This window comes from Pongo pygmaeus, chromosome 18 (genome assembly GCF_028885625.2).
Source record: "Pongo pygmaeus isolate AG05252 chromosome 18, NHGRI_mPonPyg2-v2.0_pri, whole genome shotgun sequence".
NCBI lineage: Eukaryota > Metazoa > Chordata > Mammalia > Primates > Hominidae > Pongo > Pongo pygmaeus.
Window position 1 is genome coordinate 34,268,694 of NC_072391.2, and position 144,179 is coordinate 34,412,872.

Consider the following 144,179-nt stretch of genomic DNA (forward strand, 5'->3'; position numbering starts at 1 on the left):
TTTAAATTGCAAAATTCACTGATATAAATTGTCAAATTTTAAATATTTTAAAGAGGTGAGCTACTAATCATTTGAACATATTACTATCAATGGCATAGTAGCCATTTTCATGAAGTTGAACATATACTAATAAGCAGAAATTAGCTCTATTATAATCCTCAAAGTCAATTTATTGAAAGCAAGGTTTGCTAAGAAAACTTTGTTCTAATGAAAACACTCTACACAACTTTACTAAAAAGCAACAATGATATTAACCTATCTTGTGACCTATCTTTTCTATAAAACTGTCCAACACAAGCATTAATTGCCCTTTTTGAGCTATATGGCCTTTCCTACAGTAATAGTAGTTAAAATACATTAAAATATTTAAACTATCTTTAAGAAACATGTACATTTTATTCAGCCTATCAACAGAATAAAGCCTGTTTCTTAGGATCTCTGAGCTCCAAAGGAGCTCGGATGGAAGTGCTATAATTTCCATCAACACTTAGGGTACAAATTATCATACCCTATTAATGCTAATTGTGGGTTAGGAAATATATGGCAAATAATAAAAATTAAAATATATATTAATAAAATATATGAAGCCTCCAATATAAAACAAAAAGATACATACTCAAAGAAACCCATTTTTCATTAATTAATTAATTAAATCTTTCAAGGTAACTAATGAAAGGTTTTACTTGATTTCATGTAACTTGATATAGAGAAGTTAAAATGTATCTTGAAAGACATTTTGACAATGGCAAACTAGAAACATACTAATCAAATACAATCAGAAACTTTAACCCCCCCAGATCCTCCCCATTCACTGTAACAAATACTTAGCATAGTAGCTAATCACAGCATAATCCTTGGGAAATGTTTTACAATTTAATTTTGAAAATACATGTTATAGCAACATGTCAAGTCTAATGCTAATACAAAATACTCTTTTCAGTAGCCCAATATTTTAAAAGTATAAGATCTTATATTATGTTAAATTTCTTGTTGACAATATATGCAAAGCTAGCACAGGCTTTTTTAAAGATAATAAAAATTTAACTGTGTGTAGAATCTTGCTATAGAGGTAGCTATTAAAATGACACAGGACAGAATCCTAAAATTGCTATAACATTTTACCCCATATGCAATAAACGTTCTCCAGAAACACCGTGGTGTTCCAAGGCTGAATCAGTTGGCTCCCAGAGCTGAGTAGCAATAAGAAAGCATGTTTTATTATGGATGTCATGGATGTCATGTTAAAACTCAAGAGTCATAGGCAGTCAGCAGCAATGGGTCAATAATGCGCCCAGAGACACTGTGTAGATAATCAACAAGGCACAAGGTTTTCTCAGCACTGCACACAGCCCAAGGGCAAATTAATACAGCCAGGGAAGGACACTGCCCAACTCCACTTCCCACAGTACACTATGGCTGCTCTAGGGAAAATACCCCCAAAATGAAAATAAAGCAAACTGGTTGTGCAACTGGCAACCAACTAACCTTTTAATGCAATCACAAATTCATCCTTCAAAGAGGCTTCCAAAAAAAATCCAAACACTATTCAATATAAAGTCTGCCTAAAAACAAAACCATAGGAAGGTTTTCATTTTAAAAGTGCTGCATAAGGCCAGGCACGGTGGCACAGGCCTGTAAGCACTTTGGGAGGTCAAGGCGGGTGGATCACCTGAGGTCAGAATATTGAGACCAGCCTAACTAACATGGTGAAACCTCGTCTCTACTGAATACCAAAAATTAGCCAGATGTGGTGGTGCGTGCCTAGAATCCCAGCTACTTGGAAGGCTGAGGCAGGAGAATCGCTTGAACCTGTGAGGCGGAGGTTGCAGTGATCCAAGATCTCACCACTGCACTCCAGCCTGGGCAACAAGAGCGAAACTCCGTCTCAAAAAAAAAAAAAAAAAATATATATATATATATATATATATATCGGTTAGGTTTTTTAAATTTATTTACTTATTTTTCTTATTTTATTTTATTTTTGAGATGGAGTTTCTCTCTTGCCCAAGCTGGAGTGCAGTGGAGCGAATTTCGCTCACTTCAACCTCCGCCTCCCAGGTTCAAGCGATTCTCCTGCCTCAGCCTCTAGAGTAGCTGGGATTACAGGCATGTGCCACCACGCCTGGCTAATTTTGTATTTTTAGTAGAGACAGGGTTTCTCCATGTTGGTCAGGCTGCTCTCGAACTCCTGACCTCAGGTGATGCTCCCGCCTCAGCCTCTCAAAGTGCTGGGATTACAGGCATGAGCCACCGTGCCAGGCCTCATTTTTTATAATCTTAAAGTTTAACCAAAATTTTTGTGAGTAAAATATTCTAGTTTGGGAATATTTTACTGTTAACCTTGGGGTATAGCATTGCTAGTGCTCAAAGAGATTATTCTTATGTTTATAATTAAAAGAGCAAATGAGGGTAGGGTGCGGTGGCTCACGCCTGTAATCCCAGCACTTTGGGAGGCCAAGCTGAGTGGATCACGAGGTCAGGAGTTCAAGACCAGCCTAGCCAACATAGTGAAACCCTGTCTCTACTAAAACTACAAAAATTAGTCAGGTATGGTGGCACGTGCCTGTAGTCCCAGTTACGCAGGAGGCTGAGGCAGGAGATTCGCTTGAACCTGGCAGGGAGAGGTGGTGGTGAGCCAAGATGGCGCCAGTGCACTCCAGCCTGGGCAACAGAGCGAGACTCCATCTCAAAAAAGAAAAAATAAAAATAAAAGAGTAAATGAGAATTCAAAAACTACTATATTTTAGAAAGTGTGAATTACATTTGAATGACTTTGTTTCCAAAAAAGGAACATAACATTTAAATGTATTCTGTAGGTTCTGACGACATTTTGTCAACAGTTTTTGTATATGACACTTTGATAAATATATGATGCTAATATTTTACATGTCTCAGTAAAAAATGTGTGAGTAGGAATATGTTGATGTATTATTTCTCAAGAAAAAGGTGATTCATTACATCTGTCATTTTGTTAATCATTAGGTATTATTTCTAAGTTATTATGTAAAGCCATCTTTCTTGAAACATGAAGAAAAGGTGCTGGAAGAAAAAAGGATAGTGAAAAATTTTAAGGTCTACTTCTTAATTTTTACAACTCAGGTTTTTTCTTTTCAAGCAGATAAAATAATATCTTTAAGCATTAAAATGTGCCCTAGCTCAAGATTGAGATTAATGTAAACATTCCTCCAACATGTCAAGGGAAGAGTTGCAATATGTTCCTATTGTTATAATATCAAAAGAATAGTAAAAAAGAAAAAAACTACAATTGTGTAAAATGGCATGTAAGTGAATTTAAGAAACACATCACTGCCCTTTTATAACATTTTAATTGTGTTTTAAAGAAATGTTCTCTATTCATTCTAGTGAATAGGCCATCTTGTTTTTCATTTACTGACAATTATTTATAGGTATTGAGGAAAACAGTTCTGTATTGTTTAGTAAGATGCTACCATAAGAATACTCCAAAATTATCATCTTTCTGAGGACATGTTTTTTGACTAATAAGAATATGAATTAAAAAATAATTCCTTTGTTGATGGTTATTATTTGTTACTATTAGAAAACTGACTGGGATGGCCGGGCATGGTGGCTCACGCCTGTAACCCCAGCACTTTGGGATGTCAAAACGAGCAGATCACCTGAGGTCAGGAGTTCGAGACTAGCCTGGCCAACATGGTGAAACTCTGTCTTTACTAAAAATACAAAAAAAGTTAGCCGGGCGTGGTAGCAGGCGCCTGTAATCCCAGCTACTTGGGAGGCTAAAGCAGGAGAATCGCTTGAACCCGGGAGTTCTGGAGGTTGCAGTGAGCCGAGATCGCCGCCACTGCACACAATCTGGGTGATAGAGCTAGACTCAGTCTCAAAATAAAATAAAATAAAATAAAATAAAAAAGTCTGGCTACTTGAAATTTTAAAATTTACATTTGGCTCACATTTTATTCCAGAGGATTCTCTCCTTTTTAAAATCTCAGGCTGCCTGCTCAAAGGACCAGAAGCCAGGAAGTTCATAAAATCTGCAATTGTTAAATAATCGTTATTATATTCTTTTCATTTGCGAATAGCCATATAATATGTTATTTATAAATGTACATCACCTTGTACACAAGGTTAAATGCAAATACACTCCCAGTTGGTCCTAGCTCAGCTCAACGAGGAAGCCCTGCCTGAAAAGGTTGCAGCCCAGGCTGTCACTCTTTCTTCATTCAGCCCAGTGTCTGGTCAAATCTTCTGTCACTCAGGGACTGAAGGGGCGGGCCTTAAGCGTTATCCAGTCAGAGACTCTAAACTAGGAACAGTCCAGTAAGACACGCAGCTGGAAAGTACGGGACGGCTTCCGGGATTTGGCGGGTCCTTTGTCTCTTCCTGCAGCCAGAGCTCCTGGTGTCGTCTTCACTGGTCTGTGTCCTCCGCTTCTGGAGGCCCAGTTTGTGTGGCCCTGTGACCTGCAAGTATTGGGAGATCCACGGCTAAGACGCCAGGACCCACTAGGAAACCTAGAAATGGTGAGAGTGCCGGGTCCGACATCTCCAGAGATGGGGAAGGGGCTGGTTGAAAGCTGTCGGAAGTGGCTGTAGTGGGACTCAGGCCTCCCAGCAGTCAGCTCCAAAATATGAGGCGCCGAGTTCACCTTGGTGCAGCTCGACCCTCAATCCCCTTCAGCCCTAAGATGGCGGCTGGGAGGACAGGCGGGACCCTGGACGTCCTGTCTCTTCCCTGCGCAGTGACGGTGCCCGGCCTGGAGCCCTCTCTGGGCAGCTCTGCACCCACCGCGCTGCATCTCTCCCCGATTGTGCAGGGACCACGGTAGGGTATACCGTCCGGGGAGAATCCTGACTCGGGGTGCGGGGTTCATGAATCGGAAGAGCTTTTGGTCCCTCTTTTCTCTTATGAAAAGTTTATAGCAGTCACCGCAAACATATTAAATAATTTATTCAAACAGTGGTTCAAAAATTGTAGAGCACCCAACTATGGCTTGTAGTTTGTGGTCCATGGGAGAGGGTTTAAGAGAAGACTTTTATAAGGTGCATGGTGAAAAAAAAAACCCACATTCATTAATCGGTTAGATACAGTTAGGTAGTTTGTTTGAGATGGAGTCTCGCTCTGTCGCCCAGGCTGGAGTGCAGTGGCGCGATCTCGGTTCACTGCAAGCTCTATTCCCGGGTTCACGCCATTCTCCTGGCTTGGCCTCCCGAGTAGCTGGGACTACAGGCACGTGCCACCATACCTGACTAATTTTTGTAGTTTTAGTAGAGAGGGGGTTTCACCGTGTTAGCCAGCATGGTCTCGATCTCCTGACCTCGTGATCCGCCCGCCTCGGACTCCCAAAATGCTGGGATTACAGGCGTGAGCCACCGCGCCCTGCCACAGTTAGGTAGTTTCTTAATTTCCACTCTGAGCGTACAAATTGCCTGGTTATGCAATCAGAGGTTACTTGGCAGTTTATAGTTGGTTAGGTCTGAATTTTGTTTCCCGCAATGTACTAATTTACAAAAAAAAAAAAAATGCTCTTGAGTTAGATTTTTTTTTAAGTCAAAATCCAAAAACTAGAGCCACATCAGTCTCATTGCCTGCCATTTAGTTATTTTCACACTCCACAGGGGAATGATTTTCCCTGCGTTTTTCACATGCGTCCCAAGCAGCCTCTCAAGTTAACCCCCCACCACCCTGCATTCCTTCTTCCTAACTCTGGCTTGCAGTAAAATACTAAATTTCTGGTTCTTTTTGACATTCCCAAATGCCAATTTCCCATCCCTAATTCACATTATCAACTGTTTGTCCTTTAGTGTACATTTTAGATATCGTATTTTAATTAATCATTTTTTAAAAATTAAGATGGAGTCTCACTTTGTCACCCAGGCTGGAGTGCAGTGGAGGGATCTCTGCTCACTGCAGCCTTTGCCTCCCACGTTCAAGCGATTCTCGTGCCTCAGCTCTTGAGTAGCTGGGATTACAGGCGCGTGCCACCACACCTGGCTAATTTTTGTAGTTTTAGTAGAACCGTGATTTCACCTTGTTAGCCAGGCTGATCTCGAATTCACGACCTCAAGTGATCTGCCCGCCTTGGCCTCCCAAAGTGCTGTGATTACAGGCGTGAGCTACTGCACACGGCCATGAATTAATCATTTTTTGACAATGCATTGGATGGGGCTTTTACAAAGATGTGTTTGAAAAATATCTCCCCTGAGAAGAAAGTGAAGAATAATCCCCTGACACTCTATTGTTTAAAAAAAAAAAAAAAAAACTCTGTCTCTCTTTTATCTTCTCTATGTACAGAGGTCTTATCAGAATGTTTTTGGGTCAAGGTTTCCCTTCAGAAACTTTTGGGATTATTTGCTTTCAGCCACCCTTGAGTTTTTCCTGGTCTTGGGTTTCAATATTGTTTGGGGATAAATCAAGATACCCACCATGGTTATGTCTGCTAGAGTGTCTAGGAAATATCAGCTCCTGGGTTATTTTCTCTCATAGGAAAACCTGAGGTATGGAGTATAGCCTCTCAAGGAAGCAGGTGGATGCCCTAGGGCTGACAGGAATCTCCTAGTGTACTTAGTTTTTTGAAAAGCTAACCCCTTGAGACATTAAAACTGTCCTTACCCAACCCAGCTTCCGTTTCTTGGAGACACATTGCTGGTCAGCCAATCAGATGCTGGTATTGAGGGAAAAACATAGAAATAATTTCTGCCCACTGGGTTTTTTTAAGGGGACAAAAAAATAGTGAAATAAATATAGTTAAAGAAAAATAGTTAACAATTTGTGAAAAAAAATTATGGCATCCCAAAAGTCAAAAACAACCTGACCCCAGTGAGATGGTGCAAGAACTTGGAAATAAAACGCATCTGGGGCACTCACTGGGGCATACATAGTGCAGTGTCTCCTGAGAGGGTGGTTATTGAGCACTTAATTGAGCAGGATGGGGTGGGAGAATCTCTCAAGTGATTGAATGGCCTTACTTGACACATAAGTAAGGAAGGCACTTTTGTTTTTTAATCAGCGCTGCCACTCTCTAGGCTTATCACCTGTAAAAGATTTGTTCACTTATTTGGACCTCAGTTTTTAATTGTAAGTTGCATTGTATTAGTAGAGCTTGAAAGATAAAAAATATATATATATTTGCTAAAAATTCTCACTTACCTTTTTCTTTCCCAACGTTGAGTTTTGAAATTTTCTCAGGTGTGTTTTTTATGGCTTGGTGATTTCAAATGTAATTTTAAGGCTTAGCTTTTAGAATGCTAGCTATGAAGGAAAAGAACAGGAAAAAATCTTCTATTTTGGCTGTAGAAAATGAATACATTACCACAAGAAAATGTGGTAGATAACTGAGTTACATAGATTCATGAAAACGTTAGTTCGTCTTCTTGCAGGGTACATTTGTGACAGCGACTATCTCTGTTCTGTATCTCTTTATCTTGATTTCTGAGTTTCATGCTAAATTTTATTAGATGAAATTTGGTACTTCCTAGAAGTGTTCCCATGTGACTAATTGTTTACTACATGATTTTTAATTGAAATAATTCAATAATACATTTATTGTTTGAAAGGAATAGATACTTTTGGTTTTCTTATTGAGGTATGAAATGTAGACACCTTAAAATTTCCTTCCCTTATATGAATACTGTGTTTGAGTAATTTTGTTGGATTTTACAGTTTCAAAAGCCAGGTGAATAACTCTGAGATGAAAATTAAAGCTTGAGCCCATTTACTCTGAGCTAAGGCTAATACTGAGCCTGCAAAAAGAGGTTATGAAAGGCCCAATTAGTTCTTTCTGGGGAGCCTCCGGTGCAGGTGTCTCAGCCTGCTCACCCCAGCCATGGAAGAAGGCTTTATACTGAGAGAAGCTTCTGAGCCCTGGAAAGCTGGGGGTCCACAGGCAGATGGAAGGGGACTGGGAAAGTCTTACTGAAGATGAAGTTGTTACTGTTCTGAGGCAGTTTCTAGATTTTGTAAAATAAAACAGTTATATTTAAGTAAAAAGTAAAAATTGAATTCCAAAGGAGTATTGCAACAGGAGGAAGTGCCAACTATAAGAGCTATAAAGATTGCAAAATTTAGGCAGACAAGGGCTTTCTATCATAGGGAGGATCAAAGCCCATTAGAAAGAAGGTGCGAGGGGAATGGCAAATGGAGGGTGAATAATCAGATTTTAGGTCAGAGAATGTTTTACCCTGAAGTCAGCATGTTCTTAGGAGGAACATAAAATACATTTGTATGTTGACTCAGACTGAGATAGCTCAAAGTTCAGGAGCCTGTGAAAAGGAGATAAACTTAAGTAAAGTTTGATTAAGAAGTATTTTATTTTGACCACTGAAAACAAATTCAGCTGATTTTTTTATGAGAAAAAGAAGAAAATGTGGAGAGCCTGTGTCTGGCTATGTGAACGGTAAGCAAAGAGAGCACCATCTAAGTCATAATGGGAAGGGTGTTTCTTTCCATGAACTGTTCCTGGAGCGGGAACATAAAGGATGTAGAATTTTGTTAATCACAGCTATTCAGCTGGATTATCTATGTGCTTCATTTCCCCCCACCTTTTTGTTTGTTCTATACATTTCTTCCATTTGACTTGTCCTGGGTTGTATCTTTTTTAATAAACTGGTAAACATAACTACAGTGTTTGGTTGAGTTCTGTGAGTAGCTCTACCAAATTATTGAACTTGAGGGAGATTATGAAAGTCTCCAATTTTTAAACAGTAGCTCAGAAGCATAGATGGGCCCGTGGGGTTTGTGACTGGCATCTGCAGTAAGGACCATGTTGTGGGACTGAGCCCTGAATCAATCTGTGCTGACTCTGGGTGGTGTCAGAATTAAAATATTAGACAGTGAGTTGGTATTGGAGAATTGCTTGGTGTTCAGCAAACTTTATAGAATTGATGCCAGAAAAAAGATATCACAGAGGCCTGGCCTGACTTGGGATGGAACTCTGGGTGTCCAGGAATGGTAGGCTCTGCTATCCTGCACACAGGCTGTCACACTGCCCATTGTCCTGTGATTCCATGTCTCCTCCCAGGGTGAGAGAGGATTGAAAACTTAGAGGAAAGGAGTTTTGATAGCAGACGCCTTTTTCCCACAGCTGCCACCACGGGATTGCCACCCACTCACAGTCATACCCACTAGACATGATGTGTCTAAACCCCTCCCGGAACTAAACACCACCCTTAGGAATTTCACCAGAGTTTTTTATCCTAGTGTTTCTTGCCAAAAACCTACTAAAGTATCTACAAGTCTCCTGGCATATCCCCACCCCTAGACACTGAATCTGCAGCAGCAAGCTGTTTTCTCCACCAGCCTAGGGTTCTCGACCATCTGTTTATAATCTCATCTGCCTACATGGACACAGAAATAAACCAGAGTACAGCTCCACCTGGGCCACTATCAGTAGCACAAACCATTTCTTCCACCTACATTGCACTCTCCCCTGCCCATGTATTTTTTTCCTTTTAACTTCTATTTTTGGTTCAGGTGTACATATGCAGGTTTGTTGTGAGGTAAAATTGTGTCATGGGATTTGGCGTGTTGATTAGTTTGATACTGAGTTACTATAGAATCAAACAGGTGTTTTTTTCTGATCCTGTTTGTCCTCCCACCCTCCACCCTCTACTAGACCTCAGTGTCTGTTGTTTCCTTGTGTCCATGTGTTCTTCTTATTTAGCTTACTTTTAAAGAATAACATGCATTTGGCTTTCTGTTTCTGCATTAATTTTCTAAGGATAATGGTCTCCAGCTCCATCCATGTTGCTGCAAAGGACATGATCTTGCTATTTTTTATGGCCACATAGTATTCCATAATGTTTATGTACATATTTTGTTTTTATTAAATCTTGTTTTATGTTATTTTACTTTTTTGGAGAAAGGGTCTCACTCTTTGTCCAGGCTGGAGTGCAGTGGCATAATCTTGGCTCACTGCAGCCTCAACTTCTGGGCTTAAGCAATCTTTCTACTTCAGCCTCCCAAGTAGCTATAAGTACAGGCACACACCACCATTCACAGCTAATTTTTGGTTTTGCAGTTTTTATAGAGATGGGGTTTTGCCTTGTCGTTTAGGCTGGTTTTTAACTCCTGAACTCAGGACATCCACCTGCCTTGGCCTCCCAAAGTGCTGGGATTACAGGTAGGAGCCACCATGCCTGTCTATACCACATTTTCTTTATTCAGCCTACCATTGGTTGGCATTTAGGTTGATTCCATATCTTTGCTATTTTGAATATTGCTGCCATGAACATGCATGCACATGTGTCTTTTTGACAGAATATATTTCTTTGGGTACATACCCAGCAATTATGAAATTGCTGGGTCAAATGATAATTTTGTTTTTAGTTCTTTGAGGAATTACTACACTGGTTTTCACAATGGTTGAACTAATTTACATTCCCACCAGCAGTGTATAGGCATTCCCTGTTTTTTACAACCTTGCCAGCATCTGTTATTTTTTGACTTTTTGGTAATAGCCATTCTGACTGGTGTGAAATGGTATCTCATTGTGGTTTTTCTTTGCATTTCTCTAATAATTAGTGATGAACATATTTAAAAATATGTATGTTAGCCACAGGTATATCTTCTTTTGAAAAGCATCCGTGCATGTTTTTTGCCTACTTTTTAATGAGGTTGTTTGGTTTTTTTTTTGTAAACTTGTTTAAGTTCTTTATAGATTCGGGATGTTAGACCTTTGTCAGAAGTGTAGTTTGCAAATTTTTTTTTTTTATTCTGTAGGTTGTCTGTTCACTCTGTTGATAGTTTCCTTTTCTGTGAAGAAGCTCTTTATTAGGTCCTATGTGTCAAATTTTGCTTTTGTTGAAATTGCTTTGGTACCTTCATCATGAAATCTTTGCCAGTTTCTATGTTTAGAATGGTATTTCCTAGATTATCTGTCAGTGTTTTTATTTTTTTTTTTTTTAACAACTGTAAGCTTTACATTTAAGTCTTAATTCATCTTAAGTCTTTTTTTGTATGTGGTATAAGGATGGAGTCCAGTTTCAATCTTCTACATAGTGCTAGCTAGTTATTTCAGCACCATTTATTAAATAGGGATTTCTTCCCAAATTCCTTTTGTCAGCTTTGTTAAAGGTCATGTGGTTGTAGGTGTGTTGCATTATTTCTAGGCCTCTACTGGGTTGCATTGGTCTATAAGTCTGTTTTTTTTTTTGGTACCAGTACCAGGTTGCTTCGGTTACTGTAGCCCTGTAGTATAGTTTGAGGTCAGTAATATAATGCCTTCAATTTTGTTCTTTTTGCTTAGGATTGCCTTGGCTATTTGGGCTTTTTTTTTTTTGGTTCCACATGAAATTTAAAGTAGTTTTTTTTGTTTGTTTGTTTTAGTTCTGTTAAAAATGTTAACAGTGGTTTAATAGAAATAGCATTAAATCTGTAAATTTTGTTGGGCAGTATGGCCACTTAATGATGTTGATCTTTTCTATTTATGAGCATAAAATGGTTTTCCATGTGTTTGTGTCATCTCTGACTTGTTTAGTCAATGTTTTGTAATTCTTGTCATAGAGATCTTTCACCCTGGTCAGCTGTATTCCTAGAAATTGTGAATGGGATTGTTTTTGATTTGGCTTTTTGTTTGGCTGTTGTTAATGTACAGGAATGCTACTGACTTTAGTACATTTATTTTGTATTTTGAAACTCTGCTAAAGTTGCCTGTCACTTTAAAGAGCTTTTCTGCTGAGACTGTAGGATTTTCTAGATACAGAATTATGTCGTCTGCAAACAGGGATAGTTTGACTTCCTCTCTTTCTGTTTGAATGCCTTATATTTTTTCTCTTGCCTGATTGCTCTGGCTAGAACTTCGAATTCTGTGTTGAAGAAGAGTGATGAGAGACGGCACTTTTGTCTTCCTCCAGTTTTCAAGGAGAAATGCTGCCAGCTTGTTTCCATTCAGTATGTTGGCTGTGGATTTGTTATAGATAATTCATTATTTTGAAGTATGTACCTTCAATGCATAGTTTATTGAGGGCTTTTAACATGAAAGATGTTCAATTTTATTGAAAGCTCTTTCTGCATCTGTTGAGATAATCTTGTGATTTTTGCTTTAGTTCTGTTTATGTGATTAATAACATTTATTAATTTGTGTATGTTGAACCAATTTTGCATCCCATGGATAAAACCTACTTGAACATAGTGGATTAGGTTTTTGATGTGCTGCTGGATTTGGTTTGCTGGTATTTTGTTGAGAATTTTTTCATCAGTGTCTATCAAAGATACTGGCCTCAAGTTTTCTATTTTTTGTTTTATCTCTGCCAGGTTTTGGTATCAGAATGATGCTGTTCTTATGTAATTACTTGGTGAGAAGTCCCTCCTCAATTTTTTTGGAACAGTTATAGTAGAAATGGTACCAGATTTTCTTTGTACATCTGGTAGAATTCAGCTGTGAATTTGTCTGGTCTTGGGCTTTTTTTGGTTGGTAGGCTATTTATTACAAATTCAGTTTTGGAGCTTGTTATTGGTCTATTCAGGGACTCAATTTCTTTTTTGTTCACTCTTGGGAGGATGTATTTGTCCAGAAATTTATCCATTTTTCTAGATTTTCTAGTTTGTGTGCGTAGAGGTGTTCATAGTAGACTTCAATAGTTATTTGTATTTTTGTGGGGTCAGTAATAATATCTCTTTTGTCATTTTAAGTTTGGATCTTCTTTTTTCATTAATCTAGCTAGTGGTTTATTTAACTTAGAAGTTTTTTTCAAGGATTTAACTCCTAGGTTTCTTAATCTTTTGTGTAGTTTTTACTGTCTAAATCTCCTTCATTTCACATCTGATTTTCGTTACTTCTTGTCTTCTGCTAGCTGAAGAGTTGATTCGCTCTTGCTTCTCTCATTCTTTGCTGATGATATAAGTTGTTAAATTGAGGTCTTTCTGCCTTTTTGATGTGAACATTTAATGGTATAAATTTTCCCATTAACACTGTCTTAGTTATGTTACAGAGATTCTGTTATGTTGTATCTTTGTTCTCATTTGTTTTAAAGAACTTCTTGATTCCTGCCTTAATGTCATTATTTACCCCAAAGTCATTTAAGTGCAGGCTGTTTAATTTTCATGTAATTGTATGGTATCAAGTCGCTTTTTTGTTTGTTTGTTTTTGTTTTTCTTTTGTTTTTTTTGAAATAGAGTCTCCCTCTGTTGCCCAGGCTGGAGTGCAGTGGCATGATCTCAGCTCACTGAAACCTCTGCCTCCCGAGTTCAAACAATTCTCCTGCCTCACCATGAGTACCTGGGATTACAGGTGTGTGCCACCACACCCAGCTAATTTTTGCATTTTTAGTAGAGACGGAGTTTCGCCATGATGACCAGGCTGGTCTTGCACTCCTGACCTCAGGTGATCCACCTGCCTCAGCCTCCCAAAGTTCTGGGATTATAGGCGTGAGCCACCATGCCCAGCCCAAGTGGGTTTTTTAAATTGAATTATATTTTTATCAAGCTGTAGTCTGTGTGTGTGATTAGTATGATTTTGGGATTTTTGAATTTGCTGAGGATTGTTTTATTTCTGACTGTGTGGTCAATTTTAGAGTATGTGCCACATGGTAATGAGAAGAGTGTATATTGTTTTTAGGTGGAGAGTTTTGTAGATGTCTATTTGGACTATTTGGTCGAGTGTTGAGTTTAGGTTCTAGTATCTTTTTGAATTTTCTGTCTCAATAATCTGTCTAATAGTGTCTGTGGGGTGTTGTAGTCTACCACTGTTATTGTGTCAGAATCTAAGTCTCTTTATAGGACTCTGAGGACTTGCTTTATTCATAGGCACCCATGGACTTTTTATAACACTTTTCCTCTTCAGCCTTTTACCCCATAAACATTCTTCCAAGTGCACCATGTGCCCAGGGTTACTCCTTAGATGCCTGAATCCAGTGTTTACTAAAATGCAGATGTCCAAGAGTTCAAAAACATGTCCAGAGACCTGGCTGCTTTAGGAGAAAATATAAATAAGAAATAAGTGGCTTTATTCTCCTACCTGAAAATCAGGGAGGATATTTTCTTCATCTCCCTTAAAGCATTTAGTTTATATGTAGGTTTTTTTTTGGTGCTTTTTAAAAAATATGTGTAAATAATTGTAACAGCTAAATAAACCTTTTTTTATTCTTACTGACTCAAGATTGTATTCATTTAGGACCTCAGATTCATTGCTTTTTATTTTTGCTTTGGCAAAGGTTTATGTTTCTTTTCTTTTTTTGTTTTTGTTTTTTTTTTAAATAGAGTCTCACTCTGTTGCCCAGGCTGGAGTGTAGTGGCACAATCTTGGCTCACTGCCACCTCTGCCTTCCAGGTTCAAGCAATTCTCCTGTCTCAGCATCCTGAGTAGCTGGGATTACAGGTGTGCACCACCACACCTGGCTAATTTTTGTATTTTTAGTAGAGATGGGGTTTCATCATGTTGGCCAGGCTGGTCTCAAACTCCTGACCTCGTGATCCTCCCAGCTTGGCCTCCCAAAGTGCTGGGATTACAGGCGTGAGCCACCTTGCCTGGCCCATGTTTCATGTTTTTAGTCTTTTAAAGTAGACACAGATTTGTTTAGATTAAAGCTCATTGTAAGAGCACACGAAAGTTGAGCACAAAGATAGGATTAAATTTAGCATTGCAGAATGATAAAGACTAAAAGATACTAAGTTTGTTTGATGGGAAACTGATTATCCAAGGTAATTATTGAATATTTGCAGGCTGAAGTATTTACACTGCAAAAGCAAAAGCAGTTCAGTCTATAAATTGAACAGTGTACTTTGGCTTCTGTTTATTACTTTATAACAATTAGCATGGTTATGTGTAGTGTTTATAGACAACATGCATTTATATAAACAGTATTTTTTACAATAGTATGAATATAAGGTCACAATATTTACTTTGAATACTTTTTTTTTTATTTTTGAGAAGGAGTTTCGCTCTTGTTATCTAGGCTGGAGTGCAATAGCACGATCTCACCTCACTGCAGCCTTCACCTCCTGGGTTCAAGCGATTCTCCTGCCTCAGCTTTCTGAGTAGCTGGGATTACAGGCTCCTGCCACCACACCCGGCTAATATTTTGTATTTTTAGTAGAGACAGGGTCTCACCATGTTGGCCAGGCTGGTCTTGATCACCTGACCTCAGGTGATCCACCCATCTCAGCCTCCCAAAGTGCTCGATTACAGGCGTGAGCCACCCTGCCTGGCCTGAATACATTTCTTATATAGTTATTTTAATATTGTTATTAATACTTTTGAAATATAAATTGTCTTAATTGAATTATGGTTACAGACAATTTTTTAAAATCCTACATACGTTATGACTACTACATTAAAATTATTTATACTTAGATATTTATATCTAGTATCCAGAGTAAATTTACTACCAAATTGCTACAGGAGATATTAGTCTGACATGCTTATTAATTTATCCAATAGGGATAACTCTAGGTAAGCATAAGTTTAGTGTCTTTTATTTCACTAAATTTGAATGCCGCTATTATAGGACAAATAAACACAAGTGATGTGGCCGCTCAAACACTATAATAGGTCTTCAGTTAGCTATGTTCCAAGCTCAAATATATTCCACTATATGAATAAAGTCCAATTCCAATTCTTCATCAAAAAGTGCTCGTGGAAATTGTCAGATGTATTCCAGTATAGACCCCCCAATTCAATGGCAGGAGATGAGAGAGCACCAGAGATAAAAGAGAAACTTAAAAATTCTGCTGAGAATTTGACCCCTTTCTTCATAGTGCTTAGTTTTCTCATGCTTAGAGTAGCTGTACACTTTGGGTTTTTAGAGAGAAATTCCTTTTAGGAAAATATTTTCTGGCTGGCTTAATCTTATATGTAATCTGAGTTTTTTCTTAAGATGCTTTTAACTTTTTTTTTTTTCAACGTAATCTTGCTTAGACTGAAAGCTGTTTTTTCTCTTTAATGCTTTGGGTGTCTTTCAGAAGCCATATTAGTATTGATGGCGTCTGTGAATGAGGTGGGTGGTCACAGTGAGAGCTCTTGGATCTGTCTCTATCTGGACTCATGCTAGAAATCCAGCAGTATTTTTTTCTATGACACCATTATAAATAGAAACTTAGGCTGAAACACTGCTCCTATTCCCATTATTTTGAAGCTACAGTTCTACCTGGGAGGCCTGCAGGCTCTCCTGCAGCTCAGGCTTCACTCTCTAATGTGGCACTGGAGTGCTGCTCTGGCAATTGAGGTTCCCGTAAGATGTGAGCTGCCAGCTGTAAGCTCTGTGCTGTGAGCTGTGCCTGTGTGTTGGATGGTAGGAGTCAAGAGAGGACACTAGCCACCAGGAGTGGGCAAGCAGGAGTGCTATAGCCTAAGGAATAGAGAGCCATTGCTTTAAAATGTAAATAGCCAAAAAGGTAGCACCCTATTCAACCATTTATGTCAGACAGTGAGAGCCTACCTTCAGCAGGCACCTGGCTTCAAGTTGCAAAATTGCCTTCTGTCATGAAGATGTGAAAAGTTTATTTTGTCATTGAATATAACCAATTAGCATACATGGATGGCCACCTTAATTACCAGATGAATTTAGAATGAACTATGTGTGACATGATGCTATACGTTCTTCTACTTGTGGACTAATTATGGTGACTGTTTTTCTGTCTGCAATCTCTGAAGCAGATTAACTTTTATATATGTCACGTTCTAGTTTAATTGTGTAATAAAACAGTTTTTTCTCTTTTCTATTATCGTGGAGTTTCTCTGGGGCTGAAGGGAATTTTTCTCTTAATTATAGTTCCCAAACACTGTCTAGAATTACTAGACATGATATAAATATATAAGGTGCCAACTGAGCTTTACTCTAGCAAGGACTTTCCCCCTCAGCCTTCCAGTAAACTCATAATTGTGCTACAAAGTGCATGCTGTCTCCTAAATCTGCAGGCAGAATTGTGTCTCTGCCTATTTGCTATATATAGTCTTGTACAGTCACTTCTAGAGAGGCTAGATCAGATTTTTACAAACTTCACAGGGCAGCAATCAATCATTTTACCTCTTTCAGTGACTCTTGTGTTTTCATACCTGAAACTAATTCACAGACCATGGGGCCCAAAAACCCAGTCAGAGTAATGACATGTAGACATGATATTCTCCACTTTCCCCTTCCTCCTCTTGCTAAAATGCTCACAAATTTCCTCTTTATGCCCGCAAAGGTGCAGGTAACATCTGTTGCTATTCCAACAATCCAGGATGTAAACCTGCAGCTCCATATTCTGAATCTAGCTAGGTCTTGAGATTTGGGGGAAAAAACCTTTTATTTGAGGAATACAAATTCTTTCAGTTGTCAAACTCAGAGTGACATTAAAATTAGAGCACAATTATGTCTTTTTTCCCCTTTAAAGTATATTCATCTCTTAAAACTGTTTGCTGTTGCCATTAGTAGCTATAAATTAAACTATTAATGTCACACTGGACACTATAACCCATACCCTAAACCTTCACAATGTATATCCAACCAATAATTAATGTTATTTCTGTAAATAAATAAGAATTTTTGTATCAGCCCACTCTCTGTCCTTTTTTTTTTTTTTTTACCTTTGCAAATCCACTGGTAACTACTGCTAATTAAAGTGTAGATACCAGGCAACTTGAATCTTTGCTGCCAGGTTACAGTCCTCATGTTTGGCCCAAATAAAGTTGTCTACTCATATTCATGTTTCTTCAGCTTTTTCCTTGTAGGTAGACATATCACTTAGAATGCTAGGGCAGCCCGTATGAGGGGCTTCTTCCTTTGATTGTACTTCACTTGCTGTAACACCCAAGAATGTAGAGCCAGGTTGATCCCACCTAGAATCTGCACCTAAGTTCTGGCCTCTGCCTGGGATTACAAGACAGGGTTAGACTTTGGATTGAAAATGATGTACAGAAAACCAACAAGAGGCATTTGCTGCATTGTGAGATGTCAACATTGACATCTTAAAGTTTCTTTTTGAGAGTGTGGCTCTTTGAGCTTTTCAGAATTTACCCAGTGACCTGCTGTAGTTATGTGAGAGGCTCCAGGTGTGAACAATCTGAAGGGAAACTCTGCAAGTGTAAACAAGCATCTTAGGAGTGAGAGATCAAGACCACAAAGTATCCACAGCATGATCACAACTATACCTACCTGTAAAATGTGATTCTGGAGTACAGTATTCTCCTTCCTCTTACCCAAGAGCTAGCTAGTCAGGACAGGTGATCCAGGTTCTGGAGCTCCACCAGGTTCTGGGATAGAGAACTGAACAACCCAAACACAGTATTTGCCCTAGTGGAGCTTATACTGTAGTGGAGGAATAAAGTCTTAATAAATATAATAACACTAATATAATTAACAATAGAGGCACAGTGGCTCATGCCTGAAATCTCAGCACTTTCAGAAGCCAAGGCATGAGGATTGCTTGAGGCCAGGAATTCGAGACCAGCCTGGGCAACAGAGCAAGACCCCCTCTCTAAAAACGTTTTATTTTAAATTAGCCAGGTGTGATGGCACACATTCATAGTCCCAGCAACTTGGGAGGCTGAAGTAGGAGGATTGCTTGAGCCCAGGAGTTCTAGGCTGCAGCGAGCCATGATTGCACCACTGTACTCCAGCCTGGGCAACAGAGTGAGACCCTGTCTCTAAAATATTAACAATAATAGAGGCCATTTAATTATCTATATGTATGTCTGTGTGTGTTTATTATATATAATAAACTCATTGAACTTTCCCAACAAATCCCATTTTACAAAGGAGAAAGCTAAGACACAGAAAGGCTAAGACATTTGTCCAAGGTCAGGTAGCCAGTACCAGGATGGGGAACCTAAACTCAGGCAGTTTCGCTAAACCCAGGGGTTTCTATTCTCAATTGCTATGCTCTGCTGCCTATGCCTAGAGCAAGTGGGAGAAAGGAGAGAGGAGAGAGTTAAGAGGAGGCTGGAACCATTTGATTTGTGAAAATTAAAAGATGGTATATTGTGCTTCATGCAGGCAACTCCTTTATAAGTATTTTGTGTTCTTGGGGGTCATTGAGGTAACAGTTATACCCTCCTTCCCCCCAGCACAGATTTGAGGACAATCAGTGTGCAGAGGCAGAGTGAGCTGGGTGGAGAAGGAGCCTGCCCATTAGGTAGACTCCTGATTGGCAGTTATTTACTTGTCCTCACTGTGGCTGGTTTATGGGAGGCACCTGACAGTCACTACTCCAGAAATGCTGGTCGGGACAAACTCATCAACACACCCCGAGAGCAAGCAGACAGTGGTGGCAGAGGTGAAGCCACAGGAAGTCACATATGGGTCACCCATGAGCCTTTCCCTATTTGCTGGAGCCAGGGGTCACTTTGGTTGGGTCAAGTCATGAAAGGCGTGGTCTCCTCTGCCAAGCAGTTGGGAAAGGTGGGCACGAGGCTGACACATGTTGATGGAAAACAGCCTGGAGGAGCACCAGTGTTCTGCCAGGGCCGCCTCCCCTCTCCCTGACTTTTCCTCCCCACTTTGGCAGGTACAGCACCGTGCGCCACCTTCTAGCTGACTTGGAACAGGAGACCAGAGAGGCCCTGAAGTCCCTGTATGGCTTTCCAGAGTCCCGGAAGCGCCGAGAGGCGGAGTCCTGGAGCTCCGTCTCGGAGGGAAAGCAGCCTAGATTCTCCCACCGGATCCCGCTGCTGATCCTTGATCAGGATGAGAAGGGCAAGGCCAGGGACTTCTTCACAGGGAGGAAGCGGAAAGTCGGCGGTAGCATCATTCACAAGGCTTCAAATGTCATGCACATCGAGTCCAAGCAGGTGGTGGGATTCCAACTGGTAAGATTTCACCTTCTTATTCTTTCACTGCTTAGGGGCATGGGATGGGCTGGGTCCAGGACTCTTCTCCTTGGCCACTAGCCCCTGTGGTCCAACTGAAGAAATACACCCAGCTGGGGTCAGACACAGTGACTCATGCCTGTAATCCCAACGCTTTGGGAGGCCAAGGCAGGCGGATTACCTGAGGTCAGAAGTTCGAGACCAGCCTGGCCAACGTGGTAAAACTTGTCTCCACTAAAATACAAAAATTAGCAGGGCATGGTGGCGCATGCCTGTAATCTCAGCTACTTGGGAAGCTGAGGCAAGAGAATTGCTTGAACCCAGGAGGTGGAGGTTGCAGTGAGCTCAGATGGTGCCACTGCACTCCAGCCTGAGTGACAGAATGAGACTCTGTTAAAAAATAAAGCGGGGGGAGAAGTGGGGGGCAAGCAGAGGGAGAGCATTAGGACAAATATCTAATGCATGCGGGGCTTAAAACCTAGGTGACTGGCTGATAGGTGCGGCAAACCACCATGGCACATGTATACCTATGTAATAAACCTGCATGTTCTGTACATGTATCCCAGCACTTAAAGTAAAATTATTTTTAAAAAAAAGAAAGAGAAAGAAAGAAAAGAAAGGAAAGACACCCAGCTGGGATGATTCAGCTGCAAACAACTGAAACTGATTCAGGTAATTTTAAGTAGTGGGGGGAAATGTATTAGAAGGCAACCAGTAACTCTTGGAGGCCTCTCAAAGGGCAGAAATTAGGGCAGATGCAGAGATCTGGGTAGCAAGAAATGATGAAAAGTCATTTCAGATATTGCTGCTGGAGTAAAGAAGCATCAAATATGTTCAGTTTTTGTTGGTGTTGTTAATGCTTAAGAGTCAAATTCCATCTTGGGACTATCTGGTTGGTGAAGCTTGGGTCACCTAATCACCCTTTGGCTAATGGATGGTGGAGTATCTTCATGGACAATCTTACCAGGCTGTATCCAGAGGGGGAAAGGAAATTCTTCCAAAGCAAAATTGAGGTGCAGGCACCCGAAAGAAAAAGACGGACAATAAACAGCAGAAACATCAATGTTCCTGCAGTACTTGCCTTCATGAGGTACTTGGCCTGACTACATTTTCCCTTTTGGTCCCATTTGAGGGGATTTTTTTTTTTTTTTTTTTTTGAAACAGAGTCTCATTCTGTCACCCAGGCTGGAGTGCAGTGGTGTGATCCCGGCTCACTGCAACTTCCACCTCCCAGGTTCAAGTGATTCTCCTGCCTCAGCCTCCTGAGTAGCTGGGATTACAGGCATGCACCACAATGCTTGGCTAAGTTTTTGTATTTTTAGTAAAGACTGGGTTTCACCATGTTGGTCAGGCTGGTCTCGAACTCTTGACCTCAGGTGGTCCCCCTACCTCGGCCTCCCAAAGTGCTGAGATTACAGGCGTGAGCCACCGCACCTGGCTTGAGGGGCTCTTGAGAAATGCCATTCACTGAAAATGAATTCTAGTACCTTCCTGGGCAAACTCTATCACCACCCTCCCTCTCCATGCCCCAGCCACCTCTGGAGGACAGGGGCTATGTCCATACCTTATAGGCTTGATTGCCAATTGTGTGACCTTGTAGCTATAGTCCCAAATCCTGAAAAATGGACCTTCTTCTAAATCATTGAGATTTCAAAGTCTTCTTGGGTCCCTTCACAGGATATCTGCAAGGTTCTTCTTGATACCAAAATCAACTCTTTATATATATGTTTGTTTGTTTGTTTGTTTGTTTGTTTTAGAAACAAGATTTCACTCTGTCACCCAGGTGGGAGTGGTGCAATCATAGCTCACTGCAGCCTAGAACTCCTGGGCTCAATTTTCCCACCTCAGCCTCCCAAGTAGCTTGGACTACAAGAATGTATCACCACACCTGGATAATTTTTCTATTTTTTGTGGGGATGGGGTCTAGCCATGTTGCCCAGGCTGGTCTTGAATTCCTGGCCTCAATCAGTCTTCCCACTACAACCTTCCAAAGCATTAGGATTACAGGCATGAACCACTGCAACCAGCCAAAATCAGTTGACATCTGTCCATTTAGAAAAGTTTCCAAGCTTTGTGTGATGAGAACATTTGGAATGTACAATGGCTTCCCTATAAAGTTCTCATTGTATATTTCAAACATGGGTCCTCCCAGCTACCACACATGGTTGGGAAGGATGGTGTTTCAGTCAACATTTTGTGGGTGAGATAATGGGCACAGAATAACTTGCCTGAGATCCTGCAGAGAAGTAGTCTCTCCTCCTCCTGCAGAGTCTGGGCTGGAATCCAGATGTCTTGACTGTTGATATGATAGGAAATGGGAAAGGTTGTTAGGAACGTAGTAGCATCAATTGGATGAACCCTAGGTGCCTAGGGACCCTGAAGAAACTGGTTTTGCTTCTTCCTTGGTGGGCAAGTAGTGCAGAGTTGCAGGAGTAGGACTCTGTGTCCTTTCTCACTCAGCCCCTTTTTGGTCCTTGAGGCTTGAGGATGATCACTCCCAACCCCTAGAAGTGAGAGGAAACCCATCCTTGCCCCAGATATCCAACCTGTTCCCCTGAGTATCTTGCCTGGAGTCTCAGTCCCTCATTCTTATGGTCCTTCTGAAGAGTAGCGATAGGACCGATGGCTTCAGCCTTGCATCTCCTCTTATTCACAGTGCTCAAATGACACCTCCGACTGTGCCACCTACACCTTCAGCTCGGGAATCAGTGCCATTCAGGAGTGGTATAAGCTGCACTACATGAACATCATGGCACAGGTGCCTCTGGAGAAGAAAATCAACATGAGCTATTCTGCTGAGGAGCTGCTGGTGACCTGCTTCTTTGATGGAGTGTCCTGTGATGCCAGGTCAGGAGAGAATGCTGCTCTCTCAGCCTCTAAGGACTGGCAGCTCTGAGTACCAGGCCCCTTGCAGGAACCTACAGCCTTGATGATAGATAGGTCTTGGGAGCAAAGGGTGCTCTTCTCACTGACGCTGCCTTTTGGAAACTGCTTACATGGGAGCTGTGTTCTAGAGTCAGTGAGTGAGGTGTACATGACATAAAATCAAAATATCCTTAAACTAATTAAACTACTCATTAAAAACAAGGTAGTTGGCCAGGCATGGTGGTTCACGTCCCTAAATCCCAGCACTTTGGGAGGCTGGGGTGGATGGATCCCTTGCGGTCAGGAGTTCAAAACCAGCCTGGCCAACACAGTGAAACCCCATCTCTACTAAAAATACAAAACTTAGCCAGGCGTGGTTATGCACACCTGTAGTCCCAGCTATTCAGGAGATTGAGGCAGGAGAATCACTTGAACCCGGGAGGCAGAGGTTGCAGTAAGCCAAGATTGATTGCGCTACTGCACTCCAGCCTGGGCTACAGAGCAAGACTCTGTCTCAAAACAAAACAATACAAAACAAAAAAACACTAACCCACAAGGTATTAGACAGGCACAAAAGTAATTGCTGTTTTTGTCATATAGTGTGCATATAACCTGACCTTGTATATTACCATCATGCATACTGATGATTAAGAAATTAAGAACCATCGTTCTAAGGAAGGAAGGAAGAGAAGGAGGGAGGGATGGGAGGAGAAAGGCCCATGTTCAAATATGTGAGATTTCAAACCTTTCACCTTTATGATAACACTCAGATCCCTTATAGTGACTGGGCAGTGGGTGCGACATCCTAAAGTGTTCCTGGGCTGGGCACAGTGGCTCATGCTTGTAATCCCAGCACTTTGGGAGGCTGAGGAAGATGATTGCTTGAGCTCAGGAGTTTGAGACCAGCCTGGGCAATGTGGCAAAACCTCCTTTCTACAAAAAAAATTCAAAAACTTATCTGGGCATAATGGCACACGCCTGTAGTCCCAGCTACTCAGGAGGCTGAGGTGGGAAGATTGCTTGAGTCTGGGAGGTTGAGGCTAGAGTGAGCCATAATTGTGCCACTGCACTTCAGCCTGGGCAACAGAGCAAGACCCTGTCTCAGAAATAAAATAAAATACAATAAAATAAAACACTAAGCCTCTTTCACCTATCTGTATATGTTAGTAGACAGACTGGTTCTTGTGAAAAGTAAATAATTGGAATCATGTCTCCCTAAGAGTTGGGTTCCAAAGTCACGTAAGGGCAGAGATGATGTGATTCTTTCCCAGGGGATTATTTTCTAGGACTGGGAATTTGAATGGAAAATGTCAAGTGTTGGCTGAGAAATTCAAAAGTGGAGGAATTTTGGGACAGACGTGGCACAAGGAATGTCAAGTCAGGATAGAGATGAAGGTGAGAGAATTCCAAGAGAAAACAGAAGGCAGAGAGCCTAGTTCTATGTCCATGTGTGTCAACCAGGATGAGGGTCCTTGTTTGTCATTTGATCAGGAGCAAGATGGGGAAAGAAATCAGAGTGCCACCTCCTTCTACTGGGTGGGGGATGGAGAATCAGCTCTCAATTTGTTCTCACCCACGCTACCCCAGCAGGGGAATCAGACTGTTACCACCTGCTTCTGCCACATGGGAGTTGGAAAATCAACTTTAATCTCCTGTCAATGATGTGTGAAAATACACACAAAGTATTGCCAAGCAGGGAAGCTCTCCCAAGCCTTGGTGTCCAGAGTTTTTATTGGGGTTCAGTCATGTAGACCTGGTTGGCTGCCCACATTGCTGACCTCATTCTCCAGCCCCTCTGAAGGTGGAGTTGATGCCATGTGACCCAAAGCTCCCATCCTAAATCACATCACTTGACTTTCTGATGTGGCCTAAAGCCCCCCCGCCCCCTGTGAACAAATACACTTTTATTAAGCAGGACATTCCAAAGGCTGAGAGATGACCTCCCAGGAGCTGAAGTTTAAATTCATTACTGCATACCCTACTTCGTAACATCTCATTCACTTTTTTTTTTTTTGAGATGGAGTCTCGCTCTGTTGCCCAAGCTGGAGTGCAGTGGCGTGATCTTGGCTTATTGCAGCCTCCGCCTCCTGGGTTCAAGCGATTCTCCTGCCTCAGCCTTCTGAGTAGCTGGTATTACTGGCTCCCACCACCATGCCCGGCTAATTTTTGTAGTTTTAGTAGAGACAGGGTTTCACCATGTTGGCCAGGCTGGTCTCGAACTCCTGATCTCAGGCAATTCACCTGCCTCAGCCTCCCAAAGTGCTGGGATTACAGGCGTGAGCCCCTGTGCCCAGCCCACATCTCATTCACTTTTATTGCTGCCAGGTGGGTGTGGAGGTTCAGCTTCACAGTGAGCTTTGTTGACACCAGTGTAGGTGGAAAATGCAGGGCTGGCTGGCCATGACTTGCACCACTTGTCCAATCTTGGTGATGCTGATTGGAGTGGAGACTCAGGCTCTGCTGCGCTCTGCCAACACCAGGGTGAGAAGGAAAGAAGAGTCATGGTGAGTAGCCTCACCTTGCACCAGCTCATTAAGTCTGTTGAAGGGGAGGGGAGAGAGACAGGGGAGACCCATCACCAGACCCTGATGACAGGGCTGTGGCAGGAAAATCAGAGTACCACCTTCTTCCACTGGGTGGGGGATAGAGGATCAGCTTCCCACTCATTCCCATCTATGTACCCCAGCAGGGGAATCAGAGCATCACCACCTGCTTCTGTCATGTGGAAGCTACAAGACCAGATCCCCAGTTGGCCTTGCTGAAATGACAGGGAAGAGGTTGCAGTTTTTCTATCAGTCTTTCGCTCGCAGGGCAGATATGGTTAAAAAGAATTTCTCTATAATCTCAGCATTTTGAGAGTCCAGCGTGGGAGGATTGCTTGAGGCTAGTAGTTCAAGACCAGCCTGGGCAACTGTATTAGTCTGTTCTCATGCTGCTATGAAGAAATACCTGAGACTGGGTAATTTATAAAGAAAAGAAGTTCAATTGCGTCATACTTCCGCATGTCTGGGGAGGCCTCAGGAAACTTAGAATTGTGGTGGAAGGCACCTCTTCATAGGGTGGCAGGAGAGAGAATGAGTGCAAGCAAGGGAAATGCCAGACGCTTATAAAACCATCAGATCTCATGAGACTCACTCATTATCACGAGAACAGCATGGGGGAAACCACCTCCATGATTCAGTTACCTCCACCTGGTCCCGCCCTTGACACATGGGGATTATGGGAATTACAATTCAAGGTGAGATTTGGGTGGGGACACAGAGCCAAACCACATCAGCAACATAGTGAGACCTCCTGCTCTACAGAAAATACAATAATTAGCCAGTTGTGTTGATGCACAGCTGTAGTCCCAGCTGCTCAGGAGGCTGAGGCAAGAGGATTACTTGAGCCTGGGAGGTTGAGGCTGCAGTGAGCCATGATTGTGTCACTCCCCTCCAGCCTAGGCAACAGAGTGAGACCATGGCTTAAAAATAAAAATGAATAAAAAATCCTGTTGTTGGTTTTCTTTCTTTTCTTTTGATTCAGGGGAACTGGCTTTTCTTAGAGTGTTTTTTTTTTTTCTGAGCTTGGTAGTGGTTCCAGGTCAGAGGCTTTTCCTATACTGTGCCTGGGATGTTGGGGTATATGGAAGACAATAAGAAAACTCAGGCTGCTCACTGCCACAAGTGACTAAAGTTCCAGGATTCAGAGGTAGTATGTCTTCTCCTTTTCACCTTTCGGAATCTCCTTATGCTTGTCTGCTGTGTTATGTCTGTGAGTTATCAGTTGTAAGAGAGAGGACCTGGGAAGAATGACACTACTGCATCTTGGCCAGAACCAGAAGTCCTGTAGCTTGACTTTCACTTTGCTTATGATACTGTATTTAGTTTTGACTTTTAATGAGTCAAACGCATTGACCTTTTCCTCTAAGGTTTGTGTGTGTGTGTCTGTTTAAGAAATCCTTCTCTACATTCAAATAATAAAGATAGCTCAGACTTTTTCTCTAGTTTTTTTTTTTTTTTTTTTGGATGGTGTCTCACTCTGTTGCCCAGGCTGGAGTGCGGTGGCTCGATCTCAGCTCACTGCAACCTCTGCCTCTCCCAGGTTCAAGCGATTCTCCTGCCTCAGCCTCCCAAGTAGCTGGGATTACAGGCATGCACCACCACGCTCGGCTAATTTTGTATTTTTAGTAGAGACGGGATTTTTCCATGTTGGTCAGGCTGGTCTCAAACTCCCGACTTCAGGTTATCTGCTCACTTCAGCCTTCCAAAGTGCTGAGATTACAGGCATGAGCTACTGCTCACAGCCCAAAAGTTGGTATTTTTAATGTACTAAAAGTTGGTTTTAACTGGAGAGTTTGATTATCAATATAACTTTGACATCAGATAAAGATAAATGCATACACAATCCACAGGGGATAGAATTAAATCATTTAGCATTGTTTTTCTTTGTTTGTAAAAGAAAAATTTTAAAAGATTCTTACACAAAGTGTGTCAAATACAAAACATATCTTCAAAATTAAATTTCTAACAGTTAATGATAAGGAATTTTTAATGTTTTCTGATATAGCACAACTTATGTTTCCATGCAGAATTTTCTGTATTTAAGTGTGAATGTTAAAATTTGCAAAATAATAAATTGCCTGTGTAGATTTTAAATTTGAATAATGTTTGATTTTGATATTACAATTTGAAGGAATTTCTCACTTATTTTGTATAATTTTTTTTATTGGGTGAAGTTTAGCATAGAGTTTTTATACTTAGTCACCTAACTGTAGCCAACTCCTTGGCTGGTTTCTCTGGAAAACTTGAAGATTATGCCAGTTTTTGAATTAAAAGATTTTCTGTTATTTTGCTTGCAAACTTGTTTACTGTGTTCACAGAGTGGCCAGTCATAGGACCATCAGCGATGCCTGCACTTTTACTGTCTTTCATTCCATTACCATCACCACCAGAAACTCCAGGTGTTCCAAACTTAAAGTAAAAGCCCTAAAGTACATTGGCTTCTCTCTGGCACTGTGCTGTGTCCAAAACATGATGTTAACTATCAGAGTTTCTATGGTTATAATTGACAAATGACAAAACAGCACAAAGCTCTATATTGTTAGTACTATTCAGGCAAGTTTATGACAAATAGAGACCATATTTGAAATACTGTTAACTTTCTATAAAGTTTTCAAAATATTATTTTAACTTGATAGGTGAAAAGGGTATTCTTTAAAATATGATATTTTGAAGTATATATACATTGTCAAATGCTTAGTCGTATGTAATAAATGCATTAACTCACAGAGTTAACATTTTTGTGGTGAGACCACATGGCATTGTCTTAGTATTTTTCAAAAATACAAATACATTATTATGCACTATAGTCACCATGCTGTACAATAAATCTCTTGAACTTATTCTTCCTGTGCCACTATAGTTATGTATTCCTTGATAGACATTTTTCCGACCCCCCTTTTCTTCTAAATACCTTGGCACATGGTGGTCACTGTTTTACTCTGTACTTCAATGAGATTAAGTTTTTTAGAATCCATGTGTAAGTGGAATCATGAGGTACTAGTCTTTCTGTGACTGGCTTAATTCAACTAATCTCTTCCAGGTTAATCCATGTCATTGAAAATAATATAATTTTTTAAAGATAAATCCATTTTGTATATATACCATATTGTATTCATTTATGTATTAGATGTTGAGCTGTTGATTCTATATTTGGGGTATTGTGAAGAGTGCTGCAAACAACAGAGAAGTGCAAGTATTTGTTCATTCTTATTCTATTTTGAATATATATCTAAAAGTGCAATTACTGTATTATATGGTAGATTGATTTTAAATTTTTTTCAGAAATCTCTCTTGTTTTTTTAATGGCTGTCCTCATTTACATTCAACCCAATAGTGGGCAAGCATTTTCTTTACATCTTTGCCAATGCTTTTTTCTTTTTCATTTTTGTAAGAATTATTGTAACAGGAGTGATTTGATAGCTCATAGGTACTTTTTGTTGCCTTTCTCTGACAATAATTGACACTGAGCATTTTTTAATATATCTCTTGGCCATGTCTTTTCTTGAAAAATATTTAAGCCTTTTGCTCATAGTTATTTGTTTTTTGTTGTGCAGTCATTTGAGTTTCTTGCATATTTTTCATATTATCCCCTTGTCACTCAATAATTTGCAAATACTTTCTCCCATTGTTTAGTTGTTTTGTAACATTGATTGTATTAGATTCTGTGCAGCAGGTTTTTAATTGAAATAATGTGACTCTTCCATTTTTTCTTTTGTTCGCTGGGATTTTGAGGTTAAATTTAAAGTCATTGTCCAGACCAATGTTGTGAGCCTTTTAGTCTATATTTGTATAGTAGTTTTAGAGTTTCCAGTCTTACGTTTAAGTAACTAATTTATTTTGAATTCTGAGATGAGGATCTCATTTTATTGCTTTGAATGTGGATATAAAGTTTTCTCAACACCATTTATTGAAGATACTGTCTTTTCCCTAAGAAACTGTCACCTTTTTAAGTATGTTACTGGTAGTTTGATAGAGGTTGCATTATATCTGTAGATCATTTTGTGTAATACAGATAGTTAACAATATTAATGCCAGTTCATGAATGAGTAATATTTCCATTTTTGTATTATTTAATGTTCCTTAGAGTATAATGTAAAGTGTTTCAACTTTTTGGTTGAGTTTATTTCAAAATATAGTTACTACAGTTATTGTGGATAAGATTGTTTTTAAATTTCATTTTGAGATAGTTGTTAGGGTATAGAAGTCCTACTGACTTTAGGATGTTGCTTTTGTGTTCTGCAAGTTTAATGAATTTGTTTAATAGTTCTGATAGTTTTTAGTAAAGTGTTCAACTTTTCTATACATAAGATTATGTCATCTTCAAACAGGATAATTTAACTTGTTTTATTAAATCTGAATTCCTTTGATTTTATTCTCTAATTTCTCTGTCTTGGACATTTTGTACCCTGTTTAGGAGGACTGAAGAAAGTAGACATCCTTGTTCTAGCTCATAGAGTAAAAGCTTACAACTTTTCCTGCTTAGTATGTTCTTAGGTGTTTTTTGCTATACATGAGATTTATTGGCTTGAGATGATTTTTTCTATACCTAATTTTTTCAAAGATTTATCATAAAGGGATATTAAATTATGTCAAACTTTTATTCTGCATCTATTTAAATTTTAGAATTGTGAAATCATAACTAATCCTACATAAATTAAAAAAAGTTTTAAAGACTGCTATGAATACCACTGCATGCAAATTACAAAATTTATAGGAAATAAATAATCTTCTGAATACCTACAACTCTCCAAGATTGAACCAGAAGAAACAGAAGTCTTGAACAGAGCAAAAATGTATAAAATGTATAATGAGGTTGAATAAGTAATACAAAACATACCAATCATAAAAAGCCCTGGATGGCCGGGCATGGTGGCACATGCCTGTGATTCCAACACTTTGAGAGGCTGAGACAGGTGGATCACCTGAGGTTGGGAGTTCAAAACCAGCCTGAAAAACATGGAGAAACCCTGTCTCTACTAAAAATGCAAAAATTAGCCAGGCGTGGTGGCACATGCCTGTAATCCCAACTACTTGGGAGGCTGAGGCAGGAGAATTGCCTCAACCCCGCATGGTGGAGGTTGTGGTAAGCTGAGATCGCGCCATTGCACTCCAGCCTGGGCAACAAGAGTGAAACTCTGTCTCAGAATAATAATAATAATAAAAAGCCCTGGATCAGATGAATTCACAGCCAAATTCTACCACATATACAAAGATGAGCTGGTACTAACTCTGCTAAATGTATTCCAAGAAAATCAAGGTGAGATTCCACCCTAACTCATTATATGAAATCAGTATTATCTTGATACTAGAATCTAGTGAAGACACAACAATAACAAAAGAAAAACACAGGACAATATTCCTGTGAACATTAAAACAAATTCTCCATGAAATACCAGCAAGCTGAGTTCATGAGCAAATAAAAAAGTATTTTACCACAATCATGAGTTTTATTCTGTGTATTCAAGAATGTTTCATTATATGCAAGTCAATAAGTGCAATTTACCTTGTAAAAATAATAGCAAGAAGTTATATGATTAACAAAATAGATGCAGAAAAAGCACTCAAGAAAATCAAATATTTATGAAAATATTCTCAACAAACTAGGCAATGACAAAACATACCTCAAAACAGTAAGAGCCATCTATTACAGATTCTCAGCCAGCATCATACTGAACAAGTCAGTGTGGATGCATTCTTCATATGAATAGAAAGAAGACCAGAATATCTACTGTAAACACTCCTATCAACATAGTTCTGGAAGTCCTAGCCAGAGCAATCTAACAAAATAAAAGGCATTTATATAACAATAAAGAAAGTCAAATTATCTTCACTGATGACATAATTTTCTACCTAGATTTCACCAGAAGACTCCTAAGCCTAAAAATGACTTCAGCAAAGTCTCAGAATATAAAATCAATATAGACAAATGAGTAGCATTTCTGCACACCAATACCATTGAAGCTGAGAACAAGATTAAGAACATGGTTCTATTTACGATAGACACTAACAAAAAATAATACCTAGAAATAACGTTAAATCAAGGAAGTAAAATATCTCTACAAGGAGAACCACAGAATACTGCTGAAAGAAATTAGAGACAACATAAATATTAATGGAAAAGTATTCCATGCTCATTGAATTGAATAATCAATATAATTCAAATGTCTAAGCTGACTAAAGCAACCTACAGATTAAGTGTTATTTCTATCACGCTATCAATGCCATTTTTTATAGGAAAAAATACTATTCTAAAATTTATATGGAAATAGCCAAGGCAACTTTACGCAAAAAGTAAGAACCTGGAGGCCTCGCATTACCTGAATTCAAACTGTACTATAAGCTACATTTACCAGTATAACATGGTTCTGTTACAGTAATATACATGTAGACCCCTGGAACAGATGAGAGAGCCCTGAAATAAAGGTACACTTCTACAACCAACTTATTTTTGACAAAGTCAACAGAAATAGATGAATGGGAATTAACTCCCTGTTCAATAAATGGTACTGAGAAAACCGGTTAGTCATGTGTGGAAGAAAACCGGACCCCTACCTCTTACCATATAAAAACCATGACTAAAGATAGATTAATAACTGTGAGACTTCAAGCTATAGAAATCCTAGATGAACACCTAGAAATTATTCTAGATACTGGCCCCTGAAGAAAATTTATGACTAACATTTTAAAAGCGAGTGCAACACACAAAAAAATTCCATCTAATTAAAGAGCTTCTACACAGCAAAAGAAACTATTAGCCAAGTAAACAGACAATCTGCATTATGGAGTTAAATATTTGTAAACTGCATATAAAAAGGATTAACATACAGAATTTATGAGAAATTTAATAAGAAAAAAGACAAATGAAATAGACACTTCTCAAAGGAAGACCTAAGAGCTGGCAATAAACATGCAAAAAATTGCTCAATATTCATAATCATCAGAGTGATGTACATCAAAATGACAGTGTGGTAACATTTTACACCAGTTAGAATTGCTGTTATTAAAAAGAGAAAAAACAGATGTTGTAGTTTTGAAGAAAAGGAAATTTTTATACACTTGGTGAGAATGCAAATTAATTCAGCTCCTGTGGAAAGCAGTTTGGAGATTTCTCAAAGAACTAAAAATAAAATTGCCATTTGCCCATCAACCTCATCAGTGGGTATATAGCCAAAGGAGAATGAAGTAGTTCGCCAAGAAGACACTAAACAATCACATGTTTATTGCAGCACTATTTACAAAAGCAAAGACATATAATTAAACTAGGTACTTAGAAATCTTAGATTGGATAAGAATAATGAGGTACTTATACACCATGCAATACTATGCAGCCACAGAAAATAATAAAGTAATTTTTTGTGTAGCAACACGTGTACAGCAGAAGGCTATATTCTAAGCAAATTAACACAAATCAGAAAAACAAATACACATGTTCTCACTTATATGTGGGAGCTAAACATTGGATGCACATGGAAACAAAGATGGAAACACTGGGAATTTTAAAAAGAAAAAAAGAAGGGAGACAAGTATTGAGAAACTATCAGATATGATATATACTGCTTGGGAAATGGGATTATTAAGTGCCCAAACCTCAACATCATGCAATATACCAATGTTACAAGTCTGCATATGTACCTTCTGAATTTAAAATAAAAATAATAAAATGCTTTGTGGTATAATGACATGTTAGATTTCTCTAGTTCTGGTTTAATAGTTGTAATTAGTGGTGAAAGAATTATTCACTCCTTAAGGCATAGGAATGAATGTTTGTTTATCAGGTCTCTTTATTCTATAAGCTACTATATCTGAAAGCTCTTGGCCTATAGCCTGAGAAGTGTTTTATTCCTAAGTATGAAGCTAAAATAAATGACTACATCTTTATCATTTATTCTCTGTACTGTAGACTATAGAGTTAATTTGTAACTCTACTCTTTTTAGGGAAAAATTGTATGTTTAATCCCATTTTTTTTCACAATGAACCATTTTTGAAAATGTGAGGCTGTGAAAATCATGCTCAGTTGCTGAATTAGGAAAATGAAACATTTTTAAAAAACGCATAAAAGTCTTACTGCCGTAGCTCAAAAATGATGAAATGGACATCATTTCATCTTTTTCAAGACCTACGTTGCTGCAAATTCTCACTCCATCACAATCATTCTGGTAAAAAAAGGAACAATGGGTTAAGAAGGTTTAGAATACTTTTCTGATTCAATTGCAGTATTAGATTTCTGTTTTTATTATTTGCCATAGAGAAGTCGGTACTTAAACAAAAGATGCCATGAATTCAGAATTCATGAATGTCATGAATTAATATGCTCACACATATATTCTCCCTAGAAGGGTACTAATGTGTTTGAATCGAAATGTAGCATTTCTGGCCAGGCGCAATGGCTCATGCAGGTAATCCCAGCACTTTGGGAGGCCGAGGTGGGCGAATCAGCTGAGGTCAATGAGATCAGGCTGGCCAATATGGTGAAACCCCATCTCTACTAAACATACAAAATTAGCTTGGCATGGTTATGCACACCTGTAACCCCATCTCCTCGAGAGTCTGAGGCAGGAGAATAGCTTGAGCCCAGGAGGCAGAGGTTGCAGTGAGCCAAGATTGCACTATTGCACTCCAGCTTGGGTGACAAGAGTGACTGCATCTCAACAACAACAACAAAAATGTAGCACTCCTGGCCTTTCTTGTGCTGCTGTTTGTGTGAAATAGGAAGGCAGAAAGTAAAGCAGAGTCAATCATGACATTTCTAGTTTCTACAGTGACAGCATCTAAAATCTAGTGTTGTCAACTAGAAATAATGATAGTATTTAAAAACTGAGAAAAAACAATTCTTTATATTTTTAGTTTATATTTTATACTTTATAAAAATTTAGTTTCTGAGTTATTAAACAACTTGAACATGCAGATACATAAAATTTCATCTGCATGATATTATTGATATTTTAATAGCATGTGATTTTGAGTCACAGTTGCCTCACTGGGTTTACCTGAAAGCAGTAGTTTATTTTCTAAGTATAAATAGAGAGCAGGTTTTCCATAATCCTAAGTAAACAGCTCTTTTAAGATTAACACTACGATTATATCTGAATAAAATTTATAGATTTCAAGTAACAGAAATTTTGAGTTTTTAATAATGTGAAAAAGCAATGAAAATAAGTTGTTAAAATGAGTTTTTTAAAAAACTTCACGTGTGTTCAGTAAATAACATTTAAAACCACGTTGTAAGTGACTGACCAGTCATTTCAATCTGTTTTATTTTAGTCACTGAGAAAACTTAATATTATTTAATTATTCAACAAAAGTATTTTTATATTACTGTTTTTGAAACTTTCAGAAACTCAATGGATGATGATGTGCATGCAGACCACAAATATTCTATATAATAATAGGCTCATTTTAGCTTTTAATATAAAAATTCAATATATTTTAAAAGTAAAATTATTGCCTTTTTAAGTCAGAAGAGGGATATCATTGTTAGAATTCATCTACCAAATTATTTGCTTTAGACTTAATAATAAGTAAACTGAAAATCAAGTTCTACATACTAGCTAAGGGTTAAAAAAAAAAAAAGTATTTAAATTTCTCTTTATTTCTACTAAATTAGAAAACTTAAAGCCAAAATGCGAGGTCAGGAATGGAAACAAGCATTGGATTAGAGTGTGTTTGGCATAATGGTTAGGATTGAAACTAAGTATCAGGTGGGCCCTGATTGCGTCCCAGGTCAGCCACTTATGGGCTGAACGACCTGAATAGTTTTATGTCCTCTCTGTGCTTGAATCCTCAGCTGTACACTGAGGATAATACTGCCAAAATGCTAGGGTTTTGGTAAAATTGAAGCAATTAATGCAAATAAAGGTGCCAGAAGACCACTCAGCACATAGCAAGTGTATGGACAATTTATAAGCTCTTATTTGTTGATTCTGTTAGATCATGATAAATACTAGTCCTGAAAACAAGGTGGCCACATTAGTAATTTCTAACTCATTTTCATTCTTATCATTCAGTCTGTGGTAAAATAGAGTTTGGCAAATTCCCATATATTCATATACAGCATGGATATAAATATGAAAAGATTTCTTATTGAGTACTATTCACACTCCAGTAACACTAGATAAATAAGCATTTAAATGCTGGGTGTTTGTCAATTTTAAAATTAGAGGAGGCAAATTGTTTTTTCATCTATTTAATAAATTTCTTATGTTCATTTGTTAAATTTAAATGTAGTTTAAAAATATAAATTCAAATAACTTTTCTTCTCTAAAAAGTGAAGGAAATTATTTATTTAGACATTTAGAGAATTTTAAACAGTTGCTTTAGAGTCTTTTAAAGTATTATATTGTTTTGAATATTAAAAACCAATATTTTATTCCTGAGTGTTGGGTTCAGACTATTCATGATATTAGAAGCTTACTTACCTACATCATGAAATGAGCAAGCCAGTTGAAATAAAAATATATATGTGTACATTTCCTGGAATTTTAAGATGAAAAAACATTTTTTCTCTAGCCTAATTTCTTAAAGTTTTCTCTTTTTTTTAATTACTAGTATTTTAGATTGACGAATTAAAGATGAATACATTTATGGGATTCAATGGGATGTTTTAATATAGGTATATAATATGAAATAAGCCATGTTAAATAACATATTTATCAGCTCACTTAGCAATCATTTTTTGTGGTGAGACATTTGAAATTTACTCTTGGTTATTTTGACATATATAATACATTACAGTTTACTATAGTCTTGCTGCTGTGTAATAGATCTCAAAACCTATTTTCCCTGTCTATTTGAAAACTTGTACCCTTTGACCAACAACTTCTTATTTTTTTCCCACCACTCCCAGCCTCTAATAACCATTATTCCACTTTCTACTTTTTTTAGTTAAACTTTGCTAGATTCTACATATAAATGAGATCATGCAGTATTTGTCTTTCTTTGTCAGGTTTATTCCATGTAGCATAATGTCCTCCAAATTTATCTATATTGTTTTAAATAATAGGATTTACCCCTTTTAAGACTAAATAGTATTCCACTGTGTATCTATACCACATTTAAGAAAACTAATTTATATATGTTAATATATTCATCTATTGGTTTAAAAAAATCGTGTGTTATTTAAGGATATTTCGTGTCAATGCAGGTGTGTCTCAGATGACTGGAAGTGAAACCTTATGCATTGGAATTGCCAGATAAACATTCCTTGGCCTTTGTTGTATTCGTTGAAAGGATTGATGGCATGAGTTTACTGGTGCAGAGAACCATTGCAAGCCTTCGCCTAAAGAAAATTTTTAGAGGTGTGTTTGTAAAAGTCACCCCCTAGAACCTAAAAATCTGCTTATAGTGGAAGCTTATATAGTGGAACCTTATGGGACCTGAGTATTTCCAAATCTGAAGTCTGTCTGGGAACTCATTTTGAAATGTGGACAAGCCAAGGTCAAGAATAAGACCATCCCTCTGACAGACAACACAGTGATTGAGGAGCATCTTGGGAAGTTTGGTGTCATTTGCTTGGAAGACTATTCATGAAATTGCCTTTCCAGAGAAGCATTTCCAGGAGATCTCATGGTTCTTGTGCCTTTTCCTCCTCTCAGTAGGCTGTCATGCTACCAAAAATAGAATAGGCTTCCTCAAGGAGATCGGCACACCTGGCTATCAAGATGAACGCATCAAGCAGCATACCCGCCAGCTGAACTAGACCCAGGTGCCAAAACTGCAGTCAATTTTTATCAATGAAGTGGCAACGTGTTTTTGGTTTTTTGGAGAATTTTTATCAAGTATCTTCAGAGAAGATTATTTCCTGGTTTGTCTTCAAAAACCAGGAGGTGTCAAAGAAAAGACAGTAGCTTATGTTCATGGCAAGTAACTCTCATCACAGTCCAGTTCCAAGGAAAATTTCCAGAATTTTCTACATTGGCTGCCACCTTGTCTGAAAGCAGCACATTCTATGGAGGAAGGAATCCTGCTTTGTTCCATCTTCTATTCTAGGGTTTAATGTTGGTAAACGAGTAACTCTAGCATTTGTACAGGGCTCCCTAAGACTCCTGCAGCAGGCAACCAAGCACAGGGACGTAATTGAATCTGGAGATTCCTGGGGACTTGTTTTGAAAAAGACATGAAATACACATAGGAAGAAAGGCACAAAAATAAATATTCGCTTGTCTCTGCTGTGAGACTATGCTCCAACTTTTCAGTGATGGCTTTGAGAGCTCTCAGACTTGACTGGCTCTAAGTGTATCTGGTGGCTTTTGTATTCTAACCTGAAACTGGCTTAGTACTTTTTCCTAAAAGCTCAAGATTTGAGAATGTGGACCCCTTCACCAGAAAAACATGTATAAACTGAAAATGTTGCTTGCAGTTCTATGGTGTTTAGACCCTTCTCACCTTACGGGTTTTGTTTTTTGTTTTTGTCTGTGTTTTGAGACACTGTTGCACAGGCTGGAGTGCAGTGGTGTGATCTCAGCTCACTGCAGCCTCCACCTTCTGGGTTCAAGTGATTCTCCTGCCTCAGCTTCCCAAGTAGCTGGGATTACAGGCGTGTGCCATCATGACTGGCTAATATTTGTATTTTTAGTAGAGACGGAGACAGGGTTTTCAACATGTTGGCCAGGCTAGTCTCGAACTCCTGACCCCCACTGATCCATCCGCCTCTGCCTCCCAAAGTGCTGGGATTACAGGCGTGAGCAACCGCACCCGGCCCTTGTGTACCTTATGTGAGGAAGTCCTGCTCTTAATCAGGATCTGTCACGCAGACCCTGATCTTGCTTCTCTGGTTCCATGTCCTATGGAAGACCAAAGCTCACCAAGATAGCCTTTTCCCTTCATGGTGGCAGATAGTGTTGCCCCCTGCACCGTCTATACCCACCATTTCTCCCCCTGGGTTTCAGGATAGAATTACTTGTTTTTTCTGATGATCAGCACTCTCCCTTAAAACACAAATCAGGAAGGAATTAACTATTTTCTTCATTTGGCATGAATGAAATTAGTACTGTTTGGCTTTGTAGGCCCCAGACAGGCAGGCAGCTTAATTATTTCCTTGCATATTCTAGCCTCCAGAAGTATTGCCCCTTATCCTGCTAATAATGACATAGTAGCTAGTAGACCAGCAACTGGGCATCTGGGGATTTTCATCCTGAAAACAGTGGGTCTGATACTGCTTGTGTTTTTTATCAGTGTCCACCCCAAGTGGGTCTTCCTGCTACTATCTTCACTTAGTTACCCCCCACTTGCCATCTGAGCAGTTGGTGAGGATGTGCCAGGCCTAGGTTAAACTTGGAAACATGCTTGACCATTCTATTCCCTGCTCCTTTCAGATCAGTTTGGCTGCAATTTTGGCTCCTGAGACCCTCAAGCACAGCTGGGAAATCAAGTTAGAGGCGTAACTGCCTTAAAATATGCCCACTTATGAGGTAATTAGATTGGTTCTTTCCGAGGTAACCTGCCAAGAAGAGATGCTATAGATGTTACTCTAATACTGTAAAACATTGTGAAATCAGATTACTTTAAAATGATGTATTACAAACTTATGGAAGAAGCAGTTGTGACTATGGAAACCCAAGGCTTATATCCCAGCTCTGTCTTACACTAAATATGGGTACTCTGTTTCCACTCTTGTCTATAAAATGGGAGCTAATATCCTCCAACCTGTTTGCCTGACATGGTGGTTAAAAGGATTAAGCAAAACAATATTTTGTAATTTATTCTGTCAGAGCAAACTGATGGTAAATAAATAAAAGGGAGTAAGTTGATTAAAAGTAAATTTTTTAAAAAAATAAGAAAAACCATAAAACATGTTTGTAATTTATAATTGTATACAAATAAAAAATGTTTTAAAAAATTAATCGAATTCACATCTTTGAATGGCTTGGCATAATTGCCATGTTTTTTAAAATGGCTAGATTACTAATAAAAAGCAAAGAAAAGATTTTGGTTTTGCTCAGTCATTAAGTTTTTGACCTTCTAAATCTAAAATACTGCCAAAAGGTTTGAAGGGAATATTTTTTAGGTGGCTTCTTAGGGTTTCCAATGCAATACAAGAATTTTGATAGGCCAAAAAAATGCATTCTATGTACACAAATTTCTCTTCTCTGATTTGCTTTAACATTTAAAATTGAAGATTGAAAATTTAGTATCTCAACATGCAGTAAAAATATTTATTTTTCAGTCAAGCAAATAATTCTATAAAACTAATGGGTAACAGATGCCATTAGCTGCCAAAAAAAAATAGTATGACTATATTCAGTAAGTATCTAGCCTTGCAATTGACAGCCCAATTAAATTAAATCCCCAACATGTGCAGGTGAAAAGCATTTATGTGCAATGTGCTGCATCTCCAGTTAGCACCTTCTTCTGCTTGTTTACAGAGATACCAGTTATCCCTGAGTAACTCAGGGTAAATACTGGGAACTGAGAATGCTGTGTGCAGAGTGATTGCTAGGAATATGATTAATGCATTTCTTCCATATTAAAAAAAAATTCATGACTCCTCAAAAAGGCTTTTAGTAAAAGATCGTTTATTTTTATTGCTCAATTTGGATTCATGGAAGATTTATTCCAGGTAAGTCAGAGACACTAAAATGTCAACCAAATTTTATAAAACATATGTTTGAATGAGATCAAGTCTTAGGTGAGAATTTTATTACTAAATTTAGAGAAAAATTAAAAACCAATACTTTGGGCCAAGTAACAGTGTTTGGCATAGCAGTACCCCCCAAACAAATGCTCTTCGTCATCATCATCGTTAAAGTAGCAATAGCAACGCGTGCTTTCTTGGAACCAGCTGGCCTGTTTTTCACTTATGTAAAGTGGTGAGTGCATTGAAATAGTGAAGGAGGGTAATATAAATTGAATGCTTCTACAAAATACAATTTTTAATAAGAAGCATTTGTTGTAGAACTATAGATGAGACTATTTGTATGAAGTTATATTTTTACTAACAGAATAACTTCATTCACAATATTCTTATTTCAGATACTATTCCTTTTTCTCCTGTATATTTGCTAGCTTTGGGTCAAATATTACCTGAGCTCAATAATGAATATTTATTTCACCATAAGCATTTTATTACTGATGAATATTAATATTTTGCTTAACAAACATTAGCTTTTGGTGAAATTTTGTTTTCAGTGTGTTGTTTATTGCTGAGAAGTGTCCATTCTGCCAAGAAGCTGCTATTATCAGCTCTACCCACACTAATAGTGAATGAAAGTGATTGTGTGGATAAGAAGCAAATGAGTCTTTTCTATATCTCTTTTATTTATTGGCTGAAGAAAGAGGAGGATGCAGATATAAAATGAAAGAAGATATCCCAAAAATATCATGAAGAAGTCATCTTAACCAGAAAAAAAAAAAGCAGGGTATGGTTATGTCAGCAGAAAAAAATATTATTTTGCTAAGCCTCTGAAATATTAGTATACAACCTGCATTGCTTTAACAAATATATTTTTTCTTCAGTTTTTATTCTTCAGGATATGATTTAATTCCCTGGTGAATCAAAACTGAGAGGAGAATAACTTATTTGTTAAAGTAAGAGTTGTAGAGAGGATCCGTTACTTTTGACCAATATCTCCTCCACCCCCAACCCCAGTCATCATTCTACTTTCTGCCTTTATCAATTTGAATTTTTTTACACTCTACATAGAAATGAGATCATACGGTATTTTTTTTCTGTGCTGGCTCATTTAATGTAGCATAATGTTTCCCAGGTTCATCAGCGCTGTTGCAAATAACAAGACTTCCTAGCATTCCATTGTGTAAATATATCACATTTTCTTTATCCATTCACCTGTTGATGGATACTTAACTTGATTTTATATCTTAGCTATTGTGAATAATCCACTTCCTTCTCTTTCATTTGTGTTTAACTTTTTTCCTACCCTTTTTTATTTCCAAGAATAGTTTAATTTTAAAATATAAATTATAATTGTTAAATAACTTCATTTCTATGCCTTCTTTTTGGTTAATAATATGACTGATTGAAAAATAAGTTTAAAAAAATACTTGGATTAAGGCCATTAGTTCATTAGTAACATAATTTGAGACAAAACGGTAATGAAAATCAACATTGATTAGTGAAATAATAATTAGCCCCGGTAGTTATTTTCTCTTCTACCTAACATGAAAGCTGCCCCTTTGTGTCATTTCTCCCAGTGGTGAGAAAGAGACTTCTGATCAAAGTGGTCAGAATAGAATTTTGTGAAATTTACTCTTTTGATCTGAAAATTAAACTAATCTATTACCAGTAAATTTCCTTTTTTTTCCTTTAATTTGAGATAGAGTCTCGCTCTGTCACCTAGGCTGGAGTGCAATGGCACAATCTTGGCTCACTGCAACCTCCGCCTCCTGGGTTCAAGCGATTCTCCTGCATCAGCCTCCCTGGTAGCTGTGATTACAGGTGTGAGCCACCACACCCAGCTAAATTTTTTTTTGTATTTTTAGTAGAGACAGGGTTTTACCATGTTAGCCAGGGTGGTCTCGAACTCCTGACCTCAGGTGATCCACCCACCTCGGCCTCCCAAAGTGCTGGGATTACAGGTGTGAGCCACCACGCCTGGCCGATATTTTAATATGTATTGTTTTACTCTATTCTGTTTAAATTCTTAAGAAAAACTAAGCTTACAAAGCATGCATTTAAATTTTTTGGAAATTAAAATTACTTTAAAACATTTTTTATAGAAACTAAAACTAAAAATAATTTTAGATTCTTAGAAAACATCTCTCAAATACTTCAAGTTGCCTTCCTCTGACAGTACGTATATATTTTTCTATATTACTGTGAAACAGCTTTGGTTGTTTTTTGTGGCCAACTCCATCATTTCCATTCCATTTTGTTGTACAGTATTTATGTTATGCATTTTACATTTTAAAAGTTATAGTCCATGGAATGTAATTTTCAAACAATTGACAAACTTTTTTCCATGTAAAACTATCTGCTTAATTAGCACTTTATTTTCACTCTTCAAACGCATTTTAATTGGCTGAAAAGCAAAGGGACAGTTAAGTGAATGTGCTGAGCTGGTCTTCTCTAGTGTCCATCTATTCAAATTCACACAGGTAATCTTCTGATGAAAGAGGATGCATTTCAACAGCAATGTGGAACACATGTTAAAAAAAGAGAAAACACTGCCTTTCAGGAAAATGAGTTAATTGTTCTTATTCTGTGTGTGTGTTAATTGTAAGGTTGAGAATAAAGACTAAAATGAGAGAGAGAGAGAATACTTTACATTAGTAGTGCAATGCAGTGCAGATCGTATATAACCTTCTTGTTTGTCAAACATACCCTGAATGGTTTTGTTAAGTATTATGTTGTTGCTGTATCCATCACGTACTGGACTCTGATGATCATTTTCTACTTTATCAATTTAAATATGCACTAAACATCCTCCAGAGTCCTGTCCTTGATGTTCAAGTGCTCAGACACAAAGCTACTAAAATATTATTGATAAAAAGCTGAGGTTTTATTTATTTTACTGCAGAGCATTTGATGCTAGTAAGCTTAAGTCCCTTGAACCTTTGAAAACATGCTTTAGTTTTTCCTTCATTTGGAAAGCCAATTTGGTTAAGAGTAATAAAACAATAAACTTGAATATAAATCATTTTGGAATTGAACCCAAATTATTAAATATTACATTTGATAAATGAATTTGACTGTGTCAGAAATGTTTTTAAAATTTTGAATAGAAAGTGTGATAAAGCTTAAACTCAAGAAATACACATGCTTTTATGACAAATCATTTTCTGATTATTTAAAGTTTCAATTTTGCAGTGTTATATAGTAGACTTCAGTACAAGTTGGTTGTGTTTAAAATGTGAATACTAACATCAGAGAAAAAACGTTAATAATAAAAAATACAAAATGAAGCATGATTATAATGATGTTCATTGGAGACCTCGGGTGTATTCTTTTTTTAGTAAAAAATATTTAAACAAGAGACACACAACAAAGGAGATGCAGCATAGAGTAATTTGTTGCAAAGGAGAAAGACTATTTTAAAAGTTAGGTGCAGAATAGCCAGTACATTCTGAGAGAAAAAGGATTCATGGTGGGCTACTTATAAGAATGAGACAGCAGATGTGTGGTATTATTTCTGAGGGCTCTGTTCTGTTCCATTGGTCTGTATCTCTGTTTTGGTACCAGTACCATGCTGTTTTGGTTACTGTAGCCTTGTAGTATAGTTTGAAGTCAAGTAGCATGATGCCTCCAGCTTTGTTCTTTTGGCTTAGGATTGTCTTGGCAATGTGGGCTCTTTTTTGGTTCCATATGAACTTTAAAGTAGTTTTTTCCAGTTCTGTAAAGAAAGTCATTGGTAGCTTGATGGGGATGGCACTGAATCTATAAATTACCTTGGGGAGTATGGTCATTTTCACGATATTGATTCTTCCTATCCATGAGCGTAGAATGTTCTTCCATTTGTTTGTGTCCTCTTTTATTTCGTTAAGCAGTGGTTTGTAGTTCTCCTTGAAGAGGTCCTTCACATCCCTTGTAAGTTGGATTCCGAGATATCTTATTCTCTTTGAAGCAATTGTGAAGGGGAGTTCACTCATGATTTGGCTCTCTGTTTGTCTGTTATTTGTGTATAGGAATGCTTGTGATTTTTGCACATTAATTTTGCATCCTGAGACTTTGTTGAAGTTGCTTATCAGCTTAAGGATATTTTGGGCTACAATCATCTTGATCTTTGACAAACCTGACAAAAACAAGAAATGGGGAAAGGATTCCCTATTTAATAAGTGGTGCTGGGAAAACTGGCTAGCCACATGTAGAAAGCTGAAACGGGATCCCTTCCTTACGCCTTATACAAAAATTAATTCAAGATGGATTAAGGACTTAAATGTTAGACCTAAAACCATAAAAACCCTAGAAGAAAACCTAGGCAATACCATTCAGGACATAGGCATGGGCAAGGACTTCATGACTAAAACACCAAAAGCATGGCAACAAAAGCCAAAATTGACAAATGGGACCTAATTAAACTAAAGAGCTTCTGCACAGCAGAAAAAATAACTACCATTAGAATGAACAGGCAACCTACAGAATGGGAGAAAATTTTTACAATCTACCCATCTGACAAAGGGCTAGTATCCAGAATCTACAAAGAACTTAAACAAATTTACAAGAGAAAAATCAAACAACCCTATCAAAAAGTGGGCAAAGGATATGAACAGACACTTCTCAAAAGAAGACATTTATGCAGCCAAAAGACACATGAAAAAATGTTCATCATCACTGGTCGTCAGAGAAATGCAAATCAAAACCACAATGAGATACCATCTCACACACGTTAGAATGGCGATCATTAAAAAGTCAGGAAACAACAGGTGCTGGAGAGGATGTGGAGAAATAGGAACACTTTTACACCGTTGGTGGGACCGTAAACTAGTTCAACCTTTGTGGAAGATAGTGTGGCGATTCCTCAAGGATCTGGAACTAGAAATACCATTTCACCCAGCCATCCCATTAGTGGGTATATACCCAAAGGATTATAAATCATGCTGCTATAAAGACACATGTACACGTATGTTTATTGCGGCACTATTCACAATAGCAAGACTTAGAACCAATCCCAAATGTCCATAAACGATAGACTGGATTAAGAAAATGTGGCACATATACACCGTGGAATGCTATGCAGCCATAAAAAAGAATGAGTTCTTGTCCTTTGTAGGGAAATGGGTGAAGCTGGAAGCCATCATTCTGAGCAAACTATCGCAAGGACAGAAAACCAAACACCGCATGTTCTCACTCATAGGTGGGAACTGAACAATGAGAACACTTTGAGACAGGAAAGGGAACATCACACACTGGGGCCTGTCGTGGGGTGAGGGGAGGGGGGAGGGAGGCATTAGGAGATATACCTAATGTAAATGATGAGTTAATCGGTGCAGCACACCAACATGGCACATGTATACATATGTAACAAACCTTCACATTGTGTACATGTACCCTAGAACTTAAAGTATAATAATAAATAAATAAATAATGGTAATGTTCACAAAAAAAAAGAATGAGACAGCAAAAATTGTAACTAGGGAGACTGTATGGGAGTCTCATATATTTATTAGGAGGTGGGAAGAGGTGTTACTAGTAACCATGTTCTGGGTGGTCCTCTTGGTGCACATACACAGTAGGTGTACATGCTTATTCATGTCACATGTCTCAATAGCATCTTAAATCTCCACCCACGAGTGTGTTTTACACTATTATAAAAGTAAATGATCAGTATGTTGACAGGTAAAATCAAAGTTTGCATGCTCTCTGCAGGGAAATTTTCCTACTGGAGGTAGCTTTGCTTAAATCAGCTGGAATGCAATGCAAATACTTTGGCTTATTGTGTTGACAATATGCAGTCACCATGCAATCACCATGGTTCCTGCATCCTGAGGACATGGTAACTTTCTTGACCACCTATCCTGCCTCAATAGTACTTGTCTTGATTTATTTCCAACGATCAACTCTGAGACTAATATTAAACTGTTTCATCAATATTGTCAACAGTGAGAAAATCAGAATTCTTAAACATATTTGAGCTTGATTAGGGTCTTAGCTGTATCCCCAGAATAAATTATTTTACAACCTTAGAACTTCAATATTTATTATTAATAAAAGTACTATTTCCCCCAGGGCTGATTTAATTCATACATGGTGGCTACAAGTATTTTTCACCGAATGTCTTCTTTAAATATAGTAATTATTTAAGAACAAAAATAAAATCCCTCATGTTTAAAAGATACTATAATCGATGGGTTATATTTTGTCATATTTAATGTATTTATAATTTCTAAAATATGCCAAAATAAGAATTTTATTATTTTTTCCGGAATAACGGACTAAGGGTTTCTAAATCATGACTTTGCTTACTTTTGCATATGGTTTTGACTGCTACCATTGAATTTAGGTTGAATTTTAAATGCACTGTTTATCTTGTGTGGTTTTTGGTTCATTTGTGAAAGCAAATATAATAGACTTGGACTAACTTAGCTTCATTTCTGCTCTCTTTCTGTTATTACATCGGGGCTTTAGAAATGACTAGGATTCAAATAAGGTTGGTTTTGAATCAAGCAACAGAAAAATCCCAGAAAAGACTGAGGGAAATAGCTACTGGACATTGCCTTTCAGTGAGATTTATGCATGAAACAGGGTTCAATGAAATTCATAAAATTATTGCAAGTTTGTTAAATTTAGAAACTAACTACTTACAACATATTAGGACACTTGTCTTAGTTTGTCTATGACACCCCTAGCTTGGGGAACTGGACATTACAGAAAAGGATATTGCTACTGTAATAAGATTGGGAATAAAACAGAGTTCAATTAAATTCATAAAATTATCGCAAGTTTGTTAAATTTAGAAACTGACTGCTTACAACATATTAGGACACTTGTCTTAGTTTGTCTATGACACCCCTAGCTTGGGGAACTGGACATTACAGAAAGGGATATTGCTACTGTAATAAGATTGGGAATAAATACTTACATGTTTGTAAACATTCCTCTTAATAATCCTTAGATATGTGTTATTCTTGCTCAGTCATTTTGGCACAACTGTTTATGATTTCAGAGACTGCTTCCCACCAAATTCCAGCCATGCTGTTTTCAGCTTTTTATGTTTTTTTTTTTCTTTTACCCAGTGTGCTTCATAGTTGACATCATTATGTTGGGGTTCCCCAGGCAATCCCTGAGCCTTAGAGCTCACCATCCTACCTTATCCTTCTTGCTTGGCATGCTCTGTTGTTGAGTCCCTCTCACTCCATACTTGAGTTTTAATAAGACCTCAGTTTGGAGGAACCAGAGGAATGCATTGCCATATATGTTGGGTTGAGAATGCATATCCTCTTGAGGATAAAGACTTTACATTTATTTTCCATAGTACAAAGCAGTATTTTTAAGATGTGGACATTTTTCGCTCAAATTAAATATAAATGATTTTATCAGTTGTCAATATGGGCAAAGTAACAGTATCGAGTTCACCAAATGTTCTGCTTTAGGCTCTCCCAGCATAAAGAGCAATATATGCAAATTGGTGGAGGTTAGTTTTTTTGCTGTAGGTTTTTGTTTTCATTTTGAAAGATATTTTTCTTCCTTTATGCAGATGTAAAGTACATGAAGCTTACCAAAAGCTTTATTGTACCAATTATTTTTCAACCAAAAGTTCGAATATGTCAACATTGAAAGCGACATTCTGGATACCGTTTTTTGTTTGTTTGTTTGTTTGAGAAGGAGTTTCACTCTTGTTGCCTAGGCCGGAGTGCAGTGAATGGTGTGATCTTGGCTCACCGCAACCTCTGCCTCCTGGGTTCAAGCGATTCTCCTGCCTCAGCCTCCCGAGTAGCTGGGATTATAGGCATGCACCACCACACCCGGCTAATTTTGTATTTTTAGTAAAGACAGGGTTTCTCCATGTTGGTGAGGCTGGTCTCGAACTCCTGACCTCAGGTGATCCGCCCCCCCCCCCACCCCCCAGCCTCCCAAAATGCTGGGATTACAGCAAATAAAAAAGCACCCAGCCTCTGGATACCATATTTTATGTCATATAGTTTGCATTCATTAGTACTACATTTCAGTTTTTTCTTATGTGGTGGAAGGTTATAGAAATGCATTCCAGTTGATTTCTTCAGTAACAGTAGAATCCGTTTTCTCAGACAGTAGCATATGAATTCTTGATATACCACCTTTAGAGGTACTGAAAGCAGCTGGATAAATTTGGTAAAATCTGGAATTACAAGCTCATTAGAGGCAGAGTCAAGAAAACACGTTAGCTCAATTTAATTTATTTGTATAAATTCTTGTTGAGCCACATTCATCAGTATATGTAACACTAACTTGGTAAACAACTCCTTTATACTGAGTCTGAACTTGTTTCACCTGGTAATTTTATTTTAAATTTTTGAGCTGTATGACATTCAAAAAAGTAACAGAAAGTAACAGAATTTGATTCAAAGAATATGAAAAGAAAAGCCATACAGGCACACTGAAAATGAATTGCAATCTGTCACCTGACACTAATTAACAGATTGAGCAGATTAGAGTAGATCTAAATCTGTGTAAACAATATTTTTTAATTTAAAACGTCATCAACGGCTGGGCGTGGTGGCTCATGCTTGTAATCCCAGCACTTTGGGTGACCGAGGCAAGTGGGTCACGAGGTCAGGAGATGGAGACCATCCTGGCTAACACAGTGAAATCCCATCTCTACTAAAAATACCAAAAAAAAAAAAAAAAAAATTAGCCAGTCATAGTGGCATGCACCTGTAGTCCCAGCTACTTGGGAAGCAAGAGATCGCTTGAACCCAGCAGGCGGAGGTTGCAGTGAGCAGAGATCGTGCCACTGCACTCCAGCCTGGGCGACAGAGCGAGACTCCATCTCAAAAAGAAACAAAAAAACAAACAAAAATCATCAACAATTTAATAGGCCAGTGGGATTTCCAGAAAATTAGTTTACCCATTATCAATCAATATTAAGTAAAACTAAAAAATTTTAAACACACCATACACAAAATAAAATCAGTCAATTAGCTCCAGACTTAATCTGATTAAAACAAGACTTCTCAGTACTTGAAAACACCAAATTATTGATTAAAAATATTCATTTTTAATCAGATATTTGATCTTTGATCAAATGCATATATTACTACTAAGTAAAGCCTAATACTAATAGGTTTGATTCATGAAATATTGGTGAATGTGTATCACTGTAGTTAAAAGTAAGCAATTACTTAAATCCACTGTGTAAATGATTTTGATTACATTATTTGGTATTTTAAGTGAGTGCTAGTATTCATGTATCATAGAAAACTACCCTTTTTTTTTTTTTTTTACTATTTTGCCATTTTATAAAATAAGACTGAATTTGTGGAGATGTTTTTATAGAAACCAGTCTTTTCTAAAAAAGATTTAGACATCAAAAAGTAGAGCTATTTATATCATATTATATACATAGTTTGCCCAACCCTACAGTAATTTGTAAAGTTGGTATGTGTACACCAATCTTAGATTACCTAAAACATAATAAAGTGTCTTTTTAATGTTATATTTAACATACAAAAGTTCAAAATATATCCAGACAGACAGGAACTGTGGTGGCCTCTTTAAAAAACAAATGTTTTAGCATGATAAACTGTTCTGTGTATGTACAGATTGAAAACCAAACTTTGAAGTTTTTGAATCATAAACAGGAGCATTATTTGTGATGTATGTATTTGTGATGTATATGTATTATGCACCTTAAATACGTAAACCAAATACCTACAGTTTACTCTTGTTAATTTAAAATATACTGCATTTTAAAAATTCAAGTATTGAAAACTTCATGAGCCATACAACTGTTAACTGCATTTTCAAAATATAAGAACTTTAAAAAATGTAAACTAAACAATGACAGTTTAGTTGAAAAAAATGAATAATGACTTTCTTATTTTCACTTGTGTTGAAAATCAACTTTATTCATTTTGGAACAAACAGGAGATGATGTGGTGTTAACTTGCTGGGTGGTGACTGTGATGGTATTTACTGTCCTAGGGATGGTGGGATCCAGTGGACCAGAATTGTCAGCACTTTACCATGTTCACTACTGACATTTCTGTGACTAAGATTCGTTCTCCAGACTCCTTCATCAACTCCGTTTCTGTCGTGGTGTGAAGCATTTTGCACTGCTTTAGCATCTGCCTTTGACTTCTGCTGATTTTCTTTCACTTTTCATTTGTCTTTTCCATCTCTGGTGGTTGCTTTGCTGTGCCACCTTGAGGAGTTTGGGCAGTTTCACCCTCAATTATATAATTTTGTAGATATATAACCACAAATATAATTAACATATATTTATATTTTCAGCACATTTGCAGTTTTTAAATTAAATAAATACATATGATTTGACTTTGAAGCATTTATTATCTTAAAACTAGCTGTGGGAGCCAGGTGCAGTGGCCCACGCCTGTAATCCTAGCACTTTGGGAGGCCTAGGCAGGCAGATCATGAGGTCAGGAGATTGAGACCATCCTGGCTAACATGGTGAAACCCCGTCTCTACTAAAAATACAAAAAATTAGCCAGGTGTGGTGGCAGGCGCTTGTAGTCCCAGCTACTCGGGAGGCTGAGGCAGAAGAGTGGCATGAACCCAGGAGGCAGAGCTTGCAGTGAGCCGAGATCGTGCCACTGCACTCCAGCCTGGGGGACAGAGCAAGACTCGGTCTCAAAAAAAAAAAAAAGAAAAAAAAAGAAATAGCAGAAATAAAGCAATTCAGGGTTTTGACTAAAGATAAATTGTGTTAGGCATGTAATTAGATTCTGTGTTGGTCATTTGACATCTGCTATTTTTAACTGCTTCATAAGCCTGCTGAATCACAGGGCCAGATGAGCAATCACTGTTGTTTACATGTGCCTTGGAAGGCAGCTCCTATGGGCTGCAAATCTTATAATCTTCCCAACCGCTGACCCCAACATGCATAATTTTACTTTGTATCTAATAGAGGACAGCCTCACTGGGTTTCTCCAAGCATCATAGTTATAAAGACAGAGTCCCAGCGCCCTGATATCTCTGCCTTCTGACCCCTGCATGAGGCAGCTTTTGTGAGGCCGGGCCAGGCTCTGCAGAGGCATGTGTGGGGCGAGCACGGGGCTGGGAGCCTCAGGTGAAAGCCGGCCCTCCCATCAGGACAGATCTCTGGTCCTTTACCTCCCCATCCCTGCCCCTGCGTTTGCTCTTCTGTGTTAGTACGTGTGCCAGCTCACTGGTGTTGGTGCTCAGACCAGACTGTGATGCTCCATGGTGGCGGCAACCATCTTTCTACTCACTGTGGGATCTGGGAGCCTCAAGGGATCCCTGATGTTTAGAGGGACCAGAAAAATAACATTGCGCTGGGAGGCTGATGCGGCCACCTACAGCGATGAGGAGGAAGGTTGAGTGGTGCTGACCTGGCTCAGTGCGAGGGATCTTGGAACCCTCAGCAGGAAGTCACCACCCATAGCCAGGAACACCCTGGCAGGAGGCCAGACACATCCGGACCTGAGTCCCAGACAGCGTGCTCGGTCAGGGGATGGTGGGCCAGGCAACGGAAGATGGCAGGGACACTGGAGCCTAGAGTAGCTGATGCAGGAAAGAAATGTTGGGAAGGCCCAGGGTACACTTTGGAAAGTTGGGAGACTCTGGGAAGTGGGCCCTCACGGGAGGTGGCGGGTACTCCTGCCTTGCAGGAGCTACTTAATGCTGAGCCATCCCCTTTTGGTGCCCTGAGTCTCGAGTGACTGCTCTCCCATGCTCTCCTGGGAGACCGCTGATGGGTCAGAGGAAGGAAACAGATGGAATGGGACGGGTCTGTTTTCTGAGATGCCCGGGAGGAGCGATGTTCTGGGGACTCAAGTCAGCAGCTGGGAGGGCTGTTTAAAGATGGAAGCCGCTTTTGCTCTTAAGCAGCATTTTCAGGAGGAAGAGCTGGAATCAGCTCCCCTCCCGCCTGAGCCCCATTCCAGTTCCACCCCACCTGCCTTCTACAGTGGCTGCACAGGACCTTCCTGGAGCCCTTCCCCGCATGCCTGCCCCTCGTTCCCTCCAGAACCTGGCTTCCCTGGTGTTTCCTCTGGTGGAGCCTCTTCCTTCCCTCTCCATTGCAGGCCCCAGAGTTGCACAGCATTCTATTGGTTGGACAGGACTCAAATCCACATCTGTCTGGCAGTTCTGTTGACCTCCACATGGGACAGCTTCTCTTAGCAAAGCAAGATAGGAGAATAGAGCCTGTAGGTGTAGATAGAGCCGGGCAGTCTCTCCTGGAGACCTTTGGGGTCGCATAGTCCTTCATCCTCCACAGGCCAGTGCATCAGGGCAGGAAGCCTGCTCTAGGTGGCCTTTTTTCTTCCTCAATTTTATTTCTGGAATGGTGAGCTTGGTGGCTCACACCTTTAAACCTAGCATTTTGGAAGGCCAAGGCAGGAGGATTGCCAGAGGCCAGGAATTCAAGGCCAGCCTGGGCAAAATAACAAGACCCCCATCTCTACAAAAATGAAAAAAAAAATAGCCACACATGGAGGTGTATGTCTGTGGTCCCAGCAACTCGGGAGGCTGAGGCAGGATGATTGCTTGAGCCCAGGAGTTTGAGGCTACAGTGAGCTATGATTGTGCCATTGCACTCCAGCCTGGGCAACAGAGCTTCCGACCTTGATTCTGTGCTGTGAGTCCTCCCCGGTCCATGTCATTCACCTTGCTGCCTTGCTGCATGTCTGAACTCTCAGGGGCAGTTCTCTTGCTCCTTGGTTCCTCTCCAGGGCAAGGACTACAGGCCTTACCCCTGTGCCATGCTCCGCTGCAGGGCCTTAGTTCTGCCTGGGCTGGATGGAGGCCCTAAGCCCTGGGCGTGTCCATCTTCTGCTGGTCTTGCAAGGCTATCATTTGGGTCCCTGGGGAGATACCATGAAAATTCCTCAGATCCTGCTTTTCCTTGCACATCCTGCTCTTATTGTCCGATTTATAAAAGCAGCTCGTGCTAACGTAGAACACCGGAGAACACAGGAAGGCATGAGGAAGCAAACTAGTTCACCTGTAGAAATCCTGGCTAGTGTGGCCCTGACCCACCAGGTTTTGATACCAAGGCAAAAGGATATAAGCCAGGTCATGCTGTACTTGCTAGATTGTACCCTTGTCACTTTGCAAACTGATAAAGATTGTACCCCATTTGTAAACATTCTGCTGTTTTTATTTCTAGAAGTTATTTATTCTGTCCCATGGAGGCACAGCAGTTATTAGCAGTCCTCTGCTGTTTCTAACACTTCCCAGTCTGCACTGTGCCCTCAAGAAGGGAAAACTGAACAAACCCTCTTGCCCTTCCCCGCTCCTGCATAATTATCAGTCCCTCAGGAGCAGATTTGGTCACCAAGGTAGGGCACACTTGTATGTGGGTTTTTTTTTTTTTTTTTTTTTTGAGATGGAGTCTCACTCTGTCACCCAGGCTGGAGTGCAGTGGCTTGATCTTGGCTCACTGCCACCTCCGCCTCCCAGGTCCAAGCGATTCTCCTGCCTCATGCTTCTGAGTATCTGGGATTATAGGCGCCTGCCACCACCCCGGCTAATTTTTGTATTTTCACCATCCTGGACAGGCTGGTCTTGAACTCCTGACCTCAGGTAATCTGCCCACCTCGGCCTCCCAAAGTGCTGAGATTACAGGCATGAACCACCACGCCCAGCCACTCGTATGTATTTTAAAGGAATGCTAGTTTATATTGTTTGACAAAAGCACAATCCTGTCTGTGACAAAACTCTCTTCGTTTACACAGCTTGTGCCATTAGGGTCCTTGCCAAGGCAGAAACTCATCTTTAATTTAAACACATTAAAAGTCGATGGCTGGACATGCTCATTTCTTTGGGGTAAATGCCTAGGTCAATTGCTGGGTCATGTGGTAGTGTTGTATTTAGTTTAGTGTGTGTGTGTGTGTGTGTGTGTGTGTGTGTGTGTTTGTGTGTGTGTGTGTGTGTGTGCGCGCTTAAGAAACTGCCAAGCTGTTTTCTAGAGTCTCTGTACCTTCCTTTGACATTCCTACCAGCAGTGTATGAGTGGTCCAGTTTCTCTTTATCCTCACCTGCATTTGATGTTGTCACTATTTGTTATTTTAGTCACTCTGATAGGCATGTAGTGGCATCACTGTAGTTTTCATTTACATTTCCCTATTGGCTAATGATGTTGAACATCTTTTCGTTTTTTTTTTTTTTTTTTTTTGCCATCTGCTGTATATCCTCTTTGGCAAAATATCTTTTTGCCTTCAAAATGATCTTTTGCCTATGTTTTTTTCCTTTTTTTTTTTTTTTTTTTTTTTTTGCCTTCTCAGACAGAGTCTTGCTCTGTCACCAGGCTGGAGTGCAGTGGCACAATCTCAGCTCACTGCAACCTCCGCCTCCCGGGTTCAAGTGATTCTCCTGCCTCAGCCTCCTGAGTAGCTGAGACTACAGGCATGCGCCACCATGCCCGGCTAATTTTTGTATTTTTAGTAGAGACGAGGTTTCGTTATGTTTGCCAGGATGGTCTCAATCTCTTGACCTCATGATCCGCCCGCCTTGGCCTCCCAAAGTGCTGAGATTACAGGTGCGAGCCACCATGCCCGGCCTTTTTTTTTTTTTTTTTTTTTAAAGAAATCAGATCTTGTTATGTTGCCCAGGCTGGTCTCAAACTCCTCAGCTCAAGCAGTCCTCTTGCTTCAGCCTCCTGAGTAGCTGGGACTGCAAGTTTGCGCCATTTTGCCTGGCTAATTTTTTATTTTTTGTAGAGATGGGGAGGTCTCTTTGAACTCCTGAGATGGGGATGTAGAGATGGGGAGGAGCCTTGAACTCCTGGGATCAAGCAATTGTCCCACTTTGGCCTCCGAAAGTGCTGGGACTACAGGCACGTACCTGCACACCTGGCTTGCCCATGTTCTAATTTGATTGTTTCCTTTTTTATGCTGTTAAATTTTGAGAGGTCTCTATTACGTATTTTAGACAGTAGTCTTTTGTCTATATGTGCTTTGCAAACATTTCCTTCCAGTCTGTAGCTTGTCTTTTTATCTTTCTATTTGGCTCTTTCACAGTGCAAACATTTTTAATTTTGATGAGGTCCAGTTTGTCTGCCTATCTTTCCTTTTGTGAATCAGGCTTTGGTGTCAAGTCTAAGAACTCTGCCTTGCCCTAGATCCTGAGGATTATGTTTTACATTTGAATTCATGATCCATTTTGAATTATATTTTTGAGGCATAAGGCATTTAGGTCGAGGCCCATTTTTTTTTTCTATGAATGCTGATTGCTCCAGCACCATTTGTGGAAAGGCTGTTCTTCCTCTTGAAGTGTTTTTGCACCTTTGTCAAAAAATCCGGCCGGGCGCGGTGGCTTACGCCTGTAATCCCAGCACTTTGGGAGGCCGAGGCGGGCAGATCACGAGGTCAGGAGATGGAGACCATCCTGGCTAACACGGTGAAACCCCGCCTCTACTAAAAAAAAAAAAAAAAAAAAAAAATACAAAAACTTAGCCAGGTGTGGTGGTGGGCGCCTGTAGTCCCAGCTACTCGGGAGGCTGAGGCAGGAGAATAGCGTGAACCCGGGAGGTGGAGGTTGCAGTGAGACGAGCTCATGCCACTGCACTCCAGCCTGGGTAACAGAGAGAGAATCCGTCTCGAAAAAAACAAAAAATTTTTTGTGGTTACATAGTAGGTGTATATATTTATGTGGTGCATGAGATGTTTTGATATGACATGAAATGTGAAATAAGCACATCATGGGGAGGGGTATCCATTAAGTCACAAACAATCCAGTTATACTGTTTAAGTTATTTTAAAGTATACAATTAAGTTGTTATTTACTATAGTCACCCTATTGTGCTGTCAAATAGTAGATTTCCTTTTCCACTGAATAATGGCCACAACAAATAATAAGTATTTTTAAATTTTTATTATTTCATTTTATTTTCTAACTTTCCAAACTTTTCAGAATAGTAGGCCTTATTTGTTCTATGTTTTGTACCCTCTCTGTCTTTCTGTATAAATTTTAAAATAATCTTATCTATATTTACAAAACATCTTGCTGGAATTTTTTGGGAATCATGCTAAACCTGTGTGCAAGTGGTACACACATTTTAACTCACATTGCCCCATTGCCCTCCAGAAAGGCTGGGCGGGTTCACGTTCCCACCAGCAGGTCCTGGGATGTGTGTTTCCAGCTTTGCCAGCCCTGCACAGTGACTGTCTTTGTTTGGCTTTGCCAAGCTGATCACAGAACCCGGCACCTTAGTTTATTTTGTAATACTTAAATTACCAGCAAAGCGGAACGTTTGCTAACTTTGCTGCAGCTCTTCTTTCTGAACTGCCCTTCTTTTTTTGCTCATTTTTAGTTGAGATGTCTTTTTCTTTGTGATTTGGAAAAGCTTTGTCTCACTTGCCAAGTCTCCTTCTTTTGGAAACATTTACCTTAGCTCTGGTGAAGAAACCGCTAATGGCGCTGCTGGAGAGAGCTGCCCATCCAGTCCAGAAAGGTAAGACATGCCCCAGAGTTTCCCTGATACCTTTTTTAGCTGGAGCGCAGCGGCGCGATCTCGGCTCACTGCAACCTTCGCCTCCCATGTTCAAGCGATTCTCCTGCCTGGGCCTCCTGAGTAGCTGGGATTACAGGTGCGTGTCACCACGCCCAGCTATTATTATTATTATTATTTTTTTTTTTTCCGGAGACGAAGTCTGCTCTTGTCTCCCAGGCTGGAGTGCAATGGCGCAATCTCGACTCACTGCAACCTCCGCCTCCTGGGTTCAAATGATTCTCCTGCCTCAGCCTACCAAGCACCTGGGATTACAGGCACCTGCCACCATGCCTGGCTAATTTTTGTATTTTTAGTAGAGATGGGGTTTCACCATGTTGGCCAGGCTGGTCTCGAACTCCTAACCTCAGGTAGTCTTCTCACCTCGGCCTCCTAAAGTGCTGGGATTACAGGCATGAGCCACCGCGCCCGGCCACGCCTGGCTAATTTTTATATTTTCAGTAGAGACGGGGTTTCACCATGTTGGCCAGGTTGGTCTTGAACTCCTCACCTCAGGTGATCCGCCTGCCTCAGCCTCCGAAAGTGCTGGGATTACAGACATGAGCCACCTGCACCAGGCCTCTGATGCCTTTTGGTTGCTACTGAGTCAAGTCCCAGTTCTGCCACATGCTTGCCACATGACCAAGCCAGGTTACCTTACCCACAGGATGCGGGCCGGGCTGTCGGGAGGGCTGAGTACATGTGGGATGATGGTTGTGCAAAGCCCATGGGGGACCTCTGAGGGGAAGGCAGAAATGCAAGGATTATCAAACAAGCTCTACTCCGGACTATGCTTTTGCTTCAGCATGGCTAACATGGCAAAACCCCGTCTCTACTAAATACAAAAATTATGGGTGTGTTGGTGTGCCCCTGTAATCCTAGCTACTCGGGAGGCTGAGGCACGAGACTGTCTTGAACCCGGGAGGCAGAGGTTGCAGAGAGCCAAGATCATGCCGCTGCCTTCCAGCCTGGGTGACAGAGTGAGACTCTGTTTCAAAAAAAAAAAACTTTGACTGGAAATGTATTTCAGCTCTGGACCTCTTTGATCATTGGCAGGGAGGGCACCTTTGTCATCCAAAGCAGGGGCCTCTGGAGTCTGTGAACCTGTGGCAGGTGATGTGCTGTTTGTTGTCTGGACCTGACCACTATCACCTTTACTGATAGTTGACAAACAGCTTGCCTGACTTGGCCTTGTTTCTCTAGGTCTTGTTCGTCTGGGGAGACATACTTTGGAAGCAAGCTAGAGTTTGAACCCAGAAGGTGACACAGGTGTGATGCTGGACACTGTCATCTAACGAGGTTGTAAGAAGCTAAAGGTGATGGCCACTCTGGGTGCTTCCTGTACCACTCCCCCAGGGACAGTGTCACAGGCCTCCAGGCACGAGGGGAACAGCCAGTTGGGGGCTGCTGTCACTATACACTCACCTCCTAATTCTTTTCCTTGTTGTTTTTGTCTTTTTAAAAACAATGGCTCCTTAATATCTGGCTTTTCTTGTTTTTTCAAATTATTCTAGTTACTTTTCTGCCTTTTCAGTATTTCTCCTTTTTTTTTCTTTTTTTTCTGACTTCCTCCTCTCCTCTTTCAGATCTTCATGCTATTTTCCTTCTATTTTCACTCTGTCTTGGTATTGATCTCTGTACCTTCAGTTCTTTATATGTTCACAGGTGTTGGCTCCCCCCAGAGAAGCTGACCATAATCTGGGCATTATTCTTAATTGGAACGGCCCTTTACAGCACAACAGGATGGAAGTATTAGGCACATATTGGTTTGAATCTAGTGACTATAGCTGGAAGGAACCTATGCCCCCCTCCCCCCAGGTTTATTCACTGTGAGAAATCGTACAACAGCAGTCCAGGAATTTACTGGATAAATACTGTGATCCTGCCCCTCAGATAGTACTCTTTTTCCTTCCCAGTTGTATTTTCTTTAGCTGTTTGCACACCCATCCTGTATAATTAGGAGTAATTGTGCATCCTTCACTTTTATCATTTCTTCAGTCAGCTGCAGGTTTGTGTGCTGCTTTTTTTTTTTTAATTTTTTTGTGACAGAGTCTCACTTTGTCTCCCAGGCTGGAGTGCAGTGGCGTGACTTCTGCTCAATGCAACCACTGCCTCTCGGGTTCAAGAGATTCTCCTGCCTCAGCCTCCCAAGTAGCTGGGATTATAGGCACATGCCACCATGCCCGGCTAATTTTTGTATTTTTAGTAGAGATGGAGTTTCACTAAGTTGGCCAGGCTGGTCTCAAATTAATGACCTCAGGTGATCCATCCTTCTTGGCCTCCCAAAGTGCTGAGATTACAGGCGTGAGCCACCGCACCCAGCCATGTGCTGCCTTTTTTTCTTTTTCTTCACTCAGTAAAACACCAACACCTTTAAACCTTTAGAGTCAGCATTTTAGTAGCTGCTTAATTCCCTGCTGGGTTGACAGACTTTCCTGGATGCCTCTTTTCTCCCTGGGAGATGTCTGGTTGAGGTCAGGACATGGTGAGAAGTGTGTGGACTTGGCTGCTGACTTTGCACTTGGTAGGAGCAATCACTGGTCAGCTCTCTGTAGGCGAGGGCCTGTGTGCATCTCTGACCACTCAGATAGCTGGAGGAGGAGGGATGGGATGGGTGAGACCCAGGGAAAATAAACTGGTCACAAGCTTGCATGCCCGGTGATTCATGATGGTGCGTGGAAACTCTTCTTCTGATTCCAGAGCCAGAGAACAATCTCAGAGGATAGAGTGTTTTTTCCCTCTAAACTCTCCAATGGGCTGAAATCCCCTTGTTCAGTGATTGGAAATTGACACTGGGTTTCTGCCGTTGCTGTTTCCTGAGTGACTGTATTGTTTGCCCTAGAATTTTGATTAAAGAACATTGTTTACTTTTTCTAAATCGGCCAAGGATAATAATATCTGTTTCTGAATATAAACTGAGTTCTGTATTCAGAGGATTTTTAAAATACATATATTTTGACTCTTATTATCGTCATATATGTTGGTCATGACAAAGTGAGGGGGTAGCCTTTTTTTCCCTAACAGGGTGTGTTTACTTTTGACCAATATCTGTGGTTTTGTTTACAGATTCCCACGGAAAATTCATTATTTCCCTTCTTATTACAAGAAGGTAAGTTTAGCCAAAGTCTTTTTAGAGAGTGACTGAGCTGGAAAGCACGGTACAGAGTAGAAGCCCAGCTTAGCGGCCTTTTGTCCTTTTCTGTTCTGTGTCACCAGCCGCTCAGTGTGGCGGGTGCTGCTTCACCTGCTGCTGCATTTGCTGAACAGTTATCCTGCCTCTTGCTCTCCCATCTCAGGTCTATCCAGCATATACAAGGAGGGTGGGGGCAAGAGAAGCTGCACTTTTTCTAAAGAAGTGTGGCCTCTCGGACATTATCCTTGGGAAGGTAGGTGAAGATAAATAGTAAGTTCTCTTCTGTGGCCACCCTCACAGCTCTGCCTGGCAGGTCGGAGCCAGCCTGTACAGACCCTTCTCCATGGGGCCAGGCCACCTGGGGAGTGGCCTGGTCACTGCAGACCTCTCAGGCTGTAACTGTTGGATCCAAATGCCCAGGTGGCAGCCCCCACAACTACTTAGGTAGCAGACAAGAGACCTGAGTACTTTTGGGGTCTTGATAGCTTGTAGACTTTTGTTGGGGAAATAAGGGTGTCATAAACACCACTGGCTTGGGAGCTGAGTCCTCCAGGCCCTGCCACCGACTGGCTGTGCGCCCCTGGGCAGATCATTCACCTGCTCTAAATTGGCCTCTTCATCTGCAGCGCAACCTGGGAACAGTCACTCCTGCCCCACAAGGCGCTTGATTTGCAAGGCTGGTGGTATGGTGGTGGTGGCTCCTGTTTTTGTTAACACACGGGCAAAGATCAGCAGTCATACTTATGAGCATTTTTGTGTTTCTGCAGATAGGGGATTTGGCCGACCCAGAAGGTAAATAGTTCTTGGACAAACAGGTATATACACGTGTACATAGAGCAAGTGGAGGGGCTGGGCAGAGCCCCCAGGCTGGGTGACCTCTGTGCCTCCTTCCATGTTCCTCCATTGTCAGGTATTACTAGGCAGGAGCACAGCTATCAAACTTAACACAGGAAGTTTTTATTTTAAAATAAACATCTTTTAAACACTTGCAGCCATCTTTCATAGCTAGCGTATCTTTTAATATTTTGTAACCTTACATGTGATTAAAGTGTTGTCCAGACTCTTTGTTTTGAAATAATCTTAGTCTCTCATGGAAGTTGCACAAATAGCTTGGAGGGTTCCTGTGTATCCTTCCCCAGCTCTCCCTAATGATGGCATCTTAAATAACAACAGCACAGTGATCAGAGACAGAAAGTAGACATCGGTGTAACACTAAAGGCCTTAGTCAGAGTTGACCAGCCCTACATGCACTCATTTTGGGGGGTATGTGTGTGTATAGTTCTATGAAATTTTGTCATTTGCATAGATTTGTGTAACCACCAACACAATCCGGACACAGAACTGTTTTTGCACCCAGATCAATGCTCTTCTGCTTCCCCCTTCACAGTCACACCCTCACTAACCCCTGGCAAGCACTCACTGGTCTGTTCTCCATTATGATAATTTTGTTGTTTCAAGAATTTTCTCTAAATGGAAATTTATGTTGAACATCCCAAATCCAAAACTCTAGAATTCAAAATGCTTCAAAATCTGAAACTTTTTGAGTGAGGACATGACATTCAAAGGATGGAGCATTTTGGATTTGGGATTTGTAAATTAGCGATGCTCAACTGGTGAGTGTAATGCAAGTATTCAAAGATGAGAAATCTGAAACCTTTCACATCCCAAGCATTTTGGGTGAGGAATACACAGCCTGTACTTGTAAGTGATTTTAGGTGGCCATAGATGGCCATTTGTTGGAAGGGACCTTGTTCGTGCTGTGCTGTGGCTCATGATCCAGTCTTTGAGGAAGGCACCTTCACTTGTACCTCCCTTCTTTGAGATTCATGGTGCACATTTGTATTCTTTTTTAAATTTCTTAATTTTTTTTCGAGCCTTGCTCTGGTGCCCATGCTGGAGTGCAGTGGCACAGTCAAGGCTTACTACAGCCTCCACCTTCTGGGCTCAAGTGATCCTCCTGCCTCTGCTTCCAGTGTAGCTGGGCCCACAGGCATTCGCTGCCACACTTGGCTAATATTTTATTATTTTTTGTAGAGATGAGATCTCACTATGTTGCCCCAGGTTGGTCTCAAACTCTTAGGATCAAGTGATCCTCCCATCTCAGCCTCCCTAAGATTACAGGCATGAACCACTGCACCCAGCATCACTACTGCATGTTAAAGATTCTGAGAATTCCTGTGGAAAAGAAATTTGACTTTGCTTAACGTAGCTCCCCATAACTGTTTTCTTTTTGCTTTTGAGACGGAGTCTCGCTCTGTCACCCAGGCTGGAGTGCAGTGGTGTGATCTTGGCTCACTGCAACCTCTGCCTCCCGGGTTCAAGCAGTTCTCTGCCTCAGCCTCCCAGGTAGCTGGGATTATATGCGCCTGCCACCACACTGGCTAATTTTTTTGTATTTTTAGTAGAGATGAGGTTTCACCATCTTGGCCAGGCTGGTGTTGAACTCCTGACCACCCGCCTCAGCCTCCCAAAGTGCTGGGATTACAGGCATGAGTCACCATGCCTGGCCAACCCTTTTCTTTTTTTTTTCTTTTTTAAAAAGTATTTATGTATTAATTTTTCTCTTTTCTCAGACTTTGCAGGAATGAAAGGTCCCTCTTCCTTAACACCCCTGTATGAGCCTCTACACTCTACAAGGGCTTCTGAGCACAGCAGGCTGCGAAAGGCTGATCCTAGCACATATCACTTGGAAGACATTTTTAAAACTGTAATTGTATTTATTTATAGCTTTAAAACTATCCATGTTCTTAGGCCAGTTAATTAATTAAAAACAAAATAGGTGATGCCTCAAGTCCCCTGAGCCTGTGGTGTGGTGGGTTCTGGGTTCGGAGTGGAGGCACCTGATGGTCTAGTTCAGGTTCTTTGTCCCTTGTGGGGAGTGGGGTCCACATCAGGCCACTGGAGATGAGCAGGCGATGCTCTGTTTAGCAAGGCTGAGAGGATCGTGGTGAACTACAGATATAAATTTTCAAACAACCATGGGTATTTCAGATCGCTTTTTAAAAAATTCAACACAGAGCCAGGTGCAGTGGCTCACACCTGTAATCCTAGCTACTCAGGAAGCTAAGGCAGGAGAACAGAAATTCGAGACCAGTCTGGGCAACATAGTGAGATCCCATCTCTTAAAAAAAAATAGAGCCGGGCGCAGTGGCTCACACCTGTAATCCCAGCACTTTGGGAGGCCAAGGCGGGTGGATCACGAGGTCGGGAGATCAAGACCATCCTGGCTAACACGGTGAAACCCTGTCTCTACTAAAAATACAAAAAATGAGCCGGGTGTGGTGGCGGGCACCTGTAGTCCCAGCTACTCAGGAGGCTGAGGCAGGAGAATGGTGTGAACCCGAGAGGCAGAGCTTGCAGTGAGCCGAGATCACACCACTGCACTCCCAGCCTGGGGGACAGAGCGAGACTCCATCTCAAAAAAAAAAACAAAAAAAAAAAAACGTAGAAATTGGCTGGGCATGATGGCTCACACCTGTAATCCCAGCACTTTGGGTGGCTAAAGCAGGTGGATCACGTGGTCAGGAGTTTGAGACCAGCCTGACCAACATGGTGAAACCCCGTGTCTACAAGAAATACAAAAATTAGCCAGGCATAGTGGCGTGCGGCTATAATCCCAGTTACTCAGGAGGCTGAGGCAGGAGAATCACTTGAACCCGGGAGGTGGAGGTTGCAGTGAGCTGAGATCGCCACCACACTCCAGTCTGGGTGACAGAGAGAGACTCTGTCTCAAAAAGAAAAAAAAAAAACCTAGCTGGGCATGGTGGTGCACACCTGTAGTCCCAGCTGAGGCAGGAGGATCACTTAAGCCCTGGAGTTTGAGGCTGCAATGAGCCTTGACTGTGCCACTGCACTCTGGGCCTGGGTAACAGCAAGACCCCATCTTTAAAAGAAACAAACAAAAATTCCACACATATTTGGCCACTCATTTGTCACCTTAAGCATGTTCACTTTGTTGCTTTATACAATCTAACATTTCCTAAATGTTGTGAACTCATAATTTTTGGAAAATACCTGCATCTGAAATTTTACAGAGTTCCAGATGCAATGGGATAAGTGCATTTTAGTGTGTTCATTTGAACGGTGTCCCCAAGGTGAGTCCAGTTCAGCCCGACTCTCCCGGGGGCTTTTGTGCAGTCTTCATTGTTGAAGGGGACTCCCTCTTTCCCTAAAGCTTGCTGTTGGAGACAGCTTCCCCTGCCCTCAGTGGCAGTGTGCTGCTTACCCCTTCCTTTTCTTTGGACTTGCAGGGTTTCTGTGTTGCACTGAGACTGGTGGCCTGTGCACAGAGTGGCCACGAAGTTACTTTGAGCAATCTGAATTTGAGCATGTCGCCACTTAAATTAGTGAGTGTCCAAGTCCTTCAGGTTCACATTCTTCTAATAGCATGTGTGTGTGCATGTGCATATGCATGTATATCTCCATGTTTCCTCTAGCCCTCCCTTTTTATTGCAGTGAAATTCACATAAAGAAAATTAATAATTTTAAAGTGAACTATTCAGTGGCATTTGCTACATCCACAATTTTATACAATCATGACCTCTATTTCCAGAACACTTTCATCACCTCAAAAGGAGACCCCATTTGCATTAAGTCATCACTCCTTGATTTCCCTGTCCCAGTCTCTGGCAACAACTAATTTTATTTCTGTCAATGGATTTGCCTATCTTGGACATTTCATATCAGCGGAATCATATAAATGGCCTTTTGTGTCTGGCTTCTCTCACTCAGCATTGTGTTTTCAGGGTTCATCCACTTTGCAGCATGGATCAGTGTTTCCTTCCTTTCTGTGGCTGAATCATAGTCCATTCTGGGGATAGACCACTTCTTTATCCATTCATCTACCTATGGACAGGTGGGTTCTGTCCACCTTTTTGACTTTTGTGGATAGAATGTGCTATGAGTATTCATGTACAAGTATTTGAACACCTGTTTTTCTTTTTCTTTTTTTTTTTTTTTTCGAGATGGAGTCTTGCTCTGTCACCCAGGCTGGAGTGCAGTGGCACAATCTCTGCTCACTGCAACATCCATCTCCCTGGTTCAAGCAATTCTCCTGCTTCAGCCTCCTGAGTAGCTGGGATTACAGGCTCACACTATCATGCCTGGCTAATTTTCTTGTATTTTTAGTAGAGATGGAGTTTCACCATGTTGGCCAGACTGGTCTCGAACTCCTGACCTTAGGCAATCCACCTGCCTTGGCCTGTTTTTAATTCTTTTAGTTAAAAACGCCTGTTTTTAATTCTTTTAGTTAAAAATGCCTGTTTTTAATTCTTTTAGTTAAAAACGCCTGTTTTTAATTCTTTTAGTTAAAAACGCCTGTTTTTAATTCAGTACCAGGAGTGGAATTGCTGGGTCATGTGGTAATTCTGTGCTGAACTTCTTGAAGTGTTCCTTTTTTTGCAAGCACTTTGAAATGTGTATCCTTTTCAGCAAACCCACCTTACTATGATTTAATTCTGAGCCAGCCACAAAGGAATGTTTCTCTCTCTTCTCAGTATGACACCAGCATGATGGTCACGCCCCCCTCTGCAGAGGCCCACTGGGCTGTGAGGGTAAGTGAACGGGACAGCTTCTTGGCTGTCTTCCAGATAGAATTGGTCTAGCAATTGTTCTAGAATTGTTCTGGAATTGTTCTACTTTGATGTTGTTCAGAGCATTTTATAGGATGATTGTGTCTTCTCTTCTGTCTCAGTGTGAGTGGCCACAGAACTTGGATGAAACACCTCTTCAAATGAATATCATTTGTTTCTGTTCTTTTTTGAAATGGAGTCTCACTCTGTCACCCAGGCTGGAGTGCAGTGGTGCAATCTCAGCTTACTGCAACCTCCGCCTCCTGGGTTCAAGCAATTCTCCTGCCTCAGCCTCCCGAATAGCTGTAACTACAGGTATGTGCCACCACGCCCGGCTAATTTTTTGTATTTTTAGTAGATATGGGGTTTCACCATGTTGGCCAGGCTGGGCTTGAACTCCTGTTCTCAAGTGATCCACCGCCTTGACCTCCCAAAGTGTTGGGATTACAGGCGTGAGCCATCATGCCTGCCTGGATGAACATCTTTTGAAGAGGCTGTGGCCTTTCACTGAAATTGGGAGTTGCCTACCGGGACAGTTAGCTAAGTGTCAGAAGTTGGATTCTTAGAAGGCTGAAGTTTAAGTCTTGCATCTTTAGGTCACATTCTGTGGTTTTGGTGCTTGTGTTGGTTATTCAGAATAGAAGAGGAAATGGTGAGAGCTTGCAAGCACATGGACCCCCAAATATGTTCCTTGCTTTCTTGTTTATTTCCAGCCACTTTGCACATTACTATTCTTCCTGATGTTCTGATTGCTTTGTGGAAACCTTCTCTCAGGATGAGATGGAGTTTAGCTCTCGTTGCCCAGGCTGGAGTGCAATGGCGCGATCTCAGCTCACCACAACCTCCGCCTCCCACGTTCAACAGATTCTCCTGCCTCAGCCTCCTGAGTAGCTGGGATTACAGGTATGTGCCACCACGCCCGGCTAATTTTGTATTTTCCATAGAGACGGGGTTTCTCCATGTTGTTCAGGCTGGTTTCGAACTCCCAACCTCAGGTGATCTGCCTGCCTCAGACTCCCAAAGTGTTGGGATTACAGGCATGAGCCACCACGTCCAGCCTGAAGTGTTACTTTTAAGACAGAGGATGCTGTGGCTGGAAAGATGTGCCACTGCTTCCAGAAAGATAAAAAATGAGGGCTGTCTTCTCTTAAGTATGGAATTCCTTCTAAAGGAAGTGAGCGTGGTCTCCCCAGATAACGTGAGGCCTCTTTACCCTCCCTTTATTTTCAGAGGACTGTCACATCTTCTCACTGTTAAGTGCCTTAAATCCTGATGTTGTGGGAAATTAAGGGACCGGAGAGACCGAATGGAATGCAGGAAAGTTTATTCTTTTAAGCTGTACACCTGCTCAATGGACTTACATCCAGAAAGTCTGAGCATAGAACAAAGAAAACGAGTCCCTTTTAAGCATTCTTGAGGTGGGAACTACGTGAAGCAGGAAGCAGGCTTACAGAATCAAGAAAGGCTGCTGTGACACTTTTGCAACATGTTTTACATCTCTGGGAAAACTTGGTTTGCAGCTTATGCTTATCTGTCTTGTGACCTTGCAGCTGTGCAGGGAAGAAAGGAACAGGAGCTTACAGAGCCTACAAAATAAGTGGAGAGTAGATACAGTTAGTGTTTCTTAGGACAGGAAGTTAATATTCTCCTTTAACTTTAACTTCGGTGCAGCTACTTAAATTCTTTTCAGCCTTAGTTAATACAGCAATTCATTCTATGAGCTATTGTTATTTATCTTACTATAACCTTTATTATATTACTTATGCTATTATTCTGTTATTTTCTTAATTTCCACTTCACTGACATTATTAACACTCTTGCTATAAAATACAGGCAGACTTATCTCCCCTACCCCCTACCCCAAGCACTTTCGTCTTGTGTTTACACGGTTGGCTTGTTTTCTTCTTGGAAAGATCGTGGGCTGAGTGGGAGCATCTGTGCAGGGAGAGGGCATGAAGAGGTGTCATGTGACTGAGGAATCATGAAGTCACCTCTGTAATTGAGCATTTTGCCAGTGGCAATCACGGTGGTGAAGGATTTCTCCCTGTCAGCCAGCGGCATCATGCAGACTTTGAAAAAGAGCTGATTTGTCACGGGAAACGGTGTCCAGGAGATCTTATTCCTGAAAATGTGCTGGCACTTTTCCAGCAGGGGTTATGTCCAGGCCTCACTGAAAGAACTGAGACTGAGAGCCCTGGGGACCTTGCAGAGAGGAGTCAGGGAGCGTGGGACCAGGCGCTGTAATTGGGGTGGACTGTGGTAAAGAGAGATTCTGCATTCCATCTACAGCCACAGTCAAAAAGAACAAGCCTGAAGGGCCAAGTGTTTGTTTCTGTTGTGAACATTCCTGGGCCTCTCACAGCACTGAGTCAGCAAGTCTGATGGCCAGAGAGAATCCTAGGCACCCTCGGCAGACCTGGTGTGCTCAGCTTCTCAGCATTGACAGCTGCGAGGGTATGCAGTGTCTGCCAGTGAAGAGGGTACTGTCTTTTTCTTCTCTTTTACAAATTAAACGTTTTCTTACTGTGGTTAAAAGACACATCACATAAAATTTGCCATCTTAACTATCTCTAAGTGTGCAGTTCAGGAATGTTAAGTACATTTACATTGTGCAGCCAGTACCACCATTCACCTTCAGAAATTTTTCATCTTCCCAAACTGAAACTCTGTACGTGAACCCCCCACTTCCCCAACCCTTGGCACTCACCATTCTGTTTTCTGTCTCGATAGATTTGCCCAGTCTGGGGACCTCCTATAAGTGGAATCATGCAATATTTTTTTTTGAGATGGAGTCTCGCTCTGTCCCCCAGGCTGGAGTGCAGTGGCACGATCTCAGCTCACTGCAACCTCTACCTCCCAGGTTCAGGCGATTCTCCTTCCTCAGCCTCCCTAGTAGCTGGGATTACAGGCGTGCGCCACCACACTCACCATACAAAAAAAAAAAAAAAAATTGTATTTTTAATGGAGACGGGGTTTCACCATGTTGGTCATGCTGGTCTCGAATTCCTGACATCAGGTGATCTGCCCACCTCAGCCTCTGAAAGTGCTGCAATTACAGGTGTGAGCCACTGTGCCTGGCCTTTTTTTGTTTTATATTTTTAGAGATGGGGTCTCGCCATGTTGCTCAGGTTGTTCTCAAACTCCTGGCCTCAAGTAGTCCTCCCACCTGGGCCTATCAAAGTTTTGGGATTACAGGTGTGAGCCACTGCGCCAGCCTCATACAGTATTTTGTGTGTGTGTGTCTGGCTTATTTTACTTAGCATGATGTCCTCAGAGATTTTCCACATTGTAGCATGTGTCAGAACTCATTTCCTTTTTGTGGCTGAATGATATGATCCACTGTCTGGATCTACCTCGCTTTGCTTAAGCATTCATCTGTCGATGGACACTTGTTGAGGATGTTTTCTTAGTGCTCCCACCGAGCAGGTGGTGGGAGGTCTGCTCTCCCTCACTCCTGCTTGCCATGGGCCTTGTTTCTTTTGGAGGGCAGAACAGACTGGAAGCTGTTGCCTCAACCCCACTCATTCAGGGTTCCTTTTATGTGCTGTCTGTGCTGTGTCTTTCAGAATGGCAGGAGCTGTGACTCCGCATCATAAATCATGCACCTTCTTTCTGTTCCTGAGGAGCTTTTCCTATTTATGTATTCATTTATTTACTGTAGAAACTGAGGGCTTCCTGTATTTAAAGTTGATTTTGATAATTATTTGCTTAAGCACTAACATCTACTCAGGCTTTTGTCTTTCTGTAACTAGTGGGCTCCTTGGAGGAAGGTGAGAGTGATCTTTGTCTTCCTGCAGAGACACTGCCCTGGTGCTGGGGCCTCTGCCCCACTCGGGCAGTGGCTGGGATGGAGAGCAAGACCTGGGCCAGGGCCTCCCTCCTGAGGACCTTGGCTCCCAGATTCGAGGTTGCCAGAGCGCTGTTTCCTTCAGGAAACCAAGGGTTCCGAGACTGTTCTAAGATCATCTTGTGCTTTTAGCCAAGGGCGATGATGTGTCTGTGGCCCTTTTCACTCAGCTTTGGGTTAGAGCTCGGTCTAGACACTCACAAGGTGTGCTCGCTTACTCACTTGGGCTATTTCTTTCTAACTAGGTGGAAGAAAAGGCAAAACTTGATGAGATTTTTGAAAGTGTCTTACCCATCAATGGTTTGCTCTCTGGAGCCAAAGTCCAGTCAGTCCTCATGAACTCAAAGCTGCCTCTTGATGTCCTGTGCCGGGTAAGTGGGCTGCGGGGCTTGGTTCTTCCACACTGGGTGCCACAATTGGGCTTGGGCATTACCATTGTCCCTCCCCACAGTGCTTATGAGGCTCTTGTTCTGTTCTCCCTGTGCCGTCAGAGGTGTCATCAGTGCTTATGCGGGTCCAGCACTTGCTCAGTCAGGCTGGCTCAGGGCTTCCCAGGGTGTGGCTCATAGTGCTTACTCAGTCCCTGGGGAAGGTGCCAGAATCCTTCCATTTCACAGATGGGGAGGCAGTCTCAGAAATGAAATTGCTGCCTGGGGCTTGGGAACCAGTAGAGCTCAGCCTTAAGCCCCCCACCTGGGCTTTCCCCCTCTCCATAGTGCTGAATGAGGGAGTATCTGTATCTTTTTATTTTTTGTGTGTATTGGGGTTTTTAGATATGGGGGTCTCACTATGTTGTCCAGGCTGGTTTTGAACTCCTGGGTTCAAGCCACCCTCTCACCTTGGCCTCCTGAGTAGCTGGGACTGCAAGTGTGCACCATGCCTGGCTCTTTTCTATTCTTTCTTTTTTTGTGGGGGGGATGGAGTCCTGCTTTGTCACCCAGGCTGGAGTGCAGTGGTGTGATCTTGACTCACTGCAACCTCCACCTCCCAGAGTCAAGCAATTCTGCCTCAGCCTCCCGAGTGGCTGGGACTACAGGCACCTGCCACCACTCCTAGTTAATTTTTTTTTTTTTTTTTTTTTTTTTGTATTTTTGTAGTAGAGACAGAGTTTCACCATCTTGGCCAGGTTGGTCTTGAATTCCTGACCTCAGATGATCCACCCATCTCGGCTTCCCAAAGTGCTGGGATTACAGGCATGAGCCACTGTGCCTGGCCTCTTTTTTATTCTTAATTATTCTTTTTCTTCCTATAAAGCTCAAGGTAAAACTATTTTAAACTCTACTGCAACTCTAGGAAAAATGTTATGCGTTCTCTTTTTTTAAAAAAAAAGCCTCAATTGGGCTGGGCACGGTGGCTCACACCTGTAATCCTAAAACTTTGAGAGGCTGAGGTGGGTGGATCGCTGGAGGTCAGGAGTTTGAGACCAGTCTAGTCAACATGCTGAAACCGCATCTCTACTAAAAATACAAAAATTAGCTGAGTGTGGTGGCACATGCCTGTAATCCCAGCTACTTGGGAGGCTAAGGCAGGAGAATCACTTGAACCCTGGAAGTGGAGGTTGCAGTGAGCTGAGATTGCACCACTGCACTCCAGCCTGGGGGACAGAGTGAGACTCCATCTCAAAGCAAAAGAAAGAAAGAAAGAAAAAAAAAAGCTTCAATTTAAGCCAGGTATGGTGTCTCACACCTGTAACCCTGGCACTTTGGGTAGGAGTCTGAAAAGAAGGCTGTCCTGTAACACCCACCTGGACATAAATATCCCAACCATTGGCTGCCAGGCTCAGTGGAGGAGGCATAGATGTGTAGCAGAGACTCACTCAGTAAGTAGCTGTTTTGGGCTGGCTTCTGCTTGCAAGGAAGGTCATGCAGATTTCCCTGAATGTAAGGGCAGCCTTCCCTCAATGCCCACCCGTCTGAAAGCACACCTTAGTTTCTGGTTGGTCTGTGCTCTGAAAGGAAAACTCATTTTCAGGTTTGTTTTCAACGGGAGAAAAAGATGAGGTTGCTTAGAACCTCAGGAATTGAGCTTGCTGGGGTAGAGACCAATACGTTTCTTAATATAACTGCATTCTTTCACTGACACAGCCCTTTGTAATATACCATGACCAATGCTCCATAAAGGCACACAGAGGGCTTTCTCCTTCATCTTCATGGCTGCTGAGTGTTCTAAGATGATGGCGGCATGGGACTGTTCACCCTTTGCCCGAAAAATGAGCATAGCTGCTCTTTCTGGGTTTTTTTTGCTGTGACAAAGCCACAGGGAATGACCTTTTAAATATTTCTTTAATATTTGTAAAGCTCTATTGCATGGTATAGTCATAGAATTGGGTTTCTAGGATCCAGAGTTAAGTCTTAGATATTTTGTACACTCTCTTCTACTTTGATTGCATAAGAGTGTTTGTTTCTTACAGCATCATGAAATATTGTGGGGTTTTTGACAAGTGTACATTTCCATTTCTTTTCAAATTTATGAGCTACCTGCTTTTATTCATCAACTTTTTGTCTATTGTGTTGAATACCTGAAATCGTGTTAAAATTGATGTCTTTAGGATGTTGCAAAAAAATTTTAGGTTATTTTTGTGTCTTTTAAAGTCTTTTAAAGTTTTTCTTAAATAATGTTTTACATATTTCTTGAAAATTTCCTCCTAAATGTATTTATTGTAGCTTTTTTTATGTCATCTCCTCCTCCATTATATTTGTTAAATTTTTATTGGTTTTCTATATGAAAATCATTAAAAATTATACTATGGTAAAATATGCATAACATAAAATTCATCATTTCAATTCATTATGAAGTGTACATAAAGTGATGTTAAAGTACATTCACATTGTTTTGCAACCATCACCACCATCTGTTTCCATAACTTTTGTTATCCGTCTCCATATCTCTTGTTAAACAACACCTCTTTATTTCCCATTCTGCACTGTGTCTGAGAACCACCATTCTACTTTCTGTCTGTATGAATTCTACCATTCTAGGTACATTATATAAGTGGAGTCATACAATATTTCTTCTTTTGGAATCAGCTTATTTCAGTTAGCATAACATCCTCAAGCTTCAGCATGTTTCAGAATTTTTTTTTCCTTTTTAAGGTTTAATAATATTCCATTGCATGTAAATACCACATCGTGTTTATCTATTTATTCATTGATGAAGATGTGGGTTGCTGCCAGCTTTTGGCTATGGTGAATAGTGCTGCCATAATCACAAGCATACAAATATTTCTTCACTCCCCTGCTTTTAATTCTTCTGGATATATATTTAGTAGTGGAATAGCTGGATCATATAATTCTGTGTTCTAAATATGGAACATACATTTTATGGCTTCTTTTTTTCAAGAAATGTTCACACTGTTTTCTATAGTGGCTGCACCGTTTTACATTTGGACCAGCAGTAAAAAAGCATTCTTATTTCTCCTCATACTTTACACCTATTTTTGTTATAGGGGTTATGTTGTTGTTTTTTAAATACTAGCCATTCTAATGTGTGTATGAATTGGTATCTCAATATGATAGAACATTAATTTTTATATTTATTTTACAAATGGGTTTATTTTCTATCCAGCCACTATGCTATATCTTTGTATTTGTTGAATGTCTTGGGTTTCTAGGTATATTATATTATCTGCAAATAGAAATTATGTTTGTAATTTTTCTGGGGAATCATGTTTAATAATGCTGTATACAATATGCAAGACACTTCTAAAAAGTGTTCAGATAGTAACACATGACATCAAAATGTAGTGTGAGCAGGATTGAAAATCTAGACATTTCTAGAATTATGTCTGGGAATGTGACAAAAGACATTTAATAGAGAAGAAAGTTGGCTTGAGGAAGGGCTGGAAGCTCAGCCTTACAACTACAAAGTCAACTTTGACTAGTTACTCATGTTCTTTGTGTCTCATAGATCTCATTTGAGAAACAGGAATAATAACACATGAGGCCAGCTGTGGTGGCTCAATTCTGTAACCCCAGCACTTCGGGAGGCCGAGGCAGGTGGACCACCTGAGGTCAGGAGTTTAAGACCAGCCTGGCCAACATGGTGAAACCCCGTCTCTACTAAAAATACAAAAATTAGCTGGACGTGGTGGCGGGCACCTGTAATCTCAGCTGCTTGGGAAGCTGAGGCAGGAGAAACGCTTGGACCTGGGAGGCGGAGGTTGCAGTGAACTGAGATCATGTGATTGCACTCCAGCCTGGGTGACAAAGCGAGACTCTGTCTCCAAAATAAAATAAATAAATACAATAATAATAACACATGATTTATTTTATTGTTTAGCATGTTGAAAGACGGAAGAAATACTCTGACTTGGAAGTTAAAATATTTATCAGTGCAGTTAACTGAGATAACAGTAATAAGAATATGGCAATTATTGGAGTGGATTTAATAATTTATTTAGCAGGCCTGTCGACATTTTAATCCTGCAAAAAATTAAACCTACATCTTTCTGTTTACTCTTTGTAAAACTATTTAGTCGCTCTCTGTTGCTTAATTACTAAAACCTCCTAATTCTTAGTAAGGTCTTTCTAGGGCAACTTAAACTTAGTCCCTAAACAAACTCTTCCTCAGGATTCCCTCCTTTAGCTCCGCCCTTTTCTCCTTACCTTGCCTGGTGCAAACCGCAGCTGTTCTCTGCTTCTGTTTGTCTTATGTGTTTGTATAGACATCTGCCTTTATGTAAATCTTACCAATTATTGCTGTGAGATTTTCCTCAAAACGTGAACTCTGTGATTATTTATTTGAGATCTCCCATAATGTTTACCATATTATGGGCACTCATTTGGACTAATAAACATTTTCTTTAAAAGTACCAGATAAAAAGTTTTGAAACAAAGCCAACAAAGAGGAATTATTTATAACACATATTAAACTACAGTTGTTTGCTGAGCATGAAACACTTGAGATTACACTTCAATAGAGTCAGTGCTCTCAAAGTATATATATATATATATATATATATATATATATAGGTTTATTTATTTATTTATTTTTTTGAGACAGAGTATCCCAGGCTGGAGTGCAGTGGCGCGATCTCGGCTTCCTACAACCTCCACCTCCTGGGTTCAAGCTGTTCTCCTGTCTCAGCCTCCCAAGTAGCTGGGATTACAGTTGCGTGCCACCATGCCTGACTATCAAATTATATTTTTAAAATGTATTTTTTTTCAATTTACCTTAAGCAATACACTGTTGTAAAAATTAAAAAAAAATACTATTCACAATAGCCAAGACATGGAGTCAGCCCAAATGCCCATCAACAGTAGACTGGATAAAGAAAATGTGGTACATATACACCATGGAATACTAGGCAGCCATAAAAAGGAACAAGATCATGTCCTTTGCAGAAACATGGATGGAGCTGGAAGTCGTTATTATTAGCAAAATAATGCAGGAAGAGAAAACCAAAAACCAAACACTGCATGTTCTCACTTAAAAGTAAAAGCTGAACGATGAGAACACATGGACACATGAGGGGAACAACACACACTGGGACCTGTTGGGGGTCAGTGGGAGAGAGAACATCAGGAAGAACAGCTAATGGGTGCTGGCCTTAATACCTGGGTGATGGGTTGATCTGTGCATCAAACCACCATGGCACACGTTTACCCATTCAAGAAACCTATACATCCTGCACATGTACCCCAGAGCTTCAAATCAAAGTTGATTTTAAAAAGTAAAAAAAAACCCAAAAACTAAAAATGGTGGTATTTGTGGTTCAATAATTCATAGAAAACACACACAACACGCAAACAGAACCTGATCTCTTAATGGAGTTATATTTTGCTCTATTACTTACACATTATAAAATATGGATTCATGGCATCATTGTCAAAGGCTTTTCCATCTATTCCCAATGCACATCCATTGTTGCTGATTTGTTCATTTTCATACAAAGCTAGAATGAAAATACCTTTATGCTCATGCTATAATAATTTTTGACAATATGTCTTGAGTTACCCAAAAGGAAAGGGAGTTTTTTGTTTTTCTCATGTTTCTGAAACTTGGATCAAGTATCTCCAGCAAATAACATCAGAGGAGCCAAGGGCATGTGTGTGCCTGTGAATCACTCCACACGTGTCAGGCAGGCCCTGGGCTGGAGGGAGACCCCAGGTGTCTCAAAAAAGGGAAGTTCTGTTCTACTGCACCAGTCTGCCACACTTTAGATTGTTCTGTGATTCTGTGTTTCTCCCAGGGTCAAAAGGAACTACGGACACATAGGGAATGAATTCTGAGGGCAGACCTCCCCCCATTTAGCTACCACCATGTGATTCTGCCCATGTGCACACATGCACACTAGATGATAATGTGCTCACACCCCTCTTAGGACCAGGCTCCACACCCACAAATTGTATTCACTTTACGTTTGCTCCTAGAGTTTTCAGCCAAACACAATTGGCTTATTGTGTTTGGCAGATTCCCAGACCCTGAATCTGTGGGAACAACGTGGTCCATTTACTCACCTCAGCTTCTGAGTCACTTCATCATAGTCTCCTCTACCTGCATGGACAAAGAAATAAGCCAGAGCATAACCCCTTCTAGGCCAATATCTGTGGCACAAATTAGTCCTTCCACGAACTCTGCACAATTTTCGGCCCATAAGTCCTGTGAAACTAATTGAAAATTTAAGCTGTTTGATACTCTAAATTATTCTGAGCCATAAAGGAATGTGAATACAAGATCTGGGTCATATGACAGCAGCAATAACCAAGGCAGCTGTAACCTTTGTTTTTCTGTTTATGAATTATACCTACTTCCACACCTACATTCTTTTGTAAAGTGTTGTAAATGGCTGAAGTGCCCCATGCAAGACCTCTTCCCTTCACTGTTGATTTTCATTATTGATCAACCTCCTTCTTACCTATGGCCATTACATTGTCTTAAGATGGAATGTTAAATACTCTCTTAGGTTGAAAAGAAAATGAAAACCAGTTGTAAGAAAACAAAAACAAAAACAAAAACAAGAAGTAGGAAAAATAGACTATATCTGATTAATTCGTTGTAAATCTTAAACCAGACTTGTATAGAAAATGTGATAATCTTGTTAAATTACTTTTTTTTTTGCCTGTAGAAGCAAGAACTTAACTTTGACCTAAGGAGCACTGACCCCATTTCTCTAGAGCCTTTGTCTCCTAGATGACTATTCCTAGCTTTTCACTTGAATAAACTCGAAAACTGGATTTTGAGCCTTTTGGTTATTTCAGATTGACAGTCCTTCATAGCATCTTTCTCTCTTCTGCCTTAATTTACTTTCTGACTAAATCCCCTTTCATGTGCACACATTGTACCTGCCACCACTCTTCAGTTGCTTGATTCCGATGCCTACTGGAATTCAGATGTCCATGAGTTCAAGGTTATAGCCTTAGACTTGGCTGTTGTAAGGGCAAGTACAAATTAGAAATAACAGATATAATTCTCCAACTTGAAAATAAAGAAGTAGATTTTGCTCTCCTTTTCCTTAAATGATTTAACTTAGAAAATTTTGATATGTAATTTTTTTCTCTGTCTCTTTGCAATATATGTAAATCATTTTAATAGTTAAATAGGACTTTGGCAGACTTTTTAACTTAGAAATGTCTTTCATTAGGATCTAGAAACATTGCTTTGAAATGTAAATAGCAAAAAAGATAGTACCCTATGTCACAGTTTCTGTTGGACAGTAGGTACCTGCATTCAATAGACACTTGGCTTCAAGTTGCAAAACTATCTTTTTTAATGAAGACAAAGAAAGGTTATTCTTTCATTGAATTTAGCCAATTTATGTTCTCATTGAATATGCCCAATATACAGATGGCCTCCTCTATTACCAGGTAAAGTTATAAACTATATATGACAATTCTGCTGTTAATTTTTCTACCTAAGGAGTAAATATGGTGATTTTTCTGTTTTTGTAATCTCTTAGCCGATTGCCTGTGTTGCCTATCACATTCTGGTTTAATTATGTAATTAAAAAAATTTCTTTCTTTTCTACCATTGTAGAGTGTCTCTGAGTTTGGAGATAATTTTTTTTATTATTATTTTTATTTTTTGAGACGGAGTCTATCTCTGTCGCCCAGGCTGGAGTGCAGTGGCACAATCTCGGCTCACTGCAGTCTCCACCTCCTCAGTTTAAGCAATTCTCCTGCCTCAGCCTCCCGAGTAGCTTGGATTACAGGTGCTCGGCACCACGCCTGGCTAATTTTGTTGTATTTTTAGTAGAGACGGGCTTTCACCATGTTGGCCAGGCTGGTCTTGACCCCTGGACCTCAAGTGATACACCCACCTTGGCCTCCCAAAGTGCTGGTGTTACAGGCGTGAGCCACTGAATCTGGCCAGATAATTTTGTTTTTAATTCTATTTCCCAAACACTGTACAGAATTACCAGACAGGATGTAAACATATGAGGTGCCCACAAAGCTTTAGTTCAGAGAGGCTTTTTTCTCTTTGGCTTGTACCCAAATCTACAGGCAGAATGTTTCTCTGCCTATTTGTGATACACAGTCTCTTCCAGAGCAGTTCAACCAGATTTCTAGAAAAATAGCTTCACAGCAGTGCAATTTGTCATTTCGGCTCTATCTTACAATGCACTTGGCATCTTCAGATCTGAAAGTAATTCAAGCACTATAGGGCCCTGAATCCCAACCAGGCTGGCTAAAGTTTTGTGAGTTTTGTTTATCTTTTCAAAAAACTAACTTTTTAATGTTCTTTTTAAATATTTTCTAAATTTTTATTTATTTCTGCTCTGATCTTTATTATTTTTTTCTCCTAATTTGGAATTTGGTTTGCTCTTGCTTTTCTAGGTCTTTATGATACATCAGTAGTTTATTTTGAGTTTTTTGTTTTGTTTTCACTTTTTTTGATGTAGGCACTTATTGCTATAAACTGTTCTTAGTACTGCTTTCACTGATCCATAGTCTTGGTATGTTGTATTTCCATTTTCATTTGTTTCAAACAAATTTTAAATTTTCTTCTAATTTCTTTTTTGACTCACTGGTTATTCAGGAGCATATTTTAATTTATATGTGTTTGTATAGTTTCCAAAGTTGCTTTTGTTATTGATTTCTAGTTTTCTATTATAGTCAGAGAAAAATACTTGATATAATTTAATTTTGGGAGGAAATATTTTAAGAGTTACTTTGTGGCCTAACATATGGTCTATCCTTGAGAATAATCCTGGTGCTGAGGTGTAGAAATTGTATTCTGTAGCTGTCGGGCGAAATGCTTTGTAAATAATCTGTTAGGTCTATTTGGTCCGTGGTGCAGATTAAGTCTACTGTTTATTTGTTGATTTTACTATCTGGATGAGCTGTTCATTGATGAAAGTGGGGTGTTGAAGTCTCCAGCTATTATTGTATTGTGGTTGATTTTTCTGTTTAGGTGTAATATTTGCTTCATATATCTGAGTTATCCAGTGTTGGGTGCATATATATTTATAGCTGTTATGTCCTCTTCCTGCATTGACCACTTCGTCATAATATAATGACTTTTGTTGTCTCTTTTTATAGATTTTTGTCTTGAAATCTGTCTTGTTTGATATAAGTATAGCTATTCCTGCTCTTAATTGGTTTCCTTTTGCATAGAATGTCTTTTTCCATTCCTTTATTTTTAGTTTCTGTGTGTTTTTATAGGTAAAATGTGTGTCTTGTAGGCAACAGATTGTTGGGTCTTGTTTTTTTTGTTTTGTTTTGTTTTGTTTCCCCCATTTGGCCAATCTGTATCTTTTGATTAATTGGAGACTTTAATTTATTTACATTTAATGTTATTATTGGTAAGTAAAGAGTTATTTCTGCCTTTCTGTTACCTGATTTCTTGTTGTTTTGTGGTCTTTCCTCCCTCCCTGCCTGCCATTTATCCTGTCTTCCTTTTAGTGAAGGTGATTTTATCTGTTCTATGTTTTAATTTCTTGCTTTTGTGTGTGTGTGTGTGTGTGTGTGTGTGTGTGTGTGTGTGTGTGTGTGTTACAGGTTTATTAATCTGAGGTTACCATGAGGTTTGCAAATAACATGACCCATTTTAAACTGATGGCAACTTAACACTTATTTTAAAAATAAACAAAAAAGCAAAGAGAAAACCAGTAAAAACTACACTTTAACTTCATTCCCCTACTTCTTAAGTTTTTGTTGTTTCTATTTATGTCTTATACTGTCAATGTCTTAAATTTGTAGTTAGTATTTTTAATAACAGCAACAGCCTCAAAAAGGAAATGTAAGAGTTATGGCCTTAAAGAGGAGGTAGAAACAGTTATTATTTTTAATAACTATAGGTAGTTATAGAATAATTTTTTAATCTTCTGAAAATATGAACGGTGCTATGAAATTTTGTGTTTGTGTACTTAATATTATCAGTGAGTTTTGTACCAGGTGTTTTCTCATTTTTCATTAATGTTCTTTTCTTTTAGATTAAAGAACTCCCTTTGGCTTTTTTTTTTTTTTTTTTTTTTTTGCAGGACCGGCCTGGTGTTAATAAAATCCCTCAGTTTTGTTTGTCTGTAAAGATCTTTATGTGTTTTTCATGTTTGAAGAATACTTTTGCTGAATATATTATTCTAGGATAAAAGTTGTTGTTGGTGTTTTTTTTCAGCATGTTAAGTATATCATGCCACCATGTTCTGGCCTATGAGGTTTCCACTGAAAAGTCTGCTGTGAAACATATAGGTTCTTGTTTGAATGTTATTTATTTCTTTTCTCTTTCTGCTCTTAGGATTCTTTATCTTTGGCCTTTGGGAGTTTTATTATTAAAGGCCTTCAGGTAGTCTTACTTAAGTTAATTGTGCTTGATATTCTATAACATCTTGTACGTGAATATTAATATTTTTCTCTAGGTATGGGAAGTTCTTATTGTCCCTTTGAATAAACTTTCCCCCCTGAACTCTCTTTATCCCTCCTCTTTAAGGCCATACCTCTTACAGTTGCCCTTTTGAGGCTATTTTCTAGCTCTGATAGACATATTTTATTGTTTTTTATTCTTTTTTCTTTTGTCTCCTCCAACTGTATATTTTCAAATGTCCTGTCTTCAAACTTATGATTTTTTCTTCTGCTTGACCGGTTCTGCTGTCAAGAGACTCTGATGCATTCTCAGTGTCATTTGAGCGTTTCAGCACCAGAATTTCTGCTTGATATTCCAAAATCATTTTAATTAATTATATTTATTGGATAAGATTTTGAAATTTTTTTGTGTGTTATTTTGAATTTTGTCAAGCTTTCCCAAAACAGCTGTTTTGAATTCTCTGTCTGAAAGGTCACATGTATCTGTCACTGAGGAATTGCACACTGGTGTCTTATTTAGTTCATTAAATGAGGTTATGTTTTCCTAAACAGTCTTAATTTTTGTGAATGTTCATCGATGTCTGGGCATTAATGAGTTAGGTATTTATTTTTGTCTTTGCATCTGGGCTTTTTTTATACCTGTCCTTCTTAGAAAGGCTTTCCAAGAATTCAAAGGGAATGGAGTTGTTGTAATTTAAGTTTTTGGTCATTGCATTCACATCTGCATTAGGGGAATCCTCAACCCCAGTAACACTGTGATGCTTGCAGACTAGTAGAGACTCTTTTTCTCTTTTTTTACATTCTGCCAAATAAATGGAGTCTCTATCTATTCATACTGGGCTGCCTAGAGCTGGGGTAGGGGTGACACAAGTACCGCTGTGGCCACCATCACTGGGTCTTTACTGTTTCAGACCCAGCCAGCACAGGATTGGGTCTCACATAAGGCCCACCATGACCACTGCCTAGCTACTGCTGATGTTCACTCAAGGCCGAAGTTCTCTTCAATCAGGAGGTGGTGAATCCAAGCAGGCCATGTCCTTTCCTCCAGGGCAGTCAGCTTTGATACCCACTCTGGGCTGGAAAGTAACAAAATGCCATCTGGTAGCCAGAACATGGAGTCAGAAACCTTAGAAATTTACTTGGTGCCCTATTCTGCTGTAGCTTAACTGGCACTGAAGCCACGAGACAACATCCTTTCTCTTCCTTTTCTCAAGCATAGGGAGCCACTCCCTGTGGCCACCCCCACCCAAAGCCCACAGCAAGTACTGCCAGGCTACTGCTGATATTCATTAAAGACACAGGGCTCTTCTGTCAGCTATGGTGAACTCTGCCAGGCCTGCATCTTTCGCTTCAGGGTAGTAAGCTCCCCTCTGGCCCAGGGTGGTTCCAGAAATGCCATCCAGGAGCCAAGGCCTAAAATCAGAGACCTCAGAAGCCCTTGTTACTCTCCCTCTCTATGGCTGAGCTGGTAACCAAGCTTCAAAACAAAGTCCCCTTTACTCCTCTCTCTCCTTTCCTCAAGCAGAAGTGTCTCCACGTGGCTGCCACAGCTTGGATTGCACTGAGTCATACCTGAATTCTGCACAGCACTGGGTCTCACCCAAGGCCTGCAGCAAATACTACCTGGTCAGTGTTGATGTTTATTCAAGGCCCAAGGGCTCTGCAGTCAGCAGGTGATGAATCTTGCCAGAACTGGGTTCTTCCCTTCAAGGCATTGTTTTATCTTCTGGCTCGAGATGTGTCTAGAACTGTCACCCAGGAGCCTGAGTGTCCTGGAATGGGGGCCTCAGGACTTTTCCTGGTGCCATATTCTACTGTGGCTTAGATGGTATCTGAATTGCAAGACAATGTCTTCTTTACTCTCCTTTCTGTCTCCTCAAGTAGAAGGAAAAAGTTTCTCTCGGAGCTTTGAGCTGCACCGCCTGTGTCTAGGGTAAGGGTGATGTAAGCACGTCCGTGGCCATCCCTGTTGGCATCTCACAAGGTCACATGCACTTCAGATTTTCTGACACTGAACCTCGTAAAGCACCAGAATTTTCCCAGAAATTGCAGTCCCTGTGGCTTAGACTGCCTTTCAAGTTTATTCAGGGCTCCGTGGTGTTGGGGCTACATGAAACTCAGTTTTTGACCATTAAAATGGACAATTACTTTTTGACTAGGGCTATTCTGAGTGTTCCCTCTGTGGGCACTGGCTGAACTCTTCCCCATGTTGCTTTCTGCTATGACAGGCAGCACTGAGTTTTACTGCAGAGTCTCACCATCATTGCACTCCTCCTTCTGTAAGCACACAGGGTTGCCCTTCTTGCCAAGCTGATTTACCAGGGGATGGAGGAGAGGTGCTGCTGGCAATTCCAGGCTTTTTTTTTTTTTTAACCATCTTCAGTTCCTCTTTCCTTCATGTGATGTTAAAATCGGGTACTATGATCACTCTCTAGAGTTTTGATTCTCATAAAGATGCTTCTTGGTCAGGCTCAGTGGCTCGCGCCTGTAATCCCAGCACTTTGGGAGGCCAAGGCAGGCATATCACGAGGTCAGGAGATCAAGACCATCCTGGCTAACACGGTGAAACCCCGTCTCTACTAAAAATACAAACAAAAATTAGCCAGGTGTGGTGGCACGTGCCTGTAGTCCCAGCTACTTGGGAGGCTGAGGCAGGAGAATTGCTTGAACCTGGAAGGCAGAGGTTACAGTGAGCCGAGATTGCACCACTGCACTCCAGCCTGGGTGATGAGTGAGACTCCATCTCAAAAAAAAGAAAGAAAGAAAGAAGGAAAAGTTAAAGATGCTTCTTATTTGGATAGTCATTCAATTTGGTGTTCCATCCAGGAGATAATTGTTAGAGGGTGCTATGTAGTCATCTTGCTCCACTTCTCTGCAGCCATGTTGTTTTAATTAAGTGCCATATGTGAGGCTGAGGTGAGCCCAGGGTCAACCATGAGTGCTTCCAGATACATTCACGAGAGGTGAGTTTAGCTTTAGTTCCAAATAAAGATCATGGGGACTGCTCTTTTTGGGTCTGATATGGGCAGGTCAGGGAGGTCCATATTCCCATGGCTGCAGCAGAAATTGCTGGTGTCTCTGGCAGAGGAGAACACCAGAGTGTTGGAAAGGGGAAGCTCACATTTTGTTTTTTATACGGGTTTGTTGTTTCTGAACCACTCCTATGATAAAGGACAGAAAAAGGTAGACTTTATCTGCAAGTCTAGGTCCTTCTGCCTGTGGGTTTGGTGATACAGGGGAAGGAGTTTTGCTGATGCTTTAAAGGCATATTTTCAAGATGCAGGAGTAATTTGTGCAGATTATCACACGTAGCAGGGGATCACACAGAAGGAGGAGAAAAATGAAGAACTGGCTTATTCTGAGGTGAATGTGTCTCAGGTCAAGGACTGTGTCCACTTTGCCTTCTGAAATGCCGTGTGAAGAACTTGAAATGCTCACTGCTCTACTTGTGATGTTCTTGCCTAATCAGTTTGTTTTAACTACTTTCCCTCTTTTCTTCTTACAATAGTCAACAGACTCTGGGAAATATTTCTTTCTTAGATACCAGAGCTTTCTCTTCATTCTCTACATCCCAGCTTCTAATAAGCCAAGAAAAGTTGTCACCATGAATTTATGACCTGCAACATTACAAATTTTCCTTTTGAGGCTGTTGAACATGGGAAGTTGTGGATGCCCAAGATCCCTGTTAGAGATGGGATCAGGTCCTTGCATATCAGTGAGGAAGGAGACAATATACTATTAGCTTCCGTTAACTCTACGCAAAGCAAATTATAAAAATGCACATTTAGTGAGAATGGCCTTTATAGCCCAGGAAAACTCAGAAAGTACTGAATAAGAAATAACTAGGCACAGTAGCTCACGCCTGTAATCCCAGCACTTTGGGAGGGCGAGACGTGAGGATCACCTGAGGTCAGGAGTTCAAGACCAGCCTGGCCAACATGGTGAAACCCCATCTCCACAAAAATAACAAAATTAGCTGGGCATGATGGCGGGTGCCTATAATCCCAGCTGCTTGGGAGGCTGAGGTTGGAAAATTGCTTGAACCTGGGAGGCGGAGGTTGCAGTGAGCAGAGATCGTGCCATTGCACTCCAGCCTGGGTGACAGAGTTAGACTCCGTCTAAAAAAAAAAAGAAGTAGCCTCTCTAGGATGCTAAAAATAAACTTATTTATAGACATCATTAGAGATTACAGAACATGGGAGATATTTGTTGCTTAAAGTTTGCTTAAAACTAATGTTTCTTTATGACTAGACTCAGATTAAGTTGACTCTTTTTTGAGTTAATAAGAGCACAGTAGTGTTGTATCCCCCTGTGAGCATCAGCACCTGACACAATTTTTTTTTATTATAGTTGATGTGAATTTTTTTTTTTTTTGAGAGGGATTCTTATTCTGTCACCCAGGCTGGAGTGCAGTGGCATGATCTCAGCTCACTACAACCTCCGCCTCTCGGGCTCAAGCGATTCTTGTGCCTCAGCCTCCCGAGTAGCTGGGATTACAGGCTCACACCACCACGCCCCGCTAATTTTTGTATTTTTAGTAGAGATGGGGTTTCACTATGTTGGCCAGGCTGGTGTCAAACTCCTGACCTCAGGTAATACACCCGCCTCGGCCTCCCGAAGTGTTGGGATTACAGCCGTGAGCTACCACGCCTGGCCTGATGTGAATTTTATTCGCTTGGTAAATATGCTCTCTGACAGATTTTTTTTTTCCACTCTGGAGTTAATTATTTTTCTTTTTATTATTAACAGTTACCTTTGGGAGATTTATCAACTGATGTGCAAAAAAAACAGATTAAACCAAATTGAATCTGGTAGCTCTTCTTTTGTAGATTCTCTTGGCATTTAGCTTGCTATAAAAAGTGAAGACTCTGAATGGTAATGCCTAGGTTTTCTTCTAGGGTTTTTATGGTTTTAGGTCTAACATTTAAGTCTTTAATCCATCTTGAATTGATTTTTGTATAAGGTGTAAGGAAGGGATCCAGTTTCAGCTTTCTACATATGGCTAGCCAGTTTTCCCAGCACCATTTATTAAATAGGGAATCCTTTCCCCATTTCTTGTTTTTGTCAGGTTTGTCAAAAATCAGATACTTGTAGATATGTGGCATTATTTCTGATGGCTCTGTTCTGTTCCATTGATCTATATCTCTGTTTTGGTACCAGTACCATGCTGTTTTGGTTACTGTAGCCTTGTAGTATAGTTTGAAGTCAGGTAGTGTGATGCCTCCAGCTTTGTTCTTATGGCTTAGGATTGACTTGGCGATGCGGGCTCTTTTTTGGTTCCATATGAACTTTAAAGTAGTTTTTTCCAATTCTGTGAAGAAAGTCATTGGTAGCTTGATGGGGATGGCATTGAATCTGTAAATTACCTTGGGAAGGATGGCCATTTTCATGATATTGATTCTTCCTACCCATGAGCATGGAATGTTCTTCCATTTGTTTGTATCCTCTTTTATTTCCTTGAGCAGTGGTTTGTAGTTCTCCTTGAAGAGGTCTTTCACATCCCTTGTAAGTTGGATTCCTAGGTATTTTATTCTCTTTGAAGCAATTGTGAATGGGAGTTCACTCATGATTTGGCTCTCTGTTTGTCTGTTATTGATGTATAAGAATGCTTGTGATTTTTGCACATTGATTTTGTATCCTGAGACTTTGCTGAAGTTGCTTATCAGCTTAAGGAGATTTTGGGCTGAGACAATGGGGTTTTCTAGATATACTATCATGTCATCTGCAAACAGGGACAATTTGACTTCCTCTTTTCCTAATTGAATACCCTTGATTTCCTTCTCCTGCCTAATTGCCCTGGCCAGAACTTCCAACACTATGTTGAATAGAAGTGGTGAGAGAGGGCATCCCTGTCTTGTGCCAGTTTTCAAAGGGAATGCTTCCAGTTTTTGCCCATTCAGTATGATATTGGCTGTGGGTTTGTCATAAATAGCTCTTATTATTTTGAGATATGTCTCATCAATTCCTAATTTATTGAGAGTTTTTAGCATGAAGGGTTGTTGAATTTTGTCAAAGGCCTTTTCTGCATCTATTGAGATAATCATGTGGTTTTTGTCTTTCGTTCTGTTTATATGCTGGATTACATTTATTGATTTGCGTATATTGAACCAGCCTTGCATCCCAGGGATGAAGCCCACTTGATCATGGTGGATAAGCTTTTTGATGTGCTGCTGGATTCTGTTTGCCAGTATTTTATTGAGGATTTTTGCATCAATGTACATCAAGGATATTGGTCTAAAATTCTCTTTTTTTGTTGTGTCTCTGCCAGGCTTTGGTATCAGGATGATGCTGGCCTCATAAAATGAGTTAGGGAGGATTCCCTCTTTTTCTATTGATTGGAATAGTTTCAGAAGGAATGGTACCAGCTCCTCCTTGTACCTCTGGTAGAATTCGGCTGTGAATCCATCTGGACCTGGACTTTTTTTGGTTGGTAAGCTATTGATTATTGCCACAATTTCAGCTCCTGTTAGAACTAGAAATTCCATTCGACCCAGCCATCCCATTACTGGGTATATACCCAAAGGACTATAAATCATGCTGCTATAAAGACACATGCACACGTATGTTTATTGCGGCATTATTCACAATAGCAAAGACTTGGAACCAACCCAAATGTCCAACAATGATAGACTGGATTAAGAAAATGTGGCACATATACACCATGGAATACTATGCAGCCATAAAAAATGATGAGTTCACGTCCTTTGTAGGGACATGGATGAAATTGGAAATCATCATTCTCAGTAAACTATCGCAAGAACAAAAAACCAAACACCGCATATTCTCACTCATAGGTGGGAATTGAACAATGAGAACACATGGACACAGGAAGGGGAACATCACACTCTGGGGACTGTTGTGGGGTGGGGGGAGGGGGGAAGGATAGCATTGGGAGATATACCTAATGCTAGATGACGAGTTGGTGGGTGCAGCGCACCAGCATGGCACATGTATACATATGTAACTTACCTGCACGTTGCGCACATGTACCATAAAACCTAAAGTATAATAACAATAATAATAATAATAATAAAAGAAAAAAAAAAAAAAGTAAAAAAAAAAAAAAAATGAAGACTCTCATCTTTGTTTACTGGTCAAATAAACTGAAAACCTAGGCTGTGCCACTTACTAGCTTTTTGACAAAATTCTCCTTGGGCCAGAAGCAGTGACACCACTGGCAAACTTGCTAGAAATTCAGAAGCTCAAGCTTCATTCTAAATCTCCAGAATCAATGTCTACATTTTAACAAGAGTTCCTGTTCATTGTTGTATACAATAAGATTTGAGAAGTATGTTTCTAACTCACCATGAAGTTTCCATTTATTAACTGTCTAGACAACTTATCTTGTATCATATAAATATAGCATTCAAAAATGTGCATGTCTTTGTTGGTGTCCTTCAATTTATACTGTATTGTCAAGAAAAGTATTGTGTATGCACTGATTTCGTGGATCTTATGCCATCTTCTTATATCAGAATTAAAGAATACATTAGAGAATATTTCTGTGCTAGAAAGTATCTATTGGGCCTGGCACAGTGGCTCACACCTGTAATCCCAGCACTTTAGGAGAGTGAGGTGGGTGGATCACCTGAAGTCAGAAGTTTGAGACCAGCCTGACCCCGTCTCTACTAAAAGTACAAAATTAGCTGGGCGTGGTGGTACATGCCTGTAATCCCAGCTACTTGGGAGGCCGAGGCAGGAGAATCACTTGAACCCAGGAGTCAGAGGTTGCAGTGAGCTGAGATTGTGCCATTGCACTCCAGCCTGGGCAACAAGAGCGAAACTTCATCTCAAAAAAAAAAAAAAAAAAAATCCCAGCCTCCCAAGTAGCTGGGATTATAGGCACCCGCCATTGTGCCCAGCTAATTTTGGTACTTTTGTGGAGATGGGGTTTCACCATGTTGGCCAGGCTGGTCTTGAACTCCTGACCTCAGGTAATCCTCCCACCTCGCTCTCCCAAAGTGCTGGGATTATAGGCGTGAGCTACCGCGCCTGGCCTCTAGTTATAAATATTGTATTGGATAACTTCAGTCACTCATATAAGTCAGAACAAGTTCTCTCTGCTCTCAGTTTACCTGATATAAAATCGAGAATTCTACCTATGACCACTTGCTAAATATGTTTTTCAGGGAGCGTTGACATTCAGGGATGTGGCCATAGAATTCTGTCCAGAAGAGTGGAAATGCCTTGATTCTGCTCAGCAGCGTTTGTATAAGGATGTGATGTTAGAGAACTACAGAAATCTGGTGTGCCTGGGTGAGAATAACTTCAATATACAATTCACAATTCATACTGAATAATTTATTTTCTTCTGTTTTCTGGGAGTTTCTGCTTTGCATAAATGAGTTTCAGAATCCTGCTTCAAAAAAAAAAAAGAAAAAAAAAAGAAAACGGGTATCTGTTGAGGTAGAAAATAAAATTTTCAAGATGTTTCATCTTAACAATAATCTTTCCCTTTTTTGAGCTGATCTGTATACTTCAGTGTAAATTAGTGGTAACACCAGAAATTTAGTGGCATAAAATATTGTTGCCCACACCTTGAAATCAAATTTTCACCACCAGTTTGTCAGTAATTACTACTGAGTAGTAGAGCTACGAACCCACAAATTCAAAATACTTTCTAAATAGTCTAAAGTTCCTGTTAGAAAACAGTATATTGGGATTAATTTTCTAGAATCTTCTATAAAGTTCACTCTTCTCTACTGAGCACAGTACTGGATTGGTAATTGGACTATTCTAGCAAGAATCATGTTATTTTTTTTCCAATAAAACAGGTTTTGCTGTTTCCAAGCCAGACCTGATTACCCGTCTGGAGCATGGAAAAGAGCCCTGGGATGTGACGAGCCAGAAGAGAGTAGCCAAACACTCAGGTAGGTAGGAGTGAATGAAGCAAATGACACAAATGAGACTTCCCAGTGTCAAGGAGGGAGCCAGACTTTTAAACATGATTTGAGAGGCTCTCTCACTGTGGAAATATTTTCTGAGTTGCCTGCATTTCTTTCTCTTGCTTTGACATAAGGTCATCTTTTGTGTTATTCTCATTAACTTTCTAAGCACTGTACTTCCTCTTCAGTTATAGTTTCTTCGTTTGTTTCTTAGTTTACAGTGATAATGAAAGTCTTACTCATAACTTAAAAGAATGTGTGATCTGAATGCTCTTCCATTGTTTTGGGAGAAATAGTAATACCTGTATTTTGAGAAACTATGTTAAACAATTTTTAAGGTTCTTTTTTAGGATAATGTCTGAAATATATGAGAGTTTTGGTGATACTGGGATTTGGTTCAGAAATCCCAGGAACACCGCAAAAAGAAACATTCTGCTCAGCAGCATTTTCTGCTTTATAATTTTCTTTCTTTCTTTCTTTCTTCTTTTTTGTTTTTGAGACAGAGTTTCACTCTTGTTGCCTAGGCTGGAGTGCAATGGCACGATCTTCGCTCACCACAACCTCCGCCTCCTAGGTTCCAGCAAGTCTCCTGCCTCAGCCTCCCAAATAGCCAGGATTACAGGCATGAGCCACCATGCCCGGCTAAGTTTGTATTTTTAGTAGAGACGGGGTTTCTCCATGTTGGTCAAGCTGGTCTCGAACTCCTGAACTCAGGTGATCTTCCTGCCCCGGCCTCCCAGAGTGCTGGGATTACAGACGCCCAGCTGCTTTATGATTTTCTGTCCTACAGAGGTTTCAAATGTGATTTTATAGAAATTTATACTCAGTAATTTAATCAAAACACTAAGCATCTCCCTAAATATAAGAAAGTCTAAAATTGTGTTACTTGAAAATGTTATACTTCTTATATAAACTAGTATTTGTAAATTAAACTCTGTATGCCCAAAATGCCTCAACTGTAATATAGTTCAGTGTATCTACTTCATACATTTATCAAACATACTGTGTCATTGAGGAGCTTAGAAACATTGCTGAGCATATATTAAACTCTCAATTTTAATTTTATTTTTAAATGACTATCATTTTACAATTTTGTCTTATTTAGTATGAGGGTTACTGGGACTGTGTCATTCATATATATGTGTATATATATACAGACATACATATATGCACACATGTTTGTAACATGTGGATCTTTTCACAGATAACTGAATCCGTATATATTTATTGTACACTATGTATTGATTTTATATGTATATACATAGTGAAATGGTTAGTACAATCAAATTAATGAACAAACACATCTATCACCTTACATAGTTATGTTTTGTGTAGTGAAAACAATTAAGATCTGTAAGCAGATTTTCAGCATACATAAGAGTATTGTTAACTATAGTCATAAAGCTATACATTAGGTCACCATAACTTATTTGTTTTATAATTTAAAATTTGTACCATTTGAACAACATCTCATTTTCCCCACCTCCAACCAGGCCCTAGCACCCATCTTTATACTCTGCTTCTAGGAGTCCAACCTTTTCATATTCTCCATAAAAGTGAGATTGTACAGTATTTGTCTTTCTGTGTCTGGCATATTTCACTTAGCATAATGTTATCTGGGTCCATCCGTGTTGTCAAAATGGCAAGGTTTCATTATTTTTTTTTATGGCTGAATAATATTCTATTCAGTATATATACCATGTTTTCTTTATCCAGTTAGTGTCCACAAACATTTTAGGTTTGTTTCATATCTTGGCAATTGTTTGATTCAAGGAACATGGAGGTGCAGATGTTTATTTGAGATACTAAATTTATTGTATATGCAGAAATGAGATAGCTGGATTGTAAAGTAGTACTGTTCAATTTTTTTAAAGAACCTTTATAGTGGTTTCCATCATGACTCTAAAAGATTACAAATCACCAAGAGTGTACAGTGTTTTTAAAAAATATACTTAATACATGTTATAACTTTTCTTTTTGATATTAGCAATTCTGATGTGTGTGAAGTAATATCTCACCACGGTTTTAATCTGCAACTGCCAGGTTGGTGATATTGAGCACCTTTCTGTATACCTGTTGGCCAATTATATGCTTTCACTGAAAATCATCTATTTAGTTTTTGGCTTATTTTTCAATCTTGTTATTATTACCATCATTATTATAATTTCTGCCTTTGATTCGTATGAGTTTCTTAAATACTTCGGATACTAACAACTTATCAGATATGGTTTTCTTATTTTATTGTTCTCTTGTTGTGCAGAAGCTTTTTAGTTTGATGCAGTCCTACTTGTTTATATTTGCTTTTATTGTTGTACTTTTGCTTTGTATCCAAAAATTAATTTTCCAGACCAATATTAAGGTTTGTTCATAAGTTTTCTTTAAAAATTTTTAAGGATTTATGTCTTACATAATCAGAATCTTTATTTTATTTGTAGTTAATTTTCAAGTATAGCGTGAGAAAAATTGTCTGATTTTATTTTTTTACTTGTGAGCATTCAGTTTTCCCAGCAGCAAGTATGGAAGAGACTATATTTTCTGTATTGTGTATTCTCAGTGCCTCAGTGTTAAAGATAAGTTGATCTTAGATGAATTGATTTGTTTTGGGGCTTTCCATTCTGCTCCACTGATTGTCATATGCATTTGTATGCACAGACCATCTTGTTTTTATTACAATACTCTTCAAATGTAGTTTGAAATCAGAAAGTATAATGCCCCCTGCTTTGTTCTTATTCCTCAAAACTGCCTTGACTATTCAAAGCAAGTCTCTTGTAGTTTTATATAAATTTCAGGATTGCATTTTCTATTACTTTAAAAAATTTTACTGGAATTTTGATAAGGCATGTATTGAATCTATAGATTACTTAATATGGTACTTTAACAATATTTATTTTTTAATCCATAAACATGACATATTTTTGCATTTATTTGTGTAATCTTCAATTTTTTTATTATCTTAAATATTTCAATATAAAGATTTTTCACCTTGGTTAAATATGTTGCTAAGAAATTTATTATTTTGATGCTATTTCAATGAGATTATAATTTTTTCTTTTTCATTTGACAGTTGTTAGTGTATGGAAACACAAATTATTTGTATGTTAATTTTGTATTTCTCTAATTTACTGAGTGTGTTTATTAGCTGAAACAGTCTTTTGGCATACTATTCATGGTTTACTATATATAAGATAATGCCACCTAAAGACAGTGACATTTTTACTGCTTTCTTTTCAGTTTGGATGCCTTTTTTTTTTTCCTTTTTTCCTTTGAGACAGGGTCACATTCTGTCATTCAGGCTAGCGTGCAGTGGTGTAATCGTGGCTCATTGCAGCCTTAACCCTTGGACACAAGCAATTCTCCCACCTCAGCCTCGCAAGTATCTGACACTACAGGTGTGCATTTTCCACACCTCGCTAATATATTTAAGTTTTGTAGAGATGGGATCTCACTAAATTGCCCAGGCAAGTCTCAAATTACTAAGCTCAATCTTTCCACCTCAGCCTCCCAAAGTGCTGGGATTACAGACATGAGCCACTGCACCTGGCTGGATGTCTTTTCAAAAATTTTCCTGCCTAATTGTTCTGCCTAGTACTACCAGTACTATGTTAAAACAGAAGCATTAAAAATGTCATTAAAAATGACACAATGTACCCTTGTATTGGAAACCCTGTCTCTACTAAATACAAAAATTTGCCAGGCGTGGTGGTGCGAACCTGTAATCCCAGCTACTCAGGAGGCTGAGGCAGGAGAATTGCTTGAACCCTGGAGGCGGAGGTTGCAGTGAACCGAAATTGCTCCACTCCAGCCTGGGCGACAGAGCAAGACTCCGTCTCAAAAAAAAAAAAAAGAAAATGAGACTGAGAACTTTCATCAGAGCACAAAGCATCTGACTGAGTACAAGAAAATCTAAACATCTATTCACTTTAAAAGTATTTTTTTCTTAGTAGGAACTAAGCTTAGAAATTTAAATGCTGTATGACAAATAACTCTATGATTGAATAGTTGATTTTATTTACTCACCTCACAGATTTCTTGAAAACACTAATACCATAGGTTACTTAGAACACTGCCCCAGCATATAGTAAACTCCCAATTATTACCTATTTTTAATAACTATCATTCTGTAATTTTATCTTCTTTATTATGAAGATTACTAGGACTGTGTCTTATATTTTTTCTTTTTGCTTTCTGATTTGCTGTATTCTAACTTTGCTTTAATTTCACAAGTTCTGAGGTAATGTGCTTGAATGTATATGTTATATAAAAAGTGAATTCAATAATTAATAGGCACCCCACATTCATTAAAATCTTTTATATGTTTGAATTTACTAAATATAAACAGTTATTAGCATTTTCATTCACTTTTCTCAAACTATACAATCTAAATGATCGTATACATTTGTTTCTAATTGTTCATTTTGTATATTAGTGTTTCATACCGTATTGTACAATATTTATGTTGTTCATATTATTTACAAATGTAAGTTTGCTTTGCTTCCAAAGGTTGCATTATAACGTTTACATTTTGTGTAAAAATAGCATCAAAATAATAATGACTATTTAAGTTCTTCAAATTGTCCTATCAAAGTATTTATGAATGATAATAATGCATTTTCTATGAAATGTTATTGCTTTTATTGTACACTAATGATTCAAGCTTCATGGCCTTCAATAACAAAGACATGGAATCAACCTAGTTGCCCATTAGTGGTAGATTGGAAAAAGAAAATATGGTACTTATACACCATGAAATACTACATAGCCATAAAAACAGGACAAAATTATGTTCTTTGTAGCAACGTTGATGCAGCTGGAGGCCATTATCCTAAGTAAATTAATACAGAAACAGAAAACTAAATAATGCATGTTCTTACTTATAAGTGAGAGCAAAATACTGGGTATACATAAATAAAAAGATGAAAACAATAGACACTAGGGACCACTAGAGGAGGAAGGGAGAGAAGGAGACAAAGGCTAAAATGCTACCTATTGGTTACTTTGCTCACTACCTGAGTAGTAGTAGTACCCAAAAGCTTAGCAGTACATAATATACCCATGTAACAAACCTACACATGAACCTAAAGTAAAAGTTGAAATTTAAAAATAAAAACAAAACACCAAAATATGTGCTCTTTATGAATGTGCAGTCATAGTTGAAAATTGTAGCTATCTAGAATTATTTTTTAGTAGTACACTATGTTTATTCAATTTTTTTTGTTAAGTTTTGTCTGGGCCGGGCACGGTGGCTCACGTCTGTAATCCCGTGATTAAAGCCGAGGTGGGTGGTTCACTTGAGGTCAGGAGTTCGAGACCAGCCTGGCCAACATGGTGAAACCCTGTCTCTACTAAAAATACAAAAATTAGCCAGGCATGGTGACACACGCTTGTAATCACAGCTACTCAGGAGCCTAAGGCAGAGGAATCGCTTGAACCCACGAGGTGGAGGTTGCAGTGAGCTGAGATTGCACAACTGCACTCCAGCCTGGGTGACAGAGACTAGACTCCATCTGGAAAAAAAAAAATTCTGCGTTTTTACATTCCTGTGTTTCATATTTTAGAGCAGACTATGTCACATTAATTGTGTTTTTGTTTTTATTTATTTATAAATACATTTTTTAAATAAAATTTTATATGCCAATATTCAACTCTGTACACATTAAGACAATGTTTGGGCAGAAGTCAGATATGAATCAGCCATACATCTATTGCCAATATAATTATTCGTGTGTTTCTTTGCTTGTATAAATATTGCCCCTATTTTATGACTTGTATATTTGCTTTTTTTGGTTGGTGGTCAATAGTTGTTTTTTTTTTAATTGTAAAAAATACATATTGAAATTTATAATCTTTCATATTTTCAATTATATAGTTTGCGTTAATTATATTGTTAGCAACATCTCTAGAACATTTTTATTTTTGCAAAAAAATATGTAATACACATGCATCCACTACTGATTTTTCCCATTGACTGGCCGTTTAAAAACATCATTCTATTTTCTCTTTTTAAGGGTGTAGCTACTTTAGATATTCCATGTAAGCATATTCATACAGTATTTTTGTGTGTGTGGCTGGCTTATTAAATTTGGCATAATGTCTTCAAAATTTGTCTTTATGGTAGATATTAGAAAATGTACTGCTTTTTAAACACTTAGATTTCATTTTCTTTATATTTTAAATTTATCCATATTTTTGGTACAAGCAGTTCAAATTGCTTTCACATATTGGCTTTTGTGGATAATGCTTCAATAAACTGTGTGCGAATAACTCACTTGACCATATACCAAGAGTGTATATCTGTGCTGGATTCTGCTTCATTGCTTTGGTGTTCTGCCTTTATACCAGTACTAAAGTGCCTTGTTTATTAAAGCTTTATTTTGTGTTTGCAAATTATTAAGTGTAATGCCTCCAATATTTTTCTTCTTTTTTAAGATTGTCAGGCTTTTTCATGGTCCCTTAAAATGTCATATAATTTTGTGGGTTTTTTTTTTTCTATTTTCAGAAAAGTAAAATTGGGAATCAAGGGTTGTGTTGAATGTGTGGGTCACCTTGGGCAGCATGGACATCTTCACAGTATTATGTCTTCCAGCCCTTGAACAAGAGCATGCTCAATAATATGATTTTTAATTTCCATAGTTTATAAATTTTTCACTTTTCCTTCTGTTACTGATTTCTAGTTTCATTATATTCGGGGTACAAATGATAGCCTGAAATTTTAATTTTAAAACATTTGTTAAGACTCGTGGCGTCACAGGTGGTCTATCTAGAAAAATGTTTCATGCGCTATTAAAAAGAATGTATTCTGCTCTGTGTCTACATTTGTTAGGTGTAATTATTTCATAGTGCATTGAAGTTTCTTGTTCCCTTGTTAATATTTTGTCTCGATTTATTACTCATTACTGAAAGTGAGATATTGAAGTATCCTACCATTATTACATTGCTTTCTATTTTTTGCTCCAATTCTGTCAATGTTTTCTTTGTGTGTTTGGGAAAACTAATGTCAGATGTATTTATATATTTGTATGTTCTCAGTTATTGAACTCTCCTATAATTTAATGTCCTATTTAGTCTATTGTGAATTTTGACTTAAACTAAATTATATGAAATATGACAGTTTTTGACTTAATGTAATTATTGCCCCTCCTCTCATCTGGTTAACACTTGTATGGAATGTTTTTTCTATCCTGCCATTTTCAGGCTATTTATTAAATTGGATCTGAAGTGAGTCTATTGGAAACATGACACAGTTAGATCTTGTGTTTTTTTTTTAATTTTTAAAAATTCATTTCATTCAGTATATGTATTTTGATTAGAAAGTTTAGTACATGAATATTTAAATAATTTTCTGAGAAAAAGAACTTACTATTACCATTCTGTTGTTTGGCTCTTTTAGCTATTTTGTCTCTATCTCTCTTTCTTTGTGTACTATCTAGTTGATATTTTAGTGAAATACCTTTACTCCCACTTAACTTTTTGTTTGTCTATAGGTATTTTCTATGCGGTTAACATGGGGATTACAGAAAGTCTCTTAAAATTATTGTATTTGCTCTCATCTTTGTTATCAATGTCACTAATACTGTATTGCATATACATTAACAAATTTTTAGAATTATTTTTATGCTTTTATCCTTCTAATTTCATTTCTTTCTCTCTGTTTCACAAATCAAGGACTAGTGGAAACATATCTTAAATTTTAGAGCATAATTCAAAGTGTTTTTTGAACCATGATAATAGTACTACACATTTTTATAGTTGAGTGTGTGCATATCTTTTCCAGAGAGTTATGTATTTTTACATGATTTGGTTTTATTTTTTTTTTTAGTACACTTTATTTTCAATGAGAGGGACTTCTTATGCATGTCCTATAGAAAAGTTCTACTGTTGATGCACTTTCCTACATTTTGGTTATCTTGGAAAGTCTGTTTTTTTCTTCATTTTAAAGAATACTTTTGCGGGATATAGTGTTCATGCTAAGACATTTTTGTTTTGTTTTGTTTTTTAGTGTTTTAAATACATCATCCAACTTTGTTCTTCCCTGAAGGATTTCTGTTTATAAATCTGCTGGTAGTCTTGCAGGAGCATGCACGTAAATGACACCTTTCTTTTCTCTTCCTGCATTCCAGATTCTCTTCTTGTCTGTGACTTTCAAAACTTTGTCATATTGTGTCTGTTTAGGGATGTCTTTGTGTTAATCTTAGTTGAAATTTGCTGAGCTTCTTGATTTTGTTGAATTTTTTTTAAATGTTGAAGTGTCAGTTGAATATCAGTCTTATTTTATTCTTCTGCTCCATAATTTTCATTTCTTTTTGTGCTTTTTATCTTTTTGTTGATAGTTTCATTTTTGTTATTTCATATTGTTTTCTGTGTCCCCATTTCACCCAATGAGCATCACTGAAATGATAATTTAAATTTTTAAGGTGATTTATTTTTGTCTTTCAAAAAATCTAGCTGAATTCACATTGTTTCAGGTAATTTTAACATCTCCATTTTTCTAGGATTGATTTCTGGATATTTGCTTTTTTTCTTTGGTTCAGCCATCTCATCCTGATGTTTTGTGTACGTTTTAATGTTTGATTGTGATTTGTGCAAAAAAAAGCCACATGTCAAAATATTTATGAAGTGGCTTTTACCTGGGGTAATATGGCACCAGGTGTGTTTTTTTTGTTTGTTTGTTTTTTTTGAAATGGAGTCTCTCTCTGTCGCCCAGGCTGTAGTGCAGTGGCGCGATCTCGACTCACTGCAAGCTGTGCCTCCCAGGTTCACGCCATTCTCCTGCCTCAGCCTCCCGAGTACCTGGGACTACAGGTGCCCACCACCATGCCCGGCCAATTTTTTGTATTTTTAGTAGAGATGGGGTTTCACTGTGTTTGCCAGGATGGTCTCGATCTCCTGACCTGGTTATCCATCTGCCTCCCAAAGTGCTGGGATTACAGGCGTGAGCCACCGTGCCCGGCCCGGCACCAGGTTTTTAGGCTAGAAATTCTTGGAGTCTCTCAAACCTGTTCTATGGATGTGTCTTCTCTAGGCTTGTGTGTTTGTTTTTCAGTTAAAGAAGATTCCCATGTTTCTTACTGAGATCCTATAATCACTTTCTGTACATTGTCTGTCTATGGTACTGAAGTCTTTGTTCTCTTGTAACAGTCATTTACCTCAGCTGACCCAACCTGTCATTAAAAGTATACCACCATTTCTTTTAGCTCTGTCATGGAACACAGAAATTAGTCTTTGGCAAGGCCGCGAAAAGCCAAAAGCATGGACACATGTGGCACTATTTTATTTATTTTTGGAAGGAGTAGCCAGGAGTTGGGAGTTTATATTTAAAGGCACCATGTTGTATTGGGGATGAAGAATGGCTGTAGTGGGTAAATATAATATACTTTTCCTCCACTTCTCTATAACTATAGAGCAAAATTGGCATTTTGCTCACTTGTGGTGCTGCAAATGCTTAACTGCTTTTTATATTTCTCAAAAAAGCATTTTGTTTGGTATATTTCTGTTAAGTTTATATGTCTATAAAGAAATTACAGCCTATGGTATTATATTGTGTCACCTTTTTTTTTTTATTGTACTTTAAGTTCTACGGTACATGTGCACAACATACAGGATTATTACATAGGTATACATGTGCCATGTTGGTTTGCTGCACCCATCAACTCCTCATTTACATTAAGTATTTCTCCTAATGCTATGCCTCCCCCAGCCCCCTTACCCCCCAAAAGGCCCCAGTGTATGGTGTTCCCCACCCTGTGTCCATGTGTTGTTCTTGTTGTTCAACTCCCACCTATGAGTTAGAACATGCGGTGTTTGGTTTTCTGTCCTTGTGATAGTTTGCTTAGAATGGTGGTTTCCAGTTTCATCCATGTCCCTACAAAGGACATGAACTCATCCCTTTTAATGACTGCATAGTATTCCATGGTGTGTATGTGCCACATTTTCTTAATCCAGCCTATCATTGATGGACATTTGGGTTGGTTCCAAGTCTTTGCTATTGTGAATAGTGCACAATAAACACACGTGTGCATGTGTCTTTATAGTAGCATGATTCATAATCCTTTGGGTATATACCCAGTAATGGGATGGCTGGGTCAAATGGTATTTCTAGCTCTAGATCCTTGAGGAATCGCCACACTGTCTTCCACAATGGTTGACCTACTTTACACTCCCACCAACAGTGTAAAAGCTTTTCTATTTTTACACATCCTCTCCAGCATCTGTTGTTTCCTGACTTTTTAATGATCACCATTCTGTCATGAGATGGTATTTCATTGTGGTTTTGATTTTCATTTCTCTAATGACCAGTGATGATGAGCTTTTTTTCATGCTTGTTGGCTGCATAAATGTCTTCTTTTGAGAAGTGTCTGTTCATATCCTTTGCCCATTTTTTGGTGGGGTTGTTTTTGTGTGTGTGTAAATTTGTTTAAGTTTCTTATAGATTCTGGATATTAGATGTAGAGGTATTTATAGTATTCTCTCATGGTAGTTTGTATTTCTGTGGGATTGGTGGTGATATCCCCTTTATCATCTTTTATCGCATCTATTTGATTCTTCTTTCTTTTCTTCTTTATTAATCTTGCTAGTGGTCTATCTATTTTGTTGATCTTTTCAAAAAACCATCTCCTGGATTCATGATTTTTGAAGGGTTTTTTGTGTCTCTACCTCCTTCAGTTCTGCTCTGATCTTAGTTATTTCTTGCCTTCTGCTAGATTTTGAATTTGTTTGCTCTTACATCTCTAGTTCTTTTAATTGTGATGTTAGGGTGTTGATTTTAGATCTTTCCTGCTTTCTCTTGTAGGCATTTAGTGCTATAAATTTTCCTCTACACACTACTTTAACTGTGTCCCAGAGATTCTGGTACATTGTGTCTTTATTCTCATTGGTTTCAAAGAACATCTTTAATTCTGCCTTCATATCGTTATTTACCCAGTAGTCATTCAGGAGCAGGTTTTTCAGTTTCCATGTAGTTGTGTGGTTTTGAGTGAGATTCTTAATCCTGAGTTCTAATTTGAATGCACTGTAGTGTGAGAGACAGTTTGTTGGGGTTTCTCTTTTTTTACATTTGCTGAGGAGTGTTACCAATTATATGGTCAATTTTAGAATAAGTGTGATGTGGTGCTGAGAAGATTGTATATTCTGTTGATTTGATGTGTAGAGTTCTGCAGATGTCTATTAGGTCTGCTTGGTCCAGAGCTGAGTTCAAGTTCTGGATATCCTTGTTAACCTTCTGTCTCGTTGATCTGTCTAATATTGACAGTGGGGTGTTAAAGTCTCCCATTATTATTGTGTGGGAATCTAAGCCTCTTTGTAGGTCTCTAAGGACTTGGTTTATGAAGCAATACAGGGTGCTCCTGTATTGGTTGCATATATAGTTAGGATAGTTAGCTCTTCTTGGTGAATTGATCCCTTTACCATTATGTAGTGGCCTTCTTTGTCTCTTTTGACCTTTGTTGGTTTAAAGTCTCTTTTATCAGAGACTAGGATTGCAACCCCTGCTTATTTTTTCTTTCCATTTGCTTGGTAGATCTTCCTTCTTCCCTTTATTTTTAGCCTATGTGCATCTTTGCACATGAGATGGGTCTCCTGAATATAGCACACTGATGGGTCTTGAGTCTTTATCCAATTTGCCAGTCTGTGTGTTTTAATTGGGGCATTTATCCCATTTACATTTAAGGTTAAGATTGTTATGGTTGAATTTGATCCTGTCATTATGATGTTAGCTGGTTATTTTGCCTGTTAATTGATGCAGTTTCTTCATAGCATTAATGGTCTTTACCATTTGGCATGTTTTTGCAGTGGCTGGTAACAGTTGTTCCTTTCCATGTTTAGTGCTTCCTTCAGGAGCTCTTGTAAGGCAGGCCTGGTGGTGACAAAATCTCTGTGCATTTGCTTGTCTGTAAAGGATTTTATTTCTCCTTCACTTATGAAGCTTAGTTTGGGTTGATATGAAATTCTGGCTTGAAAATTCTTTTCTTTAAGAATGTTGAATATTGACCCCCACTCTCTTCTGGCTTGTAGGATTTCTGACGAGAAATCCGCTGTTAGTCTGATGGGCTTCCTTTTATGGGTAACCCAACCTTTTTCTCTGGCTGCCCTTAGCATTTTTTTCTTCATTTCAACCTTGGTGAATCTGACAGTTATGTATCTTGAGGTTGCTCTTCTCGAGGAGTATCTTTGTGGTGTTCTCTGTATTTCCTGAATTTGAATTTTGGCCTACCATGCTAGGTTGGGGCAATTCTCCTGGATAATATCCTGAAGAGTGTTTTCTAACTTGTTTCCATTCTCCCCGTCACTTTCTGGTATACCAGTCAAACATATATTTAGTCTTTTCACATAGTCCCATATCTCTTGGAGGCTTTGTTAGTTTCTTTTTATTCTTTTTTCTCTAATCTTCTTGCTTTATTTCATTAATTTGGTCTTCAATCACTGATATCCTTTCTTATACTTGATGGAATTAGCTATTGAAGTTTGTGCATGCATCACGATATTCTCATTCTGTGGTTTTCGGCTCCATCAGGTCATTTAATGTCTTCTCCACACTGTTTATTCTAGTTAGCCATTCATCTAACCATTTTTCAAGGTTTTTAGCTTCCTTGCAATGTGTTAGACCATGCTCCTTTAGCTTGGGGAAGTTTGTTATTACCGACCTTCTGAAGCCTACTTCTGTCAACTTGTCAAAGTCATTCTCCATCCAGTTTTGTTCCCTTGCTTGCAAGGAGCTGCGATACTTTGCAGGAGAAGAAGCACCCCGTTTTTTGGAATTTTCAGCTTTTTTGCTGTGGTTTATCTCCATCTTTGTGGTTTTATCTACGTTTGGTCTTTGATGTTGGTGAACTACAGATGGGGTTTTGGTGTGGATGTCCTTTTTATTGATGTTGATGCTATTCCTTTCTGTTAGTTTTCCTTCTTATAAACCCCTCAGCTGCAGGTCTGTTGGAGTTTGTTGGAGGTCCACTCCAGACCCTGTTTGCATTGGTATCACCAGTGGAGGCTGCAGAACAGCAAATACTGCTGCCTGATCCTTCCTCTGGAAGCTTCATCCCAGATGGGCACCTGCCTGTTTGAAGTGTCTGTTGGCCCCTGCTGGAAGGTATTTCTCAGTCAGGCTACACGGGGATCAGGGACCCACTAGAGGAGGTAGTCTGTTCATTCTTGGAGCTCAAACACTGTGCCGAGATAACCACTGCTCTCTTTAGAGCTGTCAGACAGGGATGTTTAAGTCTGCAGAAGCTGTCTGTTGCCGTTTGTTCTACTATGCCCTGCCCCTACAGGTGGAATCTATAGAGGCAATAGGCCTTGCTGAGCTGTGGTGGGCTTCACCCAGTTCGTGCTTCCTGGCCTCTTTGTTTACACTGTGAGCTACTCAAGCCTCAGCAATGGTGGATGCCCCTCCCCCCATCAGGCTGAAGCATTGCAGGTCAATCTCAGACTGCTGTGCTAGCAGTGAGCAAGGCTCCGTGGGTGTGGGACCCACTGAGCCAGGCACAAGAGGGTATCTCCTGGTCTACTGGCTGCTAAGACTTTGGGGAAAGCACAGTATTTGGTCAGGAGTGTACCGTTTCTTCAGGTACAGTCTGTCACAACTTCCCTTGGCTAGGAAAGGGAAATCCCCCAACCTCTTGCACTTCTTGGGTGAGGTGAGGCCCCACCCTGCTTCAGCTCGCCCTCCGTGGGCTGCACCCACTGTCCAACCAGTCCCAATGAGATGAATCAAGTACTACCTCAGTTGGAAATGCAGAAATCACCCATCTTTGTTGATCTCACTAGGAGCTGTACACCAGAGCTGTTCCCATTTGGTCATCTAGGAAGCGACCCTGTGTCACCATTTTAATGTGCTCTGTATAATTTTATATTTGTAAAGTATATTCACCTTAGTCTAATAAGTGAGATGATTTGTTATGTTTTTTCAGCTGGTTCTTTTTTGTTCACTGCAGAGATATTGCCAAAGCAGGACATAGAAGATTCACATAAAAAGGTAATACTGAGAAAATGTGAAGGCTGTTACCTGGATAATTTATACTTAAGGAAAGACTGGCAAGGTGTGAATAATTGCAGGGACAGAAGTGTAGCTACAATTGCCTTCATCAATGTTTACCAGCAACCCATAACAAAACATGCCAATGCAATAAATATGGCAAAGCCTTTGAGCGGTGCAGAATTCTTACTGAAAATAAGAAAATTAATAGCAGAAAGAAACCCTACAAATGTGAAGAATGTGGCAAAGCCTGCAGGTGAGTCTCAGGCCTTATTATATATAAGAGAACTCATACTAGAGGGAACCCTTACAAATGTGAAAAATTTTGCAGAACCTTCAAATGCTTCTCAGACCTTACTAAACATAAGATAATTCATACTGGAGAAAAACTTTACAAATGTGAAGAATGTGGCCAAGCCTGTGGGTGGTTCTCAGAACTTATTAGACTAAGAGAATTCATACTGGAGAGAAACCCTACAAATGTGAAGAATGTGGCAGAGCCTTTAGAAGCTTCTCAGACCTTACCAAACATAAGAGAATTCATACTGGAGAGAGACCTTACTAATGTGAAGAATGTGGCAAATTAGACACCGCAAGAGAATTCCTACTGGAGAGAAACCCTGCAAATGCGAAGCATGTGGCAGCGCCTTTAAAAGCCTCTCAGGCCTTATTCAACATAAGAGAATTCATACTATGGAGAGACCTTACCAATGTGAAGAATGTGGCAAAATATGTAGGTGCTTCTCAGAGCTTACTCGAGAGAATTCATTCTGGAGAGAAACCCTACAAATGTGAAGAATGTGGAGAGCCTTTATAAGCTTCTCAGAACTTACTAAACATAAGAGAATTCATACTGGAGAGAAACCTTACAAATGTGAAAAAATGTGGCAAAGCCTTTGGCCACTCCTCAACCCTTATTGAACACAAGAGAATCCATACTGGAGAGAGACCTTACCAGTGTGAATTATGTAGCAAAGCCCTTAGCTGCTCTTCAAACCTTGTTCAACCCAAGATAATCCATATTGGAGAGAAACCCTACAAATGTGAAGAATGTGGCAGTCTGTAGGTGCTTCTCAGAGCTTACTAAACATAAGAGAATTCATTCTGGAGAGAAGCCCTACAAATGTGAAGAATGTGGCAGAGCCTTTAATAGCTTCTCAGACCTTACTAAACATAAGAGAGTTCATACTGGAGAGAGACCTTACAAATGGGAAGAATGTGGCAAAGCCTTTACCCGCTCCTCAAACCTTATTAAACACAAGAGAATCCATACTGGAGAGAAACTATACAAATGTGAAGAGTGTGGTAGAGCCTTTAAAAACTTCTCAGAACTTACTCAACATGAGTATTCATACTATTCTGAGACCTTACAAATGTGAAGAATGTGGCAAAATCTGTAGGTGGTTCTCAGTACTTACTGAACATAAGAGAATTCATACTGGAGAGAGACCTTACAAATGTGAAGAATGTGGCAAAGCCTATGGGTGATCCTCAGACGTTACAAAACATAAGAGAAATCATACTGGAGAGAAACCCTAGAAATGTGAAGACTGTGGCAGATCCTATGTGACAAATCCTATGAGCCACCATGCCTGGCCTATTTTTAATTTTGATGGATATGTAACAATTGTACATATACGCAGGGTACATGTAATATTTTCATATAAGCATACAATGTGTAATAAAGCTTAGTAATTGGGATATTCATCAGCTCAAATATTTATTCCAAATTTTCTCTTTTAGCTATTTTGAAACATACAATGAATTATTGTTAACTGTTGACTCTATTGTGTTACCAAATCCTAGATCTCATTTAACTGTTTTTTTTGTTTGTTTGTTTGTTTTTGAGACAGTTTTACTCTCTCACCCAGGCTGGAGTGTAATAGTATGATCTTGACTCATTGCAACCTGTACCTCCTGTGTTTGAAAGATTCTCATGCACCAGCCTTATGAGTAGCTGGGATTACAGGCACACACTACCATGCCAGCTAATTTTTGTATTTTTAGTAGAAACAGCATTTCACTATGCTGGCGAGGCTGTTCTCAGAGTCTTGGCCTCAAGGGATACACCTGCCTTGGCTTCTCAGCATGAGCCACCATGCCCGGCCAACTTTATAATTCTTAATGCTTAATTAGTATTTTTGCTAGTAGTTGACTTAACATTTCTAAGGAAAAGAAAAAGAGGCCAAAATATGAAGCCACATAGGTAGTTTCTGTTTTTCTCTCCTAAATACATTTCCTAATACATAATGAAAGGAAGAATAGACTATCTCAAATAAATTACGGTAAGTGAAAGAAACCAGCTTGAAATATGGCCAAATGTACCATTGCATAGAGAGAAAATGTTAGTTATACTACAAGAGTGTAGTTTTTTAAAAATATTCATAAAAGGCAAATCAATAGAGTCTGAGAGTAGATTCATCATGGTCTATTGATGAAAGTGGAAATAGTTTAAAGTTATTCTTTTATGGTTTTATAATGATAAATATACTAGAAACATTGAATTGAGTGTGATATTATGCAAAGTTTAAAATAATGGCTTTTAAAAAATAAGCATTCCATAGAATAAGATTGCTAAATTAATTTCTGAAAAACAATTCACAAAATCTGAAAACCAAATTAATTTCTTTTTGAAGAAATGTACTTGTATTTGACTGCTAGGTCTAGTTGGTACATTTAGGTCAACAAATCTGTATAACTTTCTACTTCTGTCATTAACTGTCTTTTTGTTTCATATGTTGGGATCTTTGTTGGGTGCATACATATTTACAATTGTTATGTCTTATTGATAGGTTTACATTTCTTCAATATATAATGTCCTCATTTGTCACTTGTAACACTTTTGTCTTAATATTTATTTTGCTGAAGTATAGCCACCCCAGCTCTTTTGGCTACTGTTTGTATAAAGTATCTTTTGGAATTCTTTTTTTCTTTTTCTTTTTTTCTTTTTTTTTATTATTATTATACTTTAAGTTTTAGGGTACATGTGTACAATGTGCAGGTTGGTTACATATGTATACATGTGCCATGCTGGTGTGCTGCACCCATTAACTCGTCATTTAGCATTAGTTATATCTCCTAATGCTATCCCTCCCCCCTCCCCCCACCCCACAACAGTCCCCAGAGTGTGATGTTCCCCTTCCTGTGTCCATGTGTTCTCATTGTTCAATTCCCATCTATGAGTGAGAACATGTGGTGTTTGGTTTTTTGTTCTTGCGATAGTTTACTGAGAATGATGATTTCCAATTTCATCCATGTCCCTACAAAGGACATGAACTCATCATTTTTTATGGCTGCATAGTATTCCATGGTGTATATATGCCACATTTTCTTAATCCAGTCTGTCATTGTTGGACATTTGGGTTGGTTCCAAGTCTTTGCTATTGTGAATTCTTTTACTTAACGACCTAAAGAGGAAACTAATGAGTCTCTTGTAGATAACAAAGTTGGATTATATTTACATTTTTTAAACCATTCTGTCAATGTTTGCATTGTAATTGTACAGTTTATGTCTATTTAAAGTATTTTAAAAAGATTCTATTCTATCATTTTGCTACTTATTTTTCTGTCATATATCTTTTTCAAATTTAGTCTATTACTGACATTTTTATTCTATTGATATTTTTCAAGTCTACAGTTTTTATGCCCTTTTAAATTCCTTTTTGACTATTTAAAGTTATTGTTTTAGTGATTAAGGATTATAACTAATCTCATGAATGTATGACCATGTATAATAAATCAATACCACTTGAAATTTGGTTTTATTAAAACAGTTGACTCCACACAGATTTGTTTCTGCAACTATATGTGTTTCCAGCTTATATAATTATGCATTGCCTGAAATTAACACAGATTTATAGCTACTTTTATGCATTAGTCTTCTGAATCATATATAAAAGAATTTTAGAAGATGAAATGTTATGAAATAAAAATATTTTCTTAGTGGCATTTTAATTTTTGTGTATATTTACTTTTACTGGTGTTATTTGTTCTTTTAATATGGCATTAAGTTACTTTATAGTGTGTGCTTTTATTTCAGCCAAAAAGATAGTCTTTATCATGTATTGCAGAGTGGATCTATTAGTGAGAAATTCTGTATAATTTTTTTAAAATATAGAAATGTGTTGATATCTCATTTGTCTTTGAAGAACAGTTTGCTGGAAATAGACTTCTTTGTTGTTTTTTTTTAAATTTTATCACTTTGAATATGTCATCCTGCTGTCTCATGACTTTTTTCTAGCAAGAAATTAGCTGTTAATTTTACTATGATATCTTTGTATGTGATGGGCCTTTTCTCTATTACTATTTTTAAGATTCTTTTTTTTTGTCTGTAACTTTTGAAAGTTTGATTGTAATGTGTCTTTGGTGGAGGTCTTTGAGGGTAGATAATTTTGAGCTCAGTTATATTTTTGGATGTGTAGATTCATGAGTTTTATCATGTTTAGAAATTTTTCAGCCACTATTCCTTCAATTTTTTTTTCTGATTATTTTACTATCTCCCTCTTCTTTGATTTTCCGTAATCCTTGTGATGGTATTGTAATGATTTGTCATTAGTATCTTAGGGCCTTCTAATTTTTCTTAATTCTCTTTCTCCTAGTCAGTCTAAATCATTAAAATTGAACAGACTAAACTTTGCTAATTCTTTTCTCTTTTTTTTCTTTCTACTCATTCTGCTGTAGAGGCTTTCTGTTAAAATTTTTTCTTTCATTGATTTTAATTTTTGAATTCAGAATTTTTTGTTTATTTTATAATTGCTATCTCTATTGATACTTTCTATTTGATGAGACATCATTTTCCCAATTTTTTTTCTTTCTTATGGTTTACTCTCTTTTTCAGCATATTTAAGTCCGTTGATTTAAAGACTTTTTAATGTCTTTCAATGTCTAGGATATCTCTAGGACTGTTTCTTTTAATTTGTTATCTTGTTAATGAGTGATATTTTTTTGCCTGCCTTGTGTTTTGCTGTTTTGAAAACTACATTTTGATATTATAATATGGTAACTTTGAAATCATATTTTTAATCCTTTGGGTTTTTGTTTCTCATGACTATTTATATTTGTTTAATGACTTTTCAAAGATATTTTTGTAAATATTGTGTTCTTTGTTGTGTATGGAATAAAAGCCTCTGTTTCATTATCTTATGAGCTAGTAATTTGACGGAGATTTTCTCAAATGCTTGCTTGCCCAAAACGTCTTAATTATTGCAGCTCAGCTTACAAACCAGGAAAATTAGATCTTTTCCTTTTTTTTTCCCCGTTTATGCTGGGTTTGAATGTGTATTAGTTTGTTCTCACGCTGCTATAAAGAAATGCCTGAGATGGGGTAATTCATAAAAGAAATAGGTTTAACTGACTCACAGTTCTGCATGACTGGGGTGGCCTCAGGAAATTCACAATCATGGCAGAAAGTGGAGGAGAAGCAAGTACCCCCTTCACAAGGTGGCAGGAGAGAGAGTGAGAGAACAGAAAAAACTACCATTTATAAAACCAGCAGATCTTGTGAGAGTTCACTCACTATCTTGAGAACAGCATGGGCAAAACCACACCATAATTCAATCACTTCTTTCCCTCAACACGTGGGGATTATAATTTGAGATGAGATTTGGGTTGGATCACAGAGCCAAACCATATTCGAGGGTGAAGCAGATCTAAGATCTCCTTAGAGCTTTTCCGAACACTGATCTTACCCATGCCTAGTCCTGAGCAGGCATATGGGCTTCTAGATTCTTAGAAATATGTGGACAGTTTTCAGAACCCTTATCCCCAGGCATTTTATTCTCCAGTCTTCCTATTCCACATGACTTGTATTTTCCAACTGATATTTTTCCTCCAGTTTTGATGTGTAGTATTTAATTTGTCTTTACATGTTTGTGCCAAATATTAGTTTATTGATTTTAAGTTATAGTTGTTCATTTTTAATATAGGTGTTTATTGCTATAAATTTATCTGAGCAGGTTTTTGCTGCATCTCATAAGTTTTAATATGTTGTTTTATTATTATTTATCTGAAAATATTATCCAATTATTTTATTTTGATATTATGGTTATTTAGGAGTGTGTTGTTCAATTTCCGCAGAGATGTAATTTTCCCAAATTTTCTGCAGTCATTGACTTCAATTTCCTTTTTGTTTTTCTAAAACTTAAAGTGTAATAAAAAAAATTCCTTTTTTTTAAGAGAGCACACTTTAGGCCGGGCTCTCCCCCACAGTGGGATACTCAGCTCTGGCATAACACTGACCTTGGGCTGGATTTGCAGGACACCTGGGGAGGAGTTCCAGTCCTGGGAAGGAGGTGCACTTGAGACATGTCCTTCCTCAGAGAGGCCTTTCTCAAAATAAAATCTATCACTGAGATGAGATTGCTGGGAGTGGGGGCTCGGGAGACAGAAGACACACTACAGAATCTGGAGATAATTGCTGATTTTCTAGATTAAAGAATCTTCCTGCCCTATGTCCACTGGCACCCTGGCCTGGCATCCCTGCAGTGCAGAGGGGTCAGGGTGAGGGGGGCCAAGCAGAGGAGTGTAGAGGCATGGGGGTGTGTGCGGCCCTTCCCCGCCCTTTGTCCCAAGTGGGCCCAGGACTCTCTGACTACAGCACAGAAGGAGTGGTGATCCCTCTGCCCCTTCGAAGGAGCAGCCTGTCCTGTACCCACTCATACTTGGCAATAATGTTCCCCTTGATTCTGGGTAAGAGGGTATCCACATCCTCCTCCATGTCCAACCTGCAAGAAAAAAAAATATTACACTGCATTTGAGAACTTCAGAGAACACCCCAAACCAGGGTCCTGCCTGGGTCTCAAAAGCCAGCAAGGTGACCATGTTCTACCACCAGGAACAAAAGCCCAGACCCAGTCTTCTCCCCCCACCAGGGTCTCTGGAGTCTCTGCCCCTGTCCAAGAGTGGGTTCCTGCCTGAGGGTATGAGAACGGGGGGCCTGGACAGCAAGGTCTGTTGTCTTCAAATGTGCCAAGGTGGGCACATGCTTGCTTCAGGAGGATGAACAATGTCCACCTCCCAAGGGGAAAGGGCCTATGATGGGCTGTTCTGGGCACCTGGAGGCACAGTGGGGTCAAGGGCCAGAGACCTCTATATGATCAGCCTCCTGGGATCATTCAGGGACCACGAAATGCCCAGTTTTCTGAAGAAAACAAATCTCATGACAGCTTTGGTCTACTCAAAGCTCCCTGTGGCTGGTGAATCAGCTTAAGAGATAAAACCAGTTGAGTGAGAAAATGTTTGGTTTAGGGGAAATGATCTGTTGATTCCAAACCAGCCTCTGTATTCATGGAGATCATGTCTTAGTTAAAGGGACAACAGATTCCCCAGTTCTGGGCTGTCAGTACAGGAAGGGGCTTCATTTGCCCAGGTTACCAGAAGGAAGCAAATGAGCTCTAGTGGTGTGGTCCTCGAGAACACCCAGAGACACTGTTCCTTCAGGGACCACTCAGGGCAGAGGGAGAATGATGCCTCCAGAGGATGGGACAGAGAGGGCCATGCAGAAGGAGCCCCTGTTCCTGACCAATGGGAAGGGCACCTTCGCCTGCCAGCCATTCCTCCAGGGCTACTTTATTGTCCACAAATGTCTGAGGGCAGAGGGCTCCCCACTCCCAGACTGGGGTCCCCACATGTCTGGTGGGTCCCACAGTGACCACAGCTGAAGACTGAGTTGATGAGGTCCCTTCTTGCCCAGACCCATGTTAGGGGACAGACTTTTACTGAGGCGAGTGTTCCACCATTACCCATAAAGGCCCCATCCCATGGCTCTTCCAGTGACAGACTCTGCCCTATTGGGGCCCAAAATCCTGGGCAGATTTTGTACCTAGGGCAGGGAGGCTGCAGATGAAACCATACCCCAAATAGTTAAATATATGACTAAATTCTTGGGCTTACAGGATAGCAGATAACAGAGAAAACGTGCTGAAAAGCTGAAACTGAAATTGTGCCCCAAAGAGTAAGAAACCAATGACTAACAGGTATTCTTGAGTTTGCAGGATAGCAGATAAGAAAGGAAAAAACTTTCTGAAATGCTGAACTCCCTCCACTTGTGATATCAAGAAAAAACTAACTGAAAACGGTTGGAACCAAGGTGGCTGGAGTTTGCACAGAACAAGCTTGCTAACATCACAGCCCAAATTTCAATCAAATGTTTTATACTAACTCCCCCTGAATTTGACATACAACCCATGATGTAGTATGAAGAGATAACTGTGCATGCTCAAGGACTTTCCAGGCCTCCCCTTTCCTTCCACCAATCACCAATTTATCTCCAAATCCAATTTCTGAACCTTTTCTAGTAAAAATACTGGCTTGAGGCCTACACAGAGAGAAAGATATGGACTCCTGTCTACTTATGAGTCAAATAAAAATAAAAATATATATTTCTGCCTTTTGCCCACTTCTTGATGGAATTATTTTTTTCTGCTGATTTGCTTTAGTTCCTCGTAGATTCTGGATACTAGTTCTTTGTCGGATGCATAGTTTGCAAATATTTTCTTCCATTCTATGGGTTTTCTGTTTACTCTGATTATTTTTTTTGCTATGCAGAAGCTTTTAAATAAGGTTTTATTTATTTGCATTTGTTTTCGGGCTCTTAGTCAAGAATTCTTTGTCTAGGCTAATGTTCAGAAGAGCACCCCCTACCCCACCCCCTGGTCATCTTCTAGAATGTTTATGATTTCAGGTCTTAGATTTAAGTCCTTGATCTATCTTGAGTTGATTTGAGTATAAGGTGAGAGATAATAATCCAGCTTTATTCTTCTACATGTGGCCAGCTAGTTTTCCTGGCACCATTTATTAAAGAGAGGCTTCTTTCTCCAATTCATATTCATGTATGCTTTATCAAATATTAGTTAATTGTAAGTATTTGGCTTATTTCTGTTTTCTTGATTCTGTTTCATTGGCCTATGTGCCTAGTTTTATACTAGTGCCATGCTGTTTTGGTAACTACAGTCTTGTAGTATAATTTGAATGGCAGTAATGTGATGCCTCCAGATTTGTTCTTTTTGCTTAGAATTGCTTTGGCTATTTGGGCTGCTTTTTGGTTCCATATGAATTTTAAAATTTTGGTTTCTAATTCTATGAAAAATGATATTGGTATTTTGATGGGAATTGCACTGAATCCACAGATTGCTTTGGACAGTATAGTCACTTTCACAATATTGATTCTTCCAATCCATGAGCATGAGATGTATTTCCATTTGTCTGTGCCACATATGGTTTCTTTCAGCAGTGTTTTGTAGTTCTCCTTGTAGAGATATTTTACCTCCTTGGTTAAGTATAATATTAGTTATTTAATTTTATTACAGCTATTGTAAAAGAGATTGAGTTCTTGATTTGATTCTCAGCTTGGTGTTGGTACAATGTACCAACAGGGTACATTGATCTTGTAAGCCGAGACTTTATGGAGGATATACAATGGCCAATATACATATGAAAAAATGCTCAACACCACTAATCATCAGGGAAATGCAAATTAAAATCACAATGAGATGCCACCTTGCACCTCCTGTAAGAATGACCATTATCAGAAGTAAAAAAACAACACATGGTGTGGATGTGGTGAAAAGGGAACGCTTATACACTGCTGGTAGGAATGTAAATTAGCGCAACCTCTATGAAAAACAGTATGAAGAACTAAAAGTAGATTTACCAGCAATCCTTCTACTGGGTATCTACTCAAAGGAAAAGAAATCATTATATGAAAAAGACACATGCACACATATGTTTATTGCAGCACAATTTACAACTGCGAAGATAGAAAACCAACCTAAATGCCCATCAACCAATGATTGGATAAAGAAAATGTGATATACATACACATAGAATACTACTCAGCCATAAAAAGAAATAAAATGTCCTTTGCAGCAACTTGAATGAAGCTGGAGGCCATTATACTAACTCAGGAATGGAAAATCAAATACCATATGTTCTCACTTATAAGTGGGAGCTAAGCTATGAGTATACAAAGGCATACGGTGTGATATAACGGGCTTTGGAGACTCAGAAGGGGAGGGTGAGAGGTGGATGAGAGACAAAAAACTACCTATTGGGTACAATGTGTACTACTCAGGTGATGGGTGCACTAAAATCTCAGAATTCACCACTATATAATTCATCCATTTAACCAAAAATCTCTTGTACCCTAAAGGATATTGAAATAAAAACATTTTAGAACAAAACAAAAATTACAACAAAAAGCTTTTTTTGTTTCTAAAAAGAAAAATTCAGTGTCATAGTATCGACTTTAGTGCATTGGATAGTAAGCCCCTTTTCTCAGTAACACACTCACTACTGGAGAAACCAAACCCTGAAAATTCAAGAAGAACCTGGGGATTAATAATATTGCTGACAAGTTATTTATACACTGCCTATATGAGTATTGCAGATATATGTTAAAGACAGTGATCCAAGTCAGACTGGGTCAGCTTTATTTATTTATTTATTTATTCATTCATTCATTCATTCATTCATTTATCTTTTGAGACTGAGTCTCACCCTGTCTCCCAGGCTGGAGTGCAGTGGCACAATCTTGGCTCACTGCAACCTCCACCTCCCGGGTTCAAGCGAGTCTCCTGCCTCAGTTTCCCAAGTAGCCAGGATTACAGGCGCCCACCACCACGCCTGGCTAATTTTTTGCATTTTTATTAGAGATGGGGTTTCACCGTATTGGCCAGGCTGGTCTCAAACTCCTGACCTCAGGTGATCCACCTGTCTCGGCCTCCCAAAGGATTACAAGCATGAGCCACTGCACCCAGCCCTTGGGTCAGCTTTATACTTGGTCATTTTATTTCCAATTATTCTCTCTCAAAATGTAAGTCACTTGTTGCCATTATGATTATTCCACATGCATTGTGATCATATGGAACTGGTGACACATATTCTTATTTCCCTTTCAATTACAAAATGAGCTCTATGTTCTTAGCCATCAAATCTCACCAACATCTACTACTTTAGTTTCAACTCTGGTTCCTATTTCAAGGTGATCACTCCAGGTTGCAAATGACAGAAAGACAAAAATGTTTTAATCAAAAAAATTGTACCCCCTGAGGTCATGTAATTTGGTTTTTATTTGTTGTATTTTCAGGTCCATAAAGCCTACAAATATTAATAAAATACAGCTCATGATGAGTTAATTTTTATTGAATAGTAAAATAAATACATGTCAAGAGTGGCTCTGGCTTCAGGTATAACTGTCATCAGGGCTGAAGTGTTATCACCGTGGTCAAGGAGAAATGTCAGTGTATAATCTGACCTCCTACACTGGAATTATGCATCAATGCTTTAAATGTCTGAAAAGAATTAAAGTCACAGAGGGAAATAAATGAAATGGAAGAAAATAGAAAAGTTACAAATTAGTTTAAGAAGGAATTAAACCTGGTTTTAAAATAAAGACATACAAACAAGAAAAATACTGAAGAACAATTAGCATAGGTAGAGCAGCACTGAAAGTATGATAGGAAAGAAATGTATTTAGAAATATTAGTTTCTGAGTTAAGTTTATAGATGTAGAGACCTGACAGAGTTGCTTCTACAATAAACAAACAAAAAAGCTGGAGAAAATGCAAATGAATGAATGGCTTGTTCTGAGCCCTTTGGAGGACTGAGGTCACAGAGGAGACGACAAACCCAACATCAAGGCATGCAGGAGCCTGCAGGTCACACAGGCCCCAGGCTTTCATGTGTACCTCGAAGACCATGGAAACTAGTAAAATCAAAGCAGGACTTTTGAACTAGTTCCTGGTGGCTGTGTGTGGGTGGGTGGGTGAAGGGGAATGAGAAATCCTGGAGTCTACAGACATAGGGTTTACACCTTTGTGTATAATTTTTCTAGGAACCCTACAAGGCCTGTCAGGGAGGGTGGGGTACAATCTTGAGAATGCTTCCCTCACGGTGCTGATAGGGAGGGACCACTATCCCACCCACTGCTACAGCTCTGGAGACATAGCTTTCCCACCTCTCCTATAGAACAACAAGGCCGGATCTGCAGGGAAAGAGCATCCAAACCTGAGCCAGAGGGAACTGTGAAAAAACTCATTGTAGCTGATGGTGGAGAAACAAGGTCAACACCCACGTCTCTGCCCAGATACATCTCCCATAAAGAAACTAAAGCATTAATTTACAGGGCACTGTTGCAGACCCACTCCCACTTCAACTAGAAGCTAGGAACATGGACCAGGAGCCTTTCTACCACTGGGGGAAGGACGGGAATGTGCTCTTGTCCTGGCATTGCACCTACAGGAGGGGCAGGAAACTGTGAAGGGCAGTAACCTCACATCCCAGTTCACAGTGCTGAGTGTGAGGCTTCCTCAGAACATCGGATATCTCCTCATTCCCTCACCCCTGCTACCAGGCTAAGAAGCACAGAATAAAAAGAACAGTGGAACATATTATAGCTAGGCCAAGTGCGAGGGACCATCTCTGGTAAGCAGCATAAAGGGAAGGCACAGCAAACCGGGGCCATACTAGCAAAGTATCGTGAGAAGGATTTGAATCCCCTGGTTCTCAGAAGGATATTGCTGCCGTAATCCTGGCCTACCTCTCAACTGTTACCACAAACCTCTACCCTAAGGCATATCTAACGGAAAACTGCTCATCAATAACCTAAAAACTACCCTCTATCAATGTCAGTGGGCTGATGAAAAAAATTATAATAACCTATTTACCCCAAATACACTATCCTATGCAACAATACTATTGCTTTCAACAAAAATTACAAGCCAAAACATCCCATTTTATGTTTTTGTGAGATCTTTATTTGTGTCAAAACCAAATTAAGGTCGGAGCGGGGAGTTCAGGAGGCTCGGACCGAGGCAATGCCGGGCGTCACCCCTCCCGCCCGCCATGGCCGTGCCGAGTCCGGGAAGGCCTAGGGGACGCTCCCGGGGAAGGCGATCACGGCAGGCGGCCTGGCCAGCGGCATCTACACCTATATTCCGTTTCCCACCGAGCACGTGAGGACCGACGAGCACTCGCCCCCGCCAGGTACGGGGCATGGCGGCCTGTGGGGCACAGTCACAGCCACAGCTTCCTGGGCCTGGACCACGGTCTCAACTCCCTGCTCTGCGGCTCCATCCCCGAGGCAGCGTCAGGTTCGGGACGTTGGAGTTCCTCGGCACCCAGATGCGGGATGCCCAGGGACTGCTAAACAGCAGGCGCGGGCTGCTGTGCGGCCTGGGCGCCGGCGTGGCCGAGGCCGTGGTGGTTGTCCCTCCCATGGAGACCATCAAAGTGAAGTTCATCCACGACCAGACCTCCCCAAACCCAAGAACAGAGAATTCTTTGGGGTTAGGGAGATTGTGCGGGAACAAGAGCTGAGGGGATTTACCAGGGCCTCACGGCCTCCACGCTGAAGCAGGGCTGGAACCAGGCCATTGCTTCTTCGTCCTGACCTCCCCGCAGCAACTGATACCAAAGGGACAAACCCATGAACCCGCTGATCATTGGGGTCTTCTGAGCCATTGTGGGCGCAGACAGCGTCTTCGGAAACGCCCCTCTGGACGGGATCGAGACCCGGATGCGGGGCGTGGAAGTGCACAAACACCGGAACAGTGGAATGCAGCTGCAGATCCCGAGGAAGGAGGGGCTCAATGCCTTCACAAGGGCACTGCCCCCCGCCAGTCACTGACTGGGTCTGCCTGGATGTGGCCATAGCATTTAGCATCTACAATGAGGTGGTGAAGCCGCTCAACAAAGTGTGGAAGCCGACTAAGCCCAGAGTGGCTGCGAGGGGACGCTCCAGGCACCTCCAGAGTGGCCGCCACCCTTGTCTCACAGGATTCCAAGGCAGAAGTACCAAAAGTCCCCTTCCCACATCCCTTGAGCTCTGCGGCCTGCTGTGTGCATTGCGGCGTCAAGTCCCTGTGTCCTATAGTGCCATGTCTTCCCTGTGGTCTGTGTGTGACACCACCACTGTGTACACTTGTCTGGCCCAGCCATGGCTGGCTGTCCATCTGGCCTGTGAATCTGTGCCCAGTTGTCCATGTGCTTACTGTGAGCCTGGGCCTGTGTTTCATGTTCTGTGTCATGTGACACTGCGCCCCGCCTGCCGGGGGTACTTGTGTGGCCTTGGTCCTTGGCTCTGTAGGTCTGACCCGGTCCTAGTCCGGTGCCTTCCACCCTGCCCTAGCCTATCACAGCTGCCTCCAGGCCTCGGCCTGTTTTCACTGCATTCAAGGGGCTGCACCCCCCACCTTCACCCACCATTGGCCTTAATTGGCCCTCTGGGCTTCTGTTGGCCCAGGACAGGGTGGCACCCACGACTCTCAGGACCACCCTGCCAAGGCAGAATAAACCAAATCCCGTTGAAAAAAATGGAAAATTATGAAGCACAGAAGAAAATAAGTTATGAGGAAAAGGGGTCAGAAGAAATTAGACATCACATAAACTTTGCATATTGGAAATATATTTTAAATGTTAAGGTAAAAACAAATGGAGAAAATAGAATATCAAAATAATTTTGAGACCGGGCATGGTGGCTCACGCCTGTAATCCAGCACTTTGGGAGGCCGAGGCAGGCGGATCACTTGCGATCAGGAGTTCGATACCAGCCTGGCCAACATTGTGAAACCCCATCTCTACTAAAAATACGAAAATTAGCTGGATGTGATGGCAAGCCCCTGTAATCCCAGCTACCTGGCAGGCTGAGGCATAAGAATCGCTTGAACCTGGGAGGCAGAGGTTGCAGTGAGCCAAGATTGCACCACTGCACTCCAGCCTAAGCAACAGTGTGAGACTCTGTCTCAAAAAACAATAATTTTGGAAGAGCAGGAAACTAAACTGAGCAGGCACATTTTGAAAAGAGACAAATAGAAATAAATAATTTAAGCAAATTTCATATACAAGATGTGAGTTAAATATAAAATTAGGCTGAGTTGATTAGAGAATTAGAGAACTGGATTAGTGAACAGGAATCTTGAGCAGAATGAATATAACAAATAAAATAAAGAGAAACAAAATAATAGCAATATGAATGTAATTATCCATATGTAAATAATAGAATGACAAGGAATAGAGCACAACTATTTCACTTGAATTCATACAAATAATAAATCTCACTAATAAAATAATTATTTACCAACTTCTAAAATTAAAAGCCAGGCATGAACATGGATACATAGATAGCATATTTTTAATAAATAATGGTAAACAAAACTACCTTCAAATAATGGTAAACGTGGGCACGGTGGCTCCCACCTGTGATACCAGCACTTTGGAAGGCTGAGGTGGGTGGATCACCAGGAGTTTGATACCAGTCTGGCCAACACGGTGAAACCCCATCTATACTAAAAATACAAAAATTAGTCTGGCATGGTAGCGCGTGCCTATAATCCTAGCTACTCAGGAGGCTGAGGCAAGGGAATCACTTGAGCCTGGGAGACAGAGATTGCCGTGAGCCAAGATAGTGCCACTGCACTCCAGCCTGGGTGACGGAGCTAGAGTCCATCTTAAAAAAAAAAAAAAAAAAAAAAAAAAAGAGAGAGAGAAATTTTATTTACCAATGGGAGTATCTTAAGTGTACACTTCCAGAAAATAGAAAAGTTCTGTTATATAAAGTTTAGGGAACCAAAATTAAAGATAAGGAACTCGTGGACACAGGAGACTATGATGCTGGACATGGAACTAAAGAAATCACCAAGTCCTTGGCAGCATAGGTTTCAAAAGCATTTAGATGAAATAAAAGTATAATCAAATTATATATCAAATTATCTGTTTCTTGAATAATTTGATGTCAAAAATCTATTTTTCAGGTAATTATTTTCATAATTTAGTTAAAATCTGTGATATTTATATTGCACATTATGCAAAATTTAGATTATTCTTTTATCAGAACTAATTAGTATAAAAGGGCTAACAGTGAAATAGGAATTACCCACAAGCCTCTGGAAGCCCACGATGACTGAGTCACAAGCCCATAACAGGGTTGAGGAGGATGAGATGATGAGGTCCATCCATTGCATGACCACAAAGCAACTCACCTGCAGCAGGATGGTCTGGGTGGCCCTTTTCTCTTGGGAGGCTCTTGGAGAGAGGCTGGTGCTGTGAAGGTATTGGAATCATCTCTGATGCCTGGACAAGAGAATCACCATGTATGCACTTCAGAGCAATGTGATTGCTACAAAGAAGACATTTGTAAGCAGTGGCAGCATGAAAGACAGGCTCCGGATGATGTAGCTTATGGAAGAAAGTGAGCAGTATTTACTAATACTTAGCACATCGGTCTTGGTCCCACTAGAAGAAGCCACAGTGGAGGAGAGCAGGTTACTTCTGAGAGACAAACTGAGAACCCATAGGAAGAAGAAGGAGTGAAAGATGTAACATGTGAATTTCTACTTAATCCTTACAGACCAGGACCTGCTGGGCCTGATGGTGACAGCCTGGAGCACGCTCAGGAGGCAGGTGGTGCAGAAGGAGAGGTCCCTCATCACCCTGTTCGTGTAGAAAAGCATCTTACACTTAAAGTCATTTTGAAAATTCAGTGACTCAAAAATGTCTTCAGACACAATAACACAATGGTGAGCAGCATCATGATATGGACAAAGGCCAAGTGACTGGTAGTCTGATCAGTAGGCTTAAGCCTGTGATCCACAAGAACTGTGAAAATGCAGAAGAAAAGGAGGAAGGCATTGGCTGAGACTCCAATACCAACTTGGGAAAAGAACACATTTTTAATGATAATATAGGTAGCAAATGTGTTCATCTTAATGGAAAATAGGAAGCATTTTATATATCTGAAAGAAAAACAAATAAAACTCCCATCATCAATGTTATTTATTCCATAGTAAAAATTATCACCAGCATTATTTTAATTCCAATCATTTATCTTGATTAATCTTGAGTATCTCATATAATTTCTTAAAAATATGGCCTGGAAATTATTTTATACACCCAATTATTAATACAATGCATCAAGCACCCACATGTGAACAATTAGAGGTATAGTCACATTATCTATACTCCTATACTGCCTAAGAAACATTCATTTAGAAAACTTTAAGTTTTTACTTTCCTTTATTCAATGTTGATGACAAAGAATAGTGAGTGCATGTAAAAATAAATCAGGTGTGTTTCTGCAAGTGAACTGAAGTAAATTTTATGCTAATAGAGGAAGAATAACCAAAAGCATTTTGGAAAAAATGACCCATTAAGTGGATCTTATATCATAGTACTCTGACAATTGTTCTCCTTTCTCCCTCATTTAAATACACTTGCAATTGTGTAGGGCCTACTTTGATAATGCAGGACAATTTCTCTATTATAATTTTAGCTGCTTATTAAAAAAGGTGTGTTTCTGCCAGATCTTCATTTGGCCTCCTTCTCCAGTGAGATGCTGGAGGGCATTGGTGCTGAGCCTGGACTGGGGAGGACTACGGTTCTAACATATACTTAAGAATCTAAGTACTTTATACTAAAAAAGTTTTTCTTGTCTTTTTAAATTTTAAACTTTTTTTGCCCTGTATGTTTATTTTATGAATCTCACAACCTCACCAAAGAAATAATCATGACATCCAAAAACATTACATAGACTTGGGAGAAATTGAACAGAAGAAAAACTCACAGAAGTCATATGGGTTGTTTGAAAGTAGAAAAGAATTGGGTCCTATCTAACACCATCAATATGTGCAAATCTGAATTTACCCCTCAGATTGCTAGGAGCAGTGAGTTTGTCCTTGGACTTAGGGTGAAGGTCCTGAGAACTCTTAGAGACAGATAATGCAGATCAAGTTCATCTTCCTTATTCTCACTTCATCTTAGTTTTTAGTAGTAGAAACCCTACGTCATGTGCACAGTCACAGAAATGTTAGAGAAAACAACACCACTAAATAGAACAGGCATCACAGACTCATCATAGACTTTATGGGCTAAGATCTGATGTCTGAATAAAAATTGTAAAGTAAGACAAAAAGGCACAATACAAATCCAATGCTGTTTTGCATTAGAAAATGTTATGTTGAACAATATAAAGTTTGATAAAACCCATTTCCTCACTTTTATAATACTATTTAATATTTAGCATTGTATTACTTCATGAGTGATCTCATTTTAATATAGGTCTTTGCATTCTGCCTGACATACATTTAAGTATGAATATAGATCACAAAATAGCATCCTATGTTTTGTTTATTATAGTAATCAAAGTGTCATATTTATCATCACTTTCACCATATTCTATGAGCTGCATTATAAAACATATGACCATTCATCAACAGCACAAAGTGATTGTGAGAATTGCAGATGATCTCTTCGGAATGAGGAAGGTTTGTTTTCAGTGACAATAGTTGGCAACCTGAGAAACACAGCTAGCATCGTCAGGAAAGGGGATAATCTTTCCCAGCTCGAACACTTCCAGGAAAATCGTTTGTATAATGTACAAATGGTAAAATAATTATTATGACAAGTTCCAGATACCATTGACAAACTGAAATGCACCTACTACTCACTGGATATTTAACTTAGAGTAAGGTGCAGCTGAAAGCACAATGCTTACTAACAGCATTCATGATCTCCAGACATTTTATTCTCAGCTCATGTAAGAAAAGCCTAGGCAGAAGTGTGGCTGCAGAGGTAGCAGACAGAAAAACACTGGAGGGGCTTCATCACAAATCTTGTGCTATAAATTTTTGGAAACCTTAACATCCTGTGTGCAAGTACATTTTTCTGACCACAAAACCCAAAACATATGAGCAAAATAGAACACCTTTTTTCTCTAAAGTCATGGACGTCTTTTACCATCAAACCTGTGTGTATCAAAGTAACAAGAAGATGAGAGTCGTGTGAACTGTGTAAAATATTGTATTAGGAAAGGAATGGAGGGCATGTCCTTCTTGCTCAGAAACCCTGAGCAAGATCGGTTCAGACTCATCATCTCAGACATTTCTCCTCTACATGAAATGTAGAGCTCTTAACACGAAATATTTAAAGACAAACTTAAAATTGTCTTGTGTTCAGGAACAGAGGAGTTTTCTACTAATAAAGTTTTTTAAGGTTTGATGCCCACATGAGCCACAAATGGACAATTTCTATCATCATTATTTTATTCCTTTTTGTTTTTAATAGTATCCTAATTTCATCATCTCTGTCTTCCATTTTAGAACATATAGACACTAGAAGGCAGTAAGCCTACTGAAGTCAGAAAACATTAACTTGTGAATTCAAACATTTAAATTATAATACACTTGTCACTTTTTGTAAATACGTGTTTTGTTGAGCTAAGCAAGATTTGAAAATTTGAGAAAAAGAGTTACTAAGTTTCAAGGATAATTTTTATGAGGAAATACTGTCATTCAAGTTTGCAAATTATTATTCTTTCAACACTAAACAATCTCATACAAGCTAATACATAAAACATTTTATGAGTTTTAGACTATTTACAAAACACAAAATATTAAACTGAACTTAAGAAAATATTAGGGCCAGATTTGGTGGCTCATGCCTTTAATGCCAGCACTTTGGGAGGCCGAGGCAGGAAGATCACGAGGTCAAGAGTTCGAGACCAGCCTGGCCAACATGGTGAAGTCCTGTGCCTACTAAAAATGTAAAAATGAGTCAGGCATGGTGGTGCATGCCTTTAATCCCAGCCAGTTGGGAGGCTGAGACAGGAGAATCCCTTGAACCCGGGAGGCGGAGGTTGCAGTGAGCCGAAATCATGCCATTGCACTCCAGCCTGGGTGACTGAACAAGACTCCATCTCGGGAAAAAAAAAAAAAGAAAAGAAAATTTTTGAAATCATTCTTAATATCACCAGCCTCCATGCATACAAGGTATTCAGTCACTTGACAGAGTTATAACAGACACAGAAGAAGGTAATGTTTTCAGATAGTTTTGTGGTAGAAAAAAAAACTGACCTGTTTATTAGCAATTACTCTAGTACAATTAAACATAATGTTCCTTATGGCCATTTGCTAAAATATCATTATTGTAAAATATTTTAAAATTTTGTTTTATCACATAATTATTCAAACAGTTCTTAAGTATTAGAGATATATTAAAGTATCTTCAAACTTAACAAAATAAAAATATGGCCAGGTGTGGTGGCTCACTCCTGTAATCCCAGCACTTTGGGAGGCCAAGGCGGGCGGATCATGAGGTTAGGAGTTCTAGACCAGTCTGGCCAACATAGTGAAACCCCGTCTCTACTAAAAATACAAAAAGTTAGAAAATTAGCCGGGTGTGGTGGCGGGTGCCTGTAGTCCCAGCTACTTGCAGGAGAATCGCTTGAACCCAGGAGGCAGAGGTTATAGTGAGCCAGGATCGAGCCATTGCACTCCAGCCTGGGTGACAGTGCGAGACCTTGTCACAAAAAAAAAATAAATAAAATTAAATTAAAATTAAAATACTATCAAATCATTATAAATTAGTTCATATTTTAGTGTCAAGATAAAAATTTTCATAAACACACAATTTGTTGTAAAATGAGAAGTAGTCAAATAAAACTGCAAGTAGAGTATAACATTACAAAATTACACATTTTCTTACACAAATCTTTAAGTTTATGTTTTCATAACATATGATACGTAGAAACACCTACCAGTTAGTTATAATTCAATGAGATATGAGAGCAAAATCATGAGAAAATTACAGACCTCATTGATAAAATTCTGCCTCCTCCAACTTTCCACCTGAGTCTTGAGTACTCATCAGTAATGAAGCTGAGAAACAGATACCGAGGTTTGTCTTGGAGTCATTCTGTGTATATGAATTTTTGTCCCTGAGACATGGGTATAAAGAATAAATGCTGTCATTTCATTTCTTTCTGGACTTATTACTGTCATGTCACCTGTAGAAGTAAGACAGTAGGCTCTGGGATTGGTAGAAATGGAAGTCACCAAAGCGAAAACTGAACTTACCTAATTCCTGGAAAAGTAGAGTAGCAGCAGCTGGGTCCTAAACTTGGTAATGAGTGAGCTCATTTTCTTCAGTAATATTGCCCAGGTGCATTGTCTGGGCTCACTCCTCATCAATAAAACCAAAGTTAAAGAATAATCATAACTTCAGACATTTTTTATTTTTATATAATATTACCAAATTTATTATTGCTGATTAATAAACAAATTATATGTACATGCAATGAGATGGATAAACATCACAAATATAATGTTGCATAAATTCAACCAGATTAAAAATATGCATACTATCTAATCCCATTTATTAAAACTTCAAAAAGCAAACAGCATTCAGTTTCTGTCTTCAAGTAAGGGTGGAATAACTTGTGGAACTAATACACTCACAGAAAACATAAATTCTTGATAAAATATTATATGTAGTAATATACAGACATCCCTATGTGTAATACATATGACATGATAAGGGTAAGAACTGAATGATAATTTTAGCTTGGTCCACTGTAGGGGATATGGGGATTGGAGTTGAGTCCAGCCAAGTTAACTCCATCCTAGAAATATAACAGTACTCTTCAAAAAAACACAATGGAATCCAAAATCTCTACAGCTGTCATTTATAGTTTCTAGCACATAACCTTAAAATGTAGAAGATGTATGAAGAAACAGGACAGTATCACCAATACACAAGATAAAAAACAGGCAGTAGAAATGATCCTCAAGATATCCGAGATGGTGCAATTAGAAGACAAAGATTTGAATGCAGCAATAATAAATATGTTCAAAGAGATAAACAAATCCTCATAATGAATGAACAGACATCGAACCTTGGTAGAGAAATAGAAATTATAAAATAATTAAATAGAAAGATAACAAAATAAAAAAATACTGCTGAGCTTCTCAGCTGATTAGAAACTGAAGAAATATAGACAGAGCCATAGAAATTATTCAGTCTGAGGAAAATATAAAAGTTTGAAGAAAAATAAACAGAGGCTTAGAGATTTGTGAGATAAGTGAGTCCCACTAGACAGGGCCTGGCACACAGTGCAGCTGACATGTTCCTGCCTGAGCATTTTGGCTCTGGCCCAGTGTTATTCTGAGAGCTCAGCTCCCAGAGGCAAGTGATAGTCCCTGAGGCTCCCCTTGCAGTCACAGTGGCCACTACCACTGCTGCCACCAGGCTTGCAAGAAAGCATGGAGCCTGGGCACCTTCATGCACCCAGCAGTGAAATCCACGGCTGGCTCTGCAAGAGGGAAGTGTGAGTGGACCACATGCCCCCAGAAGTCACTCTTCACTGCACCCACCAATGGAGTGGGGGCAAGGGTCACCAGTGACAGCCCTGGAGCACAGCTGCTCTGCCTGCACCCAGGAATTTTGGCTGCTGCCCAGTGGTCTTCTGAGATTCCAGCCTTGCAGAGGTCTGCATTCTGTCCTGGGGCCCCCACTGTCATCACCACTGCTGCCACTGCCACGGCCACTGCTGGGCCAGGCAGGCAATGGTTGACCAGGTACTGTCACACATCTCAATGAAGGATATTGATGCTGCTCCTGTAGGAGAAAAATGTGGGTGGACAATGTGCCCAGCATCTGCCTGCCTCCACTGCTCTCCCTGAGGGGGCCCTGCCTTCCCTGGGACAGGCCAACAGCACAGCTGCCCTCCTCCAATGTGATGATTTTAGCCATGATCTGGAGCCTTTCTGCGAGCCCAGCCCTCACAGGCCTATGATCTGCCCTTGAGCTCCCACCATCTGAGTGCTCTGCTTGGCCCTGCCTGAGAGTTCTGCTGGTGACCTAGGGACCAGCCTGCTTCTCCATGTCACAGTCAACACCTGCACCCTGAAGACCTGAGGACAAGTTCACTGGCCCAGTTCAGGTCAAGGACCTCCAGGACTCATTCATGCTATATAGAGGGCCATGTAGAAGCCTGAAGACTGGGAGACTGCCTAGCCCAGTCCACCATTCCTGGCACCTTATCATGCACTTCAGGGTCTGTGGCTAGGCTGACCCTACCAACTGACACCACCACAGCTGACACTCATCTGCATGTGGCAAAAGGCAGAGCCCAGCCTCTCTAAAGAAAGCAGCAACATCCCTGCCTGGAAGATCAGATGAACCACAAAAATGTCTGTATTGGGCTGAGTTAATAGGTTCTGCCCCATAGCTACTCCCATGGAGAACTGTGGAACAGAAGTTTTCTGTGGCTCTCAGGTACGCTGTGGTCTGGAGAAAGATGACAGTGTCTGTCTGAACTGAGAGTCTTGATCTCTAGAACAGAAGTTTGATAAGGAAGCAGATCACATTTTTTTTTTTCTGTATGGGGGTGTCCAATCTTTTGGTTTCCCTGGGCCAGGTTGAAAGAATTGCCTTGGGCCACACATAAAATACACCAACACTAACAACAGCTGATAAGCTAAAAAAAAAATCGCAGAAAAAAATACTTAATGTTTTAAGAAAGTTTATGAATTTGTGTTGGGACACATTCAAAGCCATGCTGGGCCACATGTACCTCGTGGGCCATGGGCTGGACAAGCTTGGTTTAGGATGTGTAGCTGATATATCTCCATTCCCCTCTGCAGCCTCACCAGGACCTCTCTCAGCCACCCCCAATAGGGCTAGTGTCTGTGCTCATCATTGGGGTATTCATAGATGAGCTTGGTGGTTCATCTCTGCCCAGCTTAGTCCCCTCCTGGATGAATGGGGAAATAAAGGCACTGGGCTTTTCACAAACCAGCCCATCACCTGAAACAACAAAGAGCATTTCTCATTAAAGAAAGATTAAGTACATTTGCATCTACTTCTGCCACAACTGGCTCTTATCTGCAAGCACTATCTATGACTCATTTTGTTCCTAACATAACCCAGTTCTACATGTACTGAGCACATATAATACGCAGGGCACTGTGCTAGATGCCCTGGCCTCAGTAAGCATCACTGTGGGGAAAGAAATTTCCTGGAAAAAAGTGTTGCATTCGAAAAATTAACACCATGCCACTTTTCAAATTGAGGTAAAACTAAAAGACCTTGTGTCACTCGATAATTAGGTCATGAATAGACTTCTTAATATTCAAACTCATCTAATAATATCATGAAAGAACATGTCTGACTTTAACCAGAACAAAATACTATTGTTATTCTGAGATTTTGGGTTCAATTTTGTGTGAAAATATGTAATATTTTCATCACTTTGTGATGTACAACAAGCATACAAAAATACATGCACAAAGTATTCATGCAAAGCTCCATGAATTATTCCAGAGCAAATACACTTGTGCAGCCAAGAAAGAGAACCACCTTCACTCATGCCCTGGCAATTAGTCTTTTCCTCCCTCCCTCCAATGGCAGCTAAGCTTTTAATAGCCTACATTATACAGTAACTTTGTATTTTTATACAAAATGTTTTATTACAGAAAATTTTAAACATGTACAACAGATACAAAATCACCCAACCTCAACAACTACTAATCATGTGCCATTTTGTTTTATCTATACTTCAACCTAGCTCACCCCTACTTTATTATTTTTAGTTCTGTTTTTCATTGTGAGGTCATATGTACATTGAAAGGCATGAATCTTAAATGTACAAGTTTGACAGACAAATACACAATATAACATTCATAACTTTTAACAATAGAATTTTTCACCATCTCTAAAAAATTCTCTCCTACTCCTTTCTGGACATTTTTTTTTCTCCCTCAGAGTTTATTTCTTTGTTCATTTTTTTTAAATCATAGGTTCATTTTGTCTGAAATCACACAATATGTATTATTTTATGTTCAGCTTGTCTCATTTAGCAGGTTCATGAGAATCATCCAGGCTGTGTTCCTTTGTGTTGATGAACAGTACTTGGTTGTATGAATGCTCTACAATTTGCTCATCCATTTTCTGTTGAAAAACATTTAGGTTACCTTCTGCTTTGGGTTATTATGACTAAAAGGTCTATACACATTCTTGTGCAATACTTTTTATATTTAATTTAATTTCTGTATCAGCATTTAAGTGACACTGCTTTGCATTTTTTTTATTGATTGGTCCAGAGATTACAATATGCATCTTTAACATATCACAATCTACTTAGAGTTAATACATTTTAATACATGTAAAACATAAAGACTTTCCTACAGAACAGTTCCATTTTCCTCCTTCTATCCTTTGTGCTGCTCTTGTAAATTTTACATTGAAACATTACAAATCTCACAATACAATGTTAATTTTTTGCCTTAAGTAATTACTGGTCATTTAAAAAATTAAGAGAAAACAGTGTTTTGAAAATATTTGGAAGCCAATACTTTGGGGCTATGCAAATACATTTTTTCTCCTTTAAATTTTACCCACAATTTTAAAATTCTTTAGTAACTTTTGCCTACAGTTGTTATTACTGGGGTGTTCTTGTAGTGATTTTCTGTTTTGAATTATTCATCTACATTGGTAGATGTAGTACTTGGAATTCTGTAAAGATTTTCTTTCTTTCTCCCCTCCTCATTCCCTCACTTTCTTCCTTCTTTCCTTATTTATTTCATCTTTTCTATATTGGTATGGATGTGTGGATATATATTTTATTCTCTGGTTATAATTTAATGCTATCATTATTTATTTTGCTGCTCACATTTTTCCACCTTGGGCCATTGGGAGTTCTTAGAGCGTGGCTCCTTTTGACATGCTCCCTTGTATGTTTTTAAAGCACTTTTTGACTTTCTGGCTCTATAAGATACTCTAGGCTCAACTTGTATTTTCTACCTCCTGCCCTAGAATTATCCACTATTACAGGTAGCCCTGGTTCTTTTTAACGAAGAACAGTATTTAGATATCAAGATCCGAAAGTTAGGTGTGCTCATTGATACTGAAATGTCACTGCTTCTGGGCCCTATTAGCAGACAGGGTTTGGAAACATGTTACTAAGGTGTGCACACATATCTCCTTTTCTCTCTCTCTCTCTGGATGGATATATTGCAATAGAAATGTTTATTCTGATATTTCCAGCTCCACATCAGCATGGCAGGGTTCATTCTAGCATACCATTTTTATTTTCAACTTTTTTCAACGAGAGTGAGAAACAGGCACTAATAATCAATCATATATAAATATATAAACTAATATATAAAGTAGTTTCAAAATTGCTAATCCATAGCTTTACAGGAAAAAAAAACAACTAGAATACAGTGTCAGTGTACAGCTTTTGAGTATTACAGCATTCAATCAAAACACTGTTTTCCTAAGTGACTCAGGTCAAGAATTTTCATCGCCACCATCTTCAGTAGGGTTAGGCCATACATTTGTAGTATAGTTAAACTCATTTATCACCTACTGCATTTCATCTAAATGTCCCTAACTTTCTGGTTATTTTTTCAATTTGCATCAAGGACATTTACTCTTTGTGGTCTATAGTTCAATGTGATTTGGCAACTGTTCAGAGTAACATCCGCCTTCACAGTACCACACAGAACTGTTTCATTACCCTCCGATTCTCTCATGCTGTCCCTTCATAGCCAGCGCCTCCCCTCATCCCATTCTTTGGCATCCACTAATCGCTTTTGATCTTTATAATTTTCTTTTTCTACAATATCATATAAATACAAACATACAATATGTAGCCTTTTGGATCTGACTTCCTTCATTTATAGAAGTAAACTTAAGATTCATCAGTTTCATGGTGTGAAGCAATAGCTCCATTTTGTTGAAAAGTAGGATTCGAGTCTATGGCTACATCACAGTTTATTGATCCACATATTAAGGGACATCTGGTTTATGTTTAGCTTTTTGCAGCATGGCCCTTCCCCAACTTCGAACCTTCTCAGAGCTGGGCCATGTATCCCCACCCCTCCCAGCCTGCTTCCCCCAAGTGGTTTCTCCTGCTAAGAAGGTCAGTGTGCTCCCCCCTGGCCTGGGAACCTTCTGGGCATAGAGGTGTCTCCCTAGGGAGCTCCCTCCCACCCAGGAAAGCACACTGGGGCAGGCCCAGGACCCAGTGGTAAGTTCAGCTGAATGGATGAGGTAGGACAGGCCTTGGAAGCAGTTTGCTAGGAGGGGAAACCCAGCTGCCTGCAGAGCTGGGAGCCTTACAGGCAGCCAAGAGGTGTCAGCCCACCAGGATCTGAGACCCTACCCCACTCTCTGAAGAGCTCCAGGGCCTGACAGGTACCAGGTGAGTGAGGATGGCATCCTGGAGGCCCCACCTCTTCCCCTCCCGGTGTCCAGGGCTGCCACTACCTACTTCCTCACAGCTCAGCTTGTGTTTGTTCCTTCTTGGGGTCTGCCTTCCTGCTGGGACTCCTGCAGAGGCTGGCATATCATCCCACAGAAGGGAGGTGCCAGGAGCCCAGGAAAGAAAATGGAGGCAGTCCCCTCCCCAAGTTGGCCTCACTGCCATCCACCCACAGGGACATCCCTATCACATGGAGGAGGACATTGAGGCACAGATGAGAGCAGTGTGGCAGACACTGGGAAGAGCTACCTCCCAGGGCTCTGGGCTGCCCTCCTGAGCCTCCTGGGGTGGGATACAGAGACCCCTGGGTGACAGAGACATCTTATCAGGCTGTGAAAGGGGCTGTTTTCTAAGACAAGGAGACCACAGTAATTCAACTCTGCCCACTGCCAGATGGTGCCTTCTGAAATGTGGCCTGGTAACCCTCACAACTCAAGTCCACAATGGGAGAAACACCTAACACCTGCCTAGGATGGCCAGGTGGGCAGAGGCAAGCAGAAACTCAGGGTGAGGTCACTGGAGAGTGTGGTTCGGGCAGGGTTTGAGGGCTCAGTTGAGGCCAAAAATTCTGATTCTCTCCCGGGGTATGCTCCTCTCCTGGGACCTGCTGCCCTGGTTTCCCCCAGCTCCATTCCCCTAGCTGAGTCCTCCTTGCCACATTTCCTGCTCTCCCATGTGGGCCCAGGACCCATCCCTGTCTAGTCTGTGTGCCTGGAAGCTGGTCTCACCTGAGTCTTCAGCTTCATTCTTCATCTTTCTCACTTCCCAAGGATGGAGCACCTGCAATGCAGGAGAGGGTGGGGGTGAGCAGTGGCCCCATGATGGCCCATATCCAGGAGCCTGCTGCTTCTCAGCTGGAATGTGTGACTTTCCCTCCCAAGGTTCAGACCCTGATCTGACCCAGGAGAACCCCAGGTGCCTCTCACAGGCTGGGCTGGGGCTCTGTCCTCAACAGGCAGGTGAGGGACCAATGCCTGGTGGACAATCTCCCTCAGGTCACACCAAAGGTCTAGGTCCCAACAGGATGGAAAAGAGGCCAGGCTATCAAAATGATTTCTAGATCCCTGGCCTGGGCTCTGGGTGGCAGGCTGGGGATGATGGAGGGACACCCATACTGCAGATGGAGAGACTTAGGCCCAGGACTGTGGGGGATCCAGGAGCAGTGAGGAGGCCAGGGCTGGACTCTGGAGACTTTGGTGCTGGCCCTCAGTGAGATGGGCTGCTGTAGATGTGAGGACAGCAGGGCATGTGGCTCAGGTGGCTTCCAAGGAACAAGTGGCTCCAGGGTTGAGGGCACCCAGAGGTGAGTGCAAAGTTACTTCTCCATGCCAATCTGTCCAAACAAACCTTGAGTTCTTTATTTCTATGGAATTCCTGTAGAATCCTAATGGGCATGACCTTCAGGACCCATCTTCACAGCTCTGGTGCCAGTGGAATTGCACTTGCTCGTGCTTCTCCATATTTTGTTAACAGTGGAAATATTGAGAGACAGGGTGGGTTGGGAAGGTACTGAAATAATGGCTGGGGCCTCCTGGGTGGGTGAGTCAGGGCTCCGGCAGCCTAAGACTTATTACAGTAAATAAGTTATAGGTAAAGTTAGAAAAAAATAAAAATAAAATGGAAATCATTCTCTTTCTTTGCTCACCATAAAGAGAAACACACAGGGTCTAGACATGTCTGTTGGAGCCAGGCTTGTCCTGGGTAAGTGGGAAGCACTGAGCAGGAGCCCTGGGGACGGAGGGCAGGTGAGATGCGGCTCCCAGGGAGATGCAGCCATGGTCAGGCCCTGGCCCACTCAGGCTGGCAAAGACCTTCTGAAGCCCAGGAAAGATGGCCCAGGACACTGAAGGCTCAAGTGGCTCATCTGAGCCAAAGATCTGTCCAGTTGGTGCAGAATCTCAGCAGCCCTGCCAACGAGGGGCCTGATCAGCCCTGAGGATCTTAGTCACTGGAGGCAGGTGGCTGGTGGATGGAGCGGAAGAGCCACCTACTGGGAATGTGGGAGTCCACTGCCCGGCAGACTGGAAAGAGCTTCTGCGGGTGTGGACCCTAGTACTGTCAGTCTGTGGGTCTGCCAAGGTGGGCATGCGGACCTCCGTCGCCATGCCCATCTACCGGAGCTTTATCTCCTCAGTCTGCACAAGTGTAGGACAATGGAGACTGGATAGGATTTGAATGGGAGGCCCCCTAAAAAGACAGTGTCATGAGCTTTGGCCTCTCCTCTCCTCTGAGCAGAACAAAATGACCTCCTCTGCCCTGTCTCCTTGCAGCGCCCAGCACAGGAGCAGGGCTTTGGCGATCACGTCCCTCTGCTCTGCCTCCCCAACCTTGTACACTTCTCAGGCAGTACAGAGATCAGGCCGTTACAATCTTGGCACAGACAGACAAGAAGAGAGGCAGGAGAGGGCGAGGGCGGTGGAGGCGTGGGCTGCACTTCCGCTGGTGCCCCAGACCCAGGCTGCGTTTACAGGCTGCAGTCCAAGGGGTACTCAGTGTGGCTCCCTGCACCCCTCAGCGGCCTGAATCAGCTGCTGCGGCTAATCATTTCCGAAGGTTTGCGTGTACCATTTCCGAAGGTTTTCAGAGAATCCCTGGTGACCTCTGGCAGGGGGGTAGTTATCTGGTGACCACCAGCCGGGCCCGTGGCCTTGCCCCCAAGCAGCACCCAGCAATCCCCGCACCCAGACACTAAGCATTTGTGGTGTGCCTTTTTCTGGAAGCTCGCCTTCTCCTGCTAGCCCTCCCTTTTCCTCATCCCGGTACTTCTGGCCATCCTCCTTGTCATCACAGTGGGACAACTGGGTGCTGGAGATTCGGAAATCACTACGCAGACCTGCAGTCCATCCCAGGCCTGGCCAATAGGGCAGCGACTTGGGGAGAAAAGTTGTCTTCCGCCTCCTGAAAGACCAGAACAGATCCGCGTACCAGTCGTGCCCCAGGGCAGGCTGTAGGCACAGCTCACGATAAGACCGGAAGGTGCGTGCTCCCTGATCCACCCTTTTTTCCTGGAGGCTGGGGCTTGCCTGGCCAAGGTTGTCCTTCATGACAGGGAATCAGAGCTTTGCGTGGCTGCCTTACCCCTCTGGGGCAGCGCGGGAGAGAATCGCTGCTGAGGCTTTCCTGCAGGCTGCAGTGGCTGCCCCTTTAGGGTCCCCACAAAAACACCACCCCTGCAAGTAATCCACTGTGTCCTGCTTGCCAGCCTAGGCTTACTCATCATCTGTGATTCCAGAGAAAACAATCTACAGTGGAATGACCAAGTTCTAGAAAGAGGAAAACACAAACAATCTGTGGAAAATCCGTTTGTCATCTAGATTTTTAAAAGATACACATTTTCTCTTCTTGTTATATTGAGTAGTGCACGAAGCCGATATAATAGACGTACAATGCACACTATAGCTGATTGAAGGGTGAATTCTTATTCTAAGGTACTTTGTGGTCTCAAATTTGTCTGTTCCCACCCCCAGAATCCCCTTAAAAGCAAGTATTTATCATTGAGAGTGGATGAAGAAAGAAACTAGCTAGGCTGATAGGGCAAAGAGTCCTTGGCAGAACTTCCCTTCTAACAAAAACCAGCCCAAGAAATCACTTCTCCTTAACAGCTTATAAGATCAGGCTGCAATCACAGATAAGGAAGCTGAAAGCTTGCATCGACAGGGATGCCTGCAGCTGCACCCATCACCTTGGGCCAGACACATGCAACATGAAGGGCTCCACCCCTCTTTTTTGCACATGTATAGTAGGAAAGAGATGAGCAACTTGTAGTAGCTCAGACTAAGAACCTGCCTGCATAATAAAAGGGTGGGATGTGGGCTGTCAGAGATTTGTGCTCTATGCAGCTGACAAGCCTGGTCCTAACTGGTTTTTCACACCCTATGTGGATAAAATACTCCTTCCCACTAGCTCACATATAAAAACCCTTGCATTTCACTGCAGAATGGCTACCCTTTTTCAGGACCCCTCTCTGAGCAGAGAGCTGTTCTCTTTCACTTATTGAATTTCTGATCTAACCTCACCCTTGGCATGTCTGCATTCTTGATTTCCTCAGTTGCGAGACCAAGAAGTTCAAGTGTCACCCCAGACAATGAGGCTACTCAACTATCACTTGTCTCATTGCCTGTTGGTATATGGAACTTTCAATGAAAATGTGTCCAGAAGGACATTTCATGAAGTGCTCTCTTTTTCAATCTTCAAGCAATGTGGGAAACTATCCATGATGTATTAAAAACTGTTGGCTGAAATGCACAATTTCTAACACAAAATGAATGCTATAAATTATTTGATGTATGTATATTATGGCCATCTGGACATCATCACACACTGCCAAATTTAGTAAGAGGGACTTGAGAACTCGTGGAAGTTAGGAAGCTTAACTTCTGCATACTGTCACTTATGAAAGTTAGTTCTCCCTGCATTTCTCCAAAGCAAACTTGAAATGTCTATCTTATATAAAATTTCTATATAACCCCAGTGAGGTTCACCCTTCTGGCCCTGCCCGCACAGCACTGGTAACAATGGAATTGCATTTGCTCATGCTTCCCCCAATTTCCTTGAGGTCATAAACATTTAGTGACAGGGTGAAACAAGAAGGCACTGAAACAAGGGCTGAGGCCTTCTGGGTGGGTGTGTAAAGATCTCCTGCAGCCAGGACATCTTCACAATAAATAGGTTGTAGGTCAAGTTAGAAAAAAATGGAAATTATTCTATTTCTTTGAACACCACAAAGAGAAATGCACAGGATCTTGATGTGTCTGTGAAGCCAGGCTTGTCCTGGGAAAGTGAGAAGGGCTGAGCAGAAGCCATGGCAATGGAGGGTGGGTGAGATGCAGTACCCAAGGAAAGTCCACTAGGGTCAGTGCTTGGCACACTGAGGCTGGCAGGGGCCTTCTGAAGGCCAAGGGAGACGGCCCAGGAAACAAGGTTGAAGCAACACATCTGAGCCAAAGATCTGTTTAAGTCCTCCTGAATCTCAGTAGCCTTGCCAAGGCGGGCATGATCATCCCTGGGTATCAGAGACACTGGAGGCCGGCAACTGGTGGGTGAGGCGGGAGACCTGTCTACCGCACCAGTGCGATTTCACTGGCAGGCCAACAGTGGGGAGTGGATAAAGAGAGAGTTCTGTGTGGAAAACTCCCTTGGTGGATCATCAGGGAGGTGAAGTATTTGACATGGCCTCAAACCCAGTTTGTGGGATAGCAATTCCAGTAAAGCTAGGACAAGCTGGCATGGCTCAACCAGGCCCCCCAAGACACCATGTCCCTTTTCCACCACAGCTGGGCCTGGATGGGGATGTGGACACCCATATAATCCAGAGGATTGACCCCTGGTCAGTGGTGGTGCTGGTGTGTGGCATAAAGGCAACTGGGGAAGGCCCTCCAGGTGGCGGGAGAGCCAACCTCTCCTGTGGGGCCATGGGCAAGTCACTGCCCTCTTTGGGCTTTTGTTTCCTCCTCTGGAAAATTCAGGAAGCCTGTTGTGCAGGCCTCACAGGGTCATGATAAGGTGCAAAGGAGGAAGGAAATTTAAAAGTTTTTGTGGCTGACTCTTCCTGAGAGGGATGACGGTGAGAACAATGGTGATAGCCACATGCGACTGAGTCCTTGGGAGGCCCTGTGAGGAAGGTGTTGTTCCCATCACACTTCCCACATGAGGAAACAGTCTCAGGGAGGTCCGGCTGTATGCCCAAAGTTATGAACGCATTGAGCGTTGGAGCTGGGAGTAAATCTCGAACCAGGGCTCACTGGAGGTGGTGGGAGCATTGCACCAGCTGCCTCAGGTGGTTATTTCAGATCTGAGGTCAGGAGAACAGAGGTGTAACTGTGAGGGAAGCACAGTCTCACTGACCCTGTTTCTGACTCTGCTAATTAGGGACATTTTTAGAGAGTCCAGATGGGGCTTTAGCAGCAGGTGAGTTGGCCTGCGTTAGGGAAGGGCTCCAGGAAGTCAAGATAGGGCTCCTCTCTCCAAGCTGGAGTTTTCCACATCAAGAGAGCAGAGTGTCTTCCTCCTCTGGCCTTGCCCTCCTGTGGCCACAGTGCTTGGAATGCCTTGATTAGAGATCAGAGGAAGAGCCTGGGAGAGCGTGGCTCAGAGTGGATTTGGGGAAGAGTGTGGCTGGGGACAACCTGACTTTGTGACTTATTAAAACCCGACCATAGAGGTAACTAGGATGTGCTTGGTGTCTTTGGAGGCCAGCTGTGGAAAAAGGAGGGAAATATTTTGGGTAAGGAGGATGAGGGTCCTTGGTGGCTCCAAGCGGGAGACTTGGGTAGGGGGTCAAGGAGATATGGGTTGGTGAGAGTTCAAAGGACAGGCCTTGTGGAGGAAGCTGATAATTGGTGCTCATCACTGCTACCACCTTGATGGCACAGGGTGCTGTGCCCTCTCTGGGTACACTTCTCACTGACATGCAGATGCTGGAAGTTGCCATAGAGGATTATATGGATGTGAGTGAGACTGGGACAGGCAGGCAGGGTGGGGACCAGGATCCTGAAAGTGGTGAGGAGAGAGTCTTGGACTGAGCCCTGAGATTGCAGCACTCAGCAAACCTCCTTTCCTGAGAGCCTACCAGATGCCCCTGTGAATGTGGGTGTCAGGTCCATCTTATCTATGAGTGATGGAGGCTCCAGCAAAGACACCAGTCCCTGTTCCTTGAGTGGTGAAGCTGCAGAGCTGAGTCTCAGCCTCTGCCTCAGGTGGTGCCCACTGGGGAAAAGAGAAATTGGGCCCCTCCTAAGACAGGCAGTTCCTAAGTGGTTGAATACCTTCTTTGTTTCCAAGGCCTTAGTGTTTCTGTCGGTCATCACAGAGAATCAGGGCAAAAGATCACTGAGCCTCAGTGTCCCTTCTGTAGAGCCCAGAATGCGGTGAAGGTCCAAGTCTTGTTTTATGCTCATGTCCTGACACTGGTGGCCCTGGTGGTGGTGCAGCATAGGAAGATGAAGGTTAGTCATGGGCCAGGGGGCCTTTCTGAGGGATCTTGGCTGTATAACTTCTAGGAAAATATAATCGATACTAAGTGATGAATTAAGGTGAGCAGCTGGGGCCATCACTTTGAGTGAGGGTGAGGATGTAAAAGTCAGAGACCACCCTGGGGAGGACACTCCCTGGCTCCATCCTCTGAATCTAGGATTTATTGGGAAGGTTTGTGACACATAGAAGGAGGAGAACCATTCCAATGGAGGGTTTGATTAGCGGACTAGAATCCATTATAAGTTACTAAAGGAGGGGCTGTTTATATCCAACTCTGAGAACAGGTTGGGGCTACATGGGATTGGAGGGGAGGATGGGACCCCTTAAGAGATAAGCCTCAGAGACTGGCTCCTGCCTCCTCCCTCCCCCACAATTCCCCTTTATCATCTTCCACCCAGGAGCTGTCAGAATCCTGTCCTTCCTTCTGTCTCCAGATCAAAATCCTCCAAGAAATGCAGCTGCTTCAGTGAAAAGAGAGAATTGTCATCTTCCGACTGAAGAAGAATTTGGGGTTTTGTTCCAGTCCATGAAGTGTGACGGTCAGAATAAAAGGTGAGGGCCTACAGATTAGCAGAGGGTATGAGAAGACTCTGTCTTGCGACCAGCTTCGAGAGACTGTGGCTGTGGCTCCCTGGTCAACATTTGGCCCTGCTGCATGGGGACCCCTGCGCAGGCAGTGGGAAGCCTGAGGTGTGGCTTATGGTAGCCTCACAGCTGCCACTATTTCCTGAAGCTCCTACTGGTTCTGTCAGTTAAGCCTTCATCCCAGTAGGCCAGCAACACCCTGAAGACCAAGAACAGGGCATGGTGAATCTCAGGGCCACTGAGTGCCTGGGCTGGCAGGGGCAGAGTGCCTCAGGGCTCCGTGACATTTAGGCTGAGCACGGGCTTTGGGAGTCAGACAGTTGCACTGGGCTCCCAGCTGCACCACGACCAGTCCTGTGTCTGGGGCAGGGGCCTCGCTGTTCTGGAATTTGAGACACCATAGTCATAAATTTAACACAGCGTTCTAACTGCTTTTTCTTTTTATCTATCTTTCTCTATGTGCTACTGATCTCTGTGTTTATTTAAATTAGAAAAAGTTATTTAATTTACTAAATATGTTACACAGTGTGTATTATTCTTCCTCATGATTTTTTTACTACATTGTATGATTCAACTCATACAAGGTACATATGGTTGTTCCATTCATAGAAACACAAAGTGGAAAAGTAGCTCCCGGGGGCCAAAGGGAAGGTAAAGGGGGGCTGTTGTTTGACAGGAACAGAGTTTCAGTTTTGCAAAATGAATAAAATTCCCTATGAATGCAAATGATGGTTGCAGAACAATGTGACTGTGATTAATTCCTCTGACCTGCACATTAAAAAATTGTTAATATAATTAATTTTATGTATATTTTACCACAAAGTAAAAAAAGACTTTTTAAAATGAACAGATTATAGAAATCTTCAACAGTGTAAATGAATATCATGAATATAATCTTGCAATAAAAATTGATATAAAATTATCCATACTTCATAATTTCATTTATATTAAATCCAAAAATCAAAACTGAGGTTCTGGCTTCCACTAATGGTGAAGTGGCTAGCTGAAGTAACACTCTCATAGAGAAAAATGATTAATCCTGGATAAAATAGTATATATCATTATAGAAACACTTCTATATAGAATACGTATATGAGATATATGTATATAAGAACTGAATGAAGATTTCAGCTGTGCCCTCTGTAGGAGAAATAAGTATTGCAGCTAGAATTCAGCCCAATTAACACCCTCTTTAAAAAACAACACTCTTTGAAGGGACACAACAGAATCCAGAGTCTCTATAATTCTTGTATGCAGTCTCTAGTACACAATTTTTAAATTTATGAGATGTGTGGAGACACATGAGAATGTAATACATACACAAGATAAAAAGCAGGCAGTAGACATCTCCAAGATGTAATCAGAAGACAAGAATTTGAAGACAGCTATTGTAAGTATGCTCATGGAGGGAAAGGAAAATATTCCATAAATAAACAGATGTTGAACCTCAGCAGCGAAATGAAAAATAGTCAAATATAAAAATATGAAGTAATAATTTTGAGCTTATCTATAGATCAGAAACAGAAAACAAAGCAATAGAAATTATCCGATATGAAGATGGAAGAAAAAAAAGAAAAAGCTTAAAGAAAATGAACAGAGCCTTACAGACCTGTGGAATGATTGAGTCTGAGAAGAGGGAAGAGACAGAAAAAATTAAATGGGTACAAAAGTAAATCAACAAAATTTAGAGAAAATAAACAGAGCCTTAGAGACCTGTGGAATGATCACGTCTGAGAAGGAGAGCAGAAAGACACAGGAATTAGATGGTGTAAAAAAAGTAAATCAACAACTAATACCTGAAAACTTCCAAAAATTGTTCAAAAACCTAAATTTTTGTATCCAAAAGTCCACCCCCAACGCCCCACCCCCCACAAAAATACAAATAAAACCATACCAAGCCCATATTGTGATTTAGGAAACTAGCAGGGGAGGACTGTCAACTGACTTGATATGATTTATCATTTTTATTATTTATAAGAATGGAAATAGGTTCTCCTTAGAGTTTTTTTCTTGGAGAAAGTCTGACATGTGAGGCACAGATGAGTTATTAAAGGCAGATGACTTTTCTATCCTTGTCTTAAATATTCAATTTTTTACCTTAGAAATTATTTATATTTGTTTCTTCCAAATCCTGCAGTAATATTGATGCTCCAGAAAGAAGCCCCACGGAGATTCTGCTCTTATGCGTCCACCCTGCTGGGAGCTGAGGCTGTGCCTATGACAGTTTCAACAGCGAGTAGTCTTGGAGCACTTAATCTGAAAAACTTAATGGAAACATGAATTAAGAGAATGATCACTGTTTCGTTCTATCAGCAAATTATTAAAAGTGGTCCAAAGGGGCTATTTAAAAAGAGATATTAAAAGATTTTCCAAGGGAGCCCTATTCAGGGCAGAAACGCAGACATTGTCCCTGACCTCACCACACAAACTTCGCTCATGTGTTGGGAGGGAACAAGGGGGCGCTGTAGCCCTGCTGACCTGGATTAATCACGGCCGGGAGGTTCACACTAGGACCCCGAGGCCTAGGAAGAAGCCTGGGTTGGGTCAGAGAAGTCGTGGATGTAGCTCCCAAAGTCCCTTCCTGTGGGTGTTTTCTGACTGAATAGAGCAGGGTCAGGCCCTTCCCCCTGGGACGTTTTCTCCTCTTTATTGCGGTGGCGGGAGCGTCCCCGTGAGAGGCCCGACCCAGGTGTGGGCCCTGCAGCCGGCCCGGGGATCCAAGGGGCGCTCCTGGGGTGCAGAGGAGGATTTGTGACAGCCCAGAGAACAGAGGATTTGAAAAGGCAAATGGCAGGTGACTAGAGACAGGATGTTTTCATTTCTGGCGGTGAACTGACGGTTTCAGACACTCGCGAGGGGGCTTCTCGAGGGGATCCCAAGAAGCCTGATAACTGTCGGGTCCGCAGCCATTTGCCAACCTCTAGGGAGGGGTGCACTGCGCATGTCTGAAATGGCAGGCCCGGTACCCCATCCCTAGAGATGCCCTGTCACTGTGCATGGCTGAATGAGCCAGACCATTACCCTAGGGACGGGTGCACTGCGCATGTCTGAAAGGGCAGGACAGTTACCCCACCGCTAGGGACGGGCTACATCGCTTACGTCTGAAAGGGCGTGGCGAGGGGGAGGAGCGAGAAGGGGCAGGGCCGAGTGGAGAGCCCGGACGAGAAAAGGGGTGGGGCGTGCCCAATTCCGGCCAAGGAGCGTTACCATGGCAACCCTGTCGTGGAGGCCCTGAGAGGCGACCCGCCCTATGTTGGTCTGGAGAAATCAAACTTCCAAAATGACAAGCGCGAAGCCCGCAGCTCCGGGAGACGGGGTGCCACAATTTCAAGGTGAAACTAGCCGCCCTAGCTGCACTGTTTCACCAGGCAGGAGAGATTTGGGAACAGCCAGGCTTCCCTCCGCAGGGCGAAGGGGCTGGGCTGCGTGGAAGGGCGGGGCAGGGAGCAGAAAGGTCTTAGTGCATTGCAGGAATTACAGTGTCTGGTCCGCTCCCAGCTGGTTGGTCGCAGGGCTGAGGGTCTGCGATATGGGCCTGCTCCGGGCAGGGGGAGTGTGGAGCTCTTGGGGAGGGGCAGGGCGGTGCGCGCCTCGCGGGGCGTGCTAGGAGTTGCAGTCTCTTCACTGGTTCCCCAAGGTGGGTGGCGGGGCTGCAGGATGACAACCCAGATTGAGACAGGAGAGGACGCGGGGCGCAGCCCTGGAGGGAGGGGCAGGGCGGCGTAGGCGGCGTCACTTCCAAAGCTTTGCTGGCCATTGATTCCATGCCAAACCGTCGCCAAGGGAATTGAGTCAGGAGAGGAACTTGAGGAGCAGGTCTGGGTTGGGCAGTGAGGAGGGTGTGTTGCTGCGAAGTGCACCCCGCCTTTGCCCAAATCGGGAGTGTCTTGTCCTCACTCGCCCGCCTTTCCGCTGCTTAGCGCGATTTTCTCTCCCACCTGCACCCGGGGTCTTTCCAGAGCTTCTCGCCTCCTCCAGCCCCTGGAGCCGCCTGCTTTCCTAAGTGGCTGTGGGAACTGGCCTGAGGTCCCAGATGCTAACCACTGTGCTGCTGTCCTCCGCTCTCTCCAAGCAGAGCGCAAGTTCAGCTGTCTTTGAAAGACACCTATGTGGGGAAAAGAAAGACCAGATCGTTACTGTGTCTATGTAGAAAAAGGAAGACATAAGAAACTCCATTTTGATCTGTACTAAGAAAAATTTTTGTTTTGAGATGCTGTTAATCTGTAATTTTTGTACCAACCCTGTGCTCACAGAAACGTGTGCTGTATTGACTCAAGGTTTAATGGATCTGGGGCTGTGCCGGGTGTGCTTTGTTAAAAATGTTCTTGCAGGCAGTATGCTTGGTGAAAGTCATCACCATTCTCTACTCTCTATTAACCAGAGACACAATACACTGCGGAAGGCCGCAGGGACCCCTACCCAAGAAAGCCTGGGTATTGTCCAAGTTTCCCCTCACTGAGACAGCCCCAGACATAGCCTCTTGGGAAGAGGAAGACCTTACAGCCCCCCAGCCCCACACCCCTAAAGGGTCTGTGCTGAGGAGGATTAGTGAAAGAGGAAGGCTTCTATACAGTTGAGAAAAGAGGAAGGCATCTGTCTCCTGCACGTCTCTGAGGATGGAATGACTCAGTGTAAAACCGACCATACATTCTATTCTGAGATAGGAGAAAACCGCCTTGTGGCTGGAGGCGAGACATCATGGCGGCAACACTGCTCTGCTAAGCTTTACTGCACTGAGATGTTTATGTAAAGTTAAAGATAAATCTAGTCTACGTGCACATCCAGGCACAGCATCTTTCCTTAAACTTATTTATGACACAGATTCCTTTGCTCACATGTTTTTCTGCTGACCCTCTCCCCACCATCAACCTGTAGTCATGCTACATTCCCCTCCCGAAGATAGTAAAGATAGTGATCAATAAATACTGAGGGAACTCAGAGACCAGCGCCAGTACAGGTCCTCACTTGCTGAGCGCCAGTCCCCTGGGCCCACTTTTCTTCCTCTATACTTTGTCTCTGTGTCTTATTTATTTTCTCAGTCTCTCGCCTCCACCTTGCGAGAAATACCCACGGGTGTGGAGGGGCAGGCCACCTTCACACCTACCGCCTGTCCTGGGGATGCACAAATTCAGAGCTTTGCAGGGAGTGACCATGGGCAGTGGCTTCCTGAAAATGTCACACTCACCAGCGCCTTTTTCGCAGATGTGAACATGGAGGCATGAGGGAGGGAAATTATTGGGTTACTGAGGTGCTGCTAAGAGCAGAGGAGCAAATCCCAGTTCCCAGCCATGTGTCTTGTGTGACATTTCACCAACCCATTTAAGTACGCAAGCCTCCAAATATCTACCTAAAGATTATGATGGTTTAGATATTTTACACTTAAAATCATTGGCCTCATGTCGACTGAAACCTAACTGGCCAGTGTCTCAAAGACACAGATGATGACCTGATCCCCCAGGAACAGATGGTGCTCCAGCTTTGTGGGAGTGACTTTCAAGGGATGGAGCACTTGGGTGGGGGGTCTTTGATACCTGTCAGGTTTCACATCTCTGCTTTGGGTGAAAAGCTCATCACTCACAGAAGTCAGGATATGCCTTTACTGGGGCATATGCCTTTACTGGGGCTGAACTGTTGAAACTTTTTGTGTGAACAATGGAAACATCCAGGAGCATTTCTGCTTTCATGGAGCCTCTTAATAATTGACATCCCTAAAGCCCTATGTCCTCAGGGACAGTTCCTTTTATTCTTGGATGGTACCAGCTTTCATGCTGTTAAATCTAATCTGTAAAAACCTGAGCGTTAATCTCCATGAATATAAGACCTTGTTCTTTCTCATTTAAATGCCCTCCCTTTTTTTCTCTTGTCTAATATTGTGAGTAGGATTTCCAGTAAAGTGTTGAAAGAAGTAGTGAGAGTGGGCATCTTTATCTTAAAATAAATCTTAGAAAAGAAGATTCCAATATTTCACCATTTTCTAAAATGTTAGCTATGGGCTTGTCCTATACTTAATAGGGAAAGTACTTATTTATTTTGAGGTATATTCTTTCTATACTTAATTTGTTATAAATTTTATTAGAAATGGATTTTAAAATTTGTCAAAATAATTTTAGGCATGCATAAAAATAGTCATGATTTTTAATCTTTTCATTGTGTAAATAAAATTTATGCCATTCATTAATTTCCACATATTAAAATATTCTTGCATCTCAGGAATAAATCCAACTTGATCATAATAAATGATCCTTTTAAAGTGCTTTTGAATTTCATTTGCAACTTTGTGGATGATTTTGCATGTATGTTCATTGGAGATATTGGCCTTTATTTTTTTTTCTTGTAATGACCATCTCTGGCTTTGGTATCAGGGTAATGCTGGCTTCATAAAATGAATTTGGAAGTATTCCTTTTTCTTCAATTTTTTCAAAGAGTTGGTTCTTTTTAAATGTTTGGTAAAATTCAGCAGTGAAGTCATCAGATCTAAAATCCTTACTCATTACTGATCTATTCATATTTTCTATTTCTTTATGGTTCAGTTTTGGTAGATTGTACATGTCTAGAAATTTATTCATGTCTTCTACCTTATCCAATTTTTTGGGATATAATTGTACATAGGAGTGTATGTACATAGTAGACTTATCACCTTTTGTATTTCTGTTATACCAGTTGTAATGTCTCCCCTTTAATTCTGATTTTATTTATTTGAGCATTTTTTCTTCATGTAGCTAAAGATATGTCAATTTTATGATTCAAAAAAAACACAAACTCTTACTTTTTTCTCCATTTTCTGTTGTTTTTCTAGTCTCCATTTATTCCTGCTCTAATTTTTTATTAATTTAATCACCTGGTAACTTTGGGATAATTTATTTCTCTTCTGGTTTCTTAAGTTATATCATTATTTGTTTAATTGTGATCTGTCTTCTCTTTTGATGAAAGTGTTTACTGCCACTCAGTCTCACTGGGATTAGCACCCATATGCACTATGGTCATTTTGTTTGAGTCCATCAAACTCCTGATCCTAAGATTGCACCTTTGGCATACTGGTAAGCAGCAGTGCTAAAAGCCCACACGATGTTAGGGATTTTACAGTGAGAGAATTACCCCCCATGTTTCGAGAGGGGCTAATATTAAATGCTCTTTTTTTCTTTTTATTACTCATCAGTTTCTAAACCATAAGGCAGAAGGAATGTGCACCTCATCATGAGAGTGCACATGACAGCAGCAAAGGAAGCAGCAACTTAGAAAAGAAAAGGGCAATATTCTTGCTTGCATGACAGTAGCACTTGTCAGAGCAACCGAGTGACATGCATAATTCTCTCCAAAGTAAAAGTCCCTTTTGTTTCTG

The 144,179-nt window shown here is 40.4% G+C and overlaps 1 protein-coding gene, 1 long non-coding RNA gene and 2 pseudogenes across 4 annotated transcripts; 2 read left to right on the forward strand and 2 right to left on the reverse strand.

Moving 5' to 3' along the window:
* The first annotated feature begins 4,284 nt into the window (after window positions 1-4,284).
* LOC129015221 (amiloride-sensitive sodium channel subunit gamma-like) lies at window positions 4,285-103,929 on the forward strand. 3 transcript variants are annotated; one of them, XM_063654977.1, is made up of 9 exons: window positions 63,476-63,591; window positions 63,991-64,100; window positions 64,741-64,797; window positions 64,938-65,130; window positions 65,529-65,718; window positions 68,908-69,033; window positions 87,531-87,657; window positions 88,176-88,271; window positions 102,209-103,929. In XM_063654977.1, the coding sequence occupies exons 6-9, from the start codon at window positions 68,998-69,000 to the stop codon at window positions 102,619-102,621; spliced, it is 672 nt and encodes a 223-aa protein (XP_063511047.1). In that variant the 5' UTR covers window positions 63,476-63,591; window positions 63,991-64,100; window positions 64,741-64,797; window positions 64,938-65,130; window positions 65,529-65,718; window positions 68,908-68,997; the 3' UTR covers window positions 102,622-103,929. The 3 variants fall into 3 exon arrangements, 2 of the variants coding, with proteins under 2 accessions (XP_063511048.1, XP_063511047.1); XR_008494514.2 differs by lacking the exons at window positions 63,476-63,591; window positions 63,991-64,100; window positions 64,741-64,797; ... (4 more) ...; window positions 88,176-88,271; window positions 102,209-103,929 and adding exons at window positions 4,285-4,502; window positions 19,402-19,702; window positions 22,359-22,549; window positions 36,252-38,990; XM_063654978.1 differs by lacking the exons at window positions 63,476-63,591; window positions 63,991-64,100; window positions 64,741-64,797; ... (4 more) ...; window positions 88,176-88,271; window positions 102,209-103,929 and adding exons at window positions 4,301-4,502; window positions 19,402-19,702; window positions 22,359-22,549; window positions 56,017-56,350.
* An 11,310-nt stretch (window positions 103,930-115,239) lies between these two features.
* LOC129015119 (tricarboxylate transport protein, mitochondrial-like) lies at window positions 115,240-117,899 on the forward strand (annotated as a pseudogene).
* A 51-nt stretch (window positions 117,900-117,950) lies between these two features.
* On the reverse strand, window positions 117,951-118,771 carry LOC129015120 (vomeronasal type-1 receptor 45-like; annotated as a pseudogene).
* Window positions 118,772-126,470: 7,699 nt separating this feature from the next.
* On the reverse strand, window positions 126,471-139,880 carry LOC129015222 (uncharacterized). The gene is made up of 5 exons (XR_008494515.1): window positions 139,319-139,880; window positions 138,938-139,104; window positions 136,048-136,197; window positions 130,012-130,063; window positions 126,471-126,966 (listed from the first exon to the last, which is right to left on the reverse strand). It is a non-coding gene; the product is annotated as an uncharacterized LOC129015222 (long non-coding RNA).
* Between the last annotated feature and the right edge of the window lie 4,299 nt (window positions 139,881-144,179).

Excerpts from the sequence above, each read along its gene's own strand:
- LOC129015221 (XM_063654977.1), top strand. The coding sequence starts at position 68,998 with ATGAACTCAAAGCTGCCTCTTGATGTCCTGTGCCGG. Across the intron at positions 87,658-88,175 it reads CAGAAATCTGGTGTGCCTGG|GTTTTGCTGTTTCCAAGCCA; the intron begins GTGAGAATAACT and ends CCAATAAAACAG. Across the intron at positions 88,272-102,208 it reads GAGAGTAGCCAAACACTCAG|AGATATTGCCAAAGCAGGAC; the intron begins GTAGGTAGGAGT and ends TGTTCACTGCAG.